The sequence below is a fragment of the Platichthys flesus genome, chromosome 11, assembly GCF_949316205.1.
Source record: "Platichthys flesus chromosome 11, fPlaFle2.1, whole genome shotgun sequence".
Classification (NCBI taxonomy): domain Eukaryota; kingdom Metazoa; phylum Chordata; class Actinopteri; order Pleuronectiformes; family Pleuronectidae; genus Platichthys; species Platichthys flesus.
In genome coordinates, this window is record NC_084955.1 from 14,115,888 (window position 1) to 14,255,621 (window position 139,734).

Below are 139,734 nucleotides of genomic sequence, written 5' to 3' on the forward strand. Positions count from 1 at the left end.
AGATGTGGTTACACAGTGAAAGAGGCGGATCCAGGGGGTTGTTTTTGTTACAGTCTTTTGACATTGTGAGATAAGAATTTTTTTAAGTTTTACCAATAACCAGGGAATAATTTGTGGATCAGGGCTTCAAACCAAAGACTTTAGGCCCCTTGTGGAGCCTTTTTTGCATGCAGGTACCATCAAACTGATATGATGGTGGAAGAAGAGAGCAGGGGGGGAAATATAATTGGGTAAATTACCTGATAATGCTTCTGTCGCAGCTAGGTAGCAATCTGGTGGGATGTGAGGAGATGTTCAGTAAGGTAGATGAGAAGGAGTGATGACATCATAAAGATCAGAGGAACAACATGACACATTATAGGACATATACCATCACTCAAGAGGCAAAATCTGCCTTTAAACTTAAAATGAAAAAAGAATGTGTCATTTCTTCATATATGACCCAGCCCTTGGACTTTAGTTGACAAAGTTAAAGCCAAAGTGAGGAGATGTTCAGTAAGGTAGTGGAGAAGGAGATCAGAGGAACAACATGACACATTATAGGACATATACCATCACTCAAGAGGAAAATCTGCCTTTAAACTTAAAATAAAAAAAAATGATGTGTCATTTCTTCATATATGACCCAGCCCTTGAACTTTAGTTGACAAAGTTAAAGCCAAAGTTTGCAAATAGTAAAGGGAGCTAGGCAATAAAACAATATCAATAATTATCGTAATATAATTCTCATCAGTAAAAGAATAACTAAAGTCAGTACCCTATATCTTTGTCTTCTGACTCTGGGAAAAGATGCGGTTACACAGTGAAAGAGGTGGATCCAGAGAGTTGTTTTTGTTACAGTCTTTTGACATTGTGAGATAAGAATTTTTTTAAGTTTTACCAATAACCAGGGAATAATTTGTGGATCAGGGCTTCAAATCAAAGACTTTAGGCCCCTTGTGGAGCCTTTTTTGCATGCAGGTACCATCAAACTGATATTATGGTGGAAGAAGAGAGCAGGGGGGGAAATATAGTTGGGTAAATTACCTGATAATGCTTCTGTCGCAGCTAGGTAGCAATCTGGTGGGATGTGAGGAGATGTTCAGTAAGGTAGATGAGAAGGAGTGATGACATCATAAAGATCAGAGGAACAACATGACACATTATAGGACATAAACCATCACTCAAGAGGAAAAATCTGCCTTTAAACTTAAAATGAAAAAAGAATGTGTCATTTCTTCATATATGACCCAGCCCTTGGACTTTAGATGACAAAGTTAAAGCCAAAGTTTGCAAATAGTAAAGGGAGCTAGGCAATAAAACAATAACAATTATTATCGTATTATTATTCTCATCAATAAAATAATTTCTAAAGTCAGTCCCCTATATCTTTGTCTTCTGACTCTGGGAAAAGATGCGGTTACACAGTGAAAGAGGTGGATCCAGGGAGTTGTTTTTGTTACAGTCTTTTGAAATTGTGAGATAAGAATTTTTTTAAGTTTTACCAATAACCAGGGAATAATTTGTGGATCAGGGCTTCAAACCAAAGACTTTAGGCCCCTTGTGGAGCCTTTTTTGCATGCAGGTACCATCAAACTGATATTATGGTGGAAGAAGAGAGCAGGGGGGGAAATATAGTGGGGTAAATTACCTGATAATGCTTCTGTCGCAGCTAGGTAGCAATCTGGTGGGATGTGAGGAGATGTTCAGTAAGGTAGTGGAGAAGGAGTGATGACATCATAAAGATCAGAGGAACAACATGACACATTATAGGACATATACCATTACTCAAGAGGCAAAATCTGCCTTTAAACTTAAAATGAAAAAAGAATGTGTCATTTCTTCATATATGACCCAGCCCTTGGACTTTAGATGACAAAGTTAAAGCCAAAGTTTGCAAATAGTAAAGGGAGCTAGGCAATAAAACAATAACAATTATTATCGTATTATTATTCTCATCAATAAAATAATTTCTAAAGTCAGTCCCCTATATCTTTGTCTTCTGACACTGGGAAAAGATGCGGTTGCATAGTGAAAGAGGTGGATCACTCAGGAGCAAAAATCCACCTTTAAACCATGGGGCAACATCCTGGAAAAGCTGCAGTTCACTGAGTGCCCACTAGTGGCTGGCTACAAGAAGGAGTCAATTCCTGTTGACTCCCATGTTAAAAAGCCAGACTTTTGAGGCTGATATCAACCACCTATTTCCTAAGCTGAAATGATTATGATCTGAAGAAACTACAGACCTGTTTTCATAACTTACAAACAATAAAAGCAAAGTATTGCACACAATACGTAACGTATTTAAATACTAAATGCAGTACTTTTAATGTGGAAGAACTCCATACACTTCATGCACTCCCTTGGTAGTGCACAGTTTAATGTAAAACGATATTCAAATACATAGTTGAACTACCTCTAAAATAATGCCATACCTTTATGTTTCCTGTCATTTTATTAGGGACGGACAAGCCTGAAGGACACAGCTGTGCTGACCCTGTTAGGTCTCTTATGGCAAAGAAGAAAAATAAAACACTGCATTCTTATCTAAAGTGTATCAAATCAGAAATGAAAAGATAAACATTGTTCTGATAAGTGTATATTTTTTTAACCAACCATTATGAAATGACCTCTATTATCCTTGACACTTAGCAGTGACTGCCAACTCTAAACAGCTGCAGGCTATCTTTAGTTATGGGAGGAAAACATTTAGTGTTGTGCAGATGAAGCTGGTGCAGGTCGTCCTCAGGTTGACCAGCCTGAAGCTGCCGATCTCCACCATGTTGCTGCTGCCACAGTAAATGCTGAGGACATCACGTGCTGCAGTGCTTCGTCTAATGAAAAGAGGAAACACTCTATAAAATAATGTTCTATGTTGTGTATGTTCCAGTAAAGACTGGTTCTTACAGTTTATTCTGTGTTCATTAAGTGCAAACACCACAGATTTTCAAACAGAACCGATGTACTGGGATCTGGATTTGTACCCTCATGGTTAAATGCACATATTGTAATACACTTTGGATAAAAGTACTGAAAGAAATAAAACATTATACTAATAGATACAATGTCTTTCTACCTCATCTGTAATATTCAAGGTGAATACTCCCACAGAGCTGTTGTTAACAGTCCACATCAATTCTCTCCACTTCTCTCTGTGAAAACATAATTATATAACAAAAAGGCAATTCATTTGCCTGAATAATGATAATAATGAAAACAGCTGTTGTGATGTTTCAGTGAAATTTCCAATACAATGCATTATAAACCAAATATGCTGATTGTAAGATGGTTATACACCAAAGCTTTAAGAATAGACTACGTGAAAATGCATCAACAGCCAATGTCAGGGAATCCGATGGAGTCCAGAGTAAGTCCCGCACCTCAAGTGATCCGGCCCTAAAACATCTGTCCCGCTGCTTCTTGTGCACACACGGATGACACAACGTTGGACTGGCGCCTGTGTGTGTAACTGCGGATAATGACAGGAATTGCGTTGCATCAAACTTTGACGCCACGGTCACACCTTGCAACGTGATCTCACAAACTGGTTCGTAAGATATCGTACTAAAGGCCTATGTACAATTATGTATTATTTTTTGGAAAACGCTATGTTTAAGCTATGTTTCTTAATAAAAATGTGTTTTGAAGATATTAATGGTGAGATATGTGTGTTTCAGTTTCAATACTTTCATTCAGTGAACTTCTACGATGTTTGCTTTGTTAGTTATTACGACGATTTTTCACGTTTCTATCGTATCTAAGAGGGTTGCTAAGGACGCTTTGGGTGATCCTTGCCGTAAACAAGAGCCGTGCGCCGGACGTTGCGTCATTCTCCTTCGACGCATATACTATGACAACTGAAATAGTAACCTGACCAAATTTGACCCAATGACATGTACAAAACAGACTTGGTCCAGAAGGATAAACAGCAAAGAGATCCACAGACAAGGGCAGTTCCATTGGGAACTAATAAGATTAGTAGTGATTGACATTAAAACTGCAATGAAATGTTGGCATTCTTCCCATTAAACGTTCCCTTCTTAGCCAAACGGGTCAGATCATCCACTCCCCTGAGAGGATTTCTGTACAGATGCCCGATGACCAAGAGGAAGGACTTGGTAAGTGACGATAGTTTCTATATTTATATTTCTGTGCCATGTTTGATTGGCAAACAAATTTGATGGCCCAGCCCATACTTTTCCTTATATACCGGTACACCATTATGTCTTCCTGAAAAAGAGAATGCACTTAAAGAACTTGAGAGTCTTCTCAGTGTTTCACACGATGACACCGATGTCGTTATTGATGCCAGCACACCAACAACATCCAGCAACCGGAAGACTCAACATCTTCTCGTCAGAGAAGGCTTCCACAAGCCACTGCCGCCAACAGTTGTGGTGAAAGATGATGCTGACGGGCACTATTCTCATCACACATGTGGTAAATAAATATATATTTTTTTCTTTTTAAAAACACAAATCTATTTATTTATGTTTTTAATCTCTTTTCCCTTAGTAAGAATATTGCCAATGGAAATGCCAGACCATATTTGTGAATGCCCTCCAGAGAGTCTAAGTGTTGTTCCAGGGAGGCCTATAGTCTTCATAAACATGAAAGGTAACTCATTAGCATGAACATTCAATACTGTCGGAAAAGTTTAGGCTTTTGAGCACCTTTTCTTTATATTCTTATCAGAGAATATAACAGGATTTTTGTTTTATACAAAGGGCGATATGATCTGAACCTCCCAGAGCTGCGGTGTGGAAGCTGCTGTGCCAGCTGGAAACCAGAGCTCAAAGATGTCCAAGTTAGCGGCTACTGGCCGGCCACCATACATTTTTACACACTTAATGATGTAGCCATATTTCAAGAGTTCAAATGAAGCTGGTTGCTCCTGGGAGCTTTATGAGAATGCTCGATGCGGAAGTGTGGCAGGGTGGGTTGGCATATATTATATGTACGTATAACTTAAATTGTAATGGATATTTCAACAGACTGGTAAAGTGTGTTCTGACACATTCTACAAGAGCTTCATGGAGTGGGTGATAAGTTCTTACGAGGTGAACTAATTGTGTTCGGAGCAGCCGTTCATCTGCCCAGCCTGTGTCCGTCGATGGAAACAGGAAGCACTACCGCTTCAAAAAGGACGGGTGGTGTGTCTATGTTTTTATGTTACATTGTCCTATCATGTCCATGTATCAGCTCTTTTTTGTTATGTCAAGAGTGTTTGTGTAAATTCATAAGCAATGCAAACTGTTATAGTGGGAGCCAAACAACAGAAAAAAACACTTGAGGGATTCTTAACACATTCAACCTGTTCTGCTCAAGTGACGGAACCTTCTATTTGCATTTAAATTGTTAATGTTAACAGATTTTATTTCAATGCCTACAAATAATGAGCTTGTGAGTATCTATCATGATACTCATAGATCCACATGTGGTTGAAAATCTGTGTTTAGGACATATACTTGCTAACACCATAAACTCATATATTAATTGTAAACCTAACTTCTGTCTTCTGTCTGTTTTGTTGATATAATGTTGTGATGCAATCCTACAGGGGTGAGATCTTCGCTTATCCCATGTTCCTGAAGAAGGAAGTCTCTGCCATCAGTCCTCCAACCTTCTTTTGCATGGATGTTATTTGCAAATATTGGCCTTACACAAGCAGAATTTGTGAAGCCTACCCTGAATATCATCACCTCACTGCCATGAACCCTTTCTGTCTGTGCTCTATGCTAAAGCACACCGTATCAAGTGTGAGGTAATTTTACTTCAATTTTGTTTTCATTTCAGGATGGAGCTGGTTCCACCTTGGGAGACAAGGTAGAAAATGGTCAACTCCTTCCTCTCCAGGACTGCCTTAAACGCCAAGTTTATGGGAAAAGGAGGTTGGTTGCAGTTTCTGACTTACCTAATGTAATATTTGTACATCCAGGCTAATCATTCATTGATTGTATTGTTGGTAATTTGACTTGTCAGGTGAGCACAACCTATACTAAAGGGGTCAATAAAACATTGGTAGGATGAAAGAAACACTGAATGGTATTCGGTTCATGTGAACGTGCTGTAAAAAAAAATCCTGTTTGTAACAGCCCGCACTGACATGCTGACTGTCCAGATCATGGACTGGAACAAAAGAAAGGTGCAAAACATGTGCAATACCTTATTCTCCAGATTTCATAAGGTAATTGTCATGTATTTTTTTTGAAGCCACATTGCTATCTCAGTGAGGAATAGATGACATCTGTATTCTCTATTTTCCCCACAGACACAAAGGGACCTTCAGAGGGATGAGACTGTGCGGCAGTGGGTCACAGATGTACAGGATTGGGCTGAACATGGTAGGTGTCTTTATATCTCCGTGTTCAAATAAGATCAGACAACATACTTGGTAACATTGCATTACACAATGTACATACAAATTACAGTATTGCTTTGTGTTGTTCAGATTCACCAGCTGGCAGCAGTGATTCTCTCCTGGAAGTGAGGAGAAGAATTGAGGAGAATTCACTGGGCCTGAGACAGCGTATAGACTAAGTAGAAGGGGAAAATGACCAAGACGACCAACAGAAAATTCCCCGTCAACTATTTAGATATTCTGGAAACATTTCTTTCTACTTTTAATTTCCTGTTGTGTTTCTAATTATTATTAATGCAGACATCAGAGATGAACATATCCGGCTCTGTTGAGCTCTACTGAGTGCCAGTCTAGTAAATGAATCTGGAATCCTCTCACAAAAAACATTTCCCCCCCACAGGGTTTGTAGTGTGAAGCTAATGAGGTGTTTTATAAAGGTGTGATCGAAAACGTCAGACAAAGTGAATCCCCTTTATTTTAACATGAACAGAAAAAAAAGGAGGGAGTTTAATTTCACCGTTAGCAGCAGGACAAGCTATTGAGTAACTCTCATACCATGACGGTTACTCTATCTCTTCAGTTACTTATAAAGCTCTGTTCAGTTAGACACACAAAGGGATATAAGAATTGGGGTTAATGAAAATTAGTACTCCCCACGTTACAGTAAGTTTTACCCAACCTGTGTCCCTGAAATTCAAATATGTGTCCCTTCTGTATTTACAAAAACACTTTAAGCATTTTGACACAAAACACTGGCATGAAAATGAATTAAATTTGGACACTACAGGGCTATATCAGGCAGTCCATGCCCAACATACTATATTGCCATCTTTCTGCAGCACGAACCTGAGAAACGAGAATACATAACACATCAGTATCATTACTTAGGTTTCCATGGCTGTGACCAAACAGCTGCAGTCCAGCTGTTGTCATGAATGAGCTTTGCTAATGAAAGAATACTGCATAGTCACATACAGTCTGGGTTGAGAGCACAGCATCCTGGTTTAAATGTAAATAACAAAAAATCTCCTTTGGTACTCTGTTATAAAAAAAAAAAATTGTTTAGAGTAAGTACTATTATGATATTGTAATTGTGAAAATCCCCCAAAACAAACTAGAGTCATTCGGACATTGTTCTGACGTTTCTCAAGATGAATGTGGTTCAATGTTGCTTTGACACACAGTTAGTTTGTGTTGAAATGTAAAATATTACGAGTGTAAACTTTTGATCATTCCAATGAATACTAATACCACTACGATAGCGTTGTTGCACTTGATTTAATACGAAGCCATTATATGAACTCACTATTCTTCCTGTTCCGGTGGTTAGTGTTGGTGAATGTGAATTTCTGTCGCACATTTACGCCAATAGCTTTATGTTCAGCTAGTAAGACTGCTGCGTTCAAGTTCTGGCGGAGTCGGTGTACTTATTGGTTTCCATCCATCCCAAAATGTGTTTCCATGTCAATATCCCCGTCATAAACACGATGTGGGACCTTGACAAGCTCCAATGTGTATAAAATAAGGCTGTAAAACCTATAATTATCTCATCTTAATCAAACTAGAATGCCTCAAACAGTCAAACGTCGGTTTAATACTGTAGTCTAAGAAAAAAAAGTCGAAATAGAGCTGTTTTGTTGTTAATTAAATATAATTAATCCTACACGACCAAACTACTCCCACAAAACCGTAAATAGTTGTCATGTGGGGTGAATTCTCTAGAGTCGTTCCCGTCTGACCGGTGTGACCTGAACGCGACATAACATTCCGCAGCCTTGGGGGCGGCAACGCGAGGGATGTGGGGGGGGGTTCCGGCTATTTCCTGGCAGTCGGTCTGAACCGTCAAGTGAAATAATAACACACATGTGCATCAAAGGGTGAGAGGAAAACACAGTCGCTATAAGACAGAGAGCCACCCGGGATCGAACCTGTGACCGTCAGGACCGTGAGTAGCATTCACAGACTCCAGCTGTGCTAACGTGGTTGTTGTTTTTTGACGCGTTTTCAGTGAGCTAACGTTGTTGTTAGCATTTTGTGTTGTGACGTTAAAATGAGCCTTGTTTCCTTCTCTTTGTCTGTTTATTCGTCGCTGCTTTTATTCAAGCACAGGAGACCTAGATGAATGTGGTTCATTTGGGCTAAACGACCGCTTCTTTGGCTGAAAGTGAAATTTGTGGCCTAAATCCAGTCGGTGGTTCTCCTCAGGAAAATGAAGGAAGCTCATCGTTTGACTTTTAAACGATGAGCATGAAGCTAAAGATGGGATCAGGGGAAGCATCCTTCATCAAACAGTGGTGGTGGGGGGGGTGGTGAGGGATAACAGAAGAGTCAGTTAAAAGGAGGAAGAAATGTATGTCAACATGAATACCCTCTGCACTTCCTCCCTGGTGGAATCAAACAGGCCCTTTCCACAGGGGACTTGACGTCACAGTATGATTAAATCAATTTGAATACAGTAACCTACAGACCTTTCCGGCTGTGACGAGGGAAATTGGAAATCTGCTGTGAAAACAATCATGATAAATGGAGTTGGTGGGTTTCAAACCTTCCTTCCAGATCCAGCTTGGTGACTGGACAATATAAACATGCATCGGGACGCCGGTCATGGTCGATTCCTTGGGATTGGGCTTTGTTCTCATGTGACCCCCATGACAGTAGAGCGCACTGTGAGCTTCTAACACCTTATTTCCCTCTGACAACCTCCCATGCAACTTGTACGTTTTTCAGAGCCATACCAATCATCCTGATCCCGATCCACGCCAGAGATGTCGTCCGACAAGATCGAATACACCCCCCTGCAAATGGAACCCTGTCCACCCTACACCCCAGGGCAGCCTGCTCACCCTGCTATGTTTGACATGGCCGGCCCAATCATGTTCCAGGGCCCTGCTCCTGGCGGCCTACCTTTCCCTCCACCGACTGCCTTTGGACCAGGCATTGTCGGAGGTTTTGGGGCGGCCACAAACCCCCAAGGCGGCACAGGATATGGCTTCAATGATTCTTTTTCGCCATACTCTCCACCGGGCCAAGGCAATCCTTCATCTTTGCCGTATCCTCCACCAGGCCAAGGCAATCCTTCATCTTTGCCATATTGTCCACCAGGCCAAGGCAATCCTTCATCTTTGCCATATTGTCCACCAGGCCAAGGCAATCCTTCATCTTTGCCATATTGTCCACCAGGCGAGGGCAAACCATCATCTTTGCCATATTCTCCACCAGTCCAGGGCTTCAATGCAAACTTTGACAGTTAGTATTTCTAACATTGTTTTGTCTTTTAAACTCAGAATTAGGTTTGCAGAATTATTTAATCAAATTGATATTTCTGCTTGGTGATTTTTCAGATGATGATTTCCCAAACCAGGACGACCCGCCGCCCTTCCACGAGAACAATGACTTTGATTTTGGATTAGACAACAAAACCATAAGACGAGCTTTCATTCGAAAGGTAAGGAGACCGAGTGGTTCAATCATATATACAGTGAGATAAAGAGTATTATATATCTATATGCTTAATCTGACTACTTTATATCCGGCCAATGTTGCAAAATCCTATAATTTAATATTTAACTAAATAGAATTTTTTTTGCATCCAGACATTGAATTAAATCACAAATGCATTCAGTGATGAACACAATCACAAGATCCTCTAACTTGTAATGTTAAAAAAAAACGTTTAATTCCCAGAATTTTCATGAAGACCATATTTGGCATGTCGCCATACTTTCCACTGTATTTCGTTTGAAATACTTATTTGACGCATCTTCCTGACAAACACCAGAAAAACGGACGCATCCTAAAAACTCAACCTTCATGGCGGAGTTGATTTTATATTCAACAAGTGTATCACGAGATACACTTGTTCACATTGATTGTAGGGAACGTCATGTGTATCTGCTGGCTATTAATTCACTCCTCCTTCCAGGTTTTCTTGGTGTTAACTGCTCAGCTGATGGTGACGTTTGCCTTTGTGGCAGTCTTCACCTTTGTGGATGAAGTCAAGATGTTCGTCCTGGTGAACACCTGGACCTACATGGTGTCCTACGCTGTGTTCTTTGTGTCCGTTTGTGTGATCAGCTGCTGTGGAAGCGTTCGCCGGAGACACCCTTGGAACCTGGTTGCATTGGTATGACTGCTCAGGAGATGCAGAAATATATGATCTGGACTATTGTTGTCCTGGAGGGAGAGGGGAGGGGGAAGAAGAGAATCAACTAATTCATTTCTTAACACGTTGTTTTAATCATTTAATTGATTCAGGAACCAACTGCTTCCTTGCTAAAACCTTGATAAATACAGCCTCACAAATCACTGTTGTAACCTGGAAACAATCAGTAATTCATGTCTTGAACTTGCACCTCATCAGACGTGTGTCTTCTTTTCAGTCCATCCTGACCCTCAGCATGTCCTACATGGTGGGAATGATCGCCAGCTTCCACGAGACCGAGTCCGTAATCATGGCAGTGGGCATCACAGCAGTTGTGTGCTTCACAGTGGTCCTCTTCTCTCTGCAGGTGTGTATCTGGCAGTCCCTGCCTTGTGTGTGTATGTTATGTACATCGCTCCCACTCTGTTAAAAGTTAAAGTTAAAGTAGCTTTATTGTCAATTTCTTAACATGTTCAGAACATACAAGGAATCGATACGACGTTTCCCACTCTCCCACAGTGAAAAATATAAGGTGCACAGGCACAACAGATAACACAAGACATTTCCTAATACTAAGTAAACATACAGAATTTTTTAAGTACAGCAGCATAAGGTTCTCTAAAAGTGTAAACGTAGTGATTGAAGTGATAAAGTGCAAACAGTACAAGAGACAGTTTAGTTGCAGAAGTAAACATACAGAATTTAAGTACTCTGACGTGGAAGTAACCTCAATGTCCCTCTTGGCTTCATCCTGCAGACCAAGTACGACTTCACTTCCTGTCACGGCGTGCTCTTCGTCTGTTTAATTGTCCTGATCTTCTTCGGCATCCTCTGCATCTTCATCCGCAACAGGATTCTGCACATTGTGTATGCTGGACTGGGAGCTTTGCTTTTCACCTGTGTAAGTGCCAACTGTTTTCTCTGGTATTTTCTGTTAATGTTAATAATGAGAGCAGAGAGCATTGTCCTTGTTAATCATGTTTCTGACGTCCAAGCAGTATAATACGTGGAAGTTGGCTGGGTACTGTAACTTTATTATAATAATAAGATTGGGTTTCTGGAAAGATATTATTGCTGTTTACAAATTTTAAAGGCGTAAAGTTCCCCTTCAAATGGTGACCACAGGACTTGCATAAGAGTAGATATTGACTTGTCTATATTTTTTGTTTGGGACGATGTGAAAATGACCCACTGTGAAAACCCTTTGTGTCCAGTTCTTGGCCGTTGACACGCAGCTGCTGCTTGGCAACAAGGAACTGGCCCTGAGTCCGGAGGAGTACATCTTCGCGGCTCTGACGCTGTACACAGACATCATCAACATCTTCCTCTATATTCTGGCTATCGTTGGACGAGCAAGAGGGGGCTGAGCGGGAGGAACTCAATAGCTTTGAGTTCATGTATAAAAGTGAATTCCCATAATCCTTTTATTTTTGGCTTGTAGTGTGCATTGATCACATAGTGGGATATTTCTTTGCTTCACCTTGTGCATATGTTTTCTTTTATGATGATTTAGCTTTTATATATGTTGTAATTATGGGGTTTTATGAGGTATATGTCCTGTGGTACAAAACTTCACCTTGTTTTGGTAAATCATTTCTTCTGCTGTACGAAAATTGACAAAATGGTCACAACTCAAAGTCCTAGTTCCTGCTTATTCCAGAGCTTTCGCCTCTTTCACACAGTCTTCATCCGCAGGAGATTACTCTTTGTAAATGCAATAGTACCAGTTATGATATCATCCATTGCAGCTTTACGAAAAAATCTAGTAAATGGTGTCCAGATTGTCCAGGGTCAAGAAGAAATGTTGATACTTAACCTATAAACCAAAACCTATGAAAACTGCTGATGTTATAGTGTATTGGACGAAGCAGAATCTACTGAGCTTGTTTCTTTCTTCGCTGCAACTTAAAAAAAACTCCATTCTCTAACGGCCGTGTGATGTGATGTGATGTGGCTGAAATGCTAAATGCATTTTGAGTTGAAACTTCTATTTCCAATGTAAAGGTAAAAACTTTTCATGATTAAATATGAAGATGCTTTTCAAACCCTGACCACTGTCATTTGTATTGAGTGAAAGAATCTTGTCAGAATCACATCTCTTTGAAATATGATTCAGTCAGTGTGGAGGTGAGTGAGCTTATGGTGCTCTTAGACTGGGACCTCAAATTGGACCTGGAGCAAACTGTCGCTGTCAGAAAGCAATCAACTGGGACAGGAGAACGAGCGGCTGGAGTGTAATGAAGGTAAACGTTTGACCTCGGAGCTACGATGCAGAGCCTCAACAAAGATAATCTGGAGGCGTCATCAGGTAGTGTTGTTGTTCTTCTTTGCCACTAGATGGCAGCTGGAGTTGTTTGTTGTGTAGTGGCAAAGAAATTGAGTAAAGTTAAGTTAGAACAAGAATGAATTTAAAATACGAGTATGAGTTAAATAAACAGTGGGATATCTGGTTGCTTTCATTTAGTATAGTAATATAAGCATTTACTTATTACTTGAGTTGTACATAGACCAACTCATAAACACATTTTTGGATTCAACTGCAGCATTTCAAAATATCAGTAGAAGGAAAGGATCCTGGCCCAAACTCTTTACTGCACACAATTCCAGAGAGTTAGATTTTGAAAAATAAATCCCTTGACTTGATACTAGAAATAAGATGCTAAACAGGGGGATTTGATATAATTAAGGAATAATTTATCATAATCAGTAAACCTTCCAATCATACAGTTACAGGAATAAACAACATTTTAAATATTTTTTCAAATTTGGTGCATTGTATGAAATTGAAATAGTTTAAGCATTTATATTCAATTTAATAAAGTGTGAACACTAGTGTAGGGGACCCCTTTTAAATGATGATGAACAGAAACAACGTTTTATTTTTACTATATTTTCTAATGACCTCAGACAAGACAAGAATAATATCTGGACTTCTTGTGGTCACTTTGCTTCCTGTCAGAATGACATGCCTCCACTCTAGCCAAACTGATGTGGCTCTTGAGGGCAAAGGTGAGTGATGCTTATTCTGAGAAATTTAAGTAATCGTAGTGTTGGCCAAAAATAAACGTTTGATCAGGTTGAACTATTTTGTTGCTGTTGCAGCCAGCCTCCTGGGAGAGACTGATATCCACCTGGTCAAGAGGATTCTGTCTCGTGTCTTCCAGGGCCACAGGAGGCTTGATGGTGTCACAGTGCTGAACATAGATCTGGATCAGAGTTACCTGCAAAACGGAGAGAGAGAGAGAGAGAGAGAGAGAGAGAGAGAGAGAGAAAGAGAGGTATTACTAAAGTATTACTTTACCTCTACTTACTAACAGTAGTACTATTACTACAGATACTATTTCTACTATTACACCGCGGGTTCAGCTCTAGCATCAGGTCGCCTCAGGTAAGGTCACGTGACAGTTAAGCCCGCCATTAGGGCGTGGCTTAACGTTGTGATGATCGTTTGAGCTCATAAGAGGCTTCACGTTCCTCTCATGTACTTTTCATCATTGTTATGATTTAAATGAACATGTTTACAGTTTCACATGTGACATGTTAAATGTCGCATGATGAACACATGAGCTGCCCGTGCTCCACTCACCGACTCCCCCGGCTCTGAGGTAAGACCCGTACAATCTGCCACGTTAGCCGGGTGTTTTCTAAGCTAGCTGCTGTGCGACACGGGACAGGTGTCAGCTTTTGTTCGAGATAACTCGCATACGTGTGAAGTGAGATCGTCCAGTTGCCATGAGCCGGGGCCACTTGGCGACTTGTTGCGGCCACACACCGACGTTAACGTGGGTCTGAACGAAGTGTGTGTGTGTGTCTGTGTGTCTGTTTTATCATTAAGTGAAACAGTTAGCTTAGCATCCCTGCACCCAGGCTGCCACCGCTCCTCTAAACTATCTATGCGAGTGCGTAGTGGACACAGTGACACACACCCTCACTTCCATTCATTAATAATAGATGGGTCACATGGCGCTGGTGCTTGAGAGTAGTCTGATGTGAATGGGGGTTTTCACATGGTGTCGCGGGATCGCAACTTCCCTGGTTCCTGTCCTCTTCACATCACTTACGTTGCAGGAGAAACACACTGATCAACACTTATCTTCACTGTGAAGTCTCTTGTTGGTGTCAGAGTGCACAACACAGACCCGACTGTCAAACACTCAAATCCAAATGTCAACAAAAAGCCACTGCACATTGTGGTTCATCGTATATTACAAATGACTGGACCTTGATCCCTATCTTCATATCGCACATTTTGAAATGACCCAACCTTTTATATATAGTATTCCTATTTTTTATCGTATTACATTGTCTTCCTTTTGCCGCTGTGTGCTCTACAGAGGATCAATAGAGGTTCATCTCATCGTTAATCGTTATCATGACAAGTTTAGAAAATGTTTGCACTAGGTTTTCCCTTTGATACACCCAACGCCTCGATAGCATAACCAAGAAATGTCGAAACCCATTAGGATGTGGTGTTTTTGTGGCGTTTCCTCGCCGCTTTCATTTTGCCAGTGGTTGGCAGCAGCACTGTGCAGATGGTGACAGAGGGATTATACCCAGTTCACACACTGTTTTTCCTCTTTGTCTCCTTTAAATGTGATTATTACGTATTGCATAAGTGTGCAGATAAGCCAGTCTTATCCTCCCTGTGCCTCTGTCTATCCTGCATTCATGTCAGTGGGTTTGTCAGTGGCCTCATGTTTCCCACGACTGCGTGTTCAGGCATGAAGTCAGTGTCCGAATAAGAGCCAGGTATTCCTGAGGATCCTCGCTGTACTTGCTTTTGTACAGAAGACAGAACAGAGCCATGTCGTAACATTTTGATTTCTCTCTTGTTTCTTTTCTGTGTTTAGTGTCCAGGACGCCCATGAAGGAGAATCTATCCACAGGAATGAGGCTAGTACGAGAAGTCCCCATATTGTTCAACCTCATCGCAGCTTAGAGAAGGTGCGGAGGCATGGCCCTGCAGGAGTCTCCCTTTCCCAACTGCCTTGTTGCAGGCCTCCATGCTGTGGGATGGGCGTTCATCCTGCCTTGTTTCTGGTTTCTTGATCACCTTCTCGCCGTGTGCAAGTCCACCACCTTGGAGCGGCAGCAGAGACTGGAGCAGGAATGCTACCTTCGCCCACTGGAGGTCTTTTTTGGATTCATTATCTACTTAACTCTTTTTCTCGTAACAGCCCCCTTGGCCCTCCTGGGCTTTATGCTCTGGGCTCCTCTTCAGGCCTTCCGCAGACCCTTTTGCTACCACAGAGAGACACCGTCCTCACCAGAGACTGAGACACACAGGGGCTTTGAGCTGGCAGGCAAGGCCTCATTTGGTTTCGCCACAGCCAACCTGTGTCTTTTGCCTGATAGCCTGGCTCGCTTTAACAACCTCGCACACACTCAGCACAGGGCGACCACCATTGGTCAGCGCATTGTTCACGGTGTGTGTCGACCTCACATCCGCATTTTTGTAGATTCCCCCAGCAGCTGTGGCACTCTCAGCCCCTCCAGCAGCATCCTCCCCATGGGGAACTCATCTACATACGGTGCTACTGATAGACAGGCCCAACAAACCGTGAATCCCCACTCAGACTCAAATGAAGGACATGCTCCAATCCCAAAGTCCAACAGCGACGTGGTTAGTGTGCCTTGTGATGATACAGAAGAGCCCTCGTCTGGGTCGCCCTCCCCCCTCCTCAATTCCAACCAGAACTCCAACCAGCAGGAGCGAACGGGTCACCGGAGCGCTCCCCGAGCTTTGTTCTCCCAGGGTCTCCATCAGGAGGACGATGTTCCTTGGGAGGTCTCGTCACTGTTTCCAGCCAACGTGGACATACTTTGCCTGGAGGAAGTGTTTGATAAGAGGGCTGCAAAGAAACTCACCCAAGCACTAAGTCCCATGTTTGGACACATATTGTACGACGTCGGTGTGTATGCATGCCAGCCGCCATGTAGATGTTCTTCTTTCAAGTTCTTCAACAGTGGACTGTTTCTAGCCAGCCGATTCCCAGTGCTCGAGGCCCAGTATCACTGCTTTCACAACAGTCGTGGGGAAGACGCACTGGCTGCTAAGGGCCTCCTTTCTACTAAGGTAACGCTATGACTGGCTGATGTGTCCTTTTTGTTTTTGCAAAATTCATATTAATCAGTCTTGTATTAATATAACAAGACTGATTTTGTAAAATTCTTAAGACTGTGAAAATATAACGCAATGATGTTTTTGAATATTATTTCAGCTGCTAATTGGTCAGAATAAGAATCAGAAGAATGTGGTCGGCTATATGAACTGCACACACCTTCATGCACCAGAAGGCAAGTCACATTTGCCGATACGTCCTGTTCCTGTTATAGAATAGTTTGCAGCTTCTCATGAGGAAACAGACTTGTGAAAGCTTCCGTGTGATCTCTTATCAGGTGAAGGGGAAATTCGCTGCGAGCAGTTGAACATGGTGACCAAGTGGATCGGTGACTTTCAAGCTGCCAACAGAGACCCTGATGAGGAGGTGGTTTTTGATGTGCTCTGTGGTGATTTCAACTTTGACAACTGCTCACCTGGTGTGTCTGTGTCTCTGACCATTTTCGTTGTTTTGTCAATAATATATCTTGAAAGCATCTTCACTAGATTTCTTTAGTATTCACAAATGCTTTATTGTTTTTGTAGATGACACCCTAGAACAGAATCACTGTCTGTTTAAGGAATACAGAGATCCTTGCAGGGCAGGGCCGGGACAAGAGAAGCCCTGGGTCATTGGTTAGTAGAAATTCAATCAATTAAACTACCGTTAATGCTCCAGATCTACACTAAATGCTGATGTTTTAAGGTAATATGATGGTTTCCCTCCAAAGGTACTTTACTGGAGCAGCCCACGCTGTATGAGGACGACATAAATACCCCAGAGAATCTACAAAGGTTAACTCACTTTCTTTAGCGTGTCCCCACTACTGTGATGTGAACAGGGCTCCTCACTGACTTTATGAAGACAAAGCTCTGCTCTGACTTCGCTCTGTTTCTGTGCAGCACTTTGGAAAGTGAAGAGGCGAGAAAAAATTACATCTCCCCACCTGTCCCTGCGGAGGGCTTGCCACTGGTTTACCCTGAGCCCAGCCAGCCGTGGATCGGACGTCGGATCGACTACATCCTGTTTCGAGAAGTCTCCATTTCAAGACAGTGCCGAACAGTACGTGGCCCGTGTGTGTTTCTAGTGTTAATTAAAACTTTCTTCTCCATTGTTTGTCTCCTTTAAATTACAATTCAGTCAGCTCTTAAAACATCAATTATCTCCAAGCATCATTAAAACCTTGCCCTCTCTTCGTCTCTTAGGAAATTGAAGAGATGACCTTTATAACGCAGCTGGCTGGCCTTACAGACCATATTCCTGTGGGCTTGAGACTGAATGTAATGATGGACTCCGACTGTGCGGATGAATGAGGGCTAACATAATCAACGCTTCACGTTCACACAGAAGGGAACAAAATGTACAAACCTGTACATTATTGTTTTGTTTACACTCTTGAATTTGACATTTCACTGACAATGTACTGACCAATGATCTTATACCTCAGGTGAAATTAATATGGGTTTATCAAAATTTTATAATGTAGATAATCTTATGCATTAAGGCTCTTTAGGGCCAGAGGTATTGATTTTGTAATGCTTTTTCCATTCGTTAATTTTCCTACAGAAATAAATACAAAGAATAAATTTCACACTGAGTATCTTTTAATTTGTCATCAATTATGAGGTGACTGATTTGATTGAATTGAATTCAGTTTTATTTGTATGGCACCAAATCACAAGATATATCTGAATGCACTAAACCCTTAGGAACCTTATAGATCCCACAATGAGCAAACATGTTGGCAACAGCGGAGAGATCAGTGTGAGTCTGATCCAGTTACACAGCAGAAGATATTTAGCACAATAAACTCTACAACCATAGTGATTGTTACTATCTCATAAGATCTCAAAAGGATGCACAAGCCCAGCCAGAAGACTTGAGTGCTGGAGTAGCTCCATTTCATGCTACTTAATACTTCTATCTCACTACAGATTCAGATTAATAATACAACATATAATAAACTAATAGCTTGAAATGCATTAATACAGTAAGATTAAATTAAGACTGTTGATCCCAGAGAAGAAATTCACCAGTTACTATATTTAAACAAAATGTGTTCTGTTAATTTTTAACTCCTTTTGGATGTTTGCCCTCCGCTGCACACAGAATCATGTGTTTACAGTTTGACATTAGAAGGCATCATTTAAAATGTACCTCTTAAATTTTCCCTGTGCTCACCATTAGTAACCTTTACACAGTTTACTGTGTAATCCTGCCTTTTGAGATTCAGTATTAAGGATCCTGATTTACGAAATCAACTGTCTGAATTCTGAGGTCGTAACCTCTGTGGCCGATAGGGCGTGCTCTTCGTTTATTTCGAGCAAGCTTCAGAAACCGACAAAGAAGCCGCACGAACCAATCAAACGCCAAGGACGGAAATCACTTCCTGTTTTTAGCTTAGCCCTCGACAGACGCATTTCTTTGATTCAAATCATGAGTGTTTTCAGTGGATGTAGGAAACTGGTGTCGTCTGTGTTTAAAAGAAGCGTTTTACTGGAACAAAGTGGTTTTCAGAGACACGTCTTCAGAGAACCACGTCACAGTCTGTGTCTGACCAGACGTTTCACACCGAGTTCAGCTTCACGTCAGCTGCGACCTCATGTGTTCACCTGTCAACTGAACACGAGATGTTACTCAGAGGTGAAGAGTCAGAGCAGGGATTCAGAGAAGGACGCCGAGGTTTCTACAGAGGAATCACACGAGAGTCCCGGTGACAGCAGCGCCCCGGGTAGGTGCTTGGTTTAAATGAGTGGAACAATAAATATATACAATGTTTATATAATTGATTGGTATTTTTTATTAATTTTAAAGGCAAAACCTATATTAAATGTAAGAATAACTTTCGTTTTAGAGATTTTAGAGTTGACATTTTCAAATGTCGAAAAGGTATTTAATAAGACTATAATAACCATAATATAAGACAAAGCAGTGCAACAGATTCTAAAATATTGAGAGGTTCGCCCCATGTTTTTGCTTATGCAGAGAAAAAAAAGGAAAATAAATGCATATGAATTAGTGTCAAGTGACCCAATTTGATTAATCATTTTATATTTAGGAATCGTTGCTTTGTATTTCAGTTTGAAATTAATCCTTGATTAAGTTATTAATCAGTTATTAATCAAGGAGATAATGATATTGTGAACGTATCAGTAGCAGCCTTTACAACTTTAATGGATGAGGTAAAGCACTCAAGCTTTACCTCATCCATTGCTTTCATTAGTGAAAAATGGCACAAAAGATCTGTTGTTGTGGATCAGCCACATTCACTGCTAGATCAGCCACATTCACTGCTAGATGAGACAAACTGTGTGATCTTTGTTTCCTCCAGGACCCTCAGAGTCGTTCACTCTTGATGTGCTGGTGTCTCTGCTGCGTCAGGAAAATGCAGCGGACATCTGCGTGATTAAAGTTCCAGACCAGATCAAATATGCAGAGTACTTCATCGTCGTCACTGGAACATCCCAGAGGCACCTCCGGGCAATGGCACTTTATGCCATCAAAGTGGTAACGTTCTTTTTCTCTTTGTTGATGCTCATAGGTGCAAATTGGATTTGTTTCTTAAACTCAACCCGTTGTTTCCCTTTAGTACAAGTTCCTGAAGAAAGATGGTGATCCGAATGTGAAGACCGAAGGGAAGGATGCAGAGGACTGGATGTGTATTGACTTTGGTATATAAAACTCAATAACATTCAGAATGGTTATGTTAACTGGTGTTTGTTGTAGTTTCTAATGTCCATTTGTCTTCGCCTCAGGTAATATGGTTGTTCACTTCATGCTGCCAGAGGCCAGAGACGTGTACGAACTAGAGAAGCTCTGGACACTCCGCAACTACGATGAACAGCTGATGAAGATCCCTGTTGAGAAGCTTCCAGAAGACTTCATCTATGATGTTGACATCAAGTGAAAACGCAAGAAATCATCGATTCATAGACTTTCATTCTAATGTTGGGATCATTGTTTCCCATCTCTGTGGTATTTATTGACATGTTGAATAACTTTGGACAATGAAACACAATTTGCATGAATTCATTTCTAATGCATCGGCTTTTCTGTTGAGTCACTACCCCAGCATATTGATCAAATGATTTATATTTTTCATATTAGGTCATCCAATGGAATTTGTTTTATGTGTTTTCAAAGGTTTCATATTTGTTGAGTCTGCTGAAGAGAAAAATGGTTTAACATGTTGATGGTAAAAATGAATTATTTTTATACTATTCTAGGTCTCTATAAATTATTCTCAGTATTTCCTTGTATATATACATACTCGCTTTGTCAATGAAAATAACCTTTAGCTGCAGACTATTGGAGCCGTAATTTCATTTGAACCAAATTGAGCTGAAAAAGTATTAAAACCCTTGAGTATCGTTGAAAAAAAAATCTTTTAGACGTAATATTCTTGCATTACAAATTATTGCTGTAATTCTGAACACATCAAACTTTAATGCAAGAGAACTAAAGCTCATGAAATGGAAATTCAAGAAAACCCCCAGAACTTCAAAGTGCTTACTGAAGCATATTCATGTCAATGCACTCGGTCACCTTCCACTTGTGAGCTCAATCCACTGAGCCGTTTGTTGTCTGCAGAACTGTAAAACACTTTTCCAAAGTGGAGATTATGTGAGGTTAACAAAACAAGGCACTGCACTTCACACTTTCAAGCAGAAATATTGTTGCCTCCACCAAACAAGACGGTGTCATGATGTGCATTCACTCAAATCTGCTGAAAGATTGGTCAGTAAATTGGTCATTTAAGGCCGGTCAGCACTTATGTAACTCAGAGCCTCTACAGTCTTACAACTGTACAATCTAAGGATTCTATGCTATATTTTTACTTTCTGTCACTACATTAACATACAAATGCATGTTTGTAAAGCTTCCAATTATTGAAGAGACATATTTTTGTGAAGAATCGGCCTGATGCAAACCCTGAAAAATACTACATGAGAGCATAACGACACACATGCACGCCCTGATAAATTCCTTGCAAGTGACCGTTTCGTTCCATTGAGCCTCTGTGAGATCAGGGCATTAGCTAAATGTGAAAATGTAATGAAGCAGGAGAAGCCCACAGAGCCCGACAGGACCTGGTGTTTGGATGTTTCTCTGCCTGTTGAGCTTACACTTAACATGTTCGGAAATTAAGATCATGACTCTCACTAATGTTCTCACTAACACACTGAATAACAAAGTTAATAATGACAATCAATCTCAGCAGCTTCACAAAACCATAGGAAAAACCTACTAAAATACGAAATTGTGGTCGTTAAACTGTTAATAATAAAATATTTATACTTTAACCATCAAATAGCCAATTTAAAATGCACAAGTGCTATTTTGTAGATAATGGTTGCACATGAGTGAAATCGTAGAATACAAGTGCAAGACTTTGCTTAAGACCTTTTGTTGCCCAAACTGTGTTCATAGTAGATAAGCAAAGCCACACTAGTGGGAACATTGAAAGGAGTGAAATAAAAATATGAATTCTATTACAGTGGCTGATGTGCTCATTGTATATGCAGTCATTTTACCCAAGCTTGTGCAGCCGTTGTGGACATGCAGGAGTTAATATCCTCCATGATGGAGGAGATGGGGAAGAGGAGGCAGATTAATTACCTCTTGCAAACAGCAGGAGCAGAGCTACACACTGGGGTACACAAGGCCTTTTGAAATGGCTCATATCCTTCGAATTGTTTTTGCTTCAATCAATAAAAACACGTCTATCTAGTTTATAATGAAATTGATTTAAAGTAGCTTATAATGGGTTTGTGTACGTGTAATCATAATCATTGTGTGTGCATGGCAATGTTTTGTTACAGTGAGAAAAATGCAAATTCATCTCCAGTATGCAGACGAATCTGAGGGTTCAATCGTCAGTCAAACCACCCAACCTCTGTACTTATAGTGTCCTTAGGTTACATCTGCAGTAGTAAAAGTACAAGTACTAGAAGTGAGTATTCAGGTCCTTTAGTGTCAGCCTGTGTGCAGCAGGTGGGCTGGAACCTGCCATCTGTCTTTGGTTTTCTCTTGGCAGTCAGTGGTGATGAGAATTATCAGCAGTGACATCTGAAGGACTGTCTGTGATTTAACCACCTGGTCCTCATGTTTTACAAAGGCAAAGTGCAGGCTGAAGTCTTCAACTGAGGCATTTATTAATCATTCTCCAAACTTCACACCCATTATTCAGAAGGCGATGGATGGTTCTTCATCAGGTAAAACACCAGTGACTCAACAAAGCAAGATATTATATTCTTAGCTTTATTTCCATTTTATTTGACTTAGATGATCATTTTATTGGTTTGGTCCCCAGGGACAATCTAATCGAACAAAACCTTCATTTAATATGTAAACAGCTTTTGCCGAATCCGATAAATCCTTTTTGACAAACAACATCTCTGCTAACCTGTGTATAACATAAAGCCTGAAAGTTTGCAACTCTTAAGTTCTTTCCCGAGTCCTCACATGACTGTCGTAGGAAACAACAGAACCAATTTACTGTCAAATTTCAGTAGAGTGCTCCTCAAGAAAATAGTTGTCATTAAAGTCATCTTACCATTTGTTGGGTAAAAGCTTTTTGTGCCCTCTATCAGCTGAAATTGAAAGTTTAAAAGGGCCTTTGCGATTTACTGGTGTTTCGTCTCGTGTGGTTGTTTGGAGCCACTTACTGGTTTGGCTGAAATGGCCGAGTTATTGTCTTAAGACAAATGTATGTCAGTCAGTAGAGTTTTAGAGAAATCGGGTTAGGGTTTCCTTCATGTAGATATGATAAATGAGAAGTAATCTTGACAAAATACAAATTCATTTTATGTAACTTTTTCTGGCTAATCTGTTATAACCTTCGTCTTTTAGGTATAACTATAAGAACATACAGATATCAATGATGACAGACTACAGCTGCCTTTTATTCTATTTCTAATGGTTTGGTTTAATATTTGAGATGAATGGTAAATTGACTGCACCTATATAACACATTTCTAGTCTAAACGACCCCACATTCACTTTTTCACATTCACCCATCCTTCTTTACACCGGGTTCCTCTATAATATAGCATTCACCCTCTGGTAGAACAGTCATCTTGGTTTTTGCCCAAAGACACTTCGGCATGTAGACAGGAGGAGCCGGAATCAAACTGACAACCCTTCTGTTTCGGGGTCAACATGCTCAGATTCACATCATTTATTTAATGAATTATTGAAAAAAGCTTAATGGAAGTGAATTTGTTAATGTGGCATAGATATAGATAATGTGAGAAATGACAAAGTAAAGGCATGTATGTAGAATGCTGTTCATAAATGCTCCCTTTAGTAAATCGTGAGTGACGTCAAGTGAGCAAGGAGCTGTTTAGGCACAAGAGCACATTTTTTCTCAACTGTGTGATACAATGAAATTTATCAATTTAAGCTTATATTTTCAGTTAAAAAAAAATATTAATCTGCACATCTCCTTTCTTTCACGTCAGAAGTAAAGTTACAGTAATTCAGCTCTTTTCTGTTTTCTTTCTATTAGACTGAATGCTAATACAAAATGTATTGTTTCCTAATGCAGACCCCCCCCCACACATCCCCTGCTGATCCAATCAAACTTAAAACGTCATCTTTCTAAACACCTGCGGCATTTTCGCATATTTCACCTTAATGTGACAACAACAAACCATCATCAGCCACTTCAAGTTGTGCATCATCAGTTTTAATGAAATTTGTCACGCTAGTTATGAATCACAAGTGGACAGTTTTAAGCTTCCAATTATTTATTTTCCGTTATAAAAGAACAGAACATTCTATGATTTTATTATTTTTCCAATCTAAACATATTCCCATATTTAACATGGAAAAGATAATAATTAAAAAATAAAATAACTACTCTGCAAATCAACATGAATCGATTGTCAGTGGATTTAAGTGTTATTAAACTAATTGCTTGTCAAGGAATTGATCATGTTCTAAATGTGTGGTGACATAAATCTATAATAATTGAATCCTCAAAGCACATGTTAACTCTTCAGTAAATTTGTAATGCATTTAATTCAAATTCTAATCAACTCTCAACATTTCCTTCTGTCGTTCCTTTGATTTTCCTTTGATTGACAGATTTGTCAAGTGCAGTATTTAGTAGATTGGATGAGCAATTGACACTAATCCCCTCTCAAAATAATCTTGATGCTGGGGTGATTGAGCAGGGACATCACACAATGTCGCTTGGCGAGTTTGTAAATACAAACCATTTCCTCCATCAGGCTAATTGTTTGTAACGATTCCACAGACCGGCACGTTTTGACCAGGCATAAAACAAAGTTACTTTATTAAAATAATCATCAATGTTTTGATAAATCTAATAGTAGTAAAATAAAATAACCAGGGCTATGTTTTTTCATGGTATTTAATGTTCACTGTGATATTTAGTTTGACACGTTACACGTTTCAGTCTGCTTTGACTGTCTTGCCATGTAAGGACTTTTATCTCAAGAGACATTTCTCAGGAGTGACCTATAAGTGAATGAAATGACCCTCCCTCCCCACCCGACACACACTATAAAACTGGGGTAATGTGAGGAAATCGGACAGAGGTGCCTCGGACAGCGAGAAAAAAACGACCACGGCAGCATTAAGTGTCGCGTTACAATGTAAGACAAATTTCAATTTCTCTGCTTTTCACACCAAATTGTCACTTTTTGGCTTAGAAGTCAATGAGTTCTTATGCATCTGAAATTTTTTATGGTTTATGAACTATGGGAGAATGATGTTGATATTGTGAAATTGTCAGATAATAACTGTTTACCGTGCATTTAAAGAATTTCCCCTGTGATCCAGGATTCGCTCGAGCTACATGATGTCGCTGGGTTCACTGGCTCTCTGCCTGCTGGCTTGTTTTCACTCTGGCACCAATGCATATCCAGTCAAGCCGGTCAGTCCCCGGGAAGGGGCACCGGCTGAGGATCTTGCCAAATATTACTCTGCACTAAGACACTACATCAACCTCATTACAAGACAGAGGTTAGTATTTAAACTTCTATACAACATTATAGCTTAGAAATTAAATGCAACGATGTATTAATGTGCTGGTTTGATTTTATTATGTTAATTATAGGTATGGCAAAAGAGACACTCCGGAATCCGTATTTTCCGATGTGTTGGTGAGGGAGAGCACAGAGAATATTCCAGGATATAACTATGTCAGGTAAATTCTTTTATTATTATTTATTATTTTCTTATTCTGAAATTACAATGCTATGATGCTTGTTAAATATTTTTTCAACAAGCACCCTGCACTGATATCCAATGGATTCTTTTAACCTTCATATTTGTGATGTACATGTACATTTTAAGCTATATAATACAATGTCATACTGCAAAAACCACCATACAATTAGGTATAACCCTATTATATTCCTGTGAACCTTTTGATGTTGAGCTGAATGTCCAATCAGTGCTTATTGTAAATAACAGTGATTTTTAGATTGATTCTGATAATATTGAGAGTTCATCTACCCTTTTTATCTTGCTTTTAATTCAGCATGATTATGTCTGTTTCTGTTAATGTGTCATAGTTGAAATCCTATTTAATTTCAATCTTTTGTGTTTTTGACAGCATGATATTTTTGTGCTCTTTTTTTACTTTCTTTTTACCCATACATCCAAATCATCAACTACACACTTTTTACTGACGTCTTCATGTTACAGATACGATGAGTCGCCCCTGTGGTGATGCTGCTGGAGCCGCCGTATCGAGGCTGATTCCACAAAGCGGCTGCCTGTCTGTCACAGACATGAAATGAGTTTGTGTTGCATGGAGTAAACAATGTACAAAACAATTAGTTTAAACAAGTAGAACGAGTTGGACTATGTAGTATCTTTAGTGGATGTTTGTTGAACAGTGTCTTGTGTCATTCACTGATGGACTTACAGTGCTCTCTACTGGTGAACTGGTGTCCAAAGAGTTTGCCAATTTTTCAAATGGGACAAACACCTTGTAATCCGTGTCCGCTGCTAATACTTTATTGGGAATGTGGGTTCAAATAAAAAAAATACAAATTGAATACACAAGTGTTGCTTTTTATTACGCTTGTTATATCAAAACCTGCTGAGATGCACCTGCACCCTGCCTGAACACAGATTAACCGGTTAATCCCATCAAGTGACCTGGATATGTATCCAATGCAAATCACGCAGCGCTGGGTATTCGGTTAACTCTGTTATGACCTGGTCCAGGCGTATGGTTCCCATGAGCTATAGATGCTGGTAATTCTGTAGTTCTCTTCGAGGGAGCTTCATTACAGCTGGAGAACCAGATTTGATGAACAGGGGAATTGCTTGGTGCTTCATTTTGTCCTGCTGATGGGGTTTTACATAGGATATAAGTTATTGGACACATGTGGGGGATATTATAAGACATGCACTATTGACGGCAGCGGGATCTACAGTAAATCCTCCTCATTGGGTAAGTCCATGTTGTCGACAGGGGGACATTCGCTACTTTTGTCAAAGCCAGATGAGTATTTAGTTACTACTGCAGCAGATTAACACACTCAGTGTGACATATTTCAGTTTAAAATGACAGATTTAAGCCAAACGAGTTTTGTTCATTTAAATGTATCGTCACCAAACAGCAGGGGTATTTGTCAACTCACAATATGACTGGGAGTGTGTACAGTTTATGTCCAGAAACAGACAGTTTGAACATTCGATTTGATGGGGAAATAATGACGGAAGAAGCCAAGAATGCACTTAACCTCCACGCCACCATTTTTTCTATTCGATTCTAAGTGAGCGGCACTGGATGTCATTAGCACAGTGTGTTTGTGTATGTGTGTGTGTGTGTATGTGATTGTGTGTGCGCGCGGGGATCTGAGGGAGGGGGCGCAGACACGCTCCCTCGAAATACACTTAACAAGTTACTGTTGCGCAAGTTTCGTGGGGGAACTTTTGAGATGGAGCGAAGCGTGAAAGTGTGACTGGATGAGACTGAATCAAAATCAGGTAAAGGATCATTTATTAATTTCTCCGCGCAGCCCAGAAGACAGTAGGAGACCCTCTAGTTCCTCTGCTCGCACTGGAACACACGGCTAACAGCAGCTAGCCAGCTAGCCTTAGCCGCATTCACTGTTAGCTGCTAACAGGCTAATGACTGGTGTTGTGGCTAAACCTGAAGCTTGCTACTCACACGTTGCGGTAAAACACGAACACGCGAATGTAGCAGGGTTAAATCTACCGACGTGTCTTACCATTGGGACTGTATTACCCGTTACTCTGAAAGCTGTCTTACACGTGTTAAGACAAGCTAGTGTTTGCTACTGGCCATTAGCAATGCTAACGTCCCTCTTAAGAGTTACAGACGCGGCTAGCAGCGGCTAGCTCTAACTCGAGACCGGACAGTCAACGGGTTGATTTAACGGTAATAAAAGCTCTGACAGCACTTAACCTCATTCTAAATCATTTGAATTAACCCGATAGTTGTGTGCTAACATGAAAGTTAACATTTGCAGCTGCTTATTATTTACTCATGGCGAGTTATCGTGTTGGAGTTGGCTGCACGTGCCCGGTGCGTGTGTAGCGTGACAGAAAACGTGAAGCTCCCGAGGGGTTGACAGCTTGTGACCGTGTTTACCTTCACCTCGACCGGCCTCCACCTCCAGCACCGAGCGCTCACCTCCTGTCAGGCCGCTCCTCGTGCGTTCCACACCGGACTGAGCGGCGCTGAGCCCCGTGTGAACCTCGGCCAGCCCAGGGCGCCGCTCCCCTCAGCTCCATTCATTCAGAGCGGCTGCTAGTTTCTGAAGAGAGCGACGTTAACATGAGAATCTGAACTCATAAATCCTCAAACTCTCCTGTCTTCAGTCGTTGAAGTCTCGACACACATAACTTTATCATGACATTACAATCATGGTTATTATCGTCAACGCCTATAAATCTGCAGCTTAATTCCTGATTAATCAATTCAGTAATGCATCAAGAAGTTATGTAATGCATCAATATGTATCTTGTTTGTGTTTCACATAACTATTGAGTAATATATATTTAGTATATATTAAACAACATAAATTCTGTATAAGCTGGAAGTAGAGAATAGTGGCTATTTTCACAATTTCCCATTATAAAATGGCAGAAATTAAATATTTAATATCAGAATTATTATCAACTGATTAACCCAAATTTTAACATCACTATCAGCAATGCATGGACAACATTTATTTAATATTTATAAATATCTATAAGAAATGTTTTTTTTTTTAGAGAATACATTTCCCCAGCATAACATGTGAGTAATGAATCTGATTTCGTTTTTTGTGTACTTTGTTATTTAATTTATTTAAAACATGAATTGCTGAATATCAAACCTAGTTCTGCACATTGAATATACTTTATTTAATGTCTAGTCTCTGCAGATCAACACTGGAATATGCCATAAAGCATGTCCCATACAAATTAATTCATCCACAGAACACAAATTGGTATCCACTGTCCCATTCCTCTGGGCTCGATCTGACTTGGTGGTCCCAATGAGTATTTTTAAACAAACCCTCGTTGTCAGCCTGAGTTGGACAATAAGAATGGCTGCTTTACATTACTATGGCATTGCCCGAACATGAAGACGCCCTTGAGATAGAGAGGAGGTTCCTTACCAGCATGTGTCGGTTTAGCAATATCCAGGAGGGCTTTTAGGCTGCCTGTGCCAATTTAATCTAATAATAAGAATAATGTAATTTTTTTTTTAACCCCCCCCCCCCCAATTCTCTCTGTAGCCCAAAGGTACCAGATGAGTGTTTACTAGAAAACGTGGGGCTCCGTGTTGGAGTGCTGCACCGATGATTTGAACACAGTTTGTAGGTGAGTGCCTTTTTTTCTTGGCTCAGTATTATTATGAGGACTTTTGTGCCTTTGTTGACATTGTTTTGATGGACTACCCTGTTTTATTTTTAATGTTTTTCAGTTAAAAAACATGGTCTATGATCAGAAAGTCCTTACTGGTTTGTGGTCTTGCCCCAATCTGTGGGACAGCATGTTTGAGTAGAGAGTTCCCAGGGACGACTCAGTGTGTGGCTGGCACAACCAGTAGGACGGGAGACCCATCCTTTGTCTTTTAATAGCTTTCTTTGTGGCTCCATTAGTTCCCCAGTGCTGGCTGGGCTACCATGTGCAATTGTGCATTAAGCCCAAGAAAAAAGTCCTCAGTGCTATTTTGTGTCTCCATGTCTTCATATATCCATGAGTCCTGCAGTAATACACTTTATCGAATGTCTCAGAATGCCTCTTTGTTTTTGACTTGGCTTGTGTGGTAATCTTGGTGAACCCACTTTGGGCAGGTTTCCTCCCTTCTGCAAACCTCCTGAGTTTATCCGTCCTGAGCTGGGGAATAATAAACATGACTGTGGCCAATGAGAAGTCTGGCTCAGGTAAGTCACAACAGGCAAAGTCCTAAATAGACTGTTGCACAGGAACTGTTGCAAGGTTGGGTGCAATATTTGGACATTTGAACAGAGATAGCTGTGTGTTATCATTCACATTTGTCCCACATTGACATACAATAGCCACAAATGGCAGAAAAAAACTAATATTTCTTAGTGTATCTAGCCTGAAAACAGATAATGGCCAACTTATTCCTTTAGAAAACCAAAATTACAAATCCTATTTTTAGGGAAAGAGTTACAAAATTCAATTTTATTTATTTTACCCTGTTATATTGACTGGTAAATACTTGCAGTTTATGTTGTGCCCTTTATGGAAAACCCAGTTATTTTTGGCCTCAGTTTCTTGCTGGGAGCTCAGCAGCCACAAGGCAGTCCTGTTAGTAGAACAATTCCTTTGTGACTCTGCATGCTTGTTGCTGCTGCAATGGAAATCATGGATGCTCTCTGTGAATTGGCCCATTGATTGAGGCTCCACTTAGTGTTCCTATCTTGTTAGCTCGTATTATACTCACAGTGTATTATTACTGGCAGTAAGCTTCCTTTATCACTAACATTTCTGCCTGCATTTATAAAGCCGTAATTCCTAAACTCAAATTGCATATTCTGAATTTAGCAATGCAGCAGGTGTTGGACAACCTGAAAGACCTCCCAACAGGCACAGGAGCCAAAGATATTGATCTCATCTTCCTCAGAGGCATCATGGAGAGCCCCATTGTCCGTTCCCTTGCTAAGGTAACACACACACACACACACACACACACACACACACACACACACACATACATAAACAGAGTCCTAGTCTCATAATCTTGTCATCAAGCTCTAGCTGAAGATAAGAGAAGTAGCACATGTTACGATGAGCCTGAAGAAATGAAAGTGTATGAATCGTCACGTCACCACATTTTCAAGATGATTTGTTTCTCTTCCTGACATTGGGCTCATCAACCTAGTCCAACCAGGCAGCTAATGTTTATTCATGTGTGGAGTGGGGTGGGAAATAGAGAGAACTGCAACAAACTGCATCTTGTAATATGCTACGACCTTGATGTTAATAATCATGCAGTGTGCCAACTGTTGTTGTGTCAAGGTTTAAATTAGTTGCAGGAAACATCTACTTGCCAAAGTAAAGTCTAACCCTGCCCACTGTGTGCAGGGTGACAGTACAATTCCTGTCTGTCTTAAAATAAACAATCCAATTTTCCGCATTTGCTGACAGTGTGGTGAACAAATGTCTTGCATAACAGAAAAAATGCTCCAATGCAGATGGAGGTGTTCAGGTTCAGCTACTCTGTGTATAAATAGAATGATTTCTATATAAAACCTGTCCCAGATAGACGCTCTTGTCCTCATTTACTACAAACGGAGCTCTGCTGTCTTAAAGTGTTAGATCCTGTCCTGGTAGATGGGCCAACGAGTAGTTTAATGTCATTTGAAATAGTGCCAATTGAAAGCATCAATATATCTACAGTTATCAATTTCTGTGTCTGTTGTCTATCACTATAACAGTTTGAGAAATAATATGACATTTTGATGGGGCCTACTATAATTTGATATACAATGTGTGGGAACAAGAGTGTCAGTGATATAAAGCGTGTTCCAGTTGATGTGTAGCAATATGGTGATGATCTGATTCCCCTAAGCCTACACCAGGCTGTAATGCTCATCCAGTAGTGCTAACAAAGCACAGCAGTTTCTCTTTGTGAACCCCACTGTCTTTCTACTGCTGTTTCATCCGTCTGCCTCACGGAATCAACACCAATCAGTTATTTTTATCATTCGTCATTAAAAAACATTTTCTTTGTGTGCTGTTAATCTTTTTCTTTCGTCGGTTTTTATTTACACACATGTATTTGCAGTGATTAAGAACATTATTAACATTGATAACTGTAAATGATCAAGTTTTGATGTATAACCTCAATTTTCTTCATCCCTAATTTGACAAATTGTGTGTAGGCCCATGAGCGTCTTGAAGAAGTTGAATTACAAGCCGTGCGGGACGATAACGTTCAGCTGGTCACAGAGATCCTGGATTCCCTTAACGAACTGCCAGGAAAAGATCCTGCCGCTACAGAGCTCGTCAATATCTTGCAGGAGCCTCACTTTCAGGTACAGTTCGGCCTCATTCCCCTGGTACACAATGTTAGAGTGTTTCAAAGGGCTTGAATAGATCAGAGCTTTGTGGAATGAATTTCGTTCTGCTTGTGTGGGAATGGATGTCAGAGCTTTTTACTCCAGCTATTGCTAAATTTCCCCTGAAGTGCCTGTTAGGCAGCCCTGCTTATTTGTCAGCCTTTATATTCCCCACCACAGGCTGCAGCATGGGAGGGTGGGGGTGTATTTCCTCGGGCCAATAGCAGGCTGAGTTATGTGGGTAAAGTGAGGGGGAGAAGACCGTGTCACCTACTGTTTCAGTAAATCTTCCCATTTGCTAACGCAGTTTGTAGTGTCTGACCAATGCTAACTGTGTCTTGTGACTGCTAGGGTAAGAACACGCCTGGTTTATCTTCTCTTCTTAACAATCGATCTGTCAGTGCAAAACATCTTTTCTGAAGGAATGTGTAGATCAATGATTTATGTCCTAACACTCATGTTAATGTGTCAGATGTGTTGGTCACTGTTATATTTAGTATATTGGTAAATTAACCTTTTGGTAGCAGTTATTGTTGTCTTTCTTAATTAGAAAAAGTTGCAGGAAATCTACTCTAAATGTCTGATTTTCCCTCTCTCCTCCAATCTTTCTGCTTCAGTCTTTGATCGAGGCTCATGACAAAGTGGCTGCAAAGTGCTATGAAATGCCTCACGCTGCAGTGAACAGCCATGTCTCGATGACCAGTTCCCTCATGCCAGCGGATGCTGTCAGGATGATTGGCATCCAGAAGAAAGCTGGGGAACCACTGGTAAGTTGGCCGGGCACTTAAATCAACCACAGCTCTGCAGAGGGGACATGACGTGCTCCTGTTAGTGAGTAAATTGCTTTACCCATCATGGTCTCCTTTTATCGACCACTTGTTACAAACAAAGTGACTCAGTTTTACTTGATACTTCAACATAAGTGACTTTTTACCTAGAGCACCCACACAGTGAAACCTCCCTAAGAAATACACCTTGCCTTAGATTTATGAAGTGCTGACGTGCGATACTGAATGGATGCTGCTCTCTTTCAGGGGGTGACGTTCCGTGTGGAGCGGGGTGAGATGGTGATCGCGCGGATCCTGCACGGCAGCTCGATTGACAGGCAGGGCATGCTGCACACTGGGGACATTATCCGCGAGGTGAGCGGTCGTGAGGTCGGCAGCAACCCCAGTGAACTCCAAGAGCTGCTGAAGGACATCAGTGGGAGCATCACGCTCAAGGTCCTGCCCAGCTACAGAGACACACCGGCACCCCCACAGGTAAGGAAGAGGGATGCTGCCTGTTGATATTCACCTGTGGGAACTCAGTGATCCTTTATTACAGGATAATAAGTCAGTTTCATTGTCATTTTCTGTATTTGTGCTCCTCTAATCTTTCTTGAAATCAGTGCTTGTGTTGCTGTATTGAGGCTCTTCTGTAGTTGTACAGTACCTGTCAGTGATTGGGTGAGAGCTTCCTGACCTGGCTGATCCCAGAATACCATGCTCCTGAAAATTGAGCCCTCGTGGGATCTATTAATAACACCCCACACACCACCCTCAGTAGTGGAGTACCCCCCCCCACCACCCCCCTTCTCTTACTGTAACAGGCACACACAGCAGCTGACACCGAGGAGCAGTATGTAGGGTTATGTCAGACACTGACCTTTGTGCTGGGGAGGATCACATTATCTCATTCTCCTGTTTGCTTATGTATTTGTTGGTTTATAGTCGTAGTTTGAGTTTTAACTTCTGAATGAGGCCAGCACAGTATTTTCCTGATTATTCTTTCATAAAACACAATTTTGAACATACTGGATTTTTTTTTAAATTGTCCTGACTGCTCAGAATGATCTCATGGGTGAATCTGTCAAAGTTTCATCTTGTCCATGCTCATCCACCTCGTTCCACCTACTGTCCTTAGAGCCTTGTTTAGACTAAAAGAACTGAACAGCACCGATGCAGAACAGACAGTTAAATGAGTGGAAAGGAAGAGAACACAAGCCACCTTCTTTTAGCTGCTTCATCAGGAAGGAAGTCGACATGCGCTCATGAAAGTTATTCATGAATCTTAATGAAAAACAAATCAGGACCTTACATGGAACTACTATCTATGAATTTGTGAAATTTGGTGCAGCTTGATTGGAGTCACGTCACTGATGATATAAGTGATTTATATTATCAAGTAGATATGATACAGTTACGGTAATGTACTGCCTGTAATTTTAATGTCTCATATCTTGTCGTAGGTTTATCTAAAGCCGCATTTCAACTACAACCCGACCACAGACAACTTGATCCCCTGTAAAGAAGCGGGTTTGGCCTTCTCCAAGGGAGACATTCTTCACGTAGTCAACAAGGAGGACCCCAACTGGTGGCAGGTGAGTAAGCTGTTGCTGTGAAATGGTGAACCACCGACCACTGACTACAGCTGCTGGGCGGATTAGGGGTTGTGGCCAACTATTTGCCTGCTTAACATTGCATGAGGTAGTTCAAGATGAGGAGGAAGGTGTTTGTGACTGATACCTCATTTCTGTATGGCATTTATTGAGACCAATGATTTGTGAACCTCTCTGATTTCCACTCAGGCACGCAAAGTGTTCGGTGAAGCCACTGGTCTCATCCCCAGTCAGTTCTTGGAGGAGAAGAGGAAAGCTTTCGTCAGACGAGACTGGGACACTTCGGATTCTGGTCAGTACAAGTCATGTTCTCTCCTTTTCATCACGATACCAGCTGTTACCATTTATTTATCATGACAGTCTAAGATCTCTTGGCTTTAGCGCCACCAGTGTTGACCTAACATTTTCTCTGTGTGACTCAGGGATGCTCTGCGGAACACGAACTGCAAAGAAAAAAAAGAAAAAAATGATGTACCTGACTTCTAAGAATGCTGGTCTGTATCACCACTAGTTCTCATTTGTCTACATGCAATATATTTTGACAATAAGTGTATATATAACAATACAGTGCTAAATCAGCCTGTGTATCACCTTGAACAGAGTTTGACCGTTATGAGCTGCAGATCTATGAGGAGGTCGCAAAAATGCCACCGTTCCAGAGAAAGACACTTATTCTGATAGGAGCTCAGGGAGTTGGCAGGCGGAGCCTGAAGAACAGGCTCATTGCTGTGAATCCTCTGAGATACGGCACCACGGTTCCATGTGAGTGTGTGAAACAAATGGCTAAGGCAACTTCATTGTATATTTGAAGGTTTTCTGTCTTGGTACATGTTACACCTTTCCTCACCTTTTACCACCAGTCACGTCACGACGAGCCAGAGAAGAAGAGAAAGACAATCAGAACTACTGCTTTGTTACACGGGAAGAGATGGAGAAGGACATCAAGGGAAGCCGCTACCTGGAGCATGGCGAGTATGATGCCAACCTTTATGGCACCAAAATTGACTCGATCCACGAAGTGGTGGATATGGGTCGTACCTGCATCCTAGACGTCAACCCTCAGGTTAATTTAACACACAAACACGCACACTCAATTTATAGATAGTCAGCTAAAGATTTGGTTTAGACATTGTATTTTTTCTTGTTGTTGTTCAGGCCTTGAAAATGTTAAAGACTGCTGAGTTTATGCCATTTGTGGTGTTTATTGCTGCTCCTGAGCTGGACACACTAAGAGCTATGCACACAGCTGTGGTAGATGCTGGACTTACTACCAAACTACTCACGGTAAGTTTTGACTGGATTTCAGTTACTCTAAATAGTTATAAATTGTAATGGTTTGGTTAATTTTTGTTGCCTCATTTTGTACCAGGAGAACGATTTGAAGAAGACAGTAGATGAGAGTGCCAGGATACGCCGGGCCTATAGTCACTACTTCGACCTGACTATTGTTAATGACAATCTGGACAAGGCCTTTGACAAGCTGCAGGAAGCTGTAGAGCGATTATTCGTAGAGCCTCAGTGGGTTCCAGTCAGCTGGGTCTACTGATGTAATACCCCCCCCCCCCCCCCCTGCTGGACGGACACGGCTGTGGGAGCTGCTAAGCCTGGGACAAACAAGGACACAACCCTGTTCTGCTCACACACAGACTAAGTGTTGGACATCAGTCCTGTGTTCATTTGGGTTTGCACAAAGGTGCATCAGTGTCACCTGATCTGAAATGCAAGATTCCTTAATAGCACACTATGCAACTTATTGGCAAAATATGTTTTTAAAGGATCGTTCTCTTCAAATGGATTGGAAGAAATACTGGCCAATGTGTCAGGGTGTTTTAAAATAATAACAAAGGCAGTGTTTGCTAAACCCTGTTATTTTCAATTTACATCAGTATGTAAGATGGATGAAGTGTATTTATTTTTCAGATCAGGAGGGTTTGCTCATTGAAAAGGATGATACCTCAGTGTTACAGTTTACAGTGTGTATGCCTCCAGTACTTCATCTCAGGTCGTCCTTCATGTAGAATAGAGTCGTATGTTTCTGAGAGCTGTTTCCTTGTGAAGGCTCCATTTCTTCTCCTGTGTCTCATTAATGGCAAATGTCATGGCGATCACTGTTTGATGTTGTACAGGAAGAAAACGTTTTACTGCCGTGTTTACCCACTTCTCTCTTTCACTCAAGCACAACAGAAGTGGATAATATTGACGGTCATACATCTGGATCATGTGCGTGACTGTTTGACCAGTGAATACGGTGCTGTGTTTGTCTGGAAGAAAGACTTTCCACAGGACTCTTGAGCAGGGTACTGCATTTCAGTGAACCATCCCTTTTGATGTGATATTACTAAAAAACTTAACAGTTTTTATAAAAGTTCATATTTACTTATAAAGGTTATATTTTACAAGACTTCAGAAAAGATGTATTTTCAGATGTGAAATAAATGTGTTTTATAACGATGTGCTTTGCATTTGCTATTTGGATTATTGTGGCAAAATTCTTTGACAAATGTGTTCAAAGTGTGATAGCGAAGGAAACGGCGACAGCCACGGATGATATGGTCACATTTTATTTTTCTGCCATAGAGCAAAACGTACAAAATATCAAACCTGAATTTAAAACTAAAAGAAATGTGCGTTTAATCTGGATCAAAAGTTAAAATATTAAAAAGCTAATTTGCTCAAGTGGTTGAGAATGAGGTCAGTGGTTGGCACATTGAAAAACAGCTTCAAAGATGCATGTCAATGAAGAACATAACATGGTTTCATGAGGAATGTCACAAATATATACGACAGTTAAAAAAGTTGTGCAGATAAACAATCTGAAGTGCAAGATGTCCCAACAGCCTGAGTGCTGAGACATCACATTAGAGCCCACGTAAAATAAGTGTTTATTTTACCTTGTTCCACGCCCATTGAGAATTCTTGGATTTGATTGGCTTGAAGGTTTAGATCAACCTTTGGTAACATACAGCTGATTACTTAAAAAGTGATTATAAATCATGTTTTTTTTCTATAAAATCAATGTCTACGTTGATGTCTTTACATTTAGTTTGATCTAAAATCCATAAACACCAGAAATGTTCTTTTCAAAACCTCTGAAGACTTGTCAGTGATCAGTGATTGTCTTTTCATCGACTAAAGCACAAAGTGACTGTCTCTTGAGTATATGTCAGTAATTAACGCACCGTAAAATGCAAAAGTGTTTTAAATGACATTCTCCAGCACCAGATTGAATTTATAAAGCACTCATAAATAACACTGAATGTCTGTGATCCCTTGCCCCTCATGCAGGTGTGGTAAGTAATAGTTTCTGGTGGATTTGAAGGCATCTTCAATTCAAACTCCGAGGGTTAATGAGGTCAGACCTCTGACAGCGATGCACAGGACCAGAGGAAGGTTCCCCGACTCCTGGTTTATTTCTGTCCTCACCGTGTCCCCGTCTCTCTTCAGGTGCATGTTGGAGGAGGCGAACAGATGTGCAGTCTTTTCATACACGTCCTCTGTCAGTGCAGTCAGGTGAGCGCTGCTCAGCGGCAGCTCTCCGCTTCCTGACGCACACTGCACCTGGAACACGTGGGAGACAAAGTTTAGCATGCAGCTGGAGCAATGATGCATCACTCATGTAACGTGAGGTTTTCATTTTGCACAAACCGCCTTCACTCACCAACAGCTCCAATGTGTTTAACACTGAGTGGCTGCAGCACATGCCCAAGACGACACGACACTCATTGGTCATCTCTGAAAGGGAAACACACAGACGAGGGATGAAAACAGAACCCCCCCCTCCTCGATTAACAAACAACAGCTTTCTAAATGTCTTTTTCCACAAGCTGTTAATTTTATTCAAACTAGCGGATCTTGACCAAATGTCTACCTCTGTCGAAATACCCTGTGATTATTAGTTCAAACCAATTTCTTTACGGGGAAAAATAAAGAATTTGAATGTATCGTTTGCAGATAACCTCTAAAAACTAGACTAAACTTTACTGACTAAACACTGCTATCTCTCTCTCTATATATATATATGTGTAAATTTGTGATAAAATTTTTTATTTTCATAAATAAGGTTCTATATATTTGGTAAAATGTGTTTAATTTGTATTTATAATCAAGTTTATGGTTGAACTAATGAACTTACTAACAACATCTTATAGAATCATTTTCAACTACATATCAACGAAAAAAATCTGCATTGGCCCCAAAAATCCGTATCGGTCGTTCTCTTCTTTTCACAGGACTTCATGCAGCATTCAACTTAACTAATGGGTAAAGTAATAAAGGCTGCACAGAGAGTACTTTTACCCACCGTCCAAGGCGCTGCTAATGAGGTGGAGAGCTGTGAGGAGTGATGGGGCCTGGCCTGTCTGAGCTGACTCTGCTTCACCACACTGCTCCACGAGGTCCAGAATTGCCTGGACGTTCTGTGTTTGTCTCTCTGTCGTCATAACATCACCCGGGACAGAGCTCTTATCCTGGCACATCTGGTCCAGCTGAGCCAGAGGAACACACCCACGTTTAACGAGACTCATTAACAGAGGTTTATGGTCTTAACTCCACGTTATCATCGTGCCTCTGCCCTGTCAGGGCCTGTCGGTCCCACCTACCACATCCTGAAGTGCACGGACGGCTACTTGGTCCTGCATAACTTGAGTGAGTTGCTGGAGCAGAGAGGACCGCGTGGAGGCAGGGAGAGTCGACAGCAGCTGGAAGTAATCACGAAGCTGCTCCAGATCTGTTCATAGAAAGAGAAAGCCATTCAAATTGACAGGCCATCATATAGCAGGCCACTAAAACCTGAGGCTGAATATACCTGCCCACTCCCAAGTACGAGCTTCAGATAAAAGGTTCAGCTCAAAGCAGATGTTTACAAGAGGTTATCGAACCATTCTGATAAGACTCCGAGGTCGCTTGTGAGCCGGCACATATTTCTGAACACGTCATCATCTACAGTCACATGTTCCACGGCTGCAGGGAGAAAAACAGTAATTTACCTTGTTGAAGGCGGCTATTATCAGAAGCGTGCAGATCAGCTCCGGACGCGCCACACAGTCGTGTTTGAGCCCGGCCGTCTACTTCAAAACCTCCTTTGGTGTCTGACATCAGACACAACTCTGAGGAAAACACAGAATGTCACATTTCACATGTTTAATAGATTCAGGATCAGTTGCTCTGGTCAAATATGCAGATGTGTTGATGTAGCTGATGACTCCTCACCATAGCATCCATCCTGTTTGATCTCTAGTTCTAAGAGGGCATAGGCAATGGTGGTATGGCTGGGAATCTCCATGGTAACATTGCTGTCTTTACTCAGCTTCCCGTTCTCTTTCAGTGAAACCTGCAGAGACAAAAACAACAGACTCTTAAACAACAAATACTACTGAAAAGTAACAGCTGCTGGTGAAGCTCCTTCCCCTATGAATGTGTCTCTTATTATGCAAAACATGTGGGAGTCAGTACAAAAAATGTACGTGCGGCTGAAATTGAATTTAAAACACTTTTCAGCATTAAGTGGCACAAAGTTAACTTCCACTTTTACAACTTAAAAGCAAAGATAAGTTAAATGCAGAGCCGAAACTCATGCAGGGAAAAATATACCTTTTACGAGCAGTATAGAGATAATGGGTTGATAACAGGAGACATCATGAGATTGTTTCAGTTTTACTTCTCTACCTTGGAGCACTTGGGCCCGCAGGAGGTGAGGCTCCCTGCACACCCTCCGCCCTGCTGCACCTCCTCTATGACCGAACAGGGCTTCGTGGTCACAATGCGCTCCTTCACGATCCCCAGCACCCGCCTGTGCTTCTCCTTGGTCTGCAGGATCAAACAGTGGGACATGTCCAGGACCCTGAGACAATGCATGCACAGCAGCACCAGCGTTATATACTTTTCACTGGAAAGAACAATAAAACCTTATTCCAATAGAAGCATTTTCTATCGTGAGGGTTAATATTCAACTGACTGAGTGTTTTGTGTGCAGCTTTTTGAGTGGACAAAGATCAGTGCCGCTGTGTGAATATCTCTAACACAGTGTGATCAGGTGTGTTGCTGTCAGGACGCTGGAGACAGGTCGGGGGAACAGACCTGCTTTTGGATCCCTGCAGCAGCTCCTGCACATTCACTTCGTCTTTTTTCAAACTGTCGAAGGACGACTGCAGTTTGGACGAGTCTTTGCCGTGCAGGCTCACGCTGGAGTGGCTGAAGTTGGCGTCCACAGCTCCCTGCTTGTTGTCCCCGTACGTCCCGTTGAACTTGATGAAGTCTATCTCTATGGTCACTTTGGAAACAGGAGGAGATAGGGTGCAGTGCATGAGAGGGGTTATCTGTGATTTAACGCTGCAGATATTCAACAACTAACATGACAGCAAAGGCATGCACTTATACAGAGGGTTTGGTGTTTACCTGGCTGCAAGAGGACGTTTCCTGCCAGGATGTCATTCAGGTTAAAGTCAGTGGGGAGATACTTGGGCTTCTGCCAGAACCAGAACCGTTTACGCTTCACCACCACAGTGAGCAGCTCAATGGTGTCATTGAGGCTGGACACAGGGATCAGTAAACCCCCGTTATCCACCTCCTCCACGAAGTTCCTGGTGGCTGTGGCAAACATCTCCCACCTGGAGGGATGAAGACAAAGACCGCAGCACTCATGAAGGCTCAACTGACTTTAAACTATGTTCAACATCCTTCCACCGTCCCCTCATTTCCTGTCTTTCTTTAAAAAAAGTCCCATAATAACACCAGTACACTGAATGCATGTATCTGCCTGAAGCTAACATGCTAATAGCGTCAACAAGCACATCATCCTCAGATGCTTTTCTCAGGATCGAGACTTCAGCTGCTCGAGAAACAAAACTAGCATCGTGAATAAAACAGAAAACAGCTGTTACCGTGTCCCCGTGTGATTTGTGTCCTGAGGAAGCGGATCAAAAGTTTTCTCTGAGCTCAGACTTTAGGAACAGACAGTTCTTCTTCACGTCAGTCTGAGATCAGGCTGCGTCTGTTGTTCACAAAAGACGCTCCGCCCCGTGCAAAGGAAACTGTGGGCGTGTCACTGAACACTGTCAATACACCAGACCTTTGTTATAATAAAATAATAGAAAATAACAATTATGATTTGTAAGAATTATAACAATAAAAAATAAAAACAATAATATTACTACTAATAATAATGATAATAATAATAATAATAATAATAATAGTCGTATTTCCCCCACAGCCTGAAACATAAATTTAGGAAAATAATAAATTATATAGATTAAATAAATTAATAAGCCACTCAAGTTTTTTAGGCCACATTGAATGAATTTGTTTTTGGCTAAGCTTCAGGTTGGAAACTTGACAACACTGCAAAGTTCACTGATGTCTCTTCAATCGTATGAGTACCAATATGGCTCTTTGCTGACACCTAGAGGCCGGTTCTTATTGACTACACACATACTTCACTGTCTTCACTTGACTTGTTGTCAAGTGAAGACAGTGAAGTCAAGTCTAAAGAAAGTTTTCATATAACTCTAACTCTATGGGTGTCAGTCAGGTGAGCCACCAGCATCATGTCATCTGAACACTTAAAATGTCTGGTTTTCTGGTGGTTAAATATTGTCGTCAAGTGAAGACAGTGAAGTCTGTGTGTAGTCAATAAGAACCGGTGTTGTGTGTTATCGTCTGTGATGACAACCAGAAGTGCTTTTTTCGGAAGTTCTTTTTAACACTATTGAAACTTCTCTAATGTCACTCTGACCACAGTCTGGAGGAGGCAGGGGACATGGCCACAGCTTCATGTGCTGTGTACAGACCAGGATCACATGAAACCACTTTTTATTTGAGATTTATTGAGACAATCTAACAATATTTAACCACCAGAAAACCAGACATTTTAAGTGTTCAGATGACATGATGCTGGTGGCTCACCTGACTGACCCCCATAGAGTTAGAGTAATATGAAAACTTTCTTTAGAGACTTGTCGTCAGATAATAAATGTGTATAAAATAAGTGTTTTCTAGTCTTGATAACCACTCAAGGCTCTTTACAGTACAGTTTTGCAACTCGCCCTTTCACACATACATTCATAAAGTACATCTATGTACAACACTGTCACTCATATACAGCCATCAGGGGCATTGAGGGGTTCAGTATTTTGCCCCAAGGACACTGTAGAATGCAGGATGGTAAGTGGAAATTACGGTTATAGCCAAGTTGCTTTCAGTGTTTTGCACAAACAGCCCAAAAGAAGAAATGACTCAACAGAAAAATGCATCACAGATTTTATTTGAGCTCATGGACCATAGCTTCCGACACGTTTGGTCACGAGTCCTCCCCTAGTCCACAGAGACGACGGTGCAAATGGAGGAAGTGAAAAATAGCTGGACTTGATGTTTGCTACAGCAGCTCATTGGTTCACAATCATTTGGAGCAGTCATAGCAAAACGCTGTAATTAGTTCCTGGTGTGATGACGACAGAAAGAAAAGGTCAGTAAGGATTACAGATCATGTGTTCTTAAGAGTCCCTTACAAAACATTCATTTAAAAAAAACACTTAACATATGCAACAAAAAATAAATTAAACAATATGAGTACAAGCAGTAAGGCATCAGGCAGGTGCAGATAAATATTACATGTGTTTACTTCATGACGGGCATATCAAGGCTAGTTTGATCTCAGAGGTAGAGAATGTCCATGATGAGACGGCAGCTAAAGTGACCAGTTGTCCGGTCCATGTTAAGCTAGTATAAAGCAATAGTTAATGGAGACCTATTATGCTCATGTTCTGAGCTTCATAGTTTTCCTTTATATTATTTCATAAAAAGGTTTAGAAGCTCTAATGTTTAAAAAAACAACACTTCCTCATTCTGCCTATTGCTGCAGCTCCTCCTTTCAGCCTCTGTCTGAAACACTTGGTGTGTAGCTCCTGTCTCTTGAACATTAGAGGTGGGAATGTGGGCAAAAATCTGTCTACATCGATCAACTTTTTCATATTTGAATTGCATAAACATGTTTACACAACTTAGATAAGCACTTGCTATTAAGGCAACAACTTTGATGAACTGCAAAAACGAAGACAGGATTGGATGTGGACGGCAACACTGGGATACAGCCGTCACCAGAACCAGCCTGGGTCACAGTGGAGGCTGCGCAGGTGGAAAATGTTTGGGTACATTTCAGGGGTCACCACAGCACCGGGAAATCTATGTGGGCGAAGCCGAGGTCCTTCCTCAACTCCCAGTACGTGTTGTTGCTCACCCACGTATCGTCCTTTGACCTCCTAAGGGGAAAACAGAGATTCCAGATTGTGATGATGAAATGATTGTGTTACCATGACAAGCTGCATGTGACGTCATCAAACATACACTATATATTTGTGGCCACTAGGGGTCTTTCAATCACAACGTCTTTTGAGAAATCATGTATAATTGACAGCACATGTTAAGCATAGTAAGTGTACATATATAAATTTATATATAGTTGTGCATGGAAGGAAAAGGGAAAGAGTAATAATGATAATAAAATTAAATAAGGTAAATTATACCTGAGAGAAAAAGAAGCAGTGTAAGGGTCTCTCAATTCTAACAATAACAGAAGACCTTATCTGAAGACATCATGAAGCAGTGTGGGATCATGGGAATAGTCGTCTTCACCGACATTGCTAATGAAAATCTATATGATGATGTAAAGTATTCAAGTTTTTTTTTGTTAAAAAGCTATGAATAATCGTGATGAATTATCGGTCTAGTTGTTGCATTATGTATTTCTAAGCTGAGAAATTCTCACTTCTCTGCACATGACTTTCTTTAGAGGGGAAGTCTGGGCTACCTGAAGAAATGAGGCAGATGCGTGGCACTGCTCTCCTCCAGGACTCTCCGTCTTTCTCTCTGCAGCTGTTCGATCCTCTGCTTCTGCTCCTCTGCCGCCTCCAACTTCCCCTCCTCCAGCAATCTGCCAGCCCGACACATCCATTATACAAACATTATAAAACATCTTCAAATATTCAAATTTATTCTCCACTTGTGTGTGCGTCATTATAACTCAATTATGGACCAATAGGAGAACACATAAATCAGGATATTGAAATAACTTTGCTGCCAAATGCTTCTTAATTCAGTGGCGCCTTCAGTGGCGCCTACTTAATAGACTTTAAACCGTGCAAATGTCATCTCAAATAATGTTGATGGATCTGAGAGTTTCTGAGGTCACCTCCTATTTTTAACATGAGCATTGATGTGTCTGTTTTTGTTCTATTTTTATCATAGCGTAGGGTGTGTGCACTTTTCAAGACGGCTCTGAAGCGTTCGACTGAGATTCGTGATGTGAGATAAAAAAAGATGTGTTGCTCAGATATTCCCTGGCAATGTGCTATTTTTTGATATCATCATATCACATTACTGTGGCAGAAATCTAGTGTTTCTTTCAGTCTTATCTTTCCGGATATTGCAGAAAGGCCAAGCTTGCGTGCATGAGAATATGCTTTTATTTTCCCATCTGTTGCTCTAACCTTTGGTCAACTCGTAGTCTGGTGTCTGTGGATGGTAGCAGCAGTTTCAGAGATGGGTCCAACTCATTCAGTTCAACAGCAAACTTTGTAAAACCATAGTACTGCTCGTGGTCCACTGGCATTGCATCTGCATCGCAAACAAACAACCATGGCGTTCAGATATCATATCAGGGAGACATATGTTATACAGGTGCACAGTTGCTAGAGAAACCTGCCATACTTGCTCTCCAGATGCACGTGGCTGAAGGTGGGTCTCCGCAGAAAACCGCCTCATGCCACTTTCCAAAGAGTCTGTGGACCACCTTCCCTTTCTGATCCGTGACGGTTCCCTCCACCTCGTTCACGCTGGAATTCCAGTATTTGGCCTGTGAAACCAAGTTGACGGAACGGGTTAATCTCCCCGTCGTGTGTGTCCCTGCAGCTGAGAGGGAACGGACAGTGCAGGGATCGTGACGGAGTCCAGTCGCAGTCAGCAGATGTTGCTGTTGCGTAAACCACCCTGAGCAGCAGAGTGTGTTGCTGTGTGGGGCTGCTGTGCTTAATTAGAAATGAGGATGCATAATGAGCGCTGACATGTTTTGGCTTGCCATGCCGCGCAGCTTCAGGTCTCTCAAATGGGACACAAGCTAAAGCAATTAACCTTCTCCTCACGGTAAAGCCCTCCATGCACCTGACACCGACAACATCAACAGGATCTTTGCTTACCTGCGTATGAAGACGACCATCTGTGGAGAGAGTTTATAGACTTTGGAAGGAAGTGCAGATTTTACTATGACTGTTGGTGACGTGTCGTCAATACAATTCACTGAAAAATGCCTTTTCATTTGAAGTTGTTTTGACAAGGCCTTCTGGGGCTCACATGCTTTTGCGTCACGTTTGGGGAGTCCATCTTTATAAAGCATCTATGCTACCAACACTAAGAAATGGCGAATGAGAAAACAACGGTATTATGGTCCAATGACATACTTAAATATATTAAAATTCTCAAATATTGTGACCTATAAATCACGATAGTTTACAGTACTGGATATGCTCATGTCGTAAAGGTGTGACTTAAGGCCTCATACTGGTGTGTCCTGGTATCTCCACCCAGCAGCTTTTTAGCTGTGCAGAGGCTTTCACAGTCTGGCAGTTCTACAGAGGTGTAGATGTTATTGGTCGACTCCGGCTGCCACGTCCACAGAGCCGGAGCAGTTGTTGGCAGTGAAGTAAACATGGAAAATATTTAATTGATTCTCTCCAGATCACTTGCTTAATTCTAACTATTTGATTTAGAGTTATTTAAAGAGCAAAGCCTCTCTCTCCTCCTTTGACCGTTGCTCTCGAGCCCAAAGTGAATGTAATCATAATTAGTCTGGGATCAAAATGAACACAAGACACTGCAGGCAGAATTGATAACACATGTCGGGAACAATAATGCCTCTGTTAATAAACCCCTATTGAAAGGAGATGTTAGAGGAGGCCAAGCTCTCTGGGTGCAGCACTGAATATTGATACTAAATAAAACTCGAAATGTTTTTCCCGTGTTAATCTCACCTTAATCTCTATAAACAATATGAAGAAACTGGAAGAAAGGCATGAGATTTTGTCACCTTCTGGTTTTTCGTGGCCTAGTTTGACCAATCATGTTTGAGCAGGCTTTGGTTGCCAGCAGGTCAGCAGCAAAAAAGAAAACACTGACCGAAATGCATCTGCAATTAGATTTTTGAAATATCTGCCTTCATATGCAGAAAAATGTTTATACAGATTAGCCAAAATGTCATCTGGACACAACACATTCAAAAGGTATAACTGTTGGGGAGAAACATTTAACTTGTGATAAAAGATACTAGTCAGACTGTAAACAATGCAAACAGAACATGGAGTCTTGGCTGGAATATCTGCTGTCATACGATGGGCCCCGAAATTGACCTCACCTTAACAAACGTGATCTTGCATTGGCAAATGTCACTGCTGGTGTTTCGGATGGAGATCTCCCCGTAGTGCTCGATCCAGCGCTGTCCACTGAGGATGTTGTGGATGCAGGACGTGACCTTGTTCCACTCATAGTGGTCCCCAAATCTAAGAAAAGAGAGAATTTAAAACTATTGATTTAACCTGCTCCCTAACACGCCATCTGTGTGTGTGTGTGTTGTCCAGGTAAAAAGTTGTCTAGGGAAGTTAAAGAGACAGATGTTATGTGTGTGGCGTGTGAGTGTGTGTGTCTGTGTGTTTGTGTGGGTGTGTGTGGGGGGGGTGTCTGTGTGTATGTATCTGTGTATCTGTGTGTGTGTGTCCTGTGCTGGAGGAAACAAGGCAGGAGAGACTCACTCTGGCAGAGTCACATGAGTTGTGCCCACAGGAACAATCTCCATCGACTTCCCCCAGAACTTGTTCTTACACCTCACATCTACAGAGCCAGCGGGAGAGAAGCACATCAACCTTCATCCAGAACAACCAGCTGCTCCGTAACGTAAACAATAACAGATCCAGCTCATTTACATATTCCTCTACCTTGCCAGAACATGAAGTTTTTAGACTCTGCGTGACAGGCTGAGATCGGTGGGTGATGGCTGACCTGACCATGAAAAAAGGGAAACAAAGAGCCGGCGTTAGAACATCGATTCAGTGACTTATTATTAGAATGCTATGATTGTTCAACCGAAATTTAAAAAAAAACTTGCATACCTGCTCAGCAACAAATCGAAAGCCTTTATCTGGCCGGTCAGATTCGTACGTCTCTCCCAGGAGGGGGTTGAAAGGCTTTCCACCGGTTCTGTAGTAGCTGGATGCGTAGCCTGACACAACAAATGTTGCTATGTATACCTGCATAAACACAAGAGCATACAGTTAGTCACTTTATTCACAATTTGCAAAAATAATAATGAGATGCGGAAACTGAGGGCGAGCAAAAAGAGACATAAAATTGCGTAATTGGGAAAACTTTAAGGATTACAAAAATCCCAGAGAGCTAAAACAATGAACTATAGCACACATTTTTTACGATAAGCTTCCCATTTTAATTCTCAGCACTTTTTATTCCCTCCCCATTTCACTGTAAAGAACAGGGCATCTGTCTGAATGCTCCTCACATAGTTTCTCCTCACACGGGTGTGAGCCAGGAGCTGAATTAATTTCCTATCATAATGGGAGGCCGCACACTGCAGACGACTTCCACTGCTTTCCATATTACATTCATACACTGTGTATTGCACTTTTGTCCTTTACGACAAAGCCAGTCCGCAGGCTGCATCGCTGCACCTCCCACACACTCACGAAAAGAACAATCAGGAACCTTAAACTGAATCGTTCCAAAGTCAGACAGTACAAGTGTGAGTCCACAAGCAGAAAATGGTCTCTCACATGAATATAATACGATAAGCAGGGCTGGTAGGAGCCCCAGCACTGGACAATAGTTCTTCTAGTCCGGTAAAGAGAAACAAAAGCCAGGAACCACTAATGGGCCTTTGGGGCTTTTATACACAATCTGCCTCAATACATTTCTTTGTACTGATAGAGTTCGACAAAGCAGGAAGGTTATTGGTTCGAATCCTGGTTCGGTCGGGGTCTCTGTGTGTGGAGTATAGTAGTCAGTTAGCAGGTATTGTATTTTAACAGATTTTACATATGAATATGCAGAATCAGTTTGACTAATCATGTTGGAGCAAGCTTTGGTTATCTCTGGATTAACAGTTTGTGTGGAGAGCAAGAGAAGTGGATCACATCGTCCCAAATGCATCTGCTGTAGCCGATGGGATCTAAGATTAGGAGGCGGTCAACAAACACGAAACAATGAGTCTGACTCTATTCAGAGGTTTACCCTGTTTTAATGTGGGGATCTAACTATTTAACATATCAACCAGTGAGTTTTACAAGTGCTGGTAAAAGTTTAGCAAATTTTGTACAGAGTCAGGAAAATCCACTGAGTACTGGAAGTGAACACGTGATCTGAGCATTAAAACCATGAGCCTGCCGACTCACTCCAAAACAGCGAGAGTGAAAGTGCCCTCTCACCATCCGTTCAAACGGGTCCTGTGTGTTGGCGGCTCTGTCCAGCAGCTCGCTGTACTCCAGCTCCTCACACAGTCTCTGCAGGGTGTTGAGCGGCTCATTGAGCTGCACAGGCATCGCCACTTTGGACAGGTCTTTGCCGATGTTGTTCCTGAGGATGTTCCACAGGCTGACGGTGCTGTTGTTGGGACTGGGAGCGGGCAGGCAGGATCTACGCTGACAGAGGGCAGCGCCTTCTTCCGCAGACCCTGGGAGCAGATGGTGAATGAGGTCAGGACACGGTTCTTTGTGTGGTTCAAACAACAAACAGCATTTTGTCACCGAGCCCCTTGAAATGGGACCGGAGCGAGAAGCTCTTTGTTAACCTGAGTTTGGTCTCTCGATTTCTGTCCCATTGCTGAAGTCCATGGAAATGTTGTCACTGACATCACTGTTGTATGAGTCATCCTCCGACGCCTACAAAAAAAAAGATCCAAACTTAAGTTGATGGATAAAAGATACATTTTTAATAAAAGCGGCAGCAGGGGACTGTTTATGCCTCCTTCAGCATCCTGTCACATCAGCAGCAGATCTGGAGATGAGTGGTCCGTGAGGACCTGGGGACAAACCTGCACCTTGCGGGCTGTATTTTTAGATTTAAGTAATTAACTTCCATTGTCACATTGTTTCTGCTCCGGCAGTGAACTGATCAGACGTTCACGAACGAACATATGAAAGAGGAGAAAGAAGCAGCGGAGGGCACACAACATAAAAACTTAGCTTTAAAAAAGGCAAGCTGCTCTCTCAGCGATGGAAATGAACTGTCAGAGCAGGTTGAACAGATACAGAAGGAACTGAATCGGATGTGTTCAGAACCTCAGATGGAAATTTAATTTTAGACTCAATTGTCTGGATTCTTTTTAATAAATTAATGAACTATGTTCTCGCCTCTGTCCTCTGGCTGTTTTGATTGTCAGCAGGACTATGTAATAACTACAAGACATATTTCCACAAAACTTGGTTTGAAGGATGGGACACGGGCCAAGAGAGAACACATTTCATTTCGCTGCAGATGGAGATCGGGGGTGCATCCAGGATTTTTATCACTGTCTTTAACATTGTGAGGTAGGACATTTCACAGATTTCCCAGTGAACAATTCATGGATCCTGATGAAATAAATCAGGCATATTTCAGGGACTGATCCATGTGGGCAATTTAGTGCAGCTTGATTGAGTTTAAGGGGACTGCTGGTGGAGGTATGTGCTTGACTGAGTGCCATTCCATTTGGTCTGTACATACTCAGTAGGAAGACCCAAATACTACTTGATGGATTTCCACAAAACTTGGTGGAAGGATGGAACTATTTTGGCATTGATCTGGACAAAGGGGCAGGAGTTTTTTCTTTTTACATTTCACCAATATTGCAGAAAATAATGCATCCATGAATCTTGAGGAAAACTAGAGTGTGTTCAATTGGTTGCAGATCCAAATAAAAATCTGTATCTGGTGAATTTAAATGCAGTTTCATAAGGGTACTGCAGGGCCCTGGTGGAGGTACGTGCTCTACTGAGTGCCACTCTTTGTTTGCCACTCTACCACTGTGATGTATCATGCAGCTGAAGCAGCAATAATGTATCAAACCATCATTGCAGAATAAATAATTTCAGCCCCAGACATCAGTATTCATAGTCTATTCTCAATAGGAAAATAATCGGTGTGGAGGGTAAAAGCTTTTACACTTACACTTACCTCATTTTCAGAGGAGCTGGCGGACAGCAGGACTTCCTGTGCATCGAAGAACTCGGACAAAGACTCTGCGACGGAAGCTCTGCTCTCATTGGACACTTGGTGCACGAGGGGAGGGGACGCATCAGCGGAGTCTTGTTTCTAGGAGACACAGTGTGCACAGCTATAATTAAGAGCAGGTAGGGAATGACCTCATTGTAGCGAGGGAGGGTGGCAATCACAGGGTCATTCTGAATACAATGTGGAGATCAAGAGAGCTACATATTGAAATGACTATAATACACTCACAGTATGTTATGGAAAAAATATATATCGGAGCTTACAGTGTTTTTGTTTTTAATTCATGACGTTCATGTGAGACAACATTTGACCTGACCACATGGTCCCCTTCAAGAAATCTGAACACAACATACTATACATTTGTGTAAAGGAAGAATTCAGCTACAGCTACGATAAAAGACCTGTTGCACAAACGTATACAACATATTGTTGTAGAGTAGTTCTAGAGACAGTATCACAATGTATCACATGTCAATCGTGCAACTTTGCAACAAGTTTGAAAAGCCACTCTTAAGGCGCAGTCACACAAACGCAAATGCATCGGCATTGAACCGGCGACATTCACTTTCGCATTTGCACGTGTTTGACGTGGCCCTTACACTGCAAACCAGCTCTTGTGCCATATCACAAACAAAAGGATGCACATTTAAAATTCAGGTAATTCCTCTTGCAACAATTGAAAACATGCAAAAAAGAAAAGAAAAAGGAAGAAGTATTTTACACAGAATCACACGTGGAAGTGAGTGTGCCCGACTCTCATTAGTTAATGCTGAAGCGGGTTAATTAGCCAGGGGGATAATCTCAGAGGCGGCGTATTAGTTTTGTCAATGTGTGTTCTCCAGGGACACAATTAAGCGGATCAGCTCGTTCTCAGGTCAGCAAATCTGATTAGGGGAGCAAAGAGCTTCCCTCAGGAGCCGATAAGGTGTCAGGTAGTTAGACTAGACTGAGAGGAAGCACCTTCTCGTTAAAAAGAAACCGAAACACAACAGGTTTCTTTTCTCCAGGAGTCAGTGGTTCCTGGTGCGTCGTGAAGTGCGTTTTTTTTTGTCTTTTTTTCCCCGTTGTCAACACAAAGACAAAGTGAGTGCAGTGAGGGGGCGGGAGGAGCGCAAACGTTCGTTGAATCTCGAGGAGGGGGGAAGGACAGCTCATTCATTCCGTGGCAAACTCTAGACAGTGTAGGATGAAAAAAAAAAAAGATGGAGATAATAATAATCATTGTGAAGGTGGTGATGAAGGGGAGAGGGGGGGGGGGTGGAGTCACTGCATTCCTGCACCCACCTGCACAGGGGCAGTGAGATTTATTAGTGTGGGCTCTACGATGTGGGACTCGGCATGAATCTTGCTCAGGCGCTCTCTCAGCTCAGAGTTCTGGGCTAAAGCCTGGAAAAATAACCAGTGTAAACATCACATACAGAGGACACCCGACACAACACGTAATATCATCATTTAGATTTACAACAGAGACATATGTACAAGTTTAAACATGTGATATCACATCAACAGGAGGCAGAGAGAGTCCAAATGATGTGACCTACCAGATGTGAGAGAGATAGTAATAGATATAGAGATATAGAGAAATGTAGAGACAGACAGACAGAGAGACAGACAGACAGACAGACAGACAGACAGACAGACAGACAGACAGACAGACAGACAGACAGACAGATAGACAGATAGATAGATAGATAGATAGATAGATAGATAGATAGATAGATAGATAGATAGATAGATAGATAGATAGATAGATAGATAGATAGATAGATAGATAGATAGATATTTCAGAAGTACTGAAGTATGTGTATACAGTATTGAGGCTATGTCGTCAAATAGTCAATGACATAGAAGGTGGACATTGCAAAAATGATTATTAATGCAAAAATACTGAACTTAAAAATAACTACTACTAAAATACTACACTTAAGTGAGGAAAACATCACCTAAAACCAAAGTTATTGTGAACAGGATCTAATAGAGGAAGTAACAAACATATGTTATTATGGCTTGATAAGGTGTGAGCAGAGAGGCTGCCTCATGCCCAAGAAGAAGAAGAACAAGAACAAGAAGAACAAGAAGAAGAAAAAAAATCGGCATGTCAATGAAAGTGCGTGACTAGATACAGAAAATAGAAAGAGAGTCCGGGTGGGAGGCACCTGGAAACATGACTGTTGAACGTGGTCATGTTGAAGTGGGTCGAACAAATCACACCAGCTTGTGATTCCTCTAAAAGACTCATCAATGTGTCAGGGCTGACAAGTGGAGTGGGAGGACACGGCACATGAGAGTAGACTTAAAGAAGGTGGAATGTGTTTCTCGATACTGGTGCAGATCTCCGTGCCCGCGTGTGATGATGTGTGTATTCCACGTACCGTCGCCAGCGTGTTCTTCAAACCGACGACTTGGGGCGAGGTGGGCGGACACGTTTCGTGGTCCAGACACGTCCTTAACCTCTCCCGCTCAGACGTCAGTGTACTGAGGGCCGACTTCATGGTCGCATGCACTGTGGCAACAAGAGGAGAAGCAGGGAGCTTTAGCTGCGAACCAAGTATTCACATCAAAGAGAGCAAATCACAGTAATTCCACTGAAAGTCTATCAAACACAAGTGAAATTTTGATTATCTCCCGTCCCTCAGCAGGCTGCCATCTTTGTTTAATGGCAGTAATTTTCCCACGCCTTTCCTAATCGGTGCTTGGGAAGATACATTACATAAAAATGCTGTTAAAATGTTAAAAACAAAAAAATGAATCAGTTAAGGCTCATCACACATCCTTATCTTCACATTTGCAAGTGTGCAATTTGAATGCGTTGACAGCTATTCCCAGGAGCAACGTTAAAATCGTAATATCATTTTGTAGAAACGCAGATCATCCTCATTTTTAACATGAATTTCTCGGAGGAGAAGGCAGAAACCTAAATGAGTCCCATAAGAAGCAACCTTCTGTATACAAAAGGGATTTTTAATCCTCTGTTGTTTACAAAATGCCAACATCTCTCGGGTAGCAGCGAGGGGATTCTGACAGGGAACATCGTCGGTATTTTAATGAATGAAAACAGAGACTGACAGTTTATCAGTAATTAACAGCTGAACGGCTGCACAACTGTCACTTCTATTCTGTTCGGCGCAGACAACACATTTCCAGTGCTATCGTACTTCTGCAAAAACGACAGAGAGAGTTTGTAAAGTATTTTTTTAAATCTTGAGTTTGTCGTACGTGCCCATCAAAACCAGTCTGCTCATTAAAACCGTTCACTCACAGTCGGTGGCGATGCGGCAGAAGTCCTCCTGGAGCTTGGCCACATCAAAGGGAGAATCTAGTGACTCGGAGTCGGCTTTGTCATTAGCGAGTGCAGCGGTGGAGAGGTTGGGGTTAGAGGCATGGAGGCGGATAGAGCCAGAGGAGATGCAGCTGGGTACCTGCATGAAAGAAGAGCAAATAAATCCGAGAGGGCAAGACACACACATCAGAGAAAGTATGATCCCTCTTCATCCTGATATTGTCTACCTGCAGAGTTGTTTTCACATCTTTGTTGTAGTTTTTATTCCGCCATTTCTTTGGAAGTCTCTTCTCCTTCTTAGGGCTGTCGAATGTAGACGTCTGGTGAACAATAAAGACGACACTTGTAAATATTTTCAGAGAATGTTATTCCACAACTGGCAGTGTATGATGGAGAGAAATGTATAAAAGAGGAGAAAGAGAAGTTACTTTGCATAAAAGTCAGAGTCTTCTTCTGCTTTGGATGTTGTTTATTAACTGTGCTGGTTCTTTCGACTATAAAATGTGGAAATGTGCTAAAAGATCCAAACAAAGGGAACCAGGAAAAAAAAGGAGCGCTGACCTGCAGGGCTTGGATGGATGGAGCAGAATATGTTCGATGGAGGACTTCCATACTCTGAAGCAGGTGGTTGAGCTCCAGCAGGTAGGCGTCACAGACTGACAGGTCTGCTCAGAGCAGGGAAAAGATCAACATCGAGGAAAGAAGATTAAAAGAGAAACAGAAACAGAAACAACGCTTTTTGTCCCTTGTTGATCAAGGATTTTCCAACTTTCTGGTTTAAAAAGATATAGCTTCCCATTTAATAGATAGGGAGAGTGTTGTTATTGTAATAATTCAAATGAAGGAACATGGAGGGAACAGTGTATCGATAATCAACAGCTTATTTCTGTATAAACAACACTGTGAGCTATTTATTGTTAGTAAAACCATCTGACAAGCATTCAAATGAGTTGAATGAAGAGAAATATGGCCCTCTTGTTGTACGCCTCCACCAACCAGTGCGGTTTGAGTCCACAGACTCACATAAGGTCACCCTGACCTTTGACCACTGTTTTCTTATGAGTTAAGCTTTGAGTCCCAGTGACAAACAGTCAACATCTGAAGAAATTCCCTGAAGACAGAGATTGTGTTCAAGAGGCCTAGAACGTGTGGGGTGAGGTGACCCTGACCTTTGACCACTCAAATCTAATCAGTTAGTCTGTGAGTCAACAATTGTACGTAATGACTCTCTGGAGGTGTCCCTGAGATTTCCCATTCGCAAGGCAAAAACATTTATTTTGTGAGTTCACAGCAAAAACCTTATCTGTAATCCCGAGTCACTGAAAACAGGACAGACCTTCACAAGGTTATAAGCAATTCTGAAACCTTTCAGCTGTAGCCTCTGTATAGGTATGTATTTAATAAGGATTCTTAACAAAACCCCAACTTGAAACAACTATATATATATATATATATATAAATATATATCATATAACTTAAATCAAAGTGCAGATGATTTGATGATGTTAGTTTGTGGTCACATACTCAAATCACAGGGGGCCGCTGTGTAGTCTCACCTTTGGAGCACTTGTCCATGTCATCTGATGACTGGAGCCAGGCTGTAACTTTGGCCTGGCTGGTGCAGCTCACAGGGAAGGCTCCGACAGAATGCACTGTGGACTGTCTCTGTAAAGACATGCACTGCAATAGCAAACAAAACCAAAGGTCAGAACAATCACTGGTTGCATCCTTTATAAAAATGTGTCACTAGAGAGGCTTCGACCGATGAATCAATAAACACATTGAGATGGACAACAATATTAACCCGAGTTATTGAGTAAGACATGTAAACAGCATTTTCTGATTAACTTAAGACAAATAGGGGAAAAGTAATAATAGAATTAAGACACATGGAGCATTCTGACCTTGGTCGCATTTTGTTAACATGTATACATCTTAATTTAATTATAACGTCCTATTGGAGTTTTCACAGCATTTTGTGATATTGACATATAACAGTTCCCAACTGCTCGATGATGCATGTTCTGGTTTCAAGAGCAGGATGTAAATACAGCAAGGAGATGAAGAGCTCTTTCAACAATAGCTTCATGCATTATTTCAGTTTTTTTTTTTTATTCTGGCAGAAATGTCATACGTAGTGGACGGAACGTTGAAGTGGGTCATTAACAGACTATGCTCTGTAACATGTTAACGGTAATATGAATGGAAATATTCTATTAGCAAAACAAGTAAACATCATAATCACAGTCATGTTTTATTCAGAATCAGGTCAACAGTCAGATTGTTGGCGTCCATGTAAATGTAATCACTGACAACCATAAGCAGAAAGACAGGGGAAAGCATTTACAGTCCACACAGTGTTCATTGACCGTATGGCGTGTAATGGAGATGTTTACCTTTCTCATAGAGGCACTCTTGGCCAAGCTGGGGGAGTTGGGCGACTTGGGGGAGGAGTAATGAGGGTAGTAGAAGGATTTCTCATTAGGGTACATGGCAATCTCATTCTGCCGATAGAGCCGATGGTGGCGCAGCTTGGACACCCATTCATCAAACAGCTCCTGCGACTTAATCTGCAGAGCAGATACCACAATCAGAAAGTAACACACGGACAAGTATGGTCATGCATGAGGTCATTTTAAAGTCGTTCCAATGTTAGTCAGCTGTTCCAGGAAGTCGCAGGGAATAATCTAAATAATCCATGTCTTACCATCTTTTCCTGTAAAACGGGGGGGGGGGGGGGGGGGGGGTGCATTATATTTATTAGCCTTGCAGTTTACCTTAAGGTGATAGATGTTTTCCTCTGCATCAAGATCGATGCACTTGGCCTTCTTCTTAATGGCCATGACAGAGAGGCCCACATCGATGCGGCCGTGCAGTTTCCCTTTCTCAATCTGCCAACACATGTCAACACATGGTGCTTTAAACACACCGGAGGAGACACACAATGCTGCTCAGTTATTTTGTGCTGAAAGCAGCAGTATCAGTCTGCTCAGACCTGGCCAGGCAGACTTTCTGAATAGCTATACAACGACTAGAGAATTATACGAGATTGACATTGCACTGTGTGACCCCCTTCAATGACCAGGAGATCGTGAGGTAATTTAATTTATTGGCACAGAGCACTGTAGGACAAGAGACACAAAGCGTCCCAGATGGGAGGCAGCCGGCAGGCGTCTGTACTCACATCAGCACTGCACTTGCCGTACTTCAGGATGCCCTTGTCCAGGAAGAAGTATCTCTGTGGGGAGAAAGAGAGACGATGAGCCGATGAGACGCAGCCGCGATGATGATATACAACATCCCTGACAGGGCAAGTATGACGTCACGGTTGTGAGTGATCATGACACAGTCAGCCAATTGGTTGTGTGTGTTGTTAATGTCTCTGCTGCAGCGTTGAGGGATCTTCTCCAGTGTCACATCATCTTATTGCCACACTGTGATATGATCTGAGGAGTGGAGCCCAAACACTAAGGGGATCTGTGGCCGATACAGATAATTGACGTTAAAACAAATCTGATGTCGATAAATTGGTCGATATCTTTTTTTTAATTATTATTCCTGAGACGTTGTTGTCAAATCCTTGATACCTTACACTTTTAGCAAAATCTCTTTTATAAATATATATATGGTCTTGGAATTGGGCTATCGATGATCCCTCTGTCCATCGTCGATTGCCGAGATCATCGATAGATGTTTTTCATCCCAGCCTCATCTCTTCCATCTGCCTCCCTATCCTCCTTCCCGCTGTCATCTTCGTCCTCCTCAGTTCTCTTAGTGAATCCTTTCTCTACATTTAGAGAGTCAGACTCTTTACAGCACCACGACCTGCAAAGCTCTGACTGTAAGTCAATACTAAACGTATACGGCTCTATTAACCAACAGACCATCAGCTAATGCATCTGAGAGGAACACTGAGCCTTGGAGACAGCATCATCCCAGTGAAAGCTTTTAGACGCCGCGTGAAGAGCCTCTGACCGGGGGCACATGTGACTCCTCTGTGGATGAAATCATCTATGGCAAAACCTCATTCAATCACTTCAAAACGTAAATGAGTCTCGTCAACAATTTTTTTTTTGCGTGTCAAAGCAACCTGGGCTGTGCTCGGTAAAACCCGGGAAATGGAATTTGACATCAGACAACACGTCATGATGTCATCACTCTGATGAGCAGTGTAACTTAGCCTGGGTCATTCAAAGGGATAGGTCACAGAAAAAAACCATGAACTAGCTCCATACTGCACGTGTGGTGTCATCCAAGTTTCCGCAAGCCCCGACATTCATATTCGACTCGAAACAAGGTAATTCACACTGTGTTTTAAGCCTAAATGTCCCTTTCCGGAAGAGATTGGATTTAGCTGCAACGCTGTTTACCCCTGAGACTCCAGAAGTGTTTTGTGGCCCTCGAACACTTCACCCACCCCTCCACCGGATAAGTGGTGAGAGGATAATGAGTGAATTTCCATTTCCCGGAGAACTGTCCCTTTAAGGACATCCCTGAGGTTGGATCATACCTTATGCCAGCCCTTCATTGGCCACTTTCTCCTCTTCAGCATGTAGCCCTCCTGTTTCTGGGGCTCCAGGATGGTGCCGAAGCCTCCACGCAGACCCTCCACTATTTCCCAGCTGTCCTGTGGGCACACATTGTCCATGAAAACTCTGAGATGTATACAAACAACAGCCGACACTCAATTTTATGCAGACACATGCAGATTGAAGATGCCGTGAGGTGCAGCCGTGTATAAAGTGAATGAATCGACCACACAACAGCGTGAAGGTCAGAGTCAAAAGTGTATTGTAATTTTTTGCTGCTGTTGGCAGTGTTTAGATTTGTGGCATCTGTTCCCTGAAAACGCTTCCATACAAGGTTTGGTGTCAACTGCAAATCTAACCTCATGGTCCCACTTATTAAATTATCTTATCCGTCTAATCTCACGCTTCACAATGATAATAATTTCCTGATGAGATTAGAACGCTCAAGTCCCAATCCCCTGCACATGGAAGGATTAAGATGATATTTCATCACAGACTAATCCAGATAGCTGTGTCATGGACTTCAGTGAGATTTCCAGGACGGCAGCATAAACAGTATCAAAAGTGGGGTGAGTAATATCTTTGAGGACTCACTTGTGCTTCATAGCACGAAACGATTAGTTGATTTATCAGTTAGACAGAAGATTGGTCATCAATCAATTTTTGTTGAGCGAGGCAGTCCATTGATTTTCCTCACAGTTTGCTCGTCACAAGCCGAGCTACTTGGCTTGTGGAAACACGCGCTTGATGTCTTTTTTGAAGTATATATATTTTTAACACACACTGCACGAGTGGAATTTCGAAAGACTTTAAACTTGTTTACCAGGCAGAGACAAGGCTATCGTTGGGAGGCAATGTAGACATAGTGGTTACACAAGATATTTCTTTATTTCCTGATCCACAAAAAGACCCACACAAATGTTAGTAAAGGAGCAAATGCAAAAAAGTGATATATATATTTTCGTGAGCATTACAACCAAACAAACTAAATACTCTTTTCACTATCAGAATTTGATTTCATCACAAAACTGTATTTTAATCTCATTTTATGCCATTTGTGTGTCAGGGGGCAAACAAGTCAACCACATCCTGGAAGCCTTTAATGCTGCAATTTTTATCCAGTTCTTGGTAATTTTGTTTTTTCTGAGAAGTTTGAGAGCAGACAGGATAGAGTGAGGGGTATCATGTGCGACAAACATCACCAGCTAAATTCCATTATAACACATATGAGCTCAAATGGATGCATCCTTTTAAAAGTCTATCAATCACGAATGCAAAATATTCCCTATCCTTGCCATCCAAGGACGAGGCTATGGCAGCAATCCTCTGTTTTTTTTAACCTCCAGGGAGAAGGTCATGTTTTCACCCTTGTCTATTGGTTTGTTTGTTCATTTATTTATTAACAGGATTTTATGCAAATACTACCAAATCAATTCCTGCCAAACCTGGTGGAGGGACAGGATCTGGGCGAACATATTCAATTTAGATGCAGATTAAATGGCGAACCAGGGATCATTTCTTTTTACTGACAGAACTAGACCATCATGTTTGATGATCGTTTGGCCTTGCTGAAGGTATGTGCTATACTTAGCGGCATTCTAGTATTAGTATGGTGATTGGAATATGTCTCTTACTATTTTCTCACTTTAAAGGGCAATTCATGAAATCACCCTTTAAGGTGTACTTTCTTGTTTGTATGCAACAATGGTGAAACACCTTATGCATCATAAATGTTCCTATAGGGAAAACTGCTCACGTCACAGGTGTCAGGACGGACTCTGCAGACGTGTGAGGTGACTCTGTGTTTGTTATCTCAGGGCGTCCCTGACTGTAGGAAACAGTCCTGGCCAAACAAACTGTATCAGTCAGAGACGCTGACTGCTGGAGGTGAGGCAGCCCAAAATAAACCCTCATATCTGATGGGATGGGGGATGGAGGTGGAGGAGGAGGGGCGCGGCTTGTGGGGCGTTCTCTCTCTCTCTCTCTCTCTCTCTCTCTCTCTCTCTCTCTCTCTCTCTCTCTCTCTCGCTCTCTCTCTCTCTCTATCTCTCACCATCTCTCCCTGAACGCTCGCCCTAGCTCTGACAGACACAGTCACACACAATGAGTCATATATATATACCGCCCAGGCGCTTTTCTTCAAGGTCAAGTGACATTTTCTGAGAGGAAACAGTGACATAACAAGATGTTGACTTACGGGGACAAACATCAGGGTAAGAACAAAGGAAACTGGGATGTTTCAATATAAAATCATTTGGAAAACGTGTTTACACCAACGGATTCACTTGATTTGGATGTTTACCAAATTGCACACACTCATAAATATCAGTCCCCAACATGATTCTTTTCAAACAAGAGCCATGAATTATTTCTCGTGAAATCCGTGAAAAAGTAGAAAAAAAGTCTGCAATGTTGGAGAAAGTTCCTGGAAATGCTGGGATCTGTGCCAACATTTAATGGACTCTCTCTATCGTTAAAATCTGAGAAGTAGTTTTTGCATAATCATGCAGACAACCAGCAAACAAACAAAATGGACAGGGGGGAGAACATAACCTCCTTGACGGTTATAAGTGAGCGTCATAGGTGCTTGAGCTGTAGTCTCCTGCTCAAATGTCTGATCACATGTGGTCATGAGTCAGACAGTTTCAAGTGATTATTTCAGGAGGAAAGCACAGAAGGGTCAAACTCAGTGAGTGAGAGAACCACAATATCACTGACTTCTTAAGTATATTTAATTAAGAATTCATGTTAGATAAGAAAAAAAGATTGCTTATTAGTACAAATAAAATTGACATTGACATTAGTAATACAAAACTACAGTCCAAGCATGACTGAGGCTTATGAGGTGTGAAATTGCGATTTTAAGATAATATTTATTTATTTATTTCCTCGTTCAAAAGTTTTTGCAGGTGAAAACACTTGTGTATCTGTTATAACCACTTGTGTCTGTGAGTCAGGACTGCACAGGAACTGTATTACTCTCATTTACAAACAGAAAAGCTGTTGCAGGTAATGAAAAATTAATGAGTCTGCTGCCGACAGATAAGTGCTCAAGGCAAATGCAACAACAGTGTGTTCGCGGTGCTGATATCTTCACTACTGTGGATGTGAGAGAACAACCCTTTGAGGGAGAAAAAAGCATCTTAGTTATTCAGAAGCTTCTCTTACATTTTGCCACTTTTGTAAAATACTTTTTGGTCTGAGACTACAAACATCTCTGAGATAGAAAACATCTCCGTCAAGTTGGCAGATCTGAATTTCTCTGTGTGTGAGCTGTATGACGCAGAGAGGCTGAGATGCGCTTGTCTCCTCAGGCTTGCATTTGTAAAGAGCTGAATAAAAGTCTCACAAGAACATCTGAGATAAACATAAGATCTTATCCAAAATGGAATTTGGTCTCAGGTCATTCTCCTCCCATGGCCCAGAGAACCCCCTGAGGATTGCCTGATGCTATATTTGCAATTAATAAAATGCTTAAGGAGAAAAAACACAGATAATCCAAACTGTCTGTCCGCGTTATACCAGGAAAATGATCTGGAGGTGTAACAAGACCACAGCGTCTAACAACACCAGTGAGCAGTGAATGACGTGTGACCGGATGTGCATTTGGAACGTGTGACTGGTCCTCCAGTGTCTCCAGCTGGTGTGAGTTACCTGTCGGCTGTCATGCTTGGACGAGGAGCTGCTGTTGCTGCGTGACAGGGAGGAGATCTTCTGTGACATGGCCGAACTGCGCTCCTCTGAGCCCATCTCGCTGCAGACTGGCTACGTCCGGAGTGCCAGAGACATTCCTCCTGTAAACAAAGGAGAGGAGTGGAGGTCAAGAGGAGAGAGAGAGAGGACGCGGGTGGAGAAAAATGGCTTTAATAAGCAAGCCCTCTAAAAGCCCTCAGCGCTCTCTCACTGAAAAAGGCATTAGTTTATTCAAAGTGATTCGTTTTTTCCATCTTCATGGAGCAGAACTAAAAATCAACCACCTCTGGTCTCTCTCTCTCTCTCTCTCTCTCTTTTATGTTAAGTGTTCACACACTTTTACATTACATTACATTACATGTCATTTGGCAGACACTTTTATCCAAAGCGACTTACAACCAAACTTGTGACGACTTGTCTCCGCTGTGTCGACAGCGATTGTTTGTCTCCGAAAACATTTGCTCCAGAGAGGACGACGTCCTCACGTGAGCTAAACAAGGCACGGGATAGGCTGATATACTGCCACCACCCCAGAAGATGTTGCCACAGCGTGTGCCGTGCATTACAACAGACCTGACCAATCGATTACTAAACTAGTTGCCCACTATTTTTATAATTGAAGGCCACTCTTTGTGTTCTTGTGTAAGGAATCTATGGGATAGATGATATGAGTTTAAAAATGTTTTTAATACGCTTGAAAAGAGAAGAAGGGCCGTCATTAGCGACATATGCTGCAATCACGATAGGGCGGGTCTGCCAGCAAATCAGAGCAGGCTTCCTAAGTAGAGGGCCCTTAAAGAGACAGCAGCTAAATCCAAGTGTCTCAGACAGAAGCTGAAAAGATGGAGGTGCAGCAATGAATAGTATGAGGCAAAGCAATGCGTTCTCTCAACATTAGAACATCTAAACATTTTCAAGTAATAACCCACATTAAAATTATAAACCTGTATATTACTAAAACAGGTCTCGGTCCAGTCATTGAGCAACAAAAAAATATATAGCACAACTGTTGGTCAAAGAAACATGTGCTTGATATCACGGTGTGCTTTGTGGAATGTTAACAGACATTTTTCAGACTAAACAACAAACAGACGACTAATTTAAAAATATATTTTCCTACGAAATTTACTTCAATAATGACAATAATCGTCAAAAATAAAGAACAATGTAGTAACAGTAGTTAGTTACTTCCCACTACTCATATAAACTTGTAAGTTGAATACCTACTGATTATTGTATCAATTTTAGCTTCAGTATCTGAGGAGATGAGTGTGTGTGTGTGTGTGGGGGGGGGGGGGGGGGGGCTCATCTGACTCCACAGACAGCTCATTGACCAGTGTCACATGTAAAGATGTGCGATGAACAGTGTCATGTAATATTAACACTTCAACAGTGTGTGAAAATAATTGGGCCTCTTTTTCTAAAATGACAACCTTCAGTCAGCTGCCACACTTCACACAGTCTAATTAACGCTGTGTGCCTGGTCGACCACATCAGCACATACAGGTGCATTTCACTAATGCATTTTGAGTTGCCGTTTGTCGTTTAACTGGAAAACTGGCACCAGTCACAAGTGTTTGTGTAAATATTGTCAGTTCACATGGTTACACGCAGCAGATAATTACTATCGGTTACACAGCAGGACAGAGTTTTTAAACCATTCGAAGGTCGTTAATTTATCATGTGACCTTTTTTATCATTTTGACATTTTGTCTAAAAGACAAGACAGTTGACCATATTTAAGTTTTTTCATTCCTTTGAAAAGAAGTCAGTATTTTTTGTTTGGGGCTACATAAAAATATATTCACTGTTCATTTCACAAAATTTTTCAATAAAATCTGGATTACATTTTACAACGTTCTAAAAAAAATTCTCTAAGGACCTAGTAAATACTGGCAACATTGTATCCGTATAATTATATAATTAATTTAATAATTTACTCTTTGCCACCAATAGTTAAAAGTTCCTCCTAGAGCCCAAAGTGCCATCTGTAAACTGCTTCTATGTACATACAGCAGTCCACTACAATAATGTATTTAATTTATGATAAAGTGGCAAATCTTCACATTTCAGAGGCTGTGACCAGCTACTTGATAAAATACATATAATTATAATTAAACTACCAATTCTGCATTTTGTCACTTTACTCACAATGTCATCATCACTTGTTAAGTAACATCAAATCTGTTCTACTAAAAATAATTATTGGGCAAAACTAAATTAAAAACAAAACGGACATTTATGATTTTGTTTTTAAATCAGACAAATTTGAACTGATAATAATGAATCATTTATTTGTCTCCTCCCATTTTCCACTGAATCAGACACGGCACGTGTTGATTACCACTTTGAAGCAGCGGCAAGGTTAATCATATTACCTGCTCTGTATCCGCAGGCTTTGCGCTGCATAATGGCCACAGCCACTTGTGCTGCTGGAGAAACAAAGGCATGGTCATCTGAAACCTCCAGTCCAACACCACGCAGCGGACCACAGGCTTGGAGCTCAATTATTGCTGCATGTAATTAATCGAACCAGGCCAAAAACAGTCTAAGCCATAGACAACCGTGATATATGACACACTAAATGTCATCCATAGTACATATCACAGCTCTCCAATGCCCATGATTTATTCATCCACTTTCCGCAGATCACACCAGCTACTATGTGAAGGTCTCTCACCCGGCCACCCTTCAGGGAACCCTTTCATCTGATACAGCAACACCACTTCCCAGGCTTTCATCATGGTGACAGGAGCATTCGACGTAAGAACTCCAGTAATTACCCTTTCTAACAGAGCTCATTGACGGCAATAAAGAAGTGCAGTAAATGACTGCGATAAAACCGTATTAAATTACAGAGGAGCTGATTGAGGTTACTGTTAGTATGGATTTTTACTTCACTTGGCGGCTGCTGCTGTCATTTACAAACTGAGCAACACGAGTGAAGTTACTGTTTCAAACACGGAGGGCGAAAGTCGAACATGCAGAGCAACACACACGTCTGGTAAAAACACAGACGCTGACGGACGATGAATGCTGAGTGTGTTTGTCCAGTGTGTTGAGGACAAAGAAGCAGAAAGGATCACAGGGACAAAGACAGCTACAGGACAAAAGATTAACACAGGCCCCAAGGAAAGTTCGACTGCCATCATGGTGGCCTCCTTTTCATATATGTGTACATGAACACATGCCAAAAATATGCACATGTGCAATTGCATTTACACAAAAAACAAACGAGTGCAAGGTTTTGTGATAAGTAGGAGTAATCTAATCAAGGCAGACACTAAAACAATAAAAAATATAAAATCTGCTGTCTTCTGCTGCAGGAAACCTGCTGACTGCTATAAAAAAATAATTAAAAAAAAATCTTTCAAGATGGCACTGACCTTTACAGACAATGATCGTGACTCATGTCCCATTAACTTAAATATCTGCCGGGCTGTATGGACAAAATCCACATCCTGATACACATGACAGCATAATGCCAATGTGTATAAATTGAAAAATCACAAAGAAGAAGGTCAAACTGAAATTTCTTGGGTAAATAGTTGAATAATTCTCACTTCACAGATAATATTTAGTGTAGAAATAAAATCTTAAGATTTAACTGAATTGACAATATCTGACTATCCTAGGTGGGGAACCGAGAAAGAAAGAGTTAAGGATACAAGAGTACAAGCTGTACTTTATCATCACTATTCATTTCTCAGACCCTTTTTAGCCTGTAACCCATTTGTTAGAGGAAGTGGCATACATGCAAATGCTATTGACAGAGTGTGGAGAAAAGGTTAAATGGTTTGTGAAGGTGAGTGACACCCTTAGATATTCCAGTGTGGGTGGGACACATGGGGGAGACAGATGTGGAGCAACGCCTTAAAGCCACTCGAGAAGCTCCCTCCGACTGAAGGAACCCAGAAGGAAACCAAGCAAGTGACTATAGTGGCTCTGGGGATGGAACCATCACTCTGTAGGTTGGTCCGCCTCTTTGGTCCAGAATGAAATCTCTCAACAGCTATTGGCTGGGTTACCATGAAACTTGGCCGTCATGATTCCCAGACGATATATCACACAGACTTTGTCACTTCACTTCTCCTTTAGTGCCACCACAACGTCACATTTTTGAATTACCCAGAACTTTGGTTGATTACTAACCACTTGCAAAACTGGTGGCAGCAGTTTTGCAAGTGGTTTTGTGTTTTTAGGGTGTTTTGAATTTTCAGGAAAGAGAGATACGGGACAACATGCAACTGAAACCGCAACCATTGACCATTTTTATTATTGACTAATCTTGATAACAGTCTGTACAAGTACGATAAAATCATGAGAAATATCGGGCTTGTTTGGGTTCAAATTGTTTGTTTTGTTTTACATACTGAAACAGTGCATCACACAAGACACAGAAAAGCAGAGGATACTCATTTTTAAAAGTACTTTTACTAGCAGGAAAATGCTTGTATAATTACTCAAAGATAATCAAAACAGTTGACCATCAATTCTCTGTTGATCATCCAATGTTTTCAGCTCCGTATGCAACAACAGACACTGAGCCATGCTGCAATTACATGGTCAAGTGTCTTGACTCCACGGGATCCTTAATGACAACCTATTACCATCACAAGTAATCATCTAATTCCAATGTGAAACGGTTATGGGCAAAAACCCTAACCCTAACCCATCAGGAAGTGTTTGAGGAAATGGTTCCAATTCACGAGGTGAGAGAGAGGAGATTTAATAGGCATATATTATATTATGGTTAGTTTGAGGTGTATCAGTGAACAGTCAGCAGCCAGTCCTTACTCACTGCAGTTATAGCTGCTTAATGTCCTTCTGAGCCGCACTAACTAGATTGACAGACGCTGAAAGGCCTCCATTATATTCTGCAGTTCATGTTGCAGATGTTCCTCGGCCCCTCCACTGTCTCCACAGTCTGCCAAAGGGACTGACAAGCCTAACAAGCTCTAAGGCATCATTAGGACGTGACTCACCGGAATAAACATCTCATGGTCCCCCCCCCCCGCCGCGCAGCTTTCTGAGGAAATGGATTCATGTTTGCGAAAAAATGATAGCACTTAAGCTCCGATTTGCAGCTGATGCTCTGCAGTAATTCGAAGAATTTGGGTGGGAAGTGGGAACAGACACTAAAACACACTCCCACTGCGAAGGAGAAAACAAGCAAACTCATTTTAGGAGAGACGGGACACTGCTGGAGATCAGCGATGACGAGGGAAAGTGTTGCCTGAAGCTGCCCTCGAGGCACAGCCCCCGGTGAAAAACGAGTCATCTCAAACTATAGATAGATCATCGACTCTGACCGAGCTGAGAAGATGATATTTAGATAGATGCACACAGGTTCACATAATCCCTTAAAATATATTTTGTATATAAATTCCAGCTGGAAGATTTTCCCCACAATTTAACAAGGCGTATGCTTCTGTATAAAGCAAACAAATATGTGGGAAAGACTATAATAAGAATAATGAGTCTTTTTATCTTGACTGATGAAACCAAATTATTTACTTTGCAGAAAATCAATGGCAAAGGCTTCAAAAGGGCAAAAACTGCTCTAAGCTTTTATCTTTTTTTTTAACCTCTGCAACTATCTGCCTAAACTTGACAAAACAAATGGCCTCTACATTCACCGCATGCCCAACATGGTGTTGTGGTAACCACCTTATCTCCGTGGTCCACCGTCCTTTCTCTGACAGCTCATTCCTCTTTATTCAGAGCTTCAAGCAAGCAGCTACAAAACAAACTTTGGCAACTCTGATGAAGAAACGCCGTCCACCCATCAATCTGGATAAATCCGAATCAGAAACTCATGCTTCATTTTGATTGTGTTTAATTTCCCTCCGCAGGATAAACTTCATCAGAGCTCAGTTTGTCCCGAGCTCCGGATTATTGTTCCTGTTTGTTTGCTTCGGAAACATCACACTCATTAAGAGCATCGTCTGTCAGCCTCCACCCACTAAAGGGAACACATTTGCTGCATCTAAAAGTTAACACTTTAATAACAGAAATCGTATTACATCTGTGCATTACCCCGCTGAGAGGATGCCACCCGGTCTGTGTTGGGCCATAAATGAAACAGAGAAATACAGAGAGAGAGAAATAAGGAGTGAGGTGGAGGCGAAAGGCAGAGAAATATATTCTCCCTTTGGCCACATTGAAATCATTATTGAGATTTAGTGCTGCAATATATCTGCTTTTAATTATTAAATACACTTCTTTACTTTGGCAGCATTAACCAGCTGAAGTTATGATTAAAATCATGATACGATTCTGTGTAATATGAGTGTGTGGGACAATTTGGGAAATACGTGCTGGAGGATAAAAATAAATACGGTTTAGTATTTAGTTAGTTGGAAATACCAGCCAACAATACAATTTTTATGTATATGTTTATATATGTTAAACAAGATACTACTACAATACTATATAAAGATATAATTACCACAACAAATCCGCCTGAGCCACACATTTCCATTTCAAATGTGTATGCTAAGCTAACTGTATGCTAGCATTAGCTCCATTCTAACCATACAACATTCGAGCGGTATAGCTTAGCATGAAGACACAGCTAGCCTAGCTCTGTAATAACAACCCCTTATCTTTGAAAGAGTCTGCTAGCCTTTCCATTTAATTCACTTTATTTAGTTACCCGGAAAGATTAGCTCACAACTCATTTCCCCCAATCCATAAAAAATGACCTAATCAAACAACACCCAAACAGGAAATATTTTGGTATAAAAACACTCCATATTATTACAAACTATTTCTTTTGTAATTAATTTACATTTAAGTTGAATAAACAAGATATAGACTTTTATTAAGGTGGCTTCAGAAGCTGTAAATCATGTTCCCGAACTTTACGCTAAGCTAAGATAACTGTCTGCTAGCAGTGTAGCTTCGCATTGACCACACAAACATTAGAGTAAAATGTATCGTCTCATCTTACTCCAAACAAGAAAGCCAATCATTTCCGAAAATGTCAAACTGTATGGCTCTATAGTTGAAGGCCTTTTGAACTTTTTGGCGAAACAGCCCGTTTGTATTTTTCAGAAACTCTTTCACACACATTTCCCCCAGTTGATGTCACTTAATAGACACCATTTCAAAAGACTGACGACCTCCTAGTTTCTTCAGCGGCGAACCCAGACGGTTGAGAGCACTCTCATCCACGATGTCTCATTTTTTCTGTACGCAAACTCCATGAAATGATGATCACAACACTGTAGCATTCATGGGCTCTGATCGGAGGAATAAGAGGAGAACACAAGTGGCTAAAATCAAAATGCATTATTTCTTTGATTGTGTCATTCAAAGCTGATGTGTTTCGAGTTTCAGGTCAGGTTCTTCAAGAGGCTCCAAACTGTCGAAGAGCAGAAGTAATAAACAGCTCTACCAGCTTCTTGTCCATGTCAGAAGAGCAGAACCATAAAGTTCTGAAAGTCTTTCTCTCTATTTCCACGACTCTCAGTGTATCTGGTGGAGTAATTATTTTCCTTCTCCAGCCATTATGTCTGCCCTGTATTCTTCCCAAAAAAGACCTGAGCAGTGTAGCTGGGAGTAGGGCAAAGAAAAAAAAACTCTCTTCTTAAATCCATCTGCAGAATCAGGGCACCACACAAGAGTCTAGATGTCTTAGCATATATCCTTCAAGCTCTATCTTAGGTCAACGGGGCAGCACCAAGCAAGCCATTAGCCAGGAGACAGAGCATGGCTTCATCCCAACTCGACATCTATTATTCATCGGAACATCTCTTGATCAGGCAGGTTAATGTTTGCCAGCCCACGTTTGTTTGTGCGTGCGACCACACTTTCTCTGAATGAGGCGCACAGATGGTAACGCCGGCTCCTGATCTGCCTAAGGCGGCACGGTGAAAGGTTGCCAAGAGCGGGTTGGGGGGAGCCACTCCAAAAATCAGGCTCAACGCTGCAGAGCTTAAAATGCCCATTGGCCGCTGTAATCGTACATTTTCAACATGATGAAAACAAGTTTGAATCTCTCTGTATTCATCAAATTCACAGCCGGAGAAAAGGTTTGCAGTTGTGATCACAATAATAACACAGAAGCACTTAAAGTTCCCTCTCGCTTACTTCCTGCTGCACAGGGCGTGCATCTCTTCATTCATGTCTACTGTCTCAAATATAACCGGCTCTGTTTTGCAAGCTCGATCAGCAAAGCCGCAAAGCATCCTGTTAATCAACCACATCCTCGTCACACTCCCTTCCCTCCCACACCTCCATCCTCCCTCCAACTCTCTATCTCTTTCTCCTGTCTGCTCTGAGGGTGGCAGAGGTCCTCTCTTTTGTTAAAACATTGCAGTGTGGGGGGAGCCTGACAGCCTCATAACTCAACACGCACTCATTAGGACGCAGAGATCCACCGACAAAGGAGTGGGGGGTAAAAACATGAATGCACGACATATAACAACTATAGTATGACAGTACGATCCAGCTGTTACTCCCCCAAAAGATTAAAGTGGTCTGATTGGGACGCATCAGTTGCAATGTGACACGATGGGTCAATTACAACATAAACAAGTGTGGATTCAAGAAGGCAGAGGCCTGACACAGAGAAATCACAAAAAGTGGAAAAAAACGTGTGACCTTTCACGTAACGTGCCTTGAGATGATATATATTTGGATTTGGTGATATAAAAATAAAATTGAATGGAAACGTCTGCAAAGTCTGTTACAAAGTCCTTGGAGAGCAGACAGGACATTGTCTTTCCTTGCCCTCCACTTTTGGGCAGACAGAGATGACGTCAGAAACAGATACAAAGTGGTAAATGTTCTTGAAAGCTGCAATCTCAAGTTGGATGATGTCAGGATACTTTTGAAGCTGCAATGCAAGTGTGAAAGCTGTATGCTAGCAAGACTAAAAATCAACACAGCCATGCTAGCATCTATGTAACGCTGTAGAGTGGTGGGTTGGGTTAAATGCTGCTCTTATTAGCGTGCTAACATGCTAACCGTGACAATGCTAATGTTATACTTCCCATGTTCATGTTGGTTTACGTTGTTAGCATGTTAACAATTAGCACCTAGTAAACTACAGCTAATGTTGATGGTAATATGCCATTAGTTATCCGGGGTCACAATCCAAAGTATTGGGCTGACCTGTGGACAGATGCTTATTTAAGTTAGAAGATCTGCGGAGTCAAGCTATTTGATCCTCTGGGGTCATTGAACATTTATTGCAAATATCAGTCAATAGCGATCGACCCCTGCCTGATATTCAACTTCCAACCGCTAAATGGCAACCTGGTGAAGTCATGGATTGCTAAAGGATCATTAAGATGAATCCTCTGGGGAACATGAATGCTTACAAATGTGTTCAACAACAATATTTGATCCTAAATGTCCAGGAGTACTGATCATTGGGTGAATCATAGAGCTGAACGGCCAATTATGTGAACTTGCATGCTAATCACTAAGAAGATGCACAGCTGAGGTGGGACAGAAACACAAAACCATAAGTTTGGGCTCTTGAATATAAAAAGATAGTTAAATAAATATGTAGACACGCATGTTGAAGATTAGACAAATAGAAAATAGAAAATTGTATTGAAACATTCACTTAAAGAACCTTTTCATGGAATTAGACTATAATCAAGTTCTTTATTACTATAAATATTTATCAGGGGCTTATTACTATAATTATGACAATATATAAACTATGTCTGACCTGCAGAAATTTGTCCTGACATAAAAAAAACATCAATGTTAACCTAGAAATATTGTTTCTGGACTTGACGTCTACATTATTTAAGCACATCAGAGCTTCTATCTCTTAACATAGAAAACTTTTTGAATAATTTAGTCCTATACGACAAGAGAATAACTGCGGGTCGGATAGAGCAGCTCAGTAGAAACTCGACTTTGCTCTCAGACTGTGCTTTTGTTTTTAAGTTAAACGTATCTGCTGGTCGCGGTGTCGTTAAAACTTCATGCTGATATCTGGCGGTCTCTGAGGGAGCTCCCCTCAGCCTCTCTGGTGCCTGGAGGAGGATGAAGACAGGAGCAGCACTCAGCCATTAAAAAACCATATCACCAATGAGAACAACTGAGCAAAGAAAATGACGTAATGAGCCTATTCATGTAATACAAGTGAAACTCTAATAGCACTATATGTTATTTTGTTCTGGCTTCTGGAAAAAAAACCTGCACTCTGCATATTTTTTATGAAAGGTTTTTTAATTAAAACTGAAATTGCAGACAATGTTATGTTACAATGTGTTGTAAAAACACATTTACCTGTTCACATATAAACCCACAAGAATAAATCATGGAGGTCTGCCACATGCACAAGATGCTCACAGGAGCTGCTCTGCTCCCTGTTTATCCACTTTCTGTATTCTTCACCTCTTTTTTGGTGGATACACAAAAAAAAATATTTGTATCATCTTTTATTTTCAGCACAGACCCTTAAGTGACATTGCATAGATTACTGTAAGACGTACACCATTTGAATGACACTGGCTGCAAGTGACTTCAACTTTAACATGTACTGCTGTAAAGCATCAGCACAAAAATACAATAGCTGTATACAGTTCAATCTAATAGATTACAGGGTCGTGCACATTTATATAAAGATTCAGCCTGACAGGGGAAAACTGAAATTACCATAGAGGTCAGGCCCCGATGCAGTGAAATGCCCGGTTGCTGCTTTAACCACATGCTTTTGCACGGAAACATGTTTTTCTTTCCTGCTGCTTCATTCCACAGATCGCATTCATTCCTCTCCCTCGCAGTCTCACATGTGTTTCACTGCAGCCACTGATTTGGGTGTGACAGGAATGGAAAAATGAAAAAGCCTCGAGAGCTGCAATAAGGAGAAGTGACTAATTGGCCTCCAAACAAATCCGGAGTCGCCCGGCGAACACAGCTGTGACAGTGGAAACAGAGAAGGGGTCTAGAAGCTGAATTGACCAGCAAGTTTGTCTAAGAAGCGTTTCCACAAGTCAAATCCTAATTTCAAGTTGACATTGATCTTCTCTGTCGCGTGTGCACCCAGTCTGAGGGCAGGATGTGCCAGAACCAACCCCCCTTCCTTCGTGCCATTCATTCATGACCTGTTTTACCGATATCCCCAGTGGCCCCTATTTATCCCCAGACAAGTTTGGACACACAACAAGCAGCACCTGAAAAGACTCCCTTGTTTCACCGTTGATGCACAACTCCCCAAAGAGCTGAGGCCACCCTGCCGTAAATGTCGTAGAGGGAAAGCTATGTGAGCCATGGTGATATTTTGCCAAACAAAACAGCTTTCACCCTACCAGATATTTTAGGATTACGACTGGGAAACTTTGGCACGAGCCCCATATTCAGAACTGGAATCACCATCATTACACTGGATTTACACAGATTAGTAATTATCGGTGTGTGCTGATAACTTATCCTCCATTTGAAATCCTCCATATTCCTGTTTTCGCTCTGTGGAGAGTTTGAGATGCTGAGCTCAAGCCTTGATTGAATGTGAAAGTGAATCATGGTGCTCACTGTATCACACACACCTACGTGCACTCAGCAGGAGAGACACAGCCAGGCACTCATAAACGGACTCACAGTTTTGACTCGTGGCACTGAGTTGCACTGAAAGAATGCACGGACCTAAAGCTCCTATGGAAGCGGGCAGACTCCACAGCTTGCCTTTACTTGTCTGGAGGAATAAAAGCAAAGGTGGGCTGGTGGAGTTTCCATGGAGACTGACAGGATCTGGGAGTGTTTCTGAACGACATGTTGTGCTCATCATACCTTGAACAATGCAAAAAATTGTATTAAGTAGGTTGAATTGAGGGTTTAAAGTGAATTGCCTGCAGTTAGTTGGCTGTTGTTTCACTTTGAAGCCTCAGTCTGAGGAGATTTCACTAAACTGCAGCAAAATGTTTCAGTTACATAAAGAGCTTGGCAACTTCACTTCAGATCCACTTTTCTATATCACTATTCGGCTGACGTGATCCTACTGCTGACCCCGGAGGGAATGACAACTCCTACTTTAATCTGGTAAAAACAACATCACTGAGGATCACTCACCTTGGCAGGGTCAGAGATGTGACCTCCAGGTCCTGAAGGCGTTGAGCTTGAAAGCAGAATATTCAGGTGCTGGAGGAAAAAGCTGCTGAAGCTCAAAGTTACAGCCTGAAGCGACGCAGGCTCCCTGACTCCACTCTGACATGCACACACTTGCACCATCGGGCCCCTCTGAGCAGCATCACCCTCTCCGCCTCCGTGCGCGTGGAGGAGGGAGGGGGGTGCGTGAGCGGCTGCTGCCGCGTCCAATTGAAGTGAAGGACACCAGATGACGCCACATTGAAGGGGGCGTGGCTCGTGTCATTGACAGCATCTTTTCCGTGACGTGTCGAGGAGTATCCCCAAAAGCAAGGGCAAACAGTGAAGACACGGTCACCACAATGCAAATGGCTTATTTACTAATGGAGTTTTTAATTTATCATATTGACCACCTGCAAATGTATTTTTATCTTTAAAGTTTGTATAAACAAGGATATGGAGCTAATATTTTAAATAATATTTAGAAAAGAAGTGGGGTTAATAGCAATATGTTTGTTTTACTGATTATGGGACGATAACATGATACAAATGAAAAGGAATATTCTCAGAAACATAAATAACATCATGTGATGGTTTAAATGATTATATACCACCACCTGCTGGAGAAAAGGCTGAATCACAGATTTTCATCAGCGCTCACAATAAAAGAAATGTAGTCACATTGCACGATAATCTGTAAAATATATAAACTGATAAAACAAAGAGGAGCATTAAACTAATGAGTGACTGAACGGGTTTTAAGATCTATACGATAATATATGTTATTTAACTAGATTTTTTAATCATGTTTGTTGACAAAAAAAACACATTAATAACAACATTATTATCTTAGCTGCTGTTAAGGTGTTCCATTGTTGTGGATAAAAACCCCACAGTTTGAGATGTCTGCAATATTCAGCAAGAACATTCATAATGGTCAATTTTGACTGTGTGGGCCACTGTTATCTGCTTTTCCTTTTCTCTCTGAACCTCTGATGAGAAAGGGTTATATCACTGAAGGTTGCCGTCTTGCTGCTCAAGGACGTAGTCTCACAAAAAAAACTTTCACAGCAGCGAGTCAGCAACAAATTATGTGCGAAGAGGTATTTTTTTCTCCTTCTGCTTTCAAACTTTTAAGGCCAAGGTGGTTTCTGCAACAGCTCCAACACAGAGAGCTGGATTCCGTTACACTGGCAGCACAATGCTCCACTGTGACCTGTGTCATGTTATATATTTGGGAGGTGGGTTGAGGGGGATTCAGCTGAATACAAACACTCCTCCCTGTGAAATTATGAAAGGTTACAGTGGATCAAAGTATTCATCTGTGCAGCATTATGAATTGACTGCTGCAGAATGTTTCTTGGATGTGAAGTGTGGAGGCTTTGAAGGCTGTTTCTTTTATTTCACTCTTACAAAGGGCCTTTGCTTATGGGGGCCTTACATAAGACCATTATTGTATAATACACAGTGGACTCTAATCAATATTGCAAATGAAATGTGGGCAACAAAAGAGGAAATTAACAATGTTTGCAACTTGACCTGACTGATTAGGGTACAAGTAAAATAAACAGTCTGTAAAGTTGCTCAAAGTAAAGAGTTAAAGACCAAAGATCCAACGGTTTTAATGTGTGTGTGAGAGAACTTTAATGATCAGTAAATCTTAGCTGTGATAATTTGACTCTTACAGCTCATTGAACATGTTACAGTGTCATAGAATTCACCCCTAACTGTGGGGGTAAAGTTGAAATGAAAACACCTGTAAATATATTAGAAAGTGGCAAGTATTTAAAAAAGATCTATTCAAGATTCATAAATAACGATTAAAAAAATTAAATAAAAAATTAAATTGTTTAACTTTAACATTGAGGCTACTAGGGATATTTCTTCCTCTTGTATTTTAGGCAGATAGGATCCTTTGCAAAAGAACAGAACCCACATAGACAGATTGGATAGGTTACTCTTAGAAGCCTAAGTGTAAGGTTAATCAAGAAATCAAGCCTCGTACATTCAGATTAGATCATTTTCAAAGTTAAACATTTAAATTATGATGAAATTAGGTGACCGTTCCACCTAATTTAGTAATTGGTAACATTTTAGGTATTCAAATATCACTTCTGTTTTTCCATAGAGATTACAAACATATCCCAATGAGTTTATCCATGCAGGTAGCAGCCGTTGATCCCGTAGAAGTTGTGCTGTCTACCTGTGACCACATTGTCCCTCAGGTCCACAGCAGCACGTGTGATGGAGTTATTGAACCTGCGATGTGCTGCCGTCTTACTGAATGAATTTTGAAGGTCCAGGAGGCAGAGAGCTGCATTTGCACCACCCGTAGTCCCAGCGCTGTGGCCTGGCCGGATGCCGGGCAGGACGCGAGGCCTCGGCAGGATAGCGGGGTTAGAGATGGTGTGTGCCAGCTCTCTGCCCTCTGGTGGTTTCTCTGAACGGGCTCTTGATAGCGACTCAGTAAGTGAGTCAATACCTGCAACTTGAAAGTTCTGCTGTGATCTATCTGCCTCTTGGTTGTTCTGTGACATGGATACTTGCGTGAGATTTTCATCAAACAGGACTTTGCAGTTTCCCCTCTCACCTTCCTTATGCACAGAGCTTTTGTTCACAGTTTGTTGTCTGCTTGAGGCCCCCTGGGACGGCTCATCCCTCTGTGCTCCAAAGGACCAACTGTGGCCCTTTGGATTTAAATCCGGGGCCTCATTATGCTGAGCTGTGATCTCTTGTGGCCTAAGCTGGTTTATAATAGCTGTAGCGGCTCCTTGCTGTCGAGCTGAGGATGTATTCAGGAGTTCAGCAGCAGTGGGACTGCAGGTGCTCCTCCCCACGTGGCTCCCCTGTCTTCTTCTACATGCGTGTTTTGGTTTCGAGGGAACAAACACAGGATAAGACCCTTCTCTCTGTCGGAAAAAAACATTCATTAAGATTAATGTTGCACACTGCACCTATGTTATTGTAAAAATAACGCACACTGTGAGTGTTTTACCAGTGCTGCAGTGTCTGAAATCATCCCACTGAGTCTCATTTTTTCCTCGAGGTCATCTACTTTCAAAGGATTGGCTGGCCCAGATTCTTCAAAATATAAAATTTAAAGGGCAAGTTATTAATCATTGATTTAAAAATGAAAAAATTATCTAATTGTTGGACTGCAAATTACTTTGCAAAGTGGGTAAACACAATTAACAGTGTCTGTACCATTGTAGTCCATTTGGTAAGAGGTGATCCAATGTGTCCTCTCCAGATTTTTCAACATGTTGCTTGTCCGCTCAGATAGAGACAAATCCCATTCACGCAGTTTGGGGTTTGGCAGCACCGTCTTTGGAGGAGTCGGGTAGAACACTTGGTTCTTTCCCTTCAATGGGTTGGACGTCTGGAGGAATTCATTGAGGTAGTTAAATTATTGATTAACTTGACATCTTGTCAGAAAGCCATGTATTTTATTACTCACATCCCAGAAGCTGCTTTCTCCCGTCCACCTAACGGCCTTCTGCTTGGTTTTTACTGGCGTCTTCAAGATTTCATGTCTATATGGGCCACCTTTACATGAAAATAAAGACACCTTCAAGACTTCTCAGTAGAAATCTATTCTGATATCCAATTTTGCCACAACATTTTGCACTTTTACCAAACGTTTTGCTCTGCAGAGTGACGTCTGGTGCACTGTTTGGTATGAGCAGGCTGGGGTAAGGTTGGGAGGCAGCTCTGACTCCTGTCACGGGGTCGTCTGGTGACTGGAAGGATGGGAACATTGCAAACCGGGAGATGTGGGATGAGTAGGGATGTTCCCTTGGAGTTGGAATTTGTGACATTTTTTCCCTGTGTTAAAACAAAGAAAGATGAAGAGTCTCCAATATTTGAGGCAGACACAGGAAAACATGTTAAGAATGTGTGTTCATGCAGGTACTCACGCCACATTTATGTCAGTTGGTTTTGGTATTCTGAGAATAGACACAACACAATAACACTAAACAACACTTATTATTTTGTATAACTACTGAAGAATCTGAATTATATTTGAATTATTGTAAATCAATGGCTACTTACAACTGGTCATTGAGACGAACTTTACTTTTCTGTCTGCCATTATTGGTATAAAGCTCTTGACTAGTGATATGTCTGTGAAGGTAAAACATTATTCAACTACATTTGATGTATCACATTTTTATTTAGATTTTTCTATGCAGAATGTTTCTAAACTCACTCAGACATAATGGTGCCTCCATAGTCACAGGGATAAAGCCTGTTTAAATCAGAAGGGACGTTGTATGTAAGTGAAGTCTTGGGCTCCATCTAGCTGCTGGAACTCTGACTCAGAAAGTATAAAATACTGAGGAGAGAAAAGTGCATGAAGGTTAAGTTAACACACTTGAATGGCAGTCAGAAGAGAGCACACCTCCCTGCGCAACAGTCCCCTCGAGCTTAATCCAGCTTAAACAAATTGCACAGACTCATAGATGTTAGTCCTCTAAATGTGCCTGATTTCTTCATCAAGCTGTAGGAATTATTCCAGGAAAAACAGTGAAAATATAAAAAAAACACCCCATCTCAGAATATTTCAAAAACTGGAACAATATTCCTTGAATTTTTTCCATTAAATGGGCAACCAACCAACCAACCAACACATGGAGGGGCTAAACACATGACCTCCTTGGCAGAGGTAATTAAGTTGAATCTGTTGAATCTGCGAATCAATATTGTTGTTTTGTCTTATTGTTTTACCGTAAGCATTCATTTACATTAATTTGCCATGACTGGTAGCAGTCCCTGAGCCTGCTTTATACAATTGACAGTGTGTTCACACATAGCATTACAGCACACGTTATAGTTTAATTTATGAAATAACTGTACAACAATTATTCAAAGATAGGGGCACAGAACAAAATGTATTGAATAGATTTTATTTTACCCCTTCTTGTGAATGCAGACAAACTAATCCAGACAATTGTCTTCCGTCCTCCTGATGCAGATACCGACAGCCGTCATTGTGCAGGTCCAGAATAAAAGTGGAAACCCTCAAGGATACATTGACAGAACTGGACTCCCTCGTCTCCGCCTGTGGCCTGTGACATGGGTTTGAATTCCAGGAACGGTCAGAGTGACAGTGTTACAATAAACAATGGGATCTCAGTGAGTGACACACAATCCAACCCCCAGCATCAAGTGTGTGGCCAGAGGTGTGGCCTAAAACTCCTTTGTGAGACTAAAACTAAACACTGAAGCAACATCACACAATCACTGAATTTGCAAAGTACATGTAACCTTGTGATTCATTATGTTCCAGTAGTGCAGGAGCAGATACTATAGAGATCAAGATTGTCAGTGTCAGTATTTTCATATCCAATCACTGCTCATTGCTGCATGTCACCGGGTTATCAAGTGTGGATCTGATCTTATTACACGTTCACAGTTTGGTAAACTCACACAACTAAACTAAAGCTGCACTGAAATGAAGATGGAGTGTGCTCTGACCAGCACACGCTGTCACCAGATACAAGCTGTGTGCAGGAGGCGTTTGGTTTCAGGAGTCACGTTTCATTGTCATTGTCATAGAAACAGTTAAATGTGCTGCAGACAATTACAAAGAAAATCATGTTCAAGGAGAGATTCAGGGACAATTTCCACCTGATTCTCACATTTTGTGCTCAAATTGTAGAATGAGTTCTTCCAAGGATTTTGGTGGCTGGCTAGATGTGCGCTGTCCATGGTGCTGCTGTGAGCTTCTTCCTTGTGCATTTATCACTTATCTGGGCCGCTTGTTCTTTGAGGGTTATGGGGGAGCTGGAGTGGATCCCAGCTGACATTGGATGAGAGGCAGGGTGCAGCCTGGACAGGTCACTGGTTTATCACAGCCGATCTGCTTGTCTTTGGACTGTGGGAGAAACCTGGAGTATCAGAAAAAAATCCAAAAAGGGAGAACATGCAAACTCCACACAGAAAGACTTTGGCCAAACTGGGATCCGAACATGGAGCTTTCTTGCTGTGAGGTGATTGTGCTAATGACTGTACCACATTCTACCTTTTGCTTCCTTGTCTCTGGTGAATACACGCCAACTCATAGCTCTACAACACATCCGACTCTGATTAAAGTTAGATGACTTGAACACCAATGAAACCCAAGCAGTGTCTCTGGAGGGTTCCCTAAACTTTTCAAAGTATCTGTATTAATCCTTAAACTTCATTTGATGAGACTTTAAAAAATAAGGTACAATTGAAACAATAACTAACTTAATCCAGGGACCCCAAGAAGCCTAATAGTGCCCAGTTCATACATTGGTGTTTAATGACAATATTATGTTAAAAAACCCTGATAGCTTGGCTTTATGTTAATAATTCATGGCAACATTACAAAATCATGACCAAACAAGCTACCACTGAAACAAAATGTCTGTGTATTAAAAATGCCAACACACACTCAGGTAATCTGCTTCATTAGGCCTGTAAGCAGGGGATTAGCACAGATTTGATTGACAGTAAACAACTAACAAACAATCAGCAGATTCTGATTCAAACCAATGGAAAAAAGAGATATCAAAAACTGATCCGAGACAAAAGGAAACACACCTTGTAACTTTTGCAGAAAATAATGTTTTCATCCCATCACTCCAAGTGAGGAAAGAAGAAGTCAGGGTGTTTAAAATAGGACAAGCTGATCTGCTCCTGAAGACACCAGGAACCTGAAAACTGCACCTAAATACCAGCTGTCAATCAACCGATCAGGGCTGGACTTATAATCAATGCAGCTCTCTTTCCTTGGACATGACACGGCTGCTTTCCGAGTAGCAAACCTCACTGTGTTTGTTGACCCTCACAAGACCCACATTCTGCATTTTGCTTTTTAATTGGGATTCCCACGAGACCTTGTCCAAAGTCTCTGCACAACCACACGAGTGCGATCAAGCAGCCTGAGCTAAGTCCAGTAACCAATTACCCCGCTCTGCCCCAGCGGAACTGCCGCTCTCCAGATTACATTTCCTGCTGCTGCATTATAAACGTGCCGCGGCCCGCAGTGATTTCCCTAATATTAAGCTATTGTGCAGATTCAGGTTGATGCCCATAGGGTTGATGCCCACAGGGTTGATGCCCACAGGGTTTTAAACACTGGCAGGAATTCAACTTAATCAGTAGATATAGGTACCTCACCAATAACATCAGGAATATCTTGAGAAATGAATGCACTTCTCTCAAGGGGAACTGCTAACTTAACCCTATTGGTCTAAAAACCTGCCAGGGGCCCAAATATTAGCTTTGTGCACCAACGATCTCTAAAATCGACTAGTACTCATAAATACTCTAAGGCCTGAGACTCAGGTTTGGTATAGTTTGAAATGTCACACTTTTATTGAACATCGAGCATGATCTCCCTCACAGAGTTTATGGAGACATTCATACCGCTTCTTTTATGTGAGCCGGGAATGAAAGAATAAAAGATGAACCTGTGAACCTGCACCTCAAAGCACACAGCTCTGGAGAATGTTTAATTCATCTCATGTAAAAAAAATAAAAAGTGTGAAAATGAAAATGAAGGGGGGAGTATGAAAGAAACAGTATTGTAATCTTCTAATCGCAAGGCCACATCACCCTGCGATAACACACATGTGTGTTTACCCCTCAAATAGGAAATACTTTGAGGCAAATCATATTAAGCAGCTTCTTGTGACATCTTAATATGTGACAAGAGTGTTTTTCCAGTTGCATGTAACTCAGTGAAAATTGTGCACACATAAAGCATTTTTGATGGTCCCAAGGATGCAGTTGGTACGATCCTAATGTTAAACAAAATCTGACGTGCATATGGTGTTGAGAGTTTCTAGCTAATATCAGGCATCTTCCCTGCTACTCTTATTTTTCATTACAAGAGTTCGACAGGTGTGTGTTGGATTGTTTGGCCTTGGCAGAGGTATGGGCTCGAACTGAGTGCCATTATAGTCTTTCACTGTTTTCATTCTCTCCATCAATTCAGTCATATCCAGTGCCCCTGAGTTATTCAGAGTTAGTTCGACTGTCAGAGCTGCAGCTTTCATACCTCTACAGCCACTCTATCTATCTATCTATCTATCTATCTATCTATCTATCTATCTATCTATCTATCTATCTATCTATCTATCTACATACCTACCTACCTACCTACCTACCTACCTACCTACCTATTTATCTATCTATCTATCTATCTATCTATCTATCTATCTATCTATCTATCTATCTATCTATCTATCTATCTATCCATCTATCTATCTATCTATCTATCTATCTATCTATCTTTCTATCCATCCATCCATCCATCCATCCATCCATCCATCCATCCATCCAGTGATTTATCTATCTATCATGGAAGAACAAGCCCTTTAAGTCTATACCACGGAAGTACATGCAGGTTATTCTTCTAATTGTCATATCTATATCAACACACACACATACGTATAAGTACATACGTGTATATATGAGCCTACAAATGAAAATAGTGCCTTGGTTGCGCGTGTTCAATGAAAATAAAACATCTTATTGGTGCTGGGCTGTGATGTAGCCCTGCACAGAGTCTCTGGTGGTATAGAATAAAGAGAGAGAGAGTGAACAGTCTGCCCTGCAGTTTTTTTTTTCTACTGAGGCATAGGCGCTGTGTTGTTCTACTCCAGAGACACAGCTTCATCTCTCTGACTGACAGCTGTAGCTCCTCTCTCAGGCTCCACCAGATATACTTGTGCTGGACCACATGTGCTACCAGTGTTTCACAGGACAACACGATGGACGAGCTCATGTGGGGTGAATGAAGAAATGTCATCACTTCTTTGACAAGCTCAGCTGCAGCCTCCTCTCTCCTCTCTCCCCTCTCCTCTCTCCCCTCACCCACTCGACCAGAAAGTCTTGTTCTATCCACACTGGAAGTGTCTCACAGCTGCTCTGACCATGACAACGTTTGACTTCTCGGATATAGAAGCGTTCCTGGACTGCCATCCGGATCTCTTCGAGGAGTATCTGGTCCGCAAGGCTAAGTGTGACCAGGTCAGCAGGTGGTTGAAGGAGCACCAGCCGTCGAAGGCGTCCACTGCCGATGAGAAGCGCGGCGCCGCCTGCAGGGACCCTCTCTGGTCGAGCAACCCGGACGGGCTCCGGCGCAGATCGTCCCACATGGAGCTGCGACGGAACTTCGCCCGGTCCAAAGCCACCACCGCGCACCGGACCTACGACGAGCACGTTAGTATCATCGAGCACGAGTCCCAGTCCAGCATGAGGCGCCGTGCGCTCCTGCGTAAAGCCAGCTCCCTGCCTCCGACCACCGCGCACATCCTGAGCGCCCTGCTGGAGTCCAGGGTCAGCGTGCCCCAGTACGCGTCCAGTGCCATCGACTACAAATACCGACTGAAGGAAACCAACGAGCGGGAGTTTTTCCTGGAGTTAGTGAAGGACATCTCCAACGATCTGGACCTGACCAACCTGAGCTATAAGATCCTGATCAACGTGTGCATCCTGGTGGACGCAGACAGGTGTTCGCTTTTCCTCGTTGAGGGACCCGCGCACAAGAGGACGCTGGTGTCCAAATTCTTCGACGTGCACTCGGGCACCACGGTCAGACCATCCTCCTGCACACTGAACTCCAATGAGGTGCAGGTGCCGTGGGGAAAGGGGATCATTGGGTATGTGGCGGAGCACGGGGAGACAGTGAACATCCCAAATGCATATCAGGTAAATTTGAGCCCTGAGCACACAATCATCATGATGATATTTACACATTTTATGTTTGGACCAAAGTTGGTCAGATTCACTGAAACTTACAGAGAGTTAAGATGTTGATTAATGATTTATGACCCAAGTGAAAACCAGATCTGCGTTTGCAGCATCTGGAGAAAACACGAACATAAACAGGGAGTCCTTGCTGCGGGCGACTCTCCCCTTTGGTCACATGAAAGTATCCACACATGTTCAAAATGAGTGCGACACATTTTAATGAGTTGTCTTTGAGGTTGTTCTGTTGCCAGAGGAGACTGGTGATGCTGGGCAATGCTGGAAACAGTTGTGCCACCTTTCTGGGATGGAACTTTTCGCGCTCCTGTCAAATAAACTGAACAATCACATCGATTAATTACCTTAATTATGTCAGAAGAAAGAATAACTTCAATCTATAGTTGTCAAAGAAAAAACAACAACGCAGGGAAGCAAGTGTTGTGAGTCTCGCAGTTTCCCACAAGCTAGATCTCGTCTATATCCACTACCAGTTGCGCACCACATCATTATATCATGGCCCTGGGCTGCTGGGGAGGCTAAGGCAACATGATGATGCAGATCCCCTTGAGGTCCAGGCCTATTACTGCAATAGTGTAGACATGTGTCAAGGAAAGAGGGTTATTATAATTTTCATCTTATAGTAAAAACAAGAGGCCTCTTTCAGAGCCGTGGATTATAATCCCAAAACAATCACAATTTATTTACTGTGCGTGACAGTGGTGCCTAAATATGGTCACACAGGGCTGCAAGGTGGAATGTGCTCCAGGTGTTCATGTTGGCTCATGGATGAATAAAGTGTGTTTGTGGGATTCTTTTTTCCAGGATCACCGCTTCAGTGATGAAATAGACAAGTTGACCGGCTACAAGACTCAGTCCATCCTCTGCATGGCCATCTGCAACAGTGATGGAGAGGTCATAGGTGTCGTGCAAGCAATCAACAAGAACCCCATGGGCAGCCCCTTCATGGAGGATGATGAGAAGGTGAGGAGGATATAATGTTTCTTGGTTGATCAAAAATAAAAAATCATGTTACCCAGGGAGGGTTGTGGCCTTCACATGTATTTTATTATCTTCTCCAGGTTTATTGAAGTTATAGTTTTGGACATTACGGTTTATCTTAGTGCTGGAGTTATCATTTCTGTGGAGAATAGTGTACCTTCCCACTCAATCTCCACCACCATTTACACACACATACACACACACACACACACATACACACACACACACACACACACACACACACACACACACACACTTGCACAGGAGCGCTTCAGCCCTGCAGCTGAAAACACTGTTTGTACTTTGAATCTTTTTTAATGGCTGCGGAGTAGGGGCAAAGTGTTCCCTGGGAAGCACATTATCGGAAAAATGTGAAGAGATGAGGTCAACCTCTCACTTGAGTGTGGAGCATTAAATATGTCTGGCAGTGCCGCACATACACACACACACACAAACACAACCTCACACTTAGGAAATGCATTTTGAGAGGACACATTGTCAAATACTCCCTTGAGAAATACACTTCAAATAGGTTTACTAGAATCTGCATGTATCATAACATTATTTACATTTCATACAGCCGATGAATTTCTTTCCTCAGTTTGTTGATGAGCAACCCATATATTGTGAGGTGAATAGTGTCGGCTTTGTGTTGCATGTGTTTCAAGTAGATACATTCAAATCAACAAAAGCATGTACACACAGTGTGTAAGAGAAATGATCAGAGTACTCACCTGTGTCCAGATGTGTCACAGTTTGTCCACAAGGTGGCAGGATAAAGTTGAGTAAATTCATTTATTCTTAATTCATACAGTATGCTCTCTGACTTACACTTCAGAGAAACCAAGTTTGTAGTAGCTGCAGCATTTTTTGTATTCTGTGCAAATGAAAGTAAAATAAAATCTCTAAATATAGCCAAGGCAAAGCAACTTTAGAAACTACTCCTGAGCAACAAAGAGGCTGAAAATAGCAAAAGAAAAACTCCATCGAGATGTGTCAGCTCATCTGGACATTTTTAGACCTCTGGCATCTGAAGTGATGTCTTTATCTACATCAATACTTCATTAACAGGGAATCTGATGCGAGAGAAATTCATGCAGAGAAACAGCCGACTCCATCATGACTTTCCGCCCCCATCGCCACACATTGTTTTCTCTTCTTTTATGCCTTTTCGTTTAGCATATAAATGGCTCACATTTATAGATTATGCATGCTCTTCACCACCTGCCTATTTGTTTGTACTTTTTCTCAGGTGCTGCAGATGTATCTCCCGTTCTGTGGAATATCGATTTCCAATGCCAAGTTGTTTTCAGAGTCTCGCAAGGAGTATGAAAGGAGCAGGGTGAGAAGTTGCAAACTGTGCATTTATGGGGAAAATAGATGTTTACTGGTTTTATAGCCCCTGGAGGTTAAATAGTAACTTCTTAATTTTAGCTTTAAGTGCTTAACTACAAAGGTTACTAATGAACACTGGTGACCATGTTTCTCCTCAGGCTCTGCTGGAGGTGGTCAACGACCTGTTTGAGGAGCAGACCGACCTGGAGAAGATTGTGAGGAAGATCATGCAGCGAGCTCTGACCCTCTTGCGGTGTGAACGCTGCTCTGTGCTGCTCCTGGAGGACATCGACTCACCTGTGAGGCTCCTCATTCCTTATCAGTGCAAATCTCTCCTGTCTCTGTTGCCGAATGTGCTCACTGTGGCAACTCCTGTCTTTTCTTGCAGGTTGTAAAGTTCTCCAAGACGTTTGAACTCATGTCGCCCTTGTGCAACTTGGACCGTGACATCAGGTGAAACTCTCGAATTTTATAAAAATGACTGGTTACAGACGGACAGGTGGGTTATTTATCTCATGGGGGTACAACGGCAACAGACTTGGTACATATGGATATAAGATAAACAGAATAATTCATGCAAATCTATGACACTTTGGTGCATTTGCAGTAAGAAATGTGAACTTCTCTCATTATTTGCTGCTGTTGTTCTGGGTGTTTAACTGACCATTGTTTCCTGTTGCATCATTGGCCGCGTCAGCCTGGAAAAGCTGTCGTGTTCTGATTGGCTGATCAATAACAGCATTGCTGAGCTGGTGGCTTCCACGGGACTGCCCGTTAACATCAGCGACGTGTGTCAGGACCCGCGCTTTGATGCTGAGGTCTGGACCTTTCACTGTCCCTCTTTGACCTTTTAAAAGCTCTCTCACACACACACACACACACATAAAAAGTTATAATTTGTACACTTTTCATAAACACTGGTGAATTAGTTTTGCGTAACATGATTTTTAACATTAGTTGAAGTGGTTGTGCCGTAACCCGCTTTAAAGCCACGCACACAAAGACATTCATCTCTCTAACATGAACTGCTCTCGGTCCTTCTCCACGGTCACTGACTCCTCTCTTCATAGGCGGATCAGGCCTCAGGGTTTCACATCCGATCAGTGTTATGTGTCCCGATCTGGAATCGAACTCATCAGATAATTGGTACGTTGACCAGAAACAAGCCATTTGTTCTACTGGAAACCAGTGTTCATGTCTTGGTCACTGATGCGTGCCTTTCTTCCCACAGGGGTCGCACAAATTCTGAACCGACTGGACAGGAAGACTTTCAATGATGCAGATCAGAGACTGTTTGAGGTTAAATACATACAACTCTCTTCGGATTTGCATGACCAGACTTTGGTTTTGTTCATTTAATGTGTTGTTGTTTTTTCTCTGGCTTTTCTTGTGTATGCAGGCATTCGTCATTTTCTGTGGACTTGGAATAAACAACACGATGATGTACAATCAGGTTAAGAAGACTTGGGCCAAGCAGTCTGTAGCACTGGATGTAAGTACAACAGCACGTTGATTAAAACCAATCTCTCCATTGTAGAGAACACAATACAACATTATGTTTCTTTGTTGTGTATATAGCTTTTCTACACTAAAGCTTCTCCTATTTTACCAATTTCTTCAGCGTTCTTTTCTACATATACCATAATAACGTTATATTTATAACAATACTGAACAGATAAATAAAATATATTTATGAAATGTGCTATTTTCTTGCTATAGTCACTTAAGCTAAGTAAGTATTTAAAGGATATTAGCAATTAAAGCAAGTATAAATAAAATTATTCCTACAAAAACGTTACACTCGATTAATTTTTGATAAACATTTTTCATTGATCAGCCAATCAGACTACAAATGAACTCTGCACAAACAACATTGATATGTATTATTAACAGATATATACTGGGTTGCCATTCTGGTTTGTTAAAATGATTCTCAATCCAGCTCTCCAAACTTTACTCCAAATCTAATTTCATCCCAGTCCTTCACATCTATTATCAAATGAGTGGCTAAGAGAATGAAGGTTATGTAAGAGAGTGGTGTCGTTGATTAATGCTAATCGTATCAGAGGCTCCTCACATTCATTAGTGTCTCCGTCTGTGTTCTGCTCCACTGCCCGTTATATAACCCGAGCCGTAACATTATCCTTCAGCAAACACGGTTCTGCTTCTCCACCATTAATATTTCAGCTGCTCTCAATAATTCATAAATACATGTGCCAATGTGTCCACGTCCCATCAAAGCCGACGCACGCTCCTGTATTTCTGTCACATTTTTCTTTTAACGTCGGATCGATATTTCTTTCTGTCAGGAGACACAAAAAGTATCAACAAGTTTCTTTAAAGTGGATATGTACTTTGTTTGATCCTGGTTATGTACCAAGATAATTAGGAAGGGCTGGATTTCATCCAAATTCTTGGCAAACATTTATAATCTGCTGCTTTAATTACTGTTGTCTTGAGAGGTTTTTTATATCTCACTATTTTTGCATGATTTGTGTGTTTTTTAGATGTTGTCCTACCATGCTACCTGCTCCAAGGTAGAAGTTGACAGACTCAAGGTAATCATCGCCAAAACATGAAGAAAATAACATTTAAATGTTCGCATTGTTTTACTTCAACTTAGAGTCTGTCAGTATAGTTGAACATGAAGTAAGCCTACTATCAGTTTGTTTTATTTCTCCACAACCTCCTTGCTGGCACCGTGTGACTGACAGCTCTGTCCTTTCCCCCCAAGGCAGCCAAGATCCCCCTGAGCAGTGAGTTAGGCATCGATGAGTTTTACTTCAACGACTTCTCTTTGGACAATGACGCCATGATCAGTGCGTCACTGAGAATGTTTCTGGAACTTGGTGTCGTGCAAAAATTTAAAATTGACTATGAGGTAAAAATATGTATTATGTATGTATGACTAATGTGTATATTTGGATGCATATATGTACTATAGGTGTGCATATACATGTATGTATGTCACCTGGATATGCGTCTTCTTTTCAGGTTTTATGCCGCTGGCTCCTGACTGTGAGGAAGAACTATCGGACTGTGGTGTACCATAACTGGAGGCATGCTTTCAATGTGTCCCAGTGCATGTTTCTTATGATCACAGTAAGTTTCAATAAACTTCAAATCAACTCGAATGTGTGTGCATTGCAGTGTGTTCAGTCAGCAACTTTGTTCAAACCCACAGAACTTTAGTTTTGAATTGCAGTGAACAACTCAAAAGTTTCAAGCATATCAGGCAGAATTTTAGTGGAGCGGGGGGTCCTGGGTTTGAATATTTAATTGATTATAAACATCACAGAACTTAAACTAAGAGCTAAGTGAAGCCCGTACAAAATATATACTGTTTATATGATGGCAAGGGAAGAAGGATATTGGATGATAAGGGTTAAGGAAGTTAAAACTAAGAAGTTTTTATCCAGGCCCCAAAATAGACAGATTTAAAACTAAATTGACCCAGATTTCTGAGATGTGTGTCTCCACTTCCTCTCATACCAACGTTAATAGTCACAACCTCGTGTTTGCTTTCAGACTCTACTGTCAAACTGTCTGATACAGCAAAGGCAAAATTCCAACAAAGGACACCATCAAAACTTAGACCCTCAAGGAGGATATCATGCTGAGGTTATTTTTAAAACCTGTCAAGAGAAAATGTAAGTCTTAGTGGACTTACTATTATACAGACCAGCAGTCAGTCACTGAACAAAACATCATTAGGAGGCAACATCAGAGGAAAAGAGAGAATTCAAACAAGGGATAATTTGGGTAAAGCCTCAGAGATGAATGATCAACTTTCCTGTGTGATCAGGTCTGCTCAGAGATCGCAAAAATCCAAAAACTAATTTCACTCCCAAAACCCGACCCTTTTCTATCCTATCGTGTCCCGTCCTATCCTATCCTGTCCTATACTATCCTACCTTATCATACTTTACCCTATCTTATATCCTATCCTATTTTATTCCATCCTGTTGCATCCTACATCACCCTATTCTATCCTATCCTATCCAAACCTATCCTATCCTACCACACCCTTTCCTCTCCTTTCCTGTTCTACCATATCCTATCCTATCCCTCTGCTGTATGGACAGATAAGAAGATGTCTATCTGCTTTGCCTTCTGCAGACAGCCAATTTTCAAGATGTGCTGTCCGAGGCAGAGATACTGGCCCTGATGGTTGGCTGCCTTTGTCATGACTTGGACCACCGGGGCACCAACAACGCCTTCCAAGCCAAGTGAGTGGCTTAGGCCTGAAGTGTGATGTCAAACAGACGTCTGCTTGGCGACTGAAAGTTCCACTGCTCTGTTGTTCCCTGCAGGACGGGCTCTGCTCTGGCTCTGCTCTACGGGACGTCAGCCACGCTGGAGCATCACCACTTCAATCACGCTGTCATGATCCTACAAAGTGAGGTCAGGAACTGCAAGTGTTAAATATTAATTTAATTTAATTTTTTGAATAGCCAATGTTTTTCATAGAATGCCAGATCCCTCTCCTGTAAACTGTTTCAACATGTTGCGTAATAGAGCTCTGGTCAACCAGGTTAAGCTTCGGGCATCAAACCTCTGATGTTAAGTGGCAGCGGCGATCACTATAGTGATGTTACGAGTCTGCTTCATTTGATCATCGGCCACTCAGTTCTATATTGATTTATTTGAACAGAGGAGAGAGACAGTCTATACCCATTGCAAATTAACATTGATAATGGAAGCTGCTTGGACAGTGAGCAATGGCTTAGCCAATGCATCGGCTTCGAGGAGACACTGCTACTCATCCCTCCTTGCTTTTCTCTGTGTGTGTGTGTGTATGCTGTTGTATTTTTCTTACAGGGTCACAACATCTTTGCAAACCTCTGCTCTAAGGAATACAGCAATATGATGCAACTATTGAAGCAGGCTATTCTCTCCACAGACCTTACTTTGCACTTTGAGTAAGTTTTCTTTTTCATTGATTGCAAAGCTATGTGCAGATTATTTGATAAATACTTGCCAGCCGTTAAAAGGGTCGTAATAAAATGTTCTGTTCAAATGTGAAATGCTTGTGCTTAAATGTGTTCCTTTGCCTTTTAACATTTTCTGTGTGTTTGACTGCCTCTTTGGATTCTAAGGCGCAGGAACAAGTTCTTTGAGTGTGTTCTTTCCGGAGACTACAGCTGGACGGATGAAGAACACCGAGAAGTTCTCAGGTTTCTATCTTTGATTTAAATAAAACTGTTCTCTATCCAAAACGTGTAACATCGGAAGACTATAGCAAGTGCTAAAACTCAGCTTTGATACTATCCACAGATCTATGCTGATGACAGCATGTGACCTGGGCGCCGTCACACGTCCTTGGAAGATCTCCAAACAGGTTAGAGTCCTGTTTACATCGTTTCTCACATCTTTCATGTTGAGGGCTTAGAGATGTAAACCTTTGTTTGCATTTTCTGCTTTTTCATACTAATTGTTTTAGGATACAGCAATGTTCATGTACTCCAGGATGTTTCCCTTCCTTTCCCACAATGTTTGCTCAGGCATGTTTCCCTGTGTGCCTGAATCATGATGTAAACCACATGTTTTGTCAGGATTGAAACTGGCAAGGGACATAATGTGTAGGGCACAGAACAAACCCAAACTAACTAAACTAACGAAATAATAATGATTTGCATGAATGTCTCAAGGTTGCAGAACTAGTGACGAGTGAGTTCTTTGAGCAAGGTGACAGGGAGAGGTCTGAGCTGAAGTTGACCCCAGCAGTGAGTAATCAAGATTTCCAACTCTTTATGCTGAGGGAACAGCATTTACTCATTGTGACCATTTAACAGATGACAGAAACTTTTCACCTCTCTCTAGGCCATATTTGACCGTAATCGCAAAGATGAACTACCATTGTTACAGCTGGAGTGGATAGATGGGATCTGTAAACCGCTTTACCAGGTAGGTAACTCTTAATGTCTAAAGACAATCATTCATATGCATGTAAAAGCATTCTCTGGAGATCTATCCTGTGTGTCGCACAGACCCTGCTGAAGCTCAACGTGAAGCTGGAGCCAATGGTCGAAGAGATTGATGCCAATCGAAAGAAGTGGCAGGATCTCTGTTCGACCTATCAGCACACGTGCTCTGAGTCCACTGAGAGCACGGAATCGGATCCGAGTCCCGAGCCCCACGAGGAGGCAGAGACCAGTCAACACCACGAGTCCACAGAGTCTGTGAGGCCCGTTGAAAACGCCCAGTTTGGATCCAAGTCGAAGGCCAGCCAGGCTCTGAGGTACAGAGAGAGCGAAGAGTGCTGCGACGATCCGTCAGCTGACAGCACGACACCTGCAGGAAAGAAGTAAAGCACAGAATATGTCAGAATATGTTTATCCCTTCTAATGACTTGCATGGGACTTTTCCCATATGCATCCTGTGATTTTCTAATGCTCTACATGCACTAACCAAAAGTGTGTCACTGTGTTAGGAGCGGGGGAATAATTCCTGTTTATCACACTCTAAAGGGCAGTTTCCCGTAATATCTATCTATCTATCTATCTATCTATCTATCTATCTATCTATCTATCTATCTATCTTTCTATCTATCTATCTATCTATCTATCTATCTATCTATCTATCTATCTATCTATCTATCTGTCTATCTATCTATCTATCTATCTATCTATCTTTCTATCTATCTATCTATCTATCTATCTATCTATCTTTCTATCTATCTATCTATCTATCTATCTATCTATCTATCTATCTATCTATCTATCTATCTATCTATCTATCTATCTATCTATCTATCTATCTATCTGTCTATCTATCTATCTATCTATCTCTCTAAAGACATCTGAGAGTGAGGGACTGATGAAACCAAAGAGGGCCATGTATAACAGTAACGCTTTTGAATGGGAACCGCCTCGAACACACTCTCCCCCTGCAAATGCCTTTACGAAAAACAAAGGGAATCACTGTGATTTCTCCCTGTCACTTAGATTGCTGCCATTCTGAATGGAGGCCAGAGCTTCGAGCTTGTTCCTGAATGTTTCTCATCGATATGCTTTCTTACCTCAGTTGCAAACCTTTGGCTGCATGCCGTTGTTTTCTGCTACCTGAGCCTCCAGCCGTCGACTTGTTCTGTGGTCTTGTGTGTTATGTTTGCATCATGAGCGCGTACACCCTCCTTGGAAAGTGATGACACAGAGGATTACATAGAGGAAGATACATTTTTTGTCTTATGCTTCTTAAAGAAACTGGTTTACTCTTTTTGGATAAAATGTATTGTTTCTAACTATAGTGATTTTTTTATTTTACCCCAAACACATTATTGTATATCTATTCATTTGCCTAAAGCCTACTGTACTTTCTTGTGACATGTGCCATTGACTTTCTAAATATGCATCAGCCGAGCAAAGTTTAGCTCATTTCATTCTCCAGTTTATCTTTAAACCGCACACAACAGCATGAAGAACATCTACGAGACTGAGCTCAGCTTTTAGAAGATTTCATTATTGTAGAGTATAAACTGTGTTTCTTTAGTTTGTGATTTACCATCACTAATTCAGACCGGACCGCATGCTGATTATTCTCAAACTGCATGTATCATATTTGATGTATATACACTGGATTTTATCTCGATGCCTTTGAATGCCCTATGAGATTTGCTTTGCATGAAACTGCTGTAAAGGTAAATACCAAGTGTTGTGACGTGACAATATTGTTGCTCTACTATTACTTTTGTCGTTGAGGACGGATAAAGATTTCTATTTTCGATCAAAGACTGTACCAAAATTATACATTCATTATTTTTCATACACCGGACTATATTTATGCAAGACGTAGAATTGGCATTTTCTCCTGCTATTTATACACAGTCTAAAAACAGCTTCTCAGAGAAGACAGGGATGTGTCACATTTTAGATAAAAGGGAGGAAATTGACTCCAGATGAGGTTTTGTGAATAAAATGCTGTGTCACTGAAACTGATCTTGTGTGGTATTAATTTGTGCATTTTCATTTCAACGGTTACTATTATTGTGACTCAAAACTATGGAGCTGAAAGATTACAGCAAATTCTAAAGGCAAAACACCCTGCTGCCTATAGAATACTGTAGAATTAATAAAATACAGCACTAAGTGTTTTGATATGTATGGTGTCAAACGTAAAAGTAAACTATAAATTATGTTTACAAAATGAATTGCATGATTGAGGAAATAAAATGCAAGAATGAATATCACAATGAAGTACTTACTGGAAGATATAGATAATGAAACTCCACTATTAAAGAGAGGACAGCCTTTGTTAGTTGTGTGAGCTCTGAGAAATTGAGAATGAATTCCCTTTTTGTTGTCGTGTCTTGTCTGTGGGACATGAACAATGTACTTTTTGGTAAAATGTCCTATTTCTGTTCATTTCTTCTGGCTCAGAGATTGTGAAAAACTTGAGCTGGGCTTCAGAAAGGGAGATATTTTTTGGAGAATGGGATATACAACATATTTTTCAAGGCTGAGTTATGAAAATAATCTGTAATTTTGCATACTGTTGTGCCTCCGCTGATGTAGCAGAGACTGTTTACATGCATTTGCAGGGATGACGAATCAGGATGCATAAACAGGAAGTCTGGGACAAATGTTATTTCATCCAAACAACTCAGTAGACATTCGTTCAAAAAACAAAATGATGTCAGTGATTGGGCTGTTTGGAATTTACTGTTAATCAAAAACTTATTTATTTTTCTCAAAGTATTCAGATCGCGTATCATTTTAAACTTGATTTTATGAGCAAATTTATATTTTTTATATTTTTGGCAGATGAAAACAAACATTATGTTTTTGGCTTTATTACATTCTGCATACCAGTGATAGCTGTTCTATTTGGAAGCAAGGCACTGTTTCTGTATCTTGCAGCATTACAGGACTCACTGTTGAGTGAGGAAGCTTCATAGACAATAACTGGATGAAGGTACATAGTATTTCTGTGAGACAGATTCGGGTGAGACAACAATAGTTTTGTGAGATGAGCCAAGGTTTAGATATATTTTCCCTGTAGCTCTACATGAAGACTAATGATGTGTGGCCCATGGTGAGATCTTAATACTCTATTGATGACATACAACTAACTTATTAACTTCCTGTATCAGCCTGCTCTCCTTAACTCATCCAACTTCTTAAGACGTCATCCATCTCCAGAACAAACTTCATTCCCTCACGCTGCAAGATCTACCTCATGGGCAGAGTAAAAAAGAACATTCCCCTTTCTATTATACAGCAACCGAGAAATTGTTAACTTTTCATCTCTTTCGTCGTGGAGCTAAAAGAACAAAAAACTCATCTGTTAAAAAAAAAAAAAAAAAAACACACCAGGGAGAAAACACTTGAACCTGAACAGTGATGTGAAAAGTTAACACGGCCACGGAGCAGAGAGCGCACAGGCCTCACAAGACCACATTGTAAAAGAGGAATCTTTACATATTCATACAGTCTCTTTTAAACCATGTTATTCATCTGTGGAGGTTGTTTGAAGTTGATTTTAATAAGGTAGCGAGATGAGGCAACAACAGCAGCAGAAGTGTGTGAAACTCAGCTCAGGCCCGACGTGCATGCAGCCGCCAGCTGCCGAGCCATCGCCAGAGTCGGGCCTTAATCTATAATTTAACGTGGATTGAGTTTATTCTCCTCAGGGTCGATGTTCAGGGGAGAGGCGGCTGGTGAGAGGAGGGAAAGCCTTCCAACCTCATTTTTGATACAGGGCCCGACTCTGCCATCGTCTTTTGATCTCCCTCCCTCCCTCTCCTTTTTCTCCTCCGCTGTGTTTCTGTTTTATCTCCCTCACACACCAGCACAATGACTCTCACTTCTCTGCAGCTGACATACTGTAATATGTGGACACACTGACAAACGGATGCAGAAAGACTTAGTAAAAAGGGGGGGGGGGGACGTGTGTAATGTTTAATAACCTCTCAGATATTCATACAACTACTTTGTATCCTGAGTCATTTCTTATGAGACGGAGGCTGAGAATAGAAACCGGGCAACCTGCGATAACCTCTGAGAATGAGTTACGCTGAATCTATTAAGCACTGCGCGTGTAAACATAATTACAGTAATGAGATCATACTTTACCGCCGCTTTGCAAATCTGGAGGAAATGTCCTACATCCAATTTTAGAAGCCAGATAGTGGCGAGCGAAACTATGCAAATGTAATGGTGTGAAGTAGACTATAAATATTAATAAACACTCACTACTAATGGTAATACACCAGGAATAGCTTTGTTTGCCTCGTGATTACTTATTTTATTATGTGCATACATTTTTTATGATACGACACTGAAACTCTATTATGACTTTGAAAAAAAAAACAGATAGCAGTGCATGGCCCTGCTCAGGTTAATGGTGCGAGCAGACTTAACAGCAGGAATAAACCATATCACCAATAATTTAGCAGTTTATTGTTAACTCTACCTGTGAGGTTATGTTTTCGACCCTGTCCGTTTGTTGATTGGTTTGTTTGTGAGCAAGATTAAACAAAAATCATTAGAGGGGTTATCACAAATCTTGGATGAAGGATACGACATGACTCAGAAAATAACCCATTCAAGATTGGTGTGGAGTCGGATCAGAGGGAAGATCCAGGACTTTTCATAAATTTCTTTAATATTTTGGGATAAGGTGTCTTTCAACATATTCACAGATTTCTCAGGGAATAATACATGGATCTTTACGGTAAAGAATCCAGCACATGTGGGAACTGATATTTATGAGTGTTTGAAGTTTGGTGCAGCTTCAAGGGGACGGCCGGGCCTCACCGATCTTAATAGTTCTAGTGCTTTCAATCATCCATCCATTATCTATACTGCTAATACTTTAAGGGTTGTGTGTAGGGGCTGTAACCAATCCCAGCTGAGATTAGGTGGGAAGGGGGGGGGGGGGGGTACACCCTTTATAGATCGCCAGTGTATTGCAGTATATTGAAAAACAACCATTCATTCTTACATTCACACAGAACATTGAGAACTCCACACAGAAAGGCCCTTGGTCAGCCTTCAGATTCAAACCCAGAACATTCCTGCTATGAGGCAACAGTGCTAACCACTGCAGCACCGTGTCGCCCCCTGCTTTCGATAAAAACACATGATTTTCATCAGCAGATGGTGTTTGGAGAGTTGTCAAACTACAGTTGCTCAAATTAGCATTAGCACTTAAAGTACTTTAAGGATGTGGCCATAAGTTTAGTTACAAAGTTCATTTTTGATCAACATTTTATAAAACTCTCGTCTTAACTTCCATTTGGAGACTTTTCTGAAGCTCATCATCGTACATTTTATTCAAGCCTTTGATCATCATAGTAGCAGAGTTGCTGTTGCCATAAATAAATTGCTTGTATGGCAATAAACATGAAAATGATATGTACAAATTCTAAACTACATTACGTTTTGTTCATGTCAGCTGCTCCCAGACTCCAGTGGTTGAACAGAAGATTTCTGATCTGCTCCCTGAGGATCCATCACAAAGCAAATTGTCCGTTTTTTGCAATAAAATAGCTCCATTAGGAGACAAAGGTGTGTAAGATGTACAGTTTGAAACGAGCCAGAACCAGCAGGAGGTTTTAATCATAGCTCTTTAGCGACAGGGGAATCTACCACTGTACCCTCACTGGGACCCAGATGTGGGTTTTGCGGAGACGAGACTCAGCAGAAAATGGAGAAAAGAAGTGAAGGACACGGTGTCACTATGAAGTATGAGTGAGTTTAAACCTTGTGATTTACTTTGGACATGAGAGGACCTGTTCTTCATCTCCGTGGGCAGAGAGAGAGCCACGGCCATCCTAAAAAAAAAGAAAAGAAAGCAGCCTTTGAACATTCATAGCTTGTCATAATTTCACTCTTTCTCCAACTTAACGTCTCTAGATAAGCCGTCCAGAGCAGGCGCTCATGGCGGATTATCCTGACAGATAAATCAAGACGGGCTGAACTGTTTGACCTGTGACCCTGTAGTCAGCAAGCAGCACCTGAGTTGATGAAGGTTCTACGGGAAGAAATATACCTGGAATTCCTTTGTCTGTCCCGCACTGACCACAGCTCAATGGGATCCCATGTGTTGGAACAGGCTTTTTGCTGATGCCCCAAATGCCAAGGGCTGTTTTTCAAAATAAAGCATTCATGCGGCCTCTGAGTGCAACAGAGAAACTTGTCTCGTTTGAAGCTTCTCTCTCTCTCTCTCTCTCTCTCTCTCTCTCTCTCTCTCTCTCTCGGCGGTCACATGATGCAGAGCCAGAGACTCGGAGGAGATCGGTGCGTGTTATCTCTTTTGCCATCGACTGCACTGCCTTGTCTGGCTGTCTGTCATAATCAAAGCATCCTCAGCGTTATGACATGGAGATGAATAATTGATTCATGCAGGCGGCTCACTGGTTATGTAATAAACCCGCTGAAGCATCAGAGAAGAGTTCTGGTCTGACACTGTACTGAAAACTGAGACTTTTTAAATTTTACAAGTGCTCTCTCGTATTTGTTTTGTGTGCACTTAAATTAACGCCTGATGTGGGAATAATACACACACAATACATATATAGATGTTGAAGACAGACCGATACATTTCTCCTACTGTTAGTGCAGACAACATTCAGATAACACCACAGTGTATTTCCCTTGAAAGAGATTCATATTCAGGGACCAGAAAGAAAGGGATTCAAACACTGCATTTTCCAAGCATGATATGTTTCAGAGGAAGTTTTAACTGTATTCTTTTTATACACATTTACAGAAAAGGAAACTGTATCAGGAATATTACAACTTGTACACTCATGTGATCAGTTGATTAATACATCAGTCAGATAGCAACATTTTCCAAACAGAAATGCCAATTATTACTATTATCATGTCACCTACCTGGGATTTAAAATGAAAAAGTTTTTGTCTCTAGGAAATTAAAACGTAAAGATGAAGAAATCTGCATCTTGATACAAACACCATATAGATCGTTAACACACTTGATGCTGACGTATAGTCTGGATCACCTGAAAATGTGTAAACACAATATTTTGAATTGATTTTTCAACAATGTTGCTGCTCACCATATTGTTTAGTTTTGCTTCCCTCAAGTGGTGAACAAGAGCACTGACATTTATTATAGGAGGAGGTGAGGACAAATTTCTATCACAATAAATGGGGATATCAAATTGAATTGTAAACGGAAAACGAATAAATAAAAGAGACACTTTTTTTAACAAACTGTGTGTGTCCAGCAACACAAAGTTGATAAGTTGAAAACAGATGAATTAATTAGCTGGCAAGGGAGGGAGAGAGAGCAAGAGAGAGAGAGAGAGAGAGAGAGAGAGAGAGAGAGAGAGAGAGAGAGAGAGAGAGAGAGAGAGAGAGAGGGTGGAGCATGTGCTCTTGACCAATACCATGGATTTGATCATAGATTTGTGAGGGGAGAGAAAAGCGAGGGGAGGGACTGAGGGTCTCCTCCTGGTCCTGCTGACAGCTGGGACCGCCCCTCCCTGATGACAGGCCAGAGCTGGATTCCTTCAATGAAAAGCCCTTTGATTGTTGGCAGGAACTCCTCTGGTTTGTCTGAATGGCTGTCAGCTCTGTCAGGGTGATGGACGGGCGGGTGTTTCACCCCTCATAGAAACAAGCCCCCTCTAGCCAGACTCTAACTCTCAGAGAGCAGGACCCCTGCCAGTCAACTTCTAACCCCTTCTCGAACAGATGGAAACAAGCACAACTGAGTCGGAGGAGTGTAAAAGTGGTGCAGAGTCGGCCAGTAATTACCAGCAACAGGAGCAAAGCGAGGATCCTACGCGGTCCAGATTTAAATCAAGGACAAAGACGTTTTCTTGGACTTTAGTATCAGTGTTTAAACCCTCGCATGAAATGTATCACTATGGCTCTGTATTTATAGAAGAGTATCATCATTATATCATACCAAACTCAGGAGAGCACATGAGGGCCAATAGTCCCCTTAAATTCAACAAGCTGCACACACTAAAAGATATCAGTCCCCTAAATATGATCATAATAATAAGATCCATGAATTATCCTCTGGGAAATCAACTAAATAAATGTCAAAATTCCTTAACCCTATCTTGCATTATTGAAGAAAGTGGTTAATTGGGGTCGTGGATCTACTTCCTTATTAAGATCTGTATCCTTCCACCAGTATCTATCCAGTAGTTTTTGCGTAATCCTGTCTACAAACAAACCACTCGACAAAGAAACGGACAGGGGTCAAAACATAACCTCCTTGTCAAAGGTTACAGCGGAAATGTGGAAATTTGGAATGAATTTATAAACACTGCAGAGAACATCTTCCTATTCATCGTGTGTAAGAGCCTTGTTTTATTTACAAGCTTGATTTACTGACGACTTCAAGGTTTTTATTTAAGGGATGAGAAACGTTTTTTTCTCACAGGTTTCCGTCCGACTCTGGCGTCACTTCTCCCTCCAAGCCCCTCTGCGACCGCAGTGTTTAGCTTGAACTGCAGCCCCTTAATGCTCCATTATCAGTTTGTGTTCCATGACCAGACACACAAGTGCCAAAGCAAAGCAGCTCAGCTTCTCCCAGCCCTCACCCATCACTGTCTGACAACACATTAAACACTGCAAACGTGTTCAACCGAGCTCAAACTCCCAACCTCAGTCGGACGACCGTATTTCTCTTTCCTCTCCAAAATCAGACAGACACACACTCAGAATACATCAATTCAACTGTAATTGTTTACACGGACTCCATGCTCGAGCCCTGAGCTGCGCACCATGAATCACCGCTCACCAGCGTCGAAGCGGGCCTCCACACCGAGGTGGTCCTTTCCGTGAGTGAGGCAGCGCCGGGTTTGTGTGGGCATGCAGCCAGGTCCTGAAGTCTAACAGGAAATCTCTGTCCACACAAGCCTCAGTCACCTGTCATCTTCCCTCCTCTTTGACCACAAGTTACCCAACAGTATTCTGGCTTTTCATAATGTGCTATTATAGTTTATAGCCTGCACTATATTTGATAAATGGACTTATCTCTGCATGTATTTTTCTGGTTTGGCTAATATATATCTTAAAAACCTTTGGATGGAACTTATGGTCTGGCCTTGGAGGCCCTGTGACTTTTCCTCCAGTGCTCTTTGTGGGATTTGTGATTTTTCTTAAGATTCATATTTTGGAAAATTGACCTTTGTTCGATTGTTTAAAGTTCAGAGACAGACAGGAAACAAGGGGTGAGAGAAGGGGGCTAATTTGGGGGCGGTAAACAGAGGTGCCCAGACATACCTGGTGAGATATCCTATCAATTATCTGATAGATTGCCATGAACGTTCATAGTTACAAATATTAGGTTGTTGACACATTAAACTTACTATCTGCTTGTCCAGGGGGGGAATCAGATGGTTAGCTTCACTTTTGGTGACCTCTCATGTCGTCCATCTTTGATAGTCTTGTAGAACACATGCTGGTCCTGCTTCTCAAACAGGAGGTGAGGGAACTCTTGATACACATCTTGGAGATTATATATTCAGAAAAACTTTCTATAAAATAAGATAATCATTTATTGAACCCCAATGATGAAAAGTCAGGTATTACAGCAGCACAAATACAGATACATGTAAAACCAGAATAGAAAAACAAACCCCAAATAGAATAAAATCAAAGAGAGTAGAATAGAGAAGTGCATGCACAGAGAATGTACTTAAGTTATTTTCTTAGTTAGGATTAAGAACATACCTTTATTTAATCTATATTCAAATAGAAGAACAGATTTGTCATTTGAGGAAAATTATAGGTTTAATTAATGACATTATTAAAGTTTAACCTTTCAAATGAGGAGTGAAACGTGAACAAGATCTCCAACCACGTGCCTCTTCTCGAAAAACCAAGATGAATACAAATCTTTACAGACATCGGTAATTATTACCTTTGTGTCACCTTTTCTTTTCGCAGAATCACAGGTCAAACTGTCAGCTGTGATGTTGATGGAGCAGTCTCAGCTGGCTTCTCTGCCGTGTTTCGTTTAAACCGCAAACTTTTCCATTCTTCCACACGACTTCATCAATACAGAAATTTCAATGTGTTTACTTTCAACTTGCACGATTCACACTTCTGTTCTGACTCAACAGACAACTGATTTCTGGTTTGATGATTATCTCAGGTCAGTGTTACTCTTAAAGAATTCAGGTTCAGCCTCAGCTTGTCCAAAACCTCTCTCTCTCTCTCTCTCTCTCTCTCTCTCTCTCTCTCTCTCTCTCTCTCTCCATCTTTGCTGGCAGCTGTGGCCCTTTATTCATCGCTCTGAGTCAAGGTGACCATGAAGCCGCACAGTCAGGGTCCCAGTGTAACACAAGACTTCATCCTTGAGCGCTTTAGAAAGTATACAAATGATTGGCTGTTTATTTTTCTTAAGTTCCTTCTTGCTAGCGATTTATGTTACGCATCTGTCAGGAGTGTTTTTCTGGTGAACGGTGAATCAGACTTGAAATAAGAAACGATCGACACAAAAATGTGAAGCCATTCTTGAGATACATTGATTTAAATGTTATTTTCTTTAGATGGATCAGCAGTGTAATGGTGATAGTGTAGAAATATTAATTTGAGGATAACAAATGAAAAACTGCAGAAGTGAGAAATGGAAAATCCTTAATCTATAGGGGGGAAATGTTGAAATACTCTTAAAATGCAGCCACATATTTCATCAGTGAAACACAAGTCAGAGAGGTCCTTTCTCTCGCCCGCCCATAAATCTGTTCAGGCTCTTCCACATCATGAACGTTGACTCGGCTCCCCCCTCGGAGATGGGGGGAGGTGGGAGGGAATCTGTAGGTCTGAGAAACTCAAGACCTCATGGCAACAAACCACTCAGCCATCACAAGCACTTAAGGTCTTTTAAAAACGCTGCAGCCATGTTTTCTATTGGCTCCGTGCGAACAAAAAGCCGGAGCCCTGGTGTCTCGGTGCTAACAAGGCCCTTCTGAAAGCAGGGGCGGAAATATAAGCCGGCCTGTGCTAGCCGCTTCATTTCCTGGCTGGTAAGAGCCTGTTTCCTGTGCATTGGCCGAAACATGGCATTTGACCGGAGGGACTTTGCCACTTGTCCCCCCCCCCCCCCCCCCCCCATGAGTCTCCCGACCCCCCACCCGCCTCCTCCGTCTCAATTTTTGACTCTCGGCTGCAAACAATTTATTTTCAAGACTCAGTGAGTAACGGTTTCCAGATTAGCTCCTGATGAGATTCAAATTGAAAATGACGTTCTGGAGGGAGGACAATGTAAATCAGTTTCTTGACTGTCAGGTCCAGGCAGCGGTTCAGACCGAGGGAGCGGTTGTGGTTTTTCAGCGCTGGATTAGCAGTGTGTGGAAACCATGCAATATGGAAAACTAATTTTCACACCCAGCAGCTATTTCAAGGCAAGTATAAAGCTGTCTGTTTGAGGAAGAGCTGTCTTGGCTACACACAGTGGTGGCTTTGATTTAAAGGACCTCAAACTTGTTAGTTTCAAAATTAGGTTAAAGGAAAATTCTAAAATTCTAGGAAATATAGTTCTTGCTGAGAGTGAAGATGTCACCGCACATGAAGCCTCAGCCAGCACCCAGTGGAGGTTGTTGTATGGTCGAAAATAACAAACCAACTTGTGCGACATGTTGAGTTGTCCGACCAAGCTGGAAGCCATGTGTTAATATGTTATTCCAAATTGCAAAAGGTGGGTAAAGTGGGATGAGACAGGTAAGATCCAAACATACTCTAAATCGAAAAAACTATAAAAGGATAGCTCTTTGAATAACAAGTCTTCTTTAAAATGTCTAAAAACTCATTGATCTATGTTATATATGTTGTTCACTTGTGTACCTTCATTATCATGAATGTTTCCAACAATGCTCCAACCACAACAAATTCAAGGTAACAGGACGCTTCATTTTGATCACCTTTAATTGCTTTATATCTTCTTCACCCTGGGCAAAGGGTTTATTTGTATTGGTACTTCGTTATTGCAACATGAACAAAACTGGATCATGTTACCTCATCCGTGACCATGATTTGTCAGGTACTTTTTTGTCAGCACAAGTGGTGAAAACAACATTTCCGATGATCCCACGCTGCTTCATGACCTCGAATGACGTTTAATGTTATTCTCTTTTTGATCAAGAGAAACCTACAGGCCTATCGTATATAAAAAAATGTATATTGTATGTAAAGCGAGTCCATTTAGTTCTTATATAGTTCTTAGCATCAGATGTTCCGATGGAGCCGTGTGGCTGCAGGTTTCACTTTCACCCACACAGCGTCAAGCACAGTCGGGCACTTGTCATCGCAGTTTTCCAGCCAAGAAACTTTTTAGAATTTTATTTTCAACTGAACCAATTCAAAAACCAAATGCAATTTCTCAAACCAAACTCAAGTGTCCTAAGCCAAAACTAGACATTTCACAGCTTGGAGTGGAGTATCGGTTGCAGCATCCTGTCTCCATCAATTATCCAGATTTCACCACAGTGTGTTGTGGGCCTTTGTTCGGAGCAGGCAGGGTAATTACTGGCAGGACTTGCTTAAAGCTGTTATTTTCCAGATGGCAAGCCGACAGGCAGGACTGAGGAGCTGCTTAGTCCCCCCCCATGTGCTCGCACTGGAGCCCATACACCGAGCACTTAGCCCTCAGATGGCATGAACCTGCAATTGCTTTGGCTGAGCTGAAATGGGTCATGGTCAAAGTAAATTTGGCTTAGGAAGAAAAGCTCCAGATTCCCGGGTCCAGGAAGCGAACGCTCTGTATTCAGGAGAAGAAGCTTGTGTCCAGACCCGTGCGGATCAGACACAGGCTCCATCTGCACATGGACCGGTTTCCTGGGGCGAGATTGGGGGTGGTGGGGGGTGTGGGGGTAATGGAGGTTTAAGGGGTTGAGTCCTGATTGGATGTGGAGCAGATCTGAAGGTAAGAGTGTACAGCTGTGAGAGAGGAGCAAAAGGTCAACAGACTGGATTCGGTGGTTTGCGCAGTTGCGCCCGATGCGAGTCGACACTCGGCAGCTGCACAGTGACAGGGAGATTTACCAAGGCAAAGGTCTTCTCCCCACTCAAGGCTGAGATACTGCTCAGCTGTCTGCGAGCTGAAAAGTCTACTTATGCTTGGTTGTTGTTTATACCCTTCACATTTATATGATAAATACATGCAGGATCCATCGCATGCACGTCAATCTCAATCCAGATCTGGGCATGAGGGTGGTGTCACTCTCCTCCTCGGACCCTGGATAAGAAAACAAATTTCTCAAAGTGCTGAGCTTTTCTATTAGAACAACTCCATTGAGGACTCGAAGGCTTTGACTTCACCCCTCCCAGCAGGTTGAGCCGAGTCAAGAGAGAGTTGGGTTGTTTGGGCTCATCGGATGGTGATGGGCAGCTGTGAAAGGGAACACTTAACACCGAGAGAAGCCGAGTTGGAAGGGGATGTGTGACAAAGAGAGCAAACAATCTCCCTCCAGACAGCAGCAGTCACTGCTTTGTGTCGGACCAGTGGAGAGCAATCAATCAAACGTCAATTATGGTGAATGTGTGTCTCAGATTACGCCACTAAAAATCAATGTTTTTTATTAACTGCCGTTAAGAAAAATACTGGTGCACAGTCTGAAGCTGCCTGTTTGGAATGGGTTGCTTGCTCGGCCTGTGGTCACACTGGTCATGCTGGTTGCAGCTTTCGCTCTGAAACTGCAAAAGTGAGCTATGATCAACAGGATTCTGTTTTTTAAAGTCAGAGGTTTTTTCATAAACTGAAACTGAACTGGTTTTATTACTGTTCACATGTAAAGCTTATATATAAGTTTGAATGATTCACTCCACTGACCCGATCTTCAGACCCAACCTCACAATTTTTCTAAATAAAAGCTCTGAAATTCCGCTCGGTAAGAAGCATTGCGGGGACAAAACGAACATTGTGCTTTTACTTTGTTGAGAAATTACTAAAGAGGAAATTACTCAATGAAAAACAGCCTTATCTTAAGTTGGATGGAATCTCGGGCCTTGCAGTAAATTGAACGTCACCTTAAAGTTATCAAGGCTGGAGTTAGACAAGCTGAACGATATTAATTTCATGACATTCAAAGGAGGGAATATTTACATTTTCCCGGTAAAAGCTCCGGACAAAAGCTGATTGACACGTTCCCATGTGTCCCTCTGAAACTACTTAACTTATCTTGACTCACGTTTTCCTCCCTTGCCCCGAGTCAACCTGCTCCATCAGCCACAAAACTCCCCAGAACAAAAACACCCACGCTGAGGAGAGAAAGAATATCACACGGGGAGAGACGGGGAGAGAAAGACGATGCTCAGGACGGGAGGGGGAACGAGACATTTTTTTAGGTTCAAAGACGATCTTTTTCCCTTCCACTCTTCTCCATTCACTTTGTGCCACATTGGCCCCTGGGGGGATTGGGACTTTGCTTGTCACTGGTGCCATTCACCTGTCAGTCAGCATGATACAGGATCCTATACGGGCTCCATGAGCGGAAACTCCCGGCCAAGAGCGACATGAAGTCAGCACCTGTTTCTGCTGCAACAAAAAGCAAACTGACCAAAACATCATCTTCCTCGGCACACAACGTGACATTTTATTTTCATGTTCATCAGAAAACTCATTGATTAATCATCAGTTCTTCTAGTGCACAGAGTCCAGTTCATGTGTGTCTTGGGTTATGATTTTGCAGTTTGTCTAAGAAAGTTATTAATGTCAGTAGAATGATGATTCTACATAAAGCCTCTCTGGTGGGAAGGGACTCTGTTTCTTGGGCATTATAGTTTCAGATAAATGAGGGAGAGGAAAGACCCTGTTCCAATTTGGTGATGAGCAATCAGCTCTACCTAAACACAACAGTAAAATGTATAACTTACTTATGTAGGGATCAGTATTGATAATAATTATATTAAATAATAGAACATTCACCAAACCACTTTTGTACACCTTTTGAAACTTGAAACAATTAAATTATAAATATGTACTTTTAATATAGTAATATTTTAAATGCAGTACTTTTTACTTTTGGATAGTGTGATTTGTCTATGGGTGTTCTTTTGTCGATGTTTTTCTGTATGTGGTTTAGGAGATTATTCAGAATGACAGCAAAATTCAATTACATCAGTTTTTTGTCCTCATTGTTCATTTGATAACTCTCTCTAAAGCAAATTATCCCTTGGAGACACTGAAGCTCTATTTCTCTCTCTACTACACATCATATGATCCCGATCCAGAGTCCTCGTTCCTTTCCAGAGATTTTTCTGGGTCACCAAACTCTGGAATGACAAACCTGCTGAGATTGGATCTGTTACATCACTTATTGATTTGACATCCCTTCTCAAATCATTTAAAAAAGGATTTTAATGTCATTGTGAATCTTAATTTATGTTTTGTTGCATTTATCCTTTGTAACTTAGTTTTAAATGTGTTGCATCATGCGATCCCAGTAGCTGTTAATATTAAAATAAAAAGTTGAAAAAAAACGTTTGACAAAATAATCCCAATGTTATTTCCACGCTCTATACATGAGTATTTATGGTTTGAAAATTGTATTAATCCTAGAAGTCTCCTGAAGACAAGTAGTGAAACTCTGACGATATGATCCTATTGTGTAAATTCCCTGTGACTCTAAAGACGCTGAGCATATAACGACCCCCCCTCCAGCCCTCCATGCCAGAACAAAGTCTAGAATAACACAGAGAAAAGCATCTGGGGCACTTTAGGTGTTCTGAAACAGGAGACAGATTTCCGCAAGCAATCCCAGTCTGCTGTCCCACGTCCTCTGGTCCTCATGAAAAGTCACTTCTCTCTGTGCCACTACCACATACACACACACACACACACACACACACACACACACACACACAGAAGACATGGACTGCACTGGAGCCAGATTGACTCAGCATGTGAGTCTGAATTTGATCTGAAGTCAGCGTGTGGAGCTCATGACGATGCAGAGGCCTCCTGCAGCGGTGGCAGAGTTGCTTGTGTGTCTGTGTCACATGTGTGAAGGACCTCTGAGAAAACTGTTTGTAAGAATGCTGTCAATCAATGAATCAATCGGTCGGTAATGAGCACATGTAAATTGCTCACCGTCCAGACCAGCCATCAATATTCCTGTTTGTCTGAACACTGCTCCTTACACAACCCTGATTAACGCTCGGTAGGAATAACAGGTCCGATGTGAATGTCCTCGGCCTGGCTGTAACTCGAGAGCCTCGGGGTGGTATTGAGGGAATGCTGGGGGCCCTCCATGTGAAAAGGGTCCAGTCAGGCTTGGCCTGAGCCACACAGACCAGCACTCTCTCCATCCGCAGCCCCTCACAGCGGGATCCAGCCATCTGGACTCATTTCTGCTCCGACAGGGTGGCTCTCAAGGCCCATCTGTATGAGGGCTTTACACTCACAGTGGGCCCCAGGAATGTGCCTGTCTGGGAAGGAACTGTGGAGATTTAAGGGATGACGGTATAACGCAATATATCTTTTCACCCTGCACTCTGGAGCATGTCATTTCATCAACATCTGTATTTCATTTTTAGTATCCTGGATGACCGGGTTCAGTCAGTTTGGTTTTAGGCACCAAAAAAAGGCTTCAAATCACTTCATTATTGGCTGTGGTTGAGACGTTGAGGCTACAAACACATGCACAACATAAAAAACATTTTATTAAGCGATTTCCCTTAAACTCCATCTCCCGAAGTCCAGGTTGTCTTTCAAACATTAAAATTGTTATTTGTCTGTGTTGAAACGGTTATTCATGGTTTTTATAGTGATTAAGATTAAACTCCAATGTCACTGGTTGAATTTTTTGTATCAAAAAACGTTCTCACTCTTTCCTCAGATTAATTGGCTTTATGTTCAGTGTTGGCTTATCTAATGAAGGGGAAAATACCATAACAAAAGTTGTGAATCTAGAAATTATAGTATTCTCGGGTCATTGCTGTGTTTTGTTCCCAAGTTGAAATGAATTACTTGGTTTATTCTATATCCATCTATTTATCTATCTATCTATCTATCTATCTATCTATCTATCTATCTATCTATTTATCTATCTATCGATCTATCTATCTATCTATCTATCTATCTATCTATCTATACTTCTAACGAGCCTGCAACCTCAAAGTTGCTCATACAAATATGTAGTTACAGATATAAAGTATAAATATCTATATCTTTACGTATATCAAGTTATACAGGTAAATAATGGATTTATCACTAATAAAGTCATCTTTTAAACCCTTTTTAAATAGTACCTTATTAAAAACTCCATTCCGGCACAGAAAAAAAAAGTTTAGAATTTTTCTTTACAGAATTAAACTGAAAAATACATTGTTTTAAAGTTTTCAGAAATGATCAGTGTTCAGAGGAAAAGATGCAAGAGTGTCATAATAACAAATCTGTTAGAAGGAACGACATGTTCGTTTGAGGCGAGAGCTCCTGAGAGCAGAAAAAGAGAACAGAGTTTAGTTCTTTAGACCATTTTCCACCAGTGTTAATAATTAATCACAGATGAAAACAGCAGCTCGACTACTTTATCAGAGAGAACATGTGACTCCTGTGCATCACACAACAGTCTGCTTCTTACGTGAGGCTTCCTCTGCACATGGGAGTGAAACATAGCACATGTGGCACCTCTAGATGACCACACATTGATTTGCAACTTGTATATGAAGGAACCTGCGTCCCGTCCCTGCTGAGACTCTGATCAATGAGGTTCTTTTCTGAAGGACGATCCACACCACATTCATCTTCCGTGCAGGCGTCTGGCAGCCTTTTCACCGAAACCACTTTTAATCACATCCCCAGGGCCTCCCCGGGGTTTTCTCATTGAAAATGATTCTGAGATATTAATTCCAAGGACTGAGGCAGATCACCACGTGCTGCTTGTACTGTGGGCATGCCTGTATCTGTGTTACAGTTTCATGGTGCTGCTGTGTTGCACCATGAGTGCATTTCATGAACAAATGCACCCGGTGTTTCACAATCCAGCCTTGAGGATGACAGGTGTCAGAGACAGCCGTGCATCAGTGGCAGCTACAATGTGAATCCACCTTGTAGTTGCACAAAGCTTTGTTCTGCTTTCCAGCATACATCCATTCTCATTAGTTCACTGAGGTGCAGGAGCACTGGGCTCCGGGCCCTGGGAGTCCAATACAAGCAGGCAGCGACCCCTAGTGGTGTGTGTCTACTCAACATAGTGGAACCACTGGAGGAAAATATTGTAAATTTGGTCAAGTAGAAGGGCCTGTTAGTTCTTCTCAGTTGGCCAATCCGCAGCGTTGGAGCCTGTCATTGGCTAAAAGGGGGCTGTCAATCAAATCCTCCAGAGGCAGTTCTTCTATGATGTCCTCAGTGTGTTTCAGGAGCTGGTGGAGAACAGAGCTGCTCCGTGAAAAAATTATGTTCCTGCAGGAGCAGAGAAAAATAAAAGTAGGAATACCACAGTGAAACAAAAATACTCCATTACAAGACAAATTAAATTAAATTAAATAAAAACATTGTAAGCAAAATATACCCACAATAATTATCAAAAGTAATATTAAAATTGTTTGGGCAGATTTGCACCAGTCTACACAATATTATTTACATAATATAGTTTGTTAATTTTATAATGTTACTATGAATGCATGATGCTGCATGTGAATATTTTAATAGGATATGATTTTAAAATTGTTATATCCAAACAACATATTTTAGTATTATCATAGTAGATCATGGTCTTAGCCACAAAGTCAATATTAGCTATAGTGACTAAATAAATGTAGTCGAGTAAAAGGTAATTTATACTTTTTTTACTGAAAATGTGTGTACCTAATGTGCAAATTAAAAAGGCATAAAAAAAGTAAAGCAAAAGTAATCAAAATTTGTATTTTGAAAATATAATATAACACAATATAATATAATATAAATCCAATTTTGAGGCTCATGCATCGTAAATAAAAAGGTGATCATATCGATCATTTCTGATAATGATTGTTTGTTTTTTGTTTCATTAATTGATTATTTTTGGCACATTCCGTGGTTTTGCTTACACTCTGATTTGCATTCATATTACGGAGATCAACATGTAAATAATAATAAATATCCGGCTCCATATGTGTTTGACAGAGAATTAAAACATCAGCGCGTGTTCGATGCCCGGCTCACAGTCCGCTTGTCGTTCCCCTCTAACGCCCTTGGGTGGCGGGCCTGTTCCGCACGGAGCGCACTGTTCTCTGATTGGCCGCGGCGGCGTGCGCGTCCCCGTCGTCTCCTCCCGGTTTTCCTGGCATGACCTTTTCCCTTGGCAACCACTTCCTCCGAGCATCCACGGCCATCTTTGATTTCCAGCCATTCATGAAAAAGTTGCCTCGCGCATGTAAACACGCCGAACGGACGCGGTTTACGCACGAAGCGGCGGCACCGACCCACGGCGCGGTGTGTGTCTGTGTGCGTGTGTGCTTGTGCGTGTGTGGTTCCCGGCGAGCAGCGGCACAAACCGAGCAGAGCAGCAGGCTGTGACCCGCAGAGACCAAAGTGACACCGAGAGCGTACGTGCCACATTGTTCCTTCCTGCGCCCCGTGCGTTACACATACACACACGTCTCCTCTCGTGTGTTTCCAGCCACATGTGTGTTCCCTGCTGAGCGTGTGCGTGTGTGTGTAACAGTAACGTGTTGCGTGTGCGTGTGAAGCAGCTGCGTGTTGTGCTCCTGATCCGAACAGCAGGTGGAGCGCTATAATAAGCGATCATTGTGTGAAGGACACGGCAGCAGCAGAGCCTTGTTGTTGTTGTTGTTGTTGTTGTGCAGCTGCAGGGACGTGAAAGTGCATCAGCGTGGAGGTCAAACTGGGAAATAAGACCCTTACTGTTGTGTTGGCAGTGTGTATGTGTGTGTTTGTGTGACAGTAATATGAGCTGGCTCTCATGCTTGTTTTGTGCCCTGGCAGGATGAGAAAGAAGCAGACTGCCAAACAGAGGAAGACTGAGGAGACGACAGTGGTCCAGGAGTTTGTGGTGGAGAAGATCATTCGCCGCAGGGTCGCCGACGGGAGAGTGGAGTACTTTCTGAAGTGGAAAGGCTTCACCGAGTGAGTGAGGTGCTGCACCATCACACACTTGCTTCCTCACAGTTTTGGCAGTTGATGGTTTAGTGTGTTTTTCTTCTCCTCCCAGTGCGGACAACACGTGGGAACCCGAGGACAACCTGGACTGTCCGGAGCTCATCAACGAGTTCCTGAGAACCGCCCTCCATCTGGCGTACGAGAATGAGGAAGAGCACAGCGAGTTCATTCCCAAAGAAGAAATGACAGAGCAAGAGACGGAAATTGTGAGTATGTGAGGAATGCAGTGCCGGCCTGTCTGTGAGTGCAGTTGTTTTCCACGTTATTTACAGGACGTCTGCACCCGAATCTGTCAAAAGGAGGAACATGATTGGAATCCCTTTCTTGTTGAGCACCACATAAGATTCATAGTTGCACTCTTTCTCTTTCAGTCTCCTGAAATCAAAAGAGGCTGCATTGGAAAACAATAGCCATTGTTTAGAGATATCATTTCTGCTTTTTTTTTATGGTTTAATGTCTGCTTTTTAAGTGACAAACCAAATGGCATTTGTCGGTGGTTGGTTTAGCAACACCAATGAAAGTGAAAGCAGTAACATTTCCTCTTTTCTCGATGGGGCAGTAACACTAATGCTCATGTGGCCTCTGTGATTTCCTCTAACCACTGTACTTCTGTCCTTGTCCTTCTCCCCGTGCAGTCCTGCCTGCAGCCGCAGCAGCAGGCCTGCACTCTGCAGAGCGACGACGACGGCCTCCAGCCGAGCGACGGGCGTTCAGATTCCCCGGCCAACCTCGGCACTTGCCTCGAGCCTGAATGCATCATCGGCTCAACAGACAGACAGGGAGAGCTCATGTTCCTCGTCAAATGGTAACTCCGCTGCTTCCCCTTTTGCCAGCGGTTTGGTAAATGTATGCCTGGTGGGAGAAGTCCCACTAGTTTCTGAGGGCAGAAGCTACAAACCGCACTGGTTCAGACAAAAACATTCACGTGTCTTATTTATGCTGTTGGCATTGAGTAATTGGGCCACTTGCCAAACGTTTAGTGTGAAAGTTTGATTTACTGAAAGTCAAGTCAACATTTTCAGCCTGACAAAACATTTCCCAGATTCAAAAGCCAATTTTTGGCCTTTACCGTTAATGTAGGACTTTTGCCACATTTTAAAATAAGGTTTTGGAAGATGACTGTGCTGCAGTTCACTCTCAACAACACAGATATAAGAAAGTTGGAATAAAACTACAAACAAGTCTGTCACTGATAACGGACTCTTCAGACATCCCATGCCTGGCTGTGTGGATATCTACCGTCTCTGTCTGTAGTTTGTGAGCTAACATGGCGTTTGGAGGGTGATTCTCTACAAAGCTCCTTCACCTTATCTCCAATTGACAATTCTGTGACTCCAGTAACTGACTTGTTTTTGAAGTAGATCGTAAATCTCACTCATTATGGTCTTAAAAAAGTCTTCAGTTAAACCTCCTGTAACCTGCAGAAACCCTGATCATGGAGAGCATGTCCACAGTGAATGTCTTTGAGGACGTCCTCACACTAGAACACATTCAGACCAGTGTGTGTGATGACACTATGTTCTGACTGGTAGACTGCAGATTTACAGTTAACAAGTCTTGGTAAGAACTGCACAGCTAGTCAAATAATGTGTCTGTGGTTTCTTTTACAGTATTTGGTAAGTTTGGGAAAAAAAAACACATGACCCTAATTGCTAAATCTCGAAACCAAAACTTTATAACACAAATCTGCTGAATCAAAAGGATGTGTGAAGTCTCAAAGACGTGTTCATATAGAGTGCGTGGAGGATCTGTGTTCATAGCTCGACTTTTGTCAAAACACAATCAAACATCTGGTCATGTGCGCCGTTGGTCAATCAAATGCATGCATGCAAACGTTTTTTTTATGAATGTCTTCGCAATGTGAGGTATTATTTTGTCGTATACCTGTGAACATTGTACAGAGAGATGATCTGATTGCACTTTGATAACTTCTGCAACATCGTAAAATCCACTGCTCATTATAATATAAACATACTATAGTATAGTATAATATAGTGCTTTCTAAAACGTGGATGTGTTTTTCACAATCCTGCACCAAAACAAATCGTTATTGTAAGATCCGGTGCTTCAGAGCTCGATCTGTACAAGATACAGTTTAGAGAAATTCCTTTAGCATCTAATGCCCCAGACTTTGAGGAAATGGAAAACTAAATGGCTGCGTTACCTCTGTCTGTGCTTTCGAAAAAAAAAATGTGGTCCAGTCGTTTCTTTTTTAGCCGTGCCTTTGCAATTACCTATTCTAAATTGGTAGACGTGTGTGTTGCTGCTGAAACATTTTACACACATTAAAAATAGGTGGCGGTCTTTTTTGTAATGTTTTTACGTCTGCCGCGTGTTTCCCCACAGGAAGGACTCGGATGACGTGGCCCTGCTGCCTGCGCATGAAGCCAGCGCCAGGTGTCCCCAGGTGGTCATCGACTTCTACGAGCAGAAGCTGACCTGGCACTGTGGAGACGAGGAGCCGTGAAGCGCGCGCCTGTTAGCGTGTTCCCTTGTGTGTGTGTGTGTGTGTGTGTGAGTGTTTGTTTTGAGAACGGAGGAGAACTGGTAAACGGCTGCGTCCTCACCTGAAGCTTAGTTTAACCTCCATCCAGTGTCCTCCTCCAGCTGACATTAGAAGCACGCTGTGTGAAATTGCATCCCGGTAGGAGTTTCGGAAATCTGTCGACTGGAAGAACCTCCGCGGGGACGGATATTCAGGGCTCTCTGTCCCGTGGTGCTCAGCAAGGTCACTGTGCCTTTTGTGGAGACCGTGATGGAGACTTGAACTAACCTGTGTGTGAAGAGCAGCCGGTCTGAGGTCAGACTAACCTGTAGCAGCTTTGGTCGTGTGTCATCATGTAGCCGACACAATCACTGTGGACATGTGTTTTGTTTTCAAGACTACTGTTATATAGTAATTTAGTATCTCTAGTCCTCCACTGGTTTAGTGTGAGCGTTTTATCTTGTGTAGCAACACTTTGAAAAAAAGAGTGAACTAACTGTTGTCCGATCTGTACCTCCAGTGCACCTAGCTTTAGGTTGGATTGTCTAGACTAGAGCCCGACTGACATGGATGTTTGGAGGCTGATGCATTGTCTAACGAAGCCAACATAAAGGAAATAAGTGGGCTGTGATGGTTACATCATTTGAAGCAGACTTATCTCTTTTCATACATGAAGGCAGCATAAATGAGCCTTAATATGTCACTATGAAAGAAAGAAATGTAACTGAAGCTTGATATTTTACAATTTAATGTAACATCTAAAAATAAATAACTTTAAATACAAAGAAAACATGAATACAACCAAATAATTACAACTTTGATTAAGAACCTAATCAAAAATAAAGATAAACTATAGATTGCTTGGACACACCAAATTATGATATTTCCAACAGCCATATGCTTTTTCCAGGATTATTTTTTCTGTAAATAGAAAGTTATCATGATGTAGCATATCAGCAAAAATATTTACTGAATGTCTGTGAAAGTCTCATATCAGCCGTTGGTTTTTATCAACAGACAGATGAATCAGTCGGGCTCTAACGTGCATATTGTTTGAACCTGTATTGTTTGTGGTGTTTGTAGCCATGTTTTATACTTTGTCTCATTGTGTCTCACTGTGTCTCTATGACCTGTGTAGTTGAGGTTTTAAACACATGTATTTTAAAATGTGCCCCACCAGATAATGTCCCAGATCAGCTGCTATGAACCAAATGTTGTCACCTCTGATGAATCATCAAAAGTTGTTTTTATAAATTAATATTAGGTGCTTTTAGACAAAGAGAAATCCAGGCAATCATTATATACATTAGATAAATGGCTCGCCTAATAACTAAAAAAAGATTGTTAAATGTAGCACTTTAGACGTGAGACTGTCCACTGGTGGACAGCATTGTCTTCCAGTAATTCCACAGGCATGGACACGAAACCTGTCTCCTGACTCGACATATCTCCCATCGTAGTTATGGGACACTCAGCTGAACCTTTGACCTCCTAAAACTCACCTGCTACTGTAACTACTGTAACTGACCATAGATCTGTGAAGTCTCTGTGACTAAAGGAAAACATTTTGTGACAATTTCCTTTTTGTTTTTTTTTCTCTTTTTTTTCCATGTTTTTCAAATGTTAGACTATACCATCATGAAGTAAAAGAAATTATCAGAAAAATTGGTAATAGTGGATTTTTTTTTAAAGGGGAGGGGCTACTCACAGCCTTTGGTCTTTGGTCTTGTGACTTTATTTTGAAAACTTTTGCTCCTGGTTAGTAAAGCTAGGAATAAAAGGCTGAAGCACAAAGCTAAGCAGAGCATTATTCTGATGAATTTAAACTACTGAGATTCAACCTTAATGAAAGTTTTCATTTTCATTTTTCAATTATGAGAGAAGGCACAGACAACTCTACGAGTCAGGTAGGTTCATTATGCTTTTATCCTGTAAAGTAAGTTGATACCTCATGAAGAAAACACCATTGAAATCCCCCATGTCACATTTGGAAGCTTTAACTTCTGGTAAAGGCTTAAACAACAAACTTCTTTAACCTCCTGAGCAATAAAGGAAATGTTTTGGGTTTTTCCAGTTATGATTCTTGACGCGTTGCTCATAGCACTTCCTCTATCTGCCAATAACAAGTTCCCTTTTGACAAAACCACTGCATTCAGACCAGTGTTAGAGAGTCTCTCCTGTCTTCTCCATGCAGCAGGTGGTCAGTGTCTGGGTGCGGGACCCGCGGATACAAAAGAATGACTTCTGGCACGCCTTCATAGACTATGAAATTTGTTTACATGTGAGTAAAAGGATAGACATGAAATTGTTTTACTTTGTGGTTTTCTATGCACCACTGGAGTTTGGTGTGACCTGCCGTGTGTCCCACTTGTGTCGTGCTTCAGACCGACAGCGTGTGCTTCACCAAGAAGGTCTCTGCCGTGAGGAGGAGGTACAGCGAGTTCGTATGGCTTAGGCAGAAACTACAAGCAAACTCACAGCTAATGTAAGTTAATATTACTGTGTGGATTGAGCGGCAGCAAAAGATCACATTATCTTCCAGTTCTCCTGTTCAGATTGATCTGTTGAGGGTCATTCTCAGGGGTGTGTGTGTATGTGTGTGTGTTTTACAGGTTTCAGCTTCCTGAGCTGCCCGGGAAGAATCCCTTCTTCAGCCTGAACAACGCCCGACAGATCTCTGAGCGTATGACGGGGCTCCAGGATTTTCTGAAACAGTAAGAAATGATCCCACAGATCAAAACACTCAGGAACTTTGACATACTACAGCAGGGAGATAATAAAATTGGTAAATCAGTGTTTCCATAAACAACGGGGGCCTCGTGACTGCTGCTTTCACACGAGTAAAAAACAAGACAGCATGCAGTAACCTTACCTTGTTCTCCAGGATCCTGCAGAACCCTCTGCTGCTGTCGGACAGCTGCTTGCACCTCTTCCTGCAGTCGAAGCTCAGCGTGTCCAAGATCAAGGCCTGTGCTGCTGGAAGGACCCGCTTCTCCGTGGCGCAGGCGGTGCAGGGATGCGGCCTGAGAAGATTCCACTCCGAAGACGATCTGCAGAAGATACACTGCGACTCTGACTCTGACAGGTATTCTAATGAATCTTTTTCCACTCTTCCAAATTCAGCCTTTTCATTAAAAACACATTATTAGGTCACTTACCTGTAAGGATGGGTTTCTTACAGATAAACAACCTAATGTAGTTTTGATCTTATGCATGTAAATGTATACCTGTATATGTTTGTCGATGTAAGTATGTTTTTGTGTATTTGTTTCATTATTTACACCACACTTTTAAAGGTTCAATGTGTTAGATTTAGGTGAAAGGGATCTACTGGCAGAAATTGAATATTCATTTTTGCCCAAACTGGACAAACTAAACACCTTTTGAGTTTGTATGACAACTGAAGGCTACCACAGGTTTTCTGTCATGTTTGGAAGAGGAGGTTGAGGTGAGGGGTCTTCAGCTGCAACATGCAACTTCACCACTAGATGTCACTAAATTCTACACATTGGAAATTTAATTTGGGTTATGTTTTGTGTTGACCCTTTAATGTTTCATGCTTTGTTTTGACCTTGGAAAGCTTTTACGGCTCATTTGTTTTATAAATATCATTGTTATTTCTAATTTTACTATTTGTATAATTCTCAAAATGACTATACTTCAGTTTGAATTCATTTTCCATGCCCATAAATTGTTTTTTTTTTGTTGTTCCAGCTCAGATCCAGGGCCTCAGATGAAAGATTTGGAAATAAAGAAAGCAGCGAGTGCAGCTTCACTCGACCTCATGGGAAGCAGCCAGGAGAAATCTTTCAGCAGCTCATCTGACTCTACATGAAAACGTCCTCCTCATCCTGTGAAGAGGAAATCTGGCTGTTACCCCACCATACTGCACTTTGCACTTGTTGTCGTTTAATTTATGCATTTCTGTTCGAAACATGTTCAGTGAATAACAATAAAAGAATATCCAAGAAGAGTTGTTTACCTCCGTGTTCTGTCTGTGGTGGCATCCACTGGCCTGTAGATGGCAGTGTTGCTACATCCATCTGTTTGTAACTGTCTTGTATTTACTTCATAAACAAACCTCACAGAAGCAATATGAGTGCTGGTCATTTTCTACTGTGACACTGGTCATGTTGGTGCCCATAACACTGTGATATGTTCAGCAGTGACAGCATAATGCATCTCTGTGGCTGAACCTCTCCTAATAATAGAGTGTGAGGTGTGAGGTGTGGGGAGGCTGTCTCATGGTGGCCAATGCAGTGCTTAGCAGTGTGACATGTGTAATAGGGTCTCTGCAGAGCCTTCAGACAGCCCCCCTGTCAGCTGTGGGGCTGGTAGGAGGTCCAGTGGACTCCCGGCGGGCTCGCTCCTGTCTGAGAGGGCCACCAGGTAGACAGGCTCTACCGCTCCCTGCAGAACCAAATGCCAGCTGCACTGACAGGCCACCTTTTTCTATCTGTCACTTAGTATTTGTATGAAACCTTTTCACCGTAGCCTCACGTGTGTGTCTGTGCATGTGCTCCCCCAGTGAGCGGCTTATGCAGATGTGATGACCACTAAACAGAGCGACGGCCAACTCACAGATCCGCACAGCTAATTAGGGTCTGCTTTGTCTCTGCAGACCACTGTGATATTCATTATAAATTCAGAATCAGACAAAAGGCTGGTGGTGCAGGGGTGGCAGAGGGGTGACGTCAACCCACACTTGCTCTGCTCGGAGCAGCAGCACAGTCAGAGGAGTGGGTAGGGAAGCCCACCACATCAAACTGGAGGGGTGGAACGTCCTTTCCTGAGGATGTGTGGGTGTATATGTGACCCCATGCGCATCCAGGTATGGTAATGCAGTAAATGCATGTGTCGTCTTTGTCAGGGCTTAACGACGTGGAGCCAGCATCCCCCCCCCCCTGCACCTCCAAACACATGCACGGCGGCTGCTGCAGATGTTTGCTTTGGGCGGATATTCAGGAGGATTTTTATGCCTCTGCGTTTTCACAGATGTGTGCACTTGGAGAGCTACACCTGTCTTACCATTCAATCTACCAATGTTTTTTTTTCAATGTTATATCCTAAATGTGGTTTCATGAATTCCTACTTGGGAGTTTTGTGCAACCTTCCATTGTCCTCCTGCATAAAACATTCTTCAGTGATCGTTTTAGCAGCCGGCTGTGTCGTCAAAGAATTTAATTCACTCGGCCCATCTCTTATATTTCACTTCACTGTGACATTGTGGTGACCTCATTGTATGCAGTCGCTCCGTCAGACATGAGTCGATGGGCTACATCTTGTTTCTTTCAAATAACAGTTCTGTAGTTTTGGCACAATTTGGCCATTCTGGGAACACCTAAACTAAACCAAAACACTCCCTGTCTCCCACAAGGTCAGGCCTAGAAGTCTGAAATTTCACTGTGGTGTCATTGATAAGATGTAGACAAGCACATATTCCGAAACGAGAAGTTGTTGCCCTTCACATGTGGTGTCCTTAGAGTTCCTCTTGGCACTTCTGTAAGTAAGGCACAAAAAAAAGAGGAAGATTTTATGAGGTTAGGTCTTCACTGACATTGTGGATACTCTATTTAGATTCTATCAAGTTTACACAAAGTTGACTATTTTTAGACCAACAAAATGAGTAGTGTAAGTGTGATGGGTGTGGGTGCTTTTTTGTGTGTGTGTGTGTGTGTGTCTGTGTGTGCAGAGAGTCATCGTCAGTTATATTTTTCAGATCAACAGTGACACAGATCATGCTTGGCTGTGTTCAGTAACACTTTCTGCCATATGTCTCTGCAACTGGTGTCAACAAGTCTCTAACAGTGAAGGGCTGCTTGTTTCAGATCGGTCCTATACACTTTATGTTGCTGGTTTCACTGGAACCTGTCCAGAGCTGAATCGACTCCTCTTTTAAATGGTGTGAGACTGGTGTGTGCACTGGCCGTTAACCTTGAGCCGCTGCAGCTCGGCCTGTCAGATGGGCTCTGCTGCCATGACGCCACCGACACATTGAAACCGATCAATTGGCAAACGATCACCCTGACTTCAGGGTGGAACTTAGCTGGAGATAACCATAAAAGTGAGAGAGAGAGAAAAGAAAATCAGGGTTTTCTTTATTTCCACAAATGCTTTAGCTCAGTTTAATCTAATTAGCATGCTTATTGTTTGACACATAAAACTTTAAAAGATAAGATGAAGGAAAACGGCCCCTCTGGGAGCTGCCCATCTGCCTCAGACCAAGTCAGCACGTCTTTCTGCCACAACAGCTCGAATAAACGCCACCGTATGTCTGTGATCTCATGCTTGACTTACTATCCCCACCGTTGTGTAATTAACCGCGATTTACACGAAAGAAAAACACAAGAAAACACTTTGCGCGGAGGAAAGAGCCAAATGTTCAAACCTCGAACGCAACAATATGAAATCCCAATCAGCGTTCCTCCCCTATAAGCCAAAAACAAATTGAAGTATTGAGGGAGATATGCTCCAGTGGAGGCAAATTACAGATAAATCAGCGGCAGCTAATGCATTTTAAGTGCCACATTATACAGAATCCATTAGTAGCGAGAGGAGTTCAGCACCACTTGAGATATTAAATCTCTGTGACTGCAACTCTGTGGAACCGGGGACGAGTCGATATCAGACAGGCCCAGCTCCATTGCCAATAGATACGGGATGAGACCTCGCAGGAACCGTGCCAGAGTCATAACACCAATCGCAGTGATATGATAATGGCTGAGGCTGGTTATACTGACGTGGAGCTTGTTAAACAGCAAGACAATCACATTCACTATATATAGAGGCGGATGAGGGAGCGCGGTAAATGATCTGGAAGTCTGGGATTAATTGAACTGTTAATAACATGTGCCTCGGCCCTGGATGTCTTTCAAGGTCTCCCACGTTTCATGCCAACACCGAGGGAGGATTTACCGAGGGCGACAAAAACTCCCCAACCTGAGAGCCAAAAAGGGGATTTTCGGACGTTACATCTGTCCTTGTAGCTGTGTGTGTGTCTCTTTGTGCGTGTGTGTGTGTCCCGGAGCCAACCACATCCTGACACCTGCTTCAATCTGATGGGGGAAAAAAAACAACACTTTTTCCTCAAGGCTGAAACATTCCTCTCCGAGACTCCACTGTCGCAGATGGAAATGAGCTGAATTAGGAGCCATCCATCATTTATCAAACCCCAGCAGCTCTGGTACCTCCGCTCGGTTCTGCATGGCTTCCATACCTGCTACTTCCACCACCGCATGCTGTCGCCTTCTTTGGTGCACTGATGTTGCAATTACTGGGAAACGGGGGTGGTCGGTGTACCATGGCGAGCAACAGCTTCTCTTCCCCCCCCCCCCCGGAATCTGCGGCCGATCAGCGTGAAGGCGGCTCCTCGTCCCGGAACGCTGGGCCTGAGGCGGGAAAGAGGGAAGTTGAGATCACCGCTTCATAATTTCCTGAAATAATATGGTGTGTAAAATCTGATATGTTCCCTCGGGAGGGGTTGAAAACAGAAGAGAGAGGCAAGGGCCGTGTGTGTGCTTATTGTGTATATAGTTCACATTATAGACATTTCACAAACAAGAGTCCTAATGGCTGCGGTGAGCTCAGCCAATTGTTTAATGACTCCGAAAATGAAGTGGAGTTTTGTGAGATACCTCCAGTGTCTTTTGCTCACCCTTGTATGAATTTGTGTCCTGGCACAGGGGAGCAGCCCCCCGGTGTGCCGCAGGATCATGTGTGAATAAGTGCCCCGCCAGACTAATGTCTTGTTAGAGATGAGGAACGAGTAGAGGGGGAGCTCTTTGGTCAGATCCAGCTCAGTGAATGGAGGGACGGCTGGCGGTGGCAGCGAGAGGACGACGGAGGGTGGAGAAACAAGGGGAGGAAAAAAAAAAAAAATGGCGGGGTAGAGGGCACCGTCTCTTGAGGCCACTGTGCTTCGCTGCCAGTGTGTGTAAATCAGCAGGCAGCTCACGGCTGCAATGAGGTAGAAAATAAAAAAAACATAAAAATGTCCGAGTGAAATAAGAGGCAAGGGGAAATCTTTTATGATGAGCCTAAATTCTCCTTACTCCGCAGTAGATCCACTGGCCGGCTCAGCTTGTCTTCTCCAGACACCGTCCATCATCCCAGTGTCTGCATGTAGCCACAAATTACTCAAATTACCCCACCTGCTATTCATTTAATACATATGTAATGAGTATCCTAAATGCACGTGATTATCATTCATGGTATGTTAATAGGCCTGTGTCAAATTCATTAATATGCACGCGACATGATGCGAAGCGCCAAACCTGAAAAGTGTGAATTTCCTCATTTCTGGTGTCATTCGAATAAAGACCTGAGAATTTGACTGTTTCCCTTCCTTTGGGAATATTCACAGGATTATCACATTTATCAGAAGCTCTGGTAGCGTCAGAGCTACCAGAGCTTCGAGACCTTTGCTCATGGTCGTCTCCAGCGCAGGGTTGAAGTGAGATCACCCTCACGTGCCCAAAGTGTGGAAGTTCCCCAGCTGACGGCTCATAATGAAAGTAAGAGGGCCTCTGAGATTAGATTACTTTTTTATCGTCACATTCATCTTGTTGATCATATTTAGATGGATTTCTTTAGACCCTCTCACTGTTCCCCAGAGCTTGCTCCACTTACTCCGCTGCTGCTGACCTGAGCGCTGCAGTGAGGCAACACAAGTTTATTTAAAGCGCCTGTGAAAAGTATTGAGTCTCCAGAGTGAATCAAATACTTGCAGTAGCCGTTTGACACGTCTCAATAGAGAAATACCCCCCCCAAAACACACACACACACAAATAGATATTAGGCATAATGAACACAAAGTCACAACTAAAAGGTGTTTATATCATTTCATATTCATAGAGTGCGTTGTTTTCTGGCTTTCTCCAAGTTGCTTATTAATCTAACTTGCAGATTTGTGACTTTTTCCATACTTGATTTGAGTGCCTCAACTTCTACGTCACAAATAAAACAGATGTCATATTTTTTGATGCCTTCAAGACTTGCCAGCAATAACTCAACTTCAACAAGTAACACGAAACCATGGTGTGACGTGCAAAGAGGCCAAATCATCAAAATTCATCCGTCAAATCTGCAAAATCTACACATTATATTCATTATTCAAATACGGTGTCACGCATTTAAGAATTCGAATCTGAAAGTTGTGTAATTTGTGTGTAGTTGCAGCCGGTAAACTGTCTGTGTCCTCAGACCGTGGCTCTGGGTAGCTTGGCAGGACCTGTGCTTGGACACATACCAAAGCTGACACTGAGCGGGAGCCGTGGCAGCAGTCCGCTATCCAGTGACTGCGTTAGCTCAGCAAGCTCCTGTAACTGCAGCCCTCACACCTTCCGGATCCTAACCTGACCGTGGGGTCACTGCGACCAGTGGCATCTATCTCAGTGGGGGGGGGGGGGTTAAAAGGGGAGAAAGAGAAGGCGAGGGAGGAATGATCAGTTTGCACAGGACTGGCAGCTGCAGTGAGGTGTGAGCTGCACAGTGTGGCGAGGGCTGTAATTACAGTTAGAGCATCTCTCGCATCTTTGACCCCCTCCTGATTACAAACTATCCTCCCGGACCACCCACGGCCATTACTCACCTCACTAACTAGCCGAGTAAATCAGTGGCGGAGCGCTGACCTGATATTAGAGCCCCAGCCGGAGAATAAACAGGGCCAGAGTACAGAGGCTGCAGCCTTGTAAATAATCCGTGTGGAGGATGGAGTGGGAGATGTTTATAGCAGGTGGACAAACAGCCGTCGCTTTGATAAGCCTGATTTATCCTGAGTGACATGTCAGCACATAGCTCTGCGCCGGCTGACAGGCCCCGCGCCGCCGGAAACCCCACACACTCCACGTGAGGCCTGGGTGTGTTACAGTGGAGGAAGTGAGAGAGGACGAGTGCAGCAGTGACAGCTCCAGGTGGCACGTGATGGCGTTTTAGTAGGATCCTCAATACGTCGATGTCTCTGAAGGCGGAAAACCGGCCTGTCAGACACGGGACCCGCAGCTTGATGAGGACAGGGGAAGACACACTGGTAACATGGGAGAGAGGTGGGCGTGGTGCTCGTAATAAATGACCTGTCCGAAGCCATATTTACTGGCCTGCCACTATTCCCCCCCCCCACCCCCCCACCTCCCTCCCTCCCCCATCCCCACTCTGCCGCTCTTAACGTACGTTTATCCATTAGATATTGAAAAATCGGTGAAAGAAAATGAAAGTCCCGGCCTCAAAACTTCAGAAATATGAATTTTTCAAAGCCTGTCATGATCTGCGTTTTTTTTTTTTCACTTTAAATGCACCGTGTCTCCGGGCAATGTCATAAATGAGCTGCATGGAAACCTTAATTTGTCAGCCGCCGTGAGTTATGTTAACAGAAACTGACCTCAATTAAGAGTGACTTGCATTTAAAAAGTGTCTATTTCAGATTTTTAAGATTTAGACCAGAGGGGGAAGAGGCTCTAATGGAATGCTGACAGTGGGCCAGTTGGAGAGGTAATCCATTTCCTGCAAAATGTCAGGGGATACCACATAAATAAGGCCGTGTTATTCTTGACAGAAACTCTCCACGAAGCCGCGGCGTGATCTATGGTCCGGTGACCTGGTTAAAGAGCAGAAGAAACAGCTGACAGCTTGATCAAGATTACCTCTCTAAAGTGGTATAGATCAAGTCTTTAGCCTCCCCACTAACCCCGGGGGTAATGGGATGAAATGATGATGGCATGAATGAAGATGAGCAGGTATCACTTGGAGGAGGGTGTTTGTGTACTGACGGGAGGGGCGGACAGAAAGAGGACGTAAAAAAAGTAAAACACACATCAGAGAAGAAGACATGAGCTCAAAAGCCGTCGGTGAGAAATGGATTCTGTATCTCACGTGAATTTGTTTTTATATTTCCATCATCTTTCTCAGCAAACAGAAATTTATTCATAATTACTCAGAAGCTCAATCTATATATATTTGGCCGGTAAAAGTGTATCTTTATGGTTGCAAGTATTAATTAGGGATATTCTGGTATCATTAGTGTAATTTAGTGCTCGGTAAATTAATGGCACCGTGGCATTTATCTATGAAACATTATATCTTGATGTTAAATTGCAATAAAAGAACCTGTATATTCTGAGGATATGGCTGTCCCCATCTAACGGGGGGATGGGCAGGTAGTTGACATCCATTAAGGAAATCCTTTATTGGCACATAAAAATGAGAGGCAATATTTAGCCTCACATGCCTTTGGCAAGCTAACCCGTAGCCTAGCATTCAAAAGGAGGTATCTTAGGGGGAAATACTGAGCTATGTCAGCAAAAGAAATATTTCTGCTTCTGGTTTAAATCCACAAATTCAGCATCACTCCCAAAACAGGCTTAAATATTTCATAATCTACTTGAATGCCTGAATTATTCAGGCTGATGTTGTCGGAGTTGTCGCGACTGGTGCATCTCCACTGCCTCGATATCACATTCTTGCACTACACTGCACGTCCCTTCCCTACAGTAAAACAAAGCATTTCCTCTCTCTAGATCCAATGTAGTATATTCAATAACTAATTATGGTAATTCATTACATCTTCAATTAGCAGAGAGGCTTTATCACCGCACTATAGAGTAAAGAGCAGGATTTATGTGGGCTTTGAATGTCACCCAGAGGACAGAGGACGAGCTCATCACTCAAAAACGAACAAAACAGAGAGACAGGAGCAAGGAAAAAAATAGAGGGAGAGAAAGATACCATGAGTTATTGGTTAATGAATGCATTTTCCTTCCCATTTTCTCGCAACCTTGAGAAAACCTTGACAAGGCCATTTTATCCGCAGCAAACTGAAAAGGACTGCATCGATGGGCGAAAAAGGAAAAGGTATGTTATATAACTTGGACTTTTCAGCGAGAGCACTGTAAAGGAGATGTACAGTATGGATGTAACCTCAGTGGGATATGCTGGGCTAACGCCACCTTGCCTGCTGTCAAACAGCCCCTCAGAGGGCGATAAGCATCCCCGCTATCTGTGTGCGTGGCTGTCTTATTACTGCACCTCGGCCGTTTCACACAGGCAGGCAGCACAGCCAACCATCTGCCACGCCGTGATCCTCTGCCCAGCCAAGTCTCCCAGGTGCCATAAAAACACAGTGTCCCTTTGAAGCCCCGGAACAAAAGTGCTGACCAGATGAATAAGCTCAGCTTTTAAAAATAAATCAGATTTCCATTTATGCAGCGGTTTGTGCACATGGGGTTTGTGTACACACTGGATTCGATGATAACTTCACATTACAGAAGCTGAATAATGTGCTTCACTCGGCTGTGATGTTAATGATGAAGCCACTTATTCCTTATGTGTGAGCCCCAGATCTAGACTACGCTCTCTGCTGTTAACTCTTCTCCTGACCTTCATTCTGTGAACCTCATGTGAACATTTCTGCTTCAAGGTGAAAGAACAATCTGGCAGCAGGTATTTTTGCCTGGAGCATCTCTGTTACCGAGGTTATCTATGACCTTTAAAGAGACTCTATTGCCACCTTGTGGCTTTAGCAGTAGTTTAAATAAATACAAAAAATACAATACAATAGATCATGTTTAAGTCTTTTTTAATTTTGCCATTTGCTAATAACAAGTTTGCCAAAGCAAAGCATGAAATGCTGTGGATGCTGCATAGAAAAATATATACAAATAATCGGTGCAAAATGGGGAAATATTCTTAAATATGTATTTCAGTGATGTGAAAATCTTGTCGTCTAGTCATCAGTCTCTCACAGTGGCTCTGGGGGGGGATGATCCTGAAAAGTGACACAATGGACTAGTTAAAATAAGGTGGATTTGTACCATTTGCATATTAGAATAATTGTGTTTTGTCTGTTAACTAGTAAAAAGAAGAATGTAACTTACATTATTATATAGCGTAAAGCTCCATCAGAAAATCTTTTGGGACAATTCCTATGTTTCCGTTCTTCTCTCCAACCCACCAGCCAAAGTTCTGGTACGCCTGGATACGGGACAGAGTGGAGACATTGTGCGTAAAAAAAAAACAGAAATGTAATAAATATTGATCAGTTGTCAGACAAGAACAGCTCAGGTGAGTGTTCAATGATAAAATAAGATCTTCGATTAATAATTCGACAGTAAAATCTATTGTTTTGATCGATGTTGAGGTAATTTTCAAGCATTAATGTCACACATTTCATAATTCCATCTTCGGCAGAGTGAGAGACAAAAGCAGTAATTCATGTTTTGAATTCTTCTGCTGGAGACTTAATAACAGAATATCAAAGAAATGTATAAAAATTCAAAGTTATGAACAAATAACTCAACGCTTAGTCATCTAAATGTAACTGTTTGCCTTCCAATCCCACAACATCCCATCACCCTCGACGTATTTCTGTTCCCCTGCGCCGCCTCTGGTGCCTGTCCCGAGATTGAACACACGTTCTCCCACCGCTCCACACAAAAACCTCAGTGTGCGCGGGGGCACAGCGCAACATAAATGTGTCACGGCGTGACAAGTAATGGCTCCAAATGGCTGTCACCATGCTGAGATGTGAGGAGGACAACGAGAGCAGAGATCTAAGACAAGAGTGGATGTGTGTGTGTGTGGGGGGGGGGGGGTATCCCTGTATCTTTCTCTTTGGCCAAGAGCCTGAACTCCCATCAAAGTCTTCCTGGGACGTGAATCAGCTCTGAAGATCATGTTCTGACACGGCTGAAGGGAAGGGGAGCCGCCACAGTGTTTCAGAGAGGGAACCACATGTGTCCAGTTATTCCCAGGAGACAGTGGTGGATGTAAGTGATCGTGTGCCGGTATCAGACACAGGGAGATTCCAATAACAATAGCGATGGTTCGCACTGACAGTTGTGTGTTAATGGGTTGGTTGTCATGTCAGATTTAAAAAACAGTGGCTTGACTTACTGTCGGTGTCACAGAGTCAGATGATGATGGGAACGCAGTACGGTGTTATTAGTGCATCTAAATTATTAACCGCAAATTAAACATCACACCAAACAAACAGAAACGCTCACATCCATTTCATTTATGTGTCACATGATGGAAATATCACTTTATCACCCGCCCCTGGGGGATAATATGGCAGACTGACATGAGGTGTGTGTGTGTGTGTGTGTGTAAGACGGTGCGAGAACGAGCATGTGTGTGTGTGTCTGAGTGAGTGTGTGTGTGTGTGTGTGTGTGAGAGCACATTATGACTTCCTGCAGCCGGCCTTTGAATACAGCAACACTTCATTGTGTAGCTCCGGCTGACAAATCCCTCGTGCTTGAGTGAGTGCGGGGCACAACACGAGAACGCACATTCACTGTGGAGCTGCGGAAGACAAATGACACCACGCACACTGCGACGGCGCAAATACACCCCAAAGCTGCCCCGATAACGCCATCCTGTAAGTGTATTAGCTGGGGCTAAAGAAAGGCTGCCCGAAGCGTCGATTTACAAGCACACGTTGTTAAAAAGAGCGATAAGTTGAGGACAGATCTGCCGACGAAAGAGAGCGAGCCAACGGCAGCGGCATCAACCCATCACCCATTATCCACCCATCCAGCCACTTCTGCTAAGTGAGATGTTACATTTCTCAATTTGTTTTATGTGCAGTCACTTGCACCTTGAGGGGGCGTGGGGGGGGGGGGGATGTGCTGCAGCATATCCGGGGCAACACACTCACTCCCCTCACTCCCCTCACTCCCCTCACTCCCCCCCCCCCCCCCCCCCCCCCCAGTCAGACCCCATAATCAACACCCAGGTCCTGACTGGGGGGTCTCACAGCTGTAACACCGCAGCTATTTCTGGGCTGTGGAATGGGGGGGGGGGGGGGGGGTGTTGTTGAGGGCCGCAAGGGAAGAGGGAGAAAGGAGAACTGGGTAGGTGGGGAGGGGGGCTGGGGGGGTGGGGGGGGTTGCCTGGCTGTCCACTTTAGCTGCAGCTGGCTGCCGCAGTCCAGACACGTTTTATGGTCATTGCCCCTCGCAGCGGACCACAACCCCCAACACCAAGGTTTCAGCTAATGGCACTCCCAGTCTGAGTGAAAGAGCAACTTGATTCTTGTTGCTGTTTTCCGTGCACACACTGAGGAGGAGGAGGTGGAGGAGGAGGAGGAGGAGGAGGAGGAGGAGGAGTAATAAACAGGCATTTGGCCAATGAGCATTGATGCGTCTGTCTGCTTTGTGCATTTGTTTCCGTCCTTTAGTGGTGAATCAATTAATCAAAGTTTTGCCTGAGCCGTTTATCAAACAGAGGTGCTCGTCTCTGCTTCTGAAATGTATAATAGCTCGATGCCTTTTGGGATTTCGTGAGGTTTGTCAGACAAAATAAATGTAGTCTCAAGCTCCGGCAAAATTTTAATGGACGATTTCCTCACATTTTACGAAGCGGGAAATTCATCAATTAATCAGAAAAATGAGTAGCAATTAATTAATAAGGAAAATAAATTGCGGCTGCAGCCTAGTTCATTTGCCCTGATTGATAAGGACACTGAGGTAATACACACAATTATAACGGATGGCTTTATAAATAAATAAATGTCTGGCGCTCATCAGTCACAGTGTGCCTTTGAGTCTTTAGGCCACTAGATGGCAGACTTGAATTTGAAAATGGCTCTGGCCTGTTGTTAACAGTGTGTCTCAGATGACTACATGCTCCATAGAAACCAAACCAGACAGGATTTGTATGCAGCCAACATGGAGCACATTTCACACTTTTTTCCTTTTTTTTTTAAAAAACACAAACCGCAGGAATCTGCTGGAGCGTATAATTCCTGGACGCATTTGCTGTGCAATGTAAAAAAACAAGCTTGTTAAATGTATCACAACAAAATCCAATTTGGCGTCCGAATGCACCAGCTCAGCACAAAAGGTCTCCTGTTTGCTGCTGCGTAATAAAAAGGTAAAGAGCCACCTCTCCGAAGCACCACACCTGGGGCCCTCGCCCAGTCAACAAGCCGTGGAAACTCTGTGTCCACTACACGTCCTCACCTGCTCTGAATAGAGCGGCGGACTGGGCCTGGGTTTCCTGAGAACACACATTCCTATTTGGCGAGGTGAGAGCGATGTCTGGGAGGTGTGTGGGCTGAGGGCTGCCTCGCCGCCTAGGCATGGCAGCAGCAGCGGCGGTGGCTTGCTGAAACAGTCCAGATGGAAGTGATGGAATGGAGCCGTGTGCCAGCTCGGCCCCGGCTTCCGCCAACAACACTAAAACAGTTTCCGTTGTGACACGACTAATCCCCATCACAGTGCCAGAGAAGGAGACGAGCCCGGCCTGCCTCTTACCATCAGCCGCTCCACCTCCAGGTGGTGGGTCAGCCGCTGCCAGTAAAGGATGTGAACAGTCAATTCCTCTCAGGGCCTGGAAATAACTCACTTTAGGTGGTCTGTCTTGGACAAGCAGAATCCTGCTGACTGAAAAACCTCCACTCAAACGTTGGCCTTACATTCGAGATTGACTAAATCCTGGCTTTATGCTGCTGGGGACAAATCAAGGCTTTTCTCACTAGTCGTCTGGGCGTACCTTGCTCAGGATGTAGATGGCATCTCCTCGTTTGAAGGACAGCTCATCTGGGTGATCCCCTGCACAGTCCCACAAGCCCTGGAAGAAGTTCTGGTAGTCTGTGCTCTTATCAACTAGACAGGAGAATGGTGTGAAAACAGATAAGGAGTTTTATTTCCTAGAGAAAGTCCTTGTTCTACCTCTACAGGTCTGAAACACACAGGGATTGTTAGTTGTGAGGAGCAGAGCCAACAGGTGGCAGTAGAGAGCCTGAAGCGGAATCTGGAGGAGCCGTGATGAAAGGCAACATGGTGAACACAACACAGTTCACAGCTTCAGAGTGTGTAGTATACTCATACTGACAACACAAAATAACAATGTAAAACAAGGGCAAATAAATAATGTTGTTGATAATATTGTGGCTGTTGATCTACACCATTTCCTCACAATGCAATGTAGACAGGAAATGGAAAGGGTGTAAATAAACCAAATAAAAGTTAATTATATGCAAGATATTTCCTGGACATCTTTGAAAATCTTGAAAAACAATAAAGTATTAGATTTTATAAAAACAAAAGGTGTAATTTATATTTTAATATTCAGTCCAACGAGTATTTTATCATTTAATGTTAGTATTGTCACTTAATTTTGTATATATCAAATTCAATATATAGGATTCTATATAGGATTCTACAGTCTGTATGTATACAGACTGTAGAATTAGTATGTAACAGAATAAGTGTGGATGTGGGTCGTGAGTAACGTGCTCATACAAGACACTGTCTAAATTTGATACTAATTCTGAGTGAAAGAGGAAACGGCAAAGTGACAGAAAAAAGTGACACTCTTTATTTTGTCACTTTGCTGTTTGCATCATTATCCCATAATGACGTTCACAACAGTTCAGTTATTATCTATGCAGGTTTCCAGTTGAATCCTCACATCCTGGTAGAGGAAAACTGTAACTATTACACAATAAGGTGATTTCTCACTTGACTCAGCTGCAATTATTCTGATAGATTCATCATTCAAGTGATATTTGAAGTGAAACTTTCTGTTTCACATCATTGAAACCTGAAAGTCGGCTGGACAAAAACAAGACCAAAGGAAAAGAATTAGCTGCAGCTCTGTTATAAAGCACCAGTTTGATTCTTTTTTGAGTAGCTTTGTATTGAGTAGCTTTCCAGTATGGAATCAGCAAACAGCTTGTGACCTGGCCATTAGTGTTTCCACCACTTCACTTAGTGTGTCAATGTGTTTTGAATCTTCACCTGGAGACAGTTAATAAAATGTTCTTATATTACAGTATTTGTTTCTACTTAGAACAATACAGCATGTCAATTCTTGTGAAAGGAAGTTGTCTATTAATGAAACTGTAACATGTCGTAGAAGGAAGTTAAGCAGGCTGAAAGTTATTTCCAGCATCGCGCAGTCACAGCTTTCAGTTGACAGCAAGTTCCCCTTAATGCCACTTCTTCTCAACTGGGTGTATTCACATCATGTGTAATGCATCGTATTCATTCGAATTCTGTGTTACCTGCAGCGGGAGGAGCAGGTTTGTTAGATGGCTCCACCTTTACAGGAGGCTTGGCTTGAACGGGCATGTCATCCTCTGCAGAAACATGACGGATGAGGGAGCTATTAAGTTTATGAATGTCCATGCAATTAGCAGATAGAAAGAAAGTAAAAAACTAAGTCCAGCAGTGATAAAACGTGAGGTCGGACCTGGGAGCTCTTCATAGATGTCCTCGTCAATCGGCACAGACTTTTCTTTTTCTATTTCTATAGGACCGACGTCGTCGTACAACTTCGGATCGTCGTCCTCTTCTTCAGGGATGATGCCCGACATATCTACACACAGGGAAAGATAACAAGTCTGACTAACACACAATAACTTTGTCTTATTAGAGCACCAACACACAGAGTAACCTGGGCAAATATTTAGATGATTGGGGGATTTACAAATGCTTTCACTGACAGATTAACGGTATAATTAATATTCTTATGGTTAAAACATTTCAAACCTCTCAAGACAAAGTCTATCTGTTTCACCCACTCCTCCGCCTCCTTCACCGATGACGCACAAAACTGCGATGAAAGACGAGAGACAAGAAGACTGCAGTCAGGGCAATGTGCACTTCCACATATATTAATTAACATAAACAAATAATGCTGCGTTTATGCATAGTAAAATGTTCCGCCTGGAAGAGTCTGGATGTCAGGAACACTTTTTAAAATATGCATGACAGGTTGCAAAGGCGGCAGTGTCAAATGAATGAATGGCTTTTTAAATAAATAACGATTTAATGAAGTGCAAGTACACACACACACGCGCCTGGCTCGCCAAGTTTCTAACATGGCACATCTCACGTCCATCTTTGTTTTTCCAATTGAGGAGGAGCACTTCTCCTGGCGGCATCGCGGAGAGGGAGACAAGCCTACCTGATAGACTCGCTTGTCTGGAGCCGTGATCTCGAAGCAGCAGTCCTTCTTTGAGTCTTTGCGTAAGGTGCTGTTCATTTTGACACCGTACCCGTCGATACTGAACTCGCCCTTCTGCTGCTTGTCTGCGAGAGGGAAAAATCAAAGCGTTGTCATTAACGGCATGGAGAACAGCAACTGTCAAAACCTGGGAAACAACAAGCCCATTTGAGCGTTTCTCAAACGTGTGAATCCTAATTAACAAGAAAACCGGGACGATATAAGAGATGAAAAAAGGAACTAGGTACCTTTCTCGCTGCCGTAATAGTAGAAGGTTTGATGGCTTAGAGCGCACCACCTCTTCTGCCACTCGGTGCCAAAGAAGCTGTGGTCTGTGGAGGGAAGGTTAACAATTATCTCAGTGTTCAATATGAAGCCAATTAGAAGTGTGCATCGTCTTTAAAACGTACACGGGAGGAATTAGGGATGTGAGGTGTTGTTTTGTCACGTGATCTCCTGACTGAAGTTTGCCTGACAGCGACGTCATAGGTCAAAACACTGCATCACCTTGCAGATGTCCGTGTGAGGATGAAGACTTCATCCTCAAAATAAATCTCTTTCTCTCTCTCTCTAACCAAAACATGTGCTATCTTGTTACCCTCCACCGAGAAAGTTGGGTTTGGACTTGTGGCTGTTCTACTTCTGTCGGACTCCCAACGACAAGAACATTCAGGTGAGGGTGGGGGGGCACAGTCCCTGTATTCTCATATGGGCTCACTCTGACATTTTCTGGACATTTTACTCGAGGGTTGGCAGGAAAAGTTCCTCAAATGTCCACCAGGGAAGGGGTCTGGGCTTCGGGAGAACCGATTCAATCTGGTGCGGATGAGTCTTAAGGGCATTTTTTCCTTACCTTAATTATGTTTAATGACAAATTAGTCATCTCAGTTATCAGACCACTTCCTTAATGATTCTCCTATAAGAACTAGGCCATCTTGTGTGGGATTGTTTGGCCTTGGTGGAGGCAGCTCTAGCAGGTATCAGTCTGGTTTGCGGAGCACCCACCCTTCCTGCGTTTCTCCAGGTATCCTGCTTTGAAGACATACGTCAGCTCCTGAGCTGCCACAGGTGGAGACTGCTGGGCTCCTGGAGAAGAGGTGAGGGGAAATAAATGTTTCTTGTTGAGTCTACTTAATTCGTCACAGTGAAATTCATTTTTTTTTAAAACATTAAATATGACCGGATGGGTTTCTGGGTAACGTTGCTATCGTGTGCTCAGTTGACGGATGTTGAAATGAAAAGTAAAGGTCACGGAGGCTCCACTGAGCAATGTTTTGCTGCTCATTTGAGGTCACGCTGCAGATTCCCCCCGCAGCATGCAACTTCAATGCAAGTGTCCAACCGCTGTGTCAAAGTTGCTTTGTGTGAAAGAGCAGCCATAAAACACGCAGCTGCTTCCAGCCCATAAACCTCCGGACTCTAACCTCCATTTCAAGGATTTCCCTGATAGAGAGTTTTTACCAGAAAAAAACAAAACAATATATACAAACTAGACAGATCTCCACAGTGGAGCACACATGGTTGGAGCTACTGTATATTGAGGAATGTTATTTTTTTTTCCTCAAACTAAAATCATGGCAGTAATTTCCAGCCTCCAGACCGAAGCTGGGAGTAATAAAGCACGCTCGGGCTGTCAAGAGGGGCGGGGGTGAGAGGTGGGGGGGGGAGTAGCAGCGGTGCCTCCAAATTGCTCCTCAAGTATGTTGCCAAGTTACAGTTGGAATGTCTCGTTCATTGTGCCACTCAACGTCACTTTCCGCAAAGAGCACATGCTAAGATTTGTTGTATTTTCATGCCAACGTGCAGTTTTCCAATACTCTGATCCGCAGCCTGTTAGCAGCTGGCAGATCAACGTGTGGGGGACGGATGCAAAGAGCTTGTGGCTTCTACCTTCGCCGCCGTCGTCATCCTTGTCCGTGCGCTCCGACTTCAGCGAGGCTCCGTCGTCGTTGTTGCTGTCGACTTCCTCCTCCTCCTCCGAGTCGTCTCCACCTATCGAAGTAAACACAGGGAGCTGTGGGGCAATGGTACAGGCTGTGGTGTAAGACAGTGGTTCCCAACTGGTTTGGAAGGGTGAGGTTCCCTTTTCACACTGTTTGGGTATGTTTTAAAAAAGCCTGATGAGATAAAACTTCAAAAGTAAAGTATCTAAGTATGAATATTAAATAACTCAATTGGATTTTCTCTAATAATCTATCATCTCATCATGTTACCTGACCTCTTGAAGGGGTTCCAAACCATAGTCTGTAATACATATGACCCATATACCTTGTACTCAGTGTAAGATCCAGACCTACAGGTTGGGGACCACTGGTGAAACTGAGCTGAACATATTTAGTAGTAAACAAACATAAAGAAAGAAAAACACTCACTTTTGTCCTTAAATTCATTTGGGAAACTGTTGGAGAGACAGTGAGAGTGTTAACATCTTTGAAATTCAGACAATGAAATGACATTTTAGTAACAACATTAAGAAATACTTCAGTTTCAAGTCTTTGATGCGTCTGGTGAACGCTTCCTTCTTGTCTTTTGCCTTCTTGCTTAAATTTTCTCCTTTTAACCCATCCTGGAGAAATTGTTCTAGATCTAAAAAAAAAGAAAGAAAGAAAAGGTAAATCATTCTCTCAACCTGATATCCAGGGGCCATGGAGGCAACGGCCCCAGCTGAAATGTGATTGGTCCCTTTAGTGCCCCAAACATTAACAATATTATTGTTAATAAATTATTTTTTAAGACATTTTGAAGGATGGAATGGAATTTTTGTAATATATTCCATGATACGTATCTTTTTTAGAAGCTATAGAGCGAGCAGAAAACAAGCAATGACTTAAAAATGCACCTTAGTGAATCAGGAATTTTGCATTGATGATGGACAGGGATGGTGCCGCATCGGCTTTAATGCAAGTGTTCTACTGAACCATTTTCACAGAGAAGGAGCTGAGACCCAGAGCAAAGCTTTCGATCTAGTCCAAGAAAAAAAACCCAGTAATGATTCTGCGTTCCAGACAAGTCGATGTCGGATATTACAGCTTGAAATTTCCCAGTTCCAACTTCCAAGCGTCCCAGTGCATGGTGATGGCCCGACGTCAAACGTAAACAAACATGGCTGACCGTGAGAAACTGATGTTTATTCTGCTCATGACAACACAATTAAACTGTGACCAGTGCAGCCGCCGTTCATACGTTAACAAAGAGAAGAGGGGAGAAGAGGCATTTTATTTTACAGTACTTTTATACTTGGAAACACATTCCAATACATAAGAGAGAAAAAATGCACTGTCACTCAATCTCACAAACGAGGAAACAAGAGTCCAACAGAGGGTCAACAGGCCTCAGCACTACAGTATGTACATCTCCATTAGAGCCACCATTGTATTGATGTCGGGGTAGATACATTTGTCCCCAAGTTCAGAGAACTCCGACTTTGAGTGGAGTTTCATTGCACTTTTTCAAGTAGGAGGTCAGAAACTTCCGACATCCGAGTTGTCTGGAACGCAGCAATAGAAGAAGAGAACTTGCTGGAGGGACTACAAATCCCATCTGGCCTGAGAACGCTTCAGGATCCCCCAGGAAGTGCTGGCTAAGGAGAGAGATATCTAAACCCTACCTGACTGGCTATACCTCTGCTACCTGAACCCTGGTTAGCAGAAGAAAATGGATGGATCTTGGGCTTATAATTGTCCCCCTGTGGAAATTGCGGCCCCCCTTACTTGGAAAAATCTTAGATCAGGCACTGCTGACTTCACTAGGCTTGTGTTGTTTAGTCAGAGGAATGGCTCAGCACTACACAGCACAACAATACACAAAAAGCTGCATTTTGTTTGTAGCTCCGTCTTATAGTCTGTTTCAAACCAGCAAGTGAAAGCCGTGTTTTCTGGGGCATATCATCAGCACAGCGCGTCTAACACTGACCCAGTCATCCATATTGAGTCAGTGCTTCCTCTTTTCTTTTTTAACACAACGGTCTCGTGAAGCTTTCACAGAAAACACAGAAAACAACTCAACAACCTGGAAAAGAAACAACTTTCTCATATATCACCTGAAATCAGCGTAGTCAGCTCGTCGGGAATCGCTCTCATGGTGTCGATCACGGTGTGAGTGAGTGTGCGTGTCTGTGTGTGTGCGTGTCTGTGTGTGCAGACAGCGATGGAGCAGGGGGGACTTCACGACACGGAAGTAGCAGCAGTGGACACACACACAAAACACACACACGGAAGTTACTATTAAAAATGACCTCACAGCTCTGCTGCAGCGCCATGACTTCAACAAGCAAACACTCATGTGTATTAATCGTATCACTACATCAGCGGGTGCATTGCTGTGCGCGTGCACCGGTGCGCGTGCCTGTGCGCGTGCACTCCTGATGACAGGGGTCTGAAGCCTTCCCGGGTCTTTACACGCTCATAAAGTCAGAGCGTATTGTGCCACGATCATATTTGTGATTGATTCCAGATAATATTTCTCAGTGGACACATTGGGAGGAGCCCCTGGTTCCACACAATGATGTAAGCCAGCACTCCGAGTTTATAAACGTGTCAACACAATAAATCTGAACAGGCATTATTAATAGATGAAAATGCAATTATATCAAACTGCTGCCAGGTTGTTGTTTTTTTTAAGTCTCAAAGCAAGGTGTTTCAGGGAGACTGAGCTGCACCATTTTGTTGGCATCATGGTCCGTGAGATTGTTCTGTCACTAAACTTAAAGGTAGATAAAAAAAAACAAAAAACAGAACAATTATTCACAGAACACAACAACAAATCACCACAACAAAATGGACTTAACTTTAAACTAATAAGTGAAATGGGTTACTTGCTGTCACAAGGTTTGTCTCTGATTGGACAAGTGCAAATTGGACGTGTTAACAAAACGTTGGGTTTTTTATTTGCCGTTGTGTTTTCTCATTGTGTTTTCTTATTTGCTGTAGTGTTTTGTGATCATCTGGTGTGTTGACTTGTGGTTGAATTTTCTTTTCTCTGTTATGTTTTCTCATGTGCCAATGTATTTTCTTTTTTGCTGTTGTGGGTTTTCACATTTGCTTTTGCGTGTTTTGGTTTGCTGGGCTGTTTTCCACTTCAGGGCCACTGTACAATGCTTGCAAGACTAAAACAACCCTCTTATGAGCTCATGCCTCCTGCTGTATTCAACCTGAGCCGCCTGCATGTTGTCATATTGTTTATAAAGACGTCACTCATTCATGACTTATCTTTTGACAGGCACTATCACCCAATCCTGGTTAAAAGACTGATCCTGGCTTTGAACTGTAGAGTCTGTTGTTGTGGAGAAACGAGAGGAGAGACGTCAGAGCAGCTCTGGAGGGGCAGGGTGAGGAGCTTCAGCCTGTAGCTGCAGGTGGTGGACACACACACACACACACACACACACACGCCACTTAAACTGTATTCATCTCTCTGTCAGGCCAGTAGCTTTGGAGAGAGTACATTGAATAACTTTGGTCTTAATCCAAGAGCGACAATATGTTTATTCACACAAGCCATTCACACAGTGCACCTATGGGCTGCACTTTTTATCAATGAGGGGCAATTTGGAGTTCAGTACCTTGCCCAAGGACACTCAAGCATCGAACTGCGGATTTTCTGGTTAGAGGGCAATCGCTCTACCCCCTCAGCCACAGCCGCCCCATCAGAAGTGTGTTCTGATGAAAGGGATCCAGACATATCTCAAGCAGTGTGTCAAAATATAAATGCTGCAGTAATGTGTTTTTTTTACCCGGTGCATGTTTGCAATCAAGTTAATACTGAGACTTCAGACATAATAAAACAACAGAAAAAACACAACATGCCTACATACTGCTGGGGCTGGGTCATCCAAGTGTCAGCGACCCCGACTCGAAACGATGTAATTTAACTCATGTTTTTAACACAAACTTCCGCTGATATCTT

At 42.1% G+C, this 139,734-nt stretch overlaps 12 protein-coding genes across 19 annotated transcripts; 8 read left to right on the forward strand and 4 right to left on the reverse strand.

Annotated features, from left to right (window-relative positions):
- Nucleotides 1-5,108: 5,108 nt before the first annotated feature.
- On the forward strand, nt 5,109-12,526 carry LOC133965573 (protein lifeguard 1-like). The gene is made up of 10 exons (XM_062400196.1): nt 5,109-5,870; nt 6,075-6,166; nt 6,251-6,323; nt 6,431-8,285; nt 9,068-9,586; nt 9,682-9,785; nt 10,263-10,463; nt 10,720-10,848; nt 11,239-11,382; nt 11,696-12,526. The coding sequence occupies exons 5-10, from the start codon at nt 9,106-9,108 to the stop codon at nt 11,846-11,848; spliced, it is 1,212 nt and encodes a 403-aa protein (XP_062256180.1). The 5' UTR covers nt 5,109-5,870; nt 6,075-6,166; nt 6,251-6,323; nt 6,431-8,285; nt 9,068-9,105; the 3' UTR covers nt 11,849-12,526.
- A 1,388-nt stretch (nt 12,527-13,914) lies between these two features.
- smpd5 (sphingomyelin phosphodiesterase 5) lies at nt 13,915-18,173 on the forward strand. The gene is made up of 8 exons (XM_062399439.1): nt 13,915-14,086; nt 15,332-16,557; nt 16,703-16,778; nt 16,881-17,021; nt 17,128-17,217; nt 17,313-17,376; nt 17,485-17,644; nt 17,788-18,173. Exons 2-8 carry the CDS (start codon nt 15,436-15,438, stop codon nt 17,893-17,895), a joined length of 1,761 nt encoding a protein of 586 aa, XP_062255423.1. The 5' UTR covers nt 13,915-14,086; nt 15,332-15,435; the 3' UTR covers nt 17,896-18,173.
- Nucleotides 18,174-18,952: 779 nt separating this feature from the next.
- malsu1 (mitochondrial assembly of ribosomal large subunit 1) lies at nt 18,953-22,079 on the forward strand. The gene is made up of 4 exons (XM_062399440.1): nt 18,953-19,313; nt 19,914-20,089; nt 20,172-20,253; nt 20,338-22,079. The coding sequence occupies exons 1-4, from the start codon at nt 19,019-19,021 to the stop codon at nt 20,487-20,489; spliced, it is 705 nt and encodes a 234-aa protein (XP_062255424.1). The 5' UTR covers nt 18,953-19,018; the 3' UTR covers nt 20,490-22,079.
- Nucleotides 22,080-25,150: 3,071 nt separating this feature from the next.
- Nucleotides 25,151-26,587, forward strand: LOC133964972 (peptide YY-like). The gene is made up of 4 exons (XM_062399326.1): nt 25,151-25,206; nt 25,394-25,576; nt 25,671-25,760; nt 26,264-26,587. Coding segments are annotated over exons 1-4 (300 nt in total). The 5' UTR covers nt 25,151-25,204; the 3' UTR covers nt 26,289-26,587.
- Nucleotides 26,588-27,001: 414 nt separating this feature from the next.
- pals2a (protein associated with LIN7 2, MAGUK p55 family member a) lies at nt 27,002-36,949 on the forward strand. 3 transcript variants are annotated; one of them, XM_062398857.1, is made up of 14 exons: nt 27,002-27,020; nt 29,323-29,407; nt 29,884-29,973; nt 30,602-30,720; nt 31,942-32,094; nt 32,736-32,885; nt 33,153-33,380; nt 34,349-34,480; nt 34,688-34,790; nt 34,921-34,992; nt 35,099-35,260; nt 35,359-35,561; nt 35,654-35,782; nt 35,868-36,949. In XM_062398857.1, exons 3-14 carry the CDS (start codon nt 29,943-29,945, stop codon nt 36,042-36,044), a joined length of 1,659 nt encoding a protein of 552 aa, XP_062254841.1. In that variant the 5' UTR covers nt 27,002-27,020; nt 29,323-29,407; nt 29,884-29,942; the 3' UTR covers nt 36,045-36,949. The 3 variants fall into 3 exon arrangements, with proteins under 3 accessions (XP_062254841.1, XP_062254840.1, XP_062254842.1); XM_062398856.1 differs by lacking the exon at nt 27,002-27,020 and adding an exon at nt 27,391-27,559; XM_062398858.1 differs by lacking the exons at nt 27,002-27,020; nt 29,323-29,407; nt 29,884-29,973; nt 30,602-30,720; nt 31,942-32,094 and adding an exon at nt 32,156-32,470.
- Nucleotides 36,950-37,043: 94 nt separating this feature from the next.
- Nucleotides 37,044-41,495, reverse strand: gsdmeb (gasdermin Eb). Its single transcript, XM_062398859.1, has 10 exons — nt 41,377-41,495; nt 40,892-41,103; nt 40,574-40,766; nt 40,163-40,337; nt 39,707-39,827; nt 39,484-39,603; nt 39,097-39,224; nt 38,799-38,982; nt 38,157-38,230; nt 37,044-38,056 (listed from the first exon to the last, which is right to left on the reverse strand). The coding sequence occupies exons 2-10, from the start codon at nt 41,094-41,096 to the stop codon at nt 37,829-37,831; spliced, it is 1,428 nt and encodes a 475-aa protein (XP_062254843.1). The 5' UTR covers nt 41,097-41,103; nt 41,377-41,495; the 3' UTR covers nt 37,044-37,828.
- Nucleotides 41,496-42,739: 1,244 nt separating this feature from the next.
- osbpl3b (oxysterol binding protein-like 3b) lies at nt 42,740-74,450 on the reverse strand. Of its 5 annotated transcripts, none has more exons than XM_062399056.1 (23): nt 74,294-74,450; nt 62,216-62,355; nt 58,543-58,659; nt 57,217-57,270; nt 56,810-56,923; nt 56,429-56,602; nt 55,589-55,712; nt 54,594-54,697; nt 54,260-54,352; nt 54,012-54,171; nt 53,125-53,255; nt 52,037-52,138; nt 50,696-50,833; nt 49,332-49,422; nt 48,970-49,214; nt 47,644-47,781; nt 47,470-47,533; nt 47,287-47,365; nt 46,893-47,037; nt 45,197-45,341; nt 44,977-45,103; nt 44,298-44,420; nt 42,740-43,749 (listed from the first exon to the last, which is right to left on the reverse strand). In XM_062399056.1, exons 2-23 carry the CDS (start codon nt 62,309-62,311, stop codon nt 43,653-43,655), a joined length of 2,661 nt encoding a protein of 886 aa, XP_062255040.1. In that variant the 5' UTR covers nt 62,312-62,355; nt 74,294-74,450; the 3' UTR covers nt 42,740-43,652. The 5 variants fall into 5 exon arrangements, with proteins under 5 accessions (XP_062255040.1, XP_062255038.1, XP_062255043.1 ...); XM_062399054.1 differs by having other exon boundaries at nt 50,690-50,833; XM_062399059.1 differs by lacking the exon at nt 52,037-52,138.
- A 2,011-nt stretch (nt 74,451-76,461) lies between these two features.
- Nucleotides 76,462-78,450, reverse strand: LOC133964752 (sperm-associated microtubule inner protein 4). The gene is made up of 7 exons (XM_062398991.1): nt 78,362-78,450; nt 78,226-78,255; nt 77,943-78,133; nt 77,766-77,854; nt 77,513-77,687; nt 77,304-77,389; nt 76,462-77,217 (listed from the first exon to the last, which is right to left on the reverse strand). The coding sequence occupies exons 1-7, from the start codon at nt 78,448-78,450 to the stop codon at nt 76,462-76,464; spliced, it is 1,416 nt and encodes a 471-aa protein (XP_062254975.1).
- Nucleotides 78,451-83,218: 4,768 nt separating this feature from the next.
- pde11al (phosphodiesterase 11a, like) lies at nt 83,219-94,262 on the forward strand. Its single transcript, XM_062399314.1, has 20 exons — nt 83,219-83,995; nt 84,857-85,015; nt 86,286-86,375; nt 86,527-86,667; nt 86,757-86,821; nt 87,066-87,186; nt 87,439-87,514; nt 87,600-87,667; nt 87,768-87,860; nt 88,876-88,926; nt 89,103-89,249; nt 89,363-89,470; nt 90,488-90,597; nt 90,682-90,772; nt 91,190-91,290; nt 91,468-91,545; nt 91,646-91,709; nt 92,020-92,094; nt 92,192-92,275; nt 92,359-94,262. Exons 1-20 carry the CDS (start codon nt 83,219-83,221, stop codon nt 92,677-92,679), a joined length of 2,820 nt encoding a protein of 939 aa, XP_062255298.1. The 3' UTR covers nt 92,680-94,262.
- A 17,326-nt stretch (nt 94,263-111,588) lies between these two features.
- On the forward strand, nt 111,589-115,674 carry cbx3b (chromobox homolog 3b). 2 transcript variants are annotated; one of them, XM_062399270.1, is made up of 5 exons: nt 111,589-111,825; nt 112,226-112,366; nt 112,452-112,605; nt 113,035-113,204; nt 114,746-115,674. In XM_062399270.1, exons 2-5 carry the CDS (start codon nt 112,227-112,229, stop codon nt 114,864-114,866), a joined length of 585 nt encoding a protein of 194 aa, XP_062255254.1. In that variant the 5' UTR covers nt 111,589-111,825; nt 112,226; the 3' UTR covers nt 114,867-115,674. The 2 variants fall into 2 exon arrangements, with proteins under 2 accessions (XP_062255254.1, XP_062255255.1); XM_062399271.1 differs by lacking the exon at nt 111,589-111,825 and adding an exon at nt 112,021-112,118.
- Nucleotides 115,675-116,621: 947 nt separating this feature from the next.
- On the forward strand, nt 116,622-118,978 carry snx10b (sorting nexin 10b). Its single transcript, XM_062399269.1, has 6 exons — nt 116,622-116,791; nt 117,079-117,165; nt 117,269-117,369; nt 117,497-117,598; nt 117,769-117,969; nt 118,599-118,978. The coding sequence occupies exons 1-6, from the start codon at nt 116,759-116,761 to the stop codon at nt 118,717-118,719; spliced, it is 645 nt and encodes a 214-aa protein (XP_062255253.1). The 5' UTR covers nt 116,622-116,758; the 3' UTR covers nt 118,720-118,978.
- Nucleotides 118,979-127,435: 8,457 nt separating this feature from the next.
- Nucleotides 127,436-138,045, reverse strand: skap2 (src kinase associated phosphoprotein 2). Its single transcript, XM_062400158.1, has 13 exons — nt 137,870-138,045; nt 136,311-136,416; nt 136,203-136,228; nt 135,721-135,822; nt 134,836-134,916; nt 134,079-134,162; nt 133,792-133,916; nt 133,374-133,437; nt 133,075-133,200; nt 132,887-132,961; nt 131,371-131,483; nt 127,751-127,847; nt 127,436-127,641 (listed from the first exon to the last, which is right to left on the reverse strand). Exons 1-12 carry the CDS (start codon nt 137,907-137,909, stop codon nt 127,755-127,757), a joined length of 1,035 nt encoding a protein of 344 aa, XP_062256142.1. The 5' UTR covers nt 137,910-138,045; the 3' UTR covers nt 127,436-127,641; nt 127,751-127,754.
- Nucleotides 138,046-139,734: the final 1,689 nt, after the last annotated feature.

What these genes read in the sequence shown, in the direction of transcription:
- LOC133965573 (XM_062400196.1), top strand. Translation starts at nt 9,106, where the DNA reads ATGTCGTCCGACAAGATCGAATACACCCCCCTGCAAATGGAACCCTGT. An exon ending in CTTCAATGCAAACTTTGACA is followed by an intron (nt 9,587 to 9,681) that starts GTTAGTATTTCT and finishes GTGATTTTTCAG; the next exon opens with ATGATGATTTCCCAAACCAG. An exon ending in GAGCTTTGCTTTTCACCTGT is followed by an intron (nt 11,383 to 11,695) that starts GTAAGTGCCAAC and finishes CTTTGTGTCCAG; the next exon opens with TTCTTGGCCGTTGACACGCA.
- smpd5 (XM_062399439.1), top strand. Translation starts at nt 15,436, where the DNA reads ATGGCCCTGCAGGAGTCTCCCTTTCCCAACTGCCTTGTTGCAGGCCTC. An exon ending in CTTTGACAACTGCTCACCTG is followed by an intron (nt 17,022 to 17,127) that starts GTGTGTCTGTGT and finishes TTGTTTTTGTAG; the next exon opens with ATGACACCCTAGAACAGAAT. An exon ending in TTTCAAGACAGTGCCGAACA is followed by an intron (nt 17,645 to 17,787) that starts GTACGTGGCCCG and finishes TTCGTCTCTTAG; the next exon opens with GAAATTGAAGAGATGACCTT.
- malsu1 (XM_062399440.1), top strand. Translation starts at nt 19,019, where the DNA reads ATGAGTGTTTTCAGTGGATGTAGGAAACTGGTGTCGTCTGTGTTTAAA. An exon ending in CACTTTATGCCATCAAAGTG is followed by an intron (nt 20,090 to 20,171) that starts GTAACGTTCTTT and finishes GTTTCCCTTTAG; the next exon opens with TACAAGTTCCTGAAGAAAGA. An exon ending in CTGGATGTGTATTGACTTTG is followed by an intron (nt 20,254 to 20,337) that starts GTATATAAAACT and finishes TCTTCGCCTCAG; the next exon opens with GTAATATGGTTGTTCACTTC.
- LOC133964972 (XM_062399326.1), top strand. An exon ending in AACCTCATTACAAGACAGAG is followed by an intron (nt 25,577 to 25,670) that starts GTTAGTATTTAA and finishes TGTTAATTATAG; the next exon opens with GTATGGCAAAAGAGACACTC. An exon ending in CCAGGATATAACTATGTCAG is followed by an intron (nt 25,761 to 26,263) that starts GTAAATTCTTTT and finishes TTCATGTTACAG; the next exon opens with ATACGATGAGTCGCCCCTGT.
- pals2a (XM_062398857.1), top strand. Translation starts at nt 29,943, where the DNA reads ATGACTGTGGCCAATGAGAAGTCTGGCTCAG. An exon ending in TTGTCCGTTCCCTTGCTAAG is followed by an intron (nt 30,721 to 31,941) that starts GTAACACACACA and finishes AATTGTGTGTAG; the next exon opens with GCCCATGAGCGTCTTGAAGA. An exon ending in AGGACCCCAACTGGTGGCAG is followed by an intron (nt 34,481 to 34,687) that starts GTGAGTAAGCTG and finishes ATTTCCACTCAG; the next exon opens with GCACGCAAAGTGTTCGGTGA.
- gsdmeb (XM_062398859.1), bottom strand. Translation starts at nt 41,096, where the DNA reads ATGTTTGCCACAGCCACCAGGAACTTCGTGGAGGAGGTGGATAACGGG. An exon ending in CAAACAGGATGGATGCTATG is followed by an intron (nt 39,604 to 39,706) that starts GTGAGGAGTCAT and finishes TGTTTTCCTCAG; the next exon opens with AGTTGTGTCTGATGTCAGAC. An exon ending in CATTAGCAGCGCCTTGGACG is followed by an intron (nt 38,231 to 38,798) that starts GTGGGTAAAAGT and finishes TTTCCCTTTCAG; the next exon opens with AGATGACCAATGAGTGTCGT.
- osbpl3b (XM_062399054.1), bottom strand. Translation starts at nt 62,311, where the DNA reads ATGGGCTCAGAGGAGCGCAGTTCGGCCATGTCACAGAAGATCTCCTCC. An exon ending in CCTCTGAAAATGAGGTAAGT is followed by an intron (nt 49,423 to 50,689) that starts GTAAGTGTAAAA and finishes TTTTTTTTGTAG; the next exon opens with GCGTCGGAGGATGACTCATA. An exon ending in AGGACCCGTTTGAACGGATG is followed by an intron (nt 47,782 to 48,969) that starts GTGAGAGGGCAC and finishes GTGTTTATGCAG; the next exon opens with GTATACATAGCAACATTTGT.
- LOC133964752 (XM_062398991.1), bottom strand. Translation starts at nt 78,450, where the DNA reads ATGTTTTACCTTCACAGACATATCACTAGTCAAGAGCTTTATACCAAT. An exon ending in TCTGCAGAGCAAAACGTTTG is followed by an intron (nt 77,855 to 77,942) that starts GTAAAAGTGCAA and finishes TTTCATGTAAAG; the next exon opens with GTGGCCCATATAGACATGAA. An exon ending in TTACCAAATGGACTACAATG is followed by an intron (nt 77,390 to 77,512) that starts GTACAGACACTG and finishes TATATTTTGAAG; the next exon opens with AATCTGGGCCAGCCAATCCT.
- pde11al (XM_062399314.1), top strand. Translation starts at nt 83,219, where the DNA reads ATGACAACGTTTGACTTCTCGGATATAGAAGCGTTCCTGGACTGCCAT. An exon ending in AACTTGGACCGTGACATCAG is followed by an intron (nt 86,822 to 87,065) that starts GTGAAACTCTCG and finishes TGGCCGCGTCAG; the next exon opens with CCTGGAAAAGCTGTCGTGTT. An exon ending in GACCTTACTTTGCACTTTGA is followed by an intron (nt 91,291 to 91,467) that starts GTAAGTTTTCTT and finishes TTGGATTCTAAG; the next exon opens with GCGCAGGAACAAGTTCTTTG.
- cbx3b (XM_062399270.1), top strand. Translation starts at nt 112,227, where the DNA reads ATGAGAAAGAAGCAGACTGCCAAACAGAGGAAGACTGAGGAGACGACA. An exon ending in AAGTGGAAAGGCTTCACCGA is followed by an intron (nt 112,367 to 112,451) that starts GTGAGTGAGGTG and finishes TTCTCCTCCCAG; the next exon opens with TGCGGACAACACGTGGGAAC. An exon ending in CTCATGTTCCTCGTCAAATG is followed by an intron (nt 113,205 to 114,745) that starts GTAACTCCGCTG and finishes GTTTCCCCACAG; the next exon opens with GAAGGACTCGGATGACGTGG.
- snx10b (XM_062399269.1), top strand. Translation starts at nt 116,759, where the DNA reads ATGAGAGAAGGCACAGACAACTCTACGAGTCAG. An exon ending in ACTATGAAATTTGTTTACAT is followed by an intron (nt 117,166 to 117,268) that starts GTGAGTAAAAGG and finishes GTCGTGCTTCAG; the next exon opens with ACCGACAGCGTGTGCTTCAC. An exon ending in TGCGACTCTGACTCTGACAG is followed by an intron (nt 117,970 to 118,598) that starts GTATTCTAATGA and finishes TTGTTGTTCCAG; the next exon opens with CTCAGATCCAGGGCCTCAGA.
- skap2 (XM_062400158.1), bottom strand. Translation starts at nt 137,909, where the DNA reads ATGAGAGCGATTCCCGACGAGCTGACTACGCTGATTTCAG. An exon ending in CCTGGAGAAACGCAGGAAGG is followed by an intron (nt 134,163 to 134,835) that starts GTGGGTGCTCCG and finishes TTCCCTCCACAG; the next exon opens with ACCACAGCTTCTTTGGCACC. An exon ending in GATAGACTTTGTCTTGAGAG is followed by an intron (nt 133,201 to 133,373) that starts GTTTGAAATGTT and finishes CCCTGTGTGTAG; the next exon opens with ATATGTCGGGCATCATCCCT.